General features: G+C 41.1%; 2 protein-coding genes and 3 long non-coding RNA genes across 10 annotated transcripts; 3 read left to right on the top strand and 2 right to left on the bottom strand.

The window, feature by feature from the left end:
* Positions 1-10,470: 10,470 nt before the first annotated feature.
* LOC121062169 lies at positions 10,471-24,860 on the top strand. 2 transcript variants are annotated; one of them, XR_005815443.1, is made up of 5 exons: positions 10,471-10,852; positions 10,977-11,056; positions 15,941-16,169; positions 23,003-23,168; positions 23,253-24,860. It is a non-coding gene; the product is annotated as an uncharacterized LOC121062169 (long non-coding RNA). The 2 variants fall into 2 exon arrangements; XR_005815444.1 differs by having other exon boundaries at positions 23,003-23,106.
* A 2,836-nt stretch (positions 24,861-27,696) lies between these two features.
* LOC121061531 lies at positions 27,697-54,833 on the top strand. Of its 2 annotated transcripts, XR_005815136.1 has the most exons (4): positions 27,697-27,757; positions 43,401-43,506; positions 51,486-51,635; positions 54,717-54,819. It is a non-coding gene; the product is annotated as an uncharacterized LOC121061531 (long non-coding RNA). The 2 variants fall into 2 exon arrangements; XR_005815137.1 differs by lacking the exon at positions 51,486-51,635 and having other exon boundaries at positions 54,717-54,833.
* Positions 54,788-58,648, bottom strand: LOC121061530. Its single transcript, XR_005815135.1, has 2 exons — positions 58,536-58,648; positions 54,788-55,075 (listed from the first exon to the last, which is right to left on the bottom strand). It is a non-coding gene; the product is annotated as an uncharacterized LOC121061530 (long non-coding RNA).
* Positions 58,484-83,120, top strand: DDX58 (DExD/H-box helicase 58). 2 transcript variants are annotated; one of them, XM_040540509.1, is made up of 18 exons: positions 58,484-58,877; positions 59,022-59,153; positions 61,261-61,439; positions 62,425-62,575; positions 63,912-64,037; positions 64,895-65,005; positions 65,777-65,930; positions 66,819-67,077; positions 67,624-67,786; positions 68,640-68,741; positions 70,856-71,013; positions 71,335-71,470; positions 72,376-72,524; positions 73,837-73,927; positions 74,620-74,790; positions 77,336-77,487; positions 78,857-79,003; positions 80,743-83,120. In XM_040540509.1, the coding sequence occupies exons 1-18, from the start codon at positions 58,610-58,612 to the stop codon at positions 81,055-81,057; spliced, it is 2,964 nt and encodes a 987-aa protein (XP_040396443.1). In that variant the 5' UTR covers positions 58,484-58,609; the 3' UTR covers positions 81,058-83,120. The 2 variants fall into 2 exon arrangements, with proteins under 2 accessions (XP_040396443.1, XP_040396442.1); XM_040540508.1 differs by having other exon boundaries at positions 58,487-58,877; positions 64,892-65,005.
* Positions 83,121-83,383: 263 nt separating this feature from the next.
* On the bottom strand, positions 83,384-120,479 carry ACO1 (aconitase 1). Of its 3 annotated transcripts, none has more exons than XM_040540511.1 (21): positions 120,331-120,479; positions 109,617-109,728; positions 107,781-107,949; positions 104,197-104,334; positions 102,110-102,179; positions 101,819-102,002; positions 99,343-99,482; positions 98,169-98,340; positions 97,580-97,680; positions 96,426-96,542; positions 95,044-95,203; positions 91,659-91,794; positions 91,050-91,134; positions 90,624-90,780; positions 89,969-90,093; positions 89,107-89,211; positions 88,287-88,429; positions 86,694-86,841; positions 86,162-86,284; positions 84,908-85,093; positions 83,384-84,114 (listed from the first exon to the last, which is right to left on the bottom strand). In XM_040540511.1, the coding sequence occupies exons 1-21, from the start codon at positions 120,439-120,441 to the stop codon at positions 84,001-84,003; spliced, it is 2,796 nt and encodes a 931-aa protein (XP_040396445.1). In that variant the 5' UTR covers positions 120,442-120,479; the 3' UTR covers positions 83,384-84,000. The 3 variants fall into 3 exon arrangements, with proteins under 3 accessions (XP_040396445.1, XP_040396444.1, XP_040396446.1); XM_040540510.1 differs by having other exon boundaries at positions 109,617-109,737; positions 120,331-120,457; XM_040540512.1 differs by lacking the exon at positions 120,331-120,479 and adding an exon at positions 117,052-117,187.
* Positions 120,480-135,772: the final 15,293 nt, after the last annotated feature.

Raw genomic sequence — 135,772 nt, forward strand, 5'->3', positions numbered from 1 at the left:
TTCTGCCCATAGTGTGTTGACCAGATGAGGTTTCACACAGCAGTCAAACCCCTAAGAAACACTTCAAACTGGCATCTTGAAGGCTTCCACAGTTCACATCTTTCTCTCTACCTCCACCCTCCTCTCCTGCTAAGCGTTTGCTATAATACTCTTGGAGAAAGTACAACAATAACGAGAATAAAATGGTTCGTGTCATTCTTCCTACGTGAGCACAGCAGAGAATGTTATTTTGAGTCACTACGGAATAAAAGACCCAGTTATTCATCAAGAGAAATGATTTAGCTCAGCATGTGTCTTGAACTACTGATGGGATGTGAAGTCTATGCTGTGCTTGTTCTGAAGCTTAATTTTATTGGTAAAAGACCAGTTTAATGCTTTTTCAGATAAATAATTATTTGTCAAAAAAAGATATCAAAGATATCATTCATAATAACCAAAGATATTCATAAGGAAAAATTATTTACAAGTTATTTACAAGTCATGTCAAAATGTTTTAGTTTTCTTTTCAGTTGATAATTTTTTAAAGTACAATCCTTGTTTCTAAAAGAGTTTTCTTTCAAAGATCATTTTGAAAAGTTTATGGTCAATCATTTAGTTATCAAAGATCATTGAGAATATGTCTGTGGTCAAAATCAAAACAAAACTTGTCATAACACTTGGAATTTCCAGATTTTCACCTTTAATTCTTTTTTTTTAAATTTTTGACCTTTTTCCTAAGTAGGCTTGGGACTTTGTTTTCTACATTGAAAACTTGTATTGGGAAGGAGAAACTATTTCCCTCTTGAAATTTTGAGATTTAAAAAGAGATATTTATTTAGTTAATACAAAAAAAAAAAAAAAAAAAAAAACAACATCTGGAAGCAGCTGGAAGAGTAACTCAAATCACCTTGCAAGTCCTGAGTTTCTTCCAAGACCACTCAAACCTTTTCTTCTGGAGAGCTGCCACTTTGTACATAAATTAGTGGATGATCAGAAGAACTGAAACTATTCATTCTTGTAAGACTGACTCTTGCTGAAAGTGCAGGGAATTTTAAGCCCTCTTGGATATCTTGTTGCATCAAGCTGGGCATTTGGTTTATCACTTACCTTTCCAAGAACAGTGGTTGTACAGTTTTGTAGAGACCTCATCTTGTCACCTTTATGTTCATGGAGAGATGGTGGAGTGCAGTGGTGTCTCCAGAGCTTTGCTGGACAAGGGTAGGACATGGGTCCTGTTCCAGAGTGAGTGGGAAGGGGTGGCTACTCATGGGAAGAAATGTGATGCCCTCACACTGGCCCAACTCACTGATTTGCTCTGTTGAAATGCACGATCGGAGCATGCTTGCAGCAGTTGTTTCTAAGCCAAAGTGGGGAGATGTTGTGTAGGGAGATTTGCAGGAACTAACTGTATAGGTGACTGTGGTTAAGCCCCCAGCTGTTAGTAGGGAAGTAGAGGTTAACAACATTGCACACTGAGTGTCATTTCTCTGTAGATATATCTTTTAACTTAAAAAAATAATAATCCAGAGAAGTCCTTCAGCAGTAAAAGTCTTTTTTTTTTTTTTTTCCAGAAAGTTGGAGTCCCTCTGGAGTACTCAAGATTTAAAAAAAAATAAAAAAAAATCAAACTGTAGCATGAAGGAATAACTTGGAATTTGCAGTTGCCTGACTAGAAACAGACTAGTTGCATTTTAGAGTGCCAATGGTGTTCTTTAAATGTATGAAAAACAAATGATAAAGGTGGAAAATACAAAGAATACCGACTCTTGCATGACAGAGCATCTCCTCTCTGATTTTTAAAAGGTGGTGAGTCTTTATCACCTCAGGTAGATCTGAGAAGTGGTACAAAACTGATTGCATTTAAACACTGACATTATTTGAAGACACAATCTTTAAAGTGGCTATGCCCTTCCATTCTACAAAACAAAGTAAATAGCAAAATTATTCAGCTGTTCACACAGATTGACACTAGCAGGCTAACATCAGGAAATGAACTGGATAGGAAGGTTACTCCAGAAAACACACCCAAAGCATGGTGTTAACTAGCCACAGGCATGTGGAAAAAATATGTGCAAATATTTTAGCTATGCACCTATTTCATTTCTGCTGGCTCCTTTGGCTTCGTGGTTGGTAAGCTACATAGCAGGAGCTCATCGCGTGCCATTAAAAAACACAGAAAACCTGAAAACCGTAATAATCATTTACATGTAAATAATAATTAATATTACATGTGTATTACTTACAGTACTTTAAGTGTTTCAGGCACTTAAACACATTTTAATGAAATAAATTACACATAAAATGTCTATTACAAGCCATCTCAATCCAAATTTTTACTGCATTCACAGTTCTTTATTTTGGCTGTGGAGCTCTAGCAAAGAAAAAGGAGTTTCCTCCTCTGTTTTCAAGCAGTATCTTAAAGATGTTAGGAATATCACAAGAGTGAATCCATGCAGTTTACCTGAATAAATACTTGTGTTCACTTTGTTGTTGAAATTTCTGGCCAAATGAGCCTCATCCTCAATAATATATTGGGCATATAGGCAGAACTATAATCTCTTCAAAGCAGGGACTACTTCCTGCTGAGAATATGTAATAGTACCCAGAAAATGTGTAAGAACGCCCAGAGCAAAGGTAAACAAATGTTAACCAGGACTGCTACACTATTTTGTAAGACAAATAATAAGATGAGCATGCAGCCAGTGATTATGCTTCCAACCATACACAGTTGGATTCTTGCCAGCTGTGTTTCATCTGTGTGCTTGTAAGCAGGTACCTGTTTAAATCCTCTGTTACTTGCTTTTAAGGTCTCCCATGGACCAGGCAAAGGCTGTTGCTCAGCCCTTTTCAACATTTAGAACACCACCCTCCATCCTGTGATGCATTTTGGTCTTTTTGGCATGCTGTTACTTCTGTAAAGGAGCTTTTCTCCAAACTCACTTTACTGTGTTTCTTGGCTGTCACAAAGGATGCTACTTCCATCCTTCAACGGGGGAAAATCTGGGGAAAATCCCTCTTCCAGAAGCCAGCTGGCTATCATACTGCCACTTGCTAGGAGAGCAAGAATTTTCCAAATGACCTCAGCACACAATTGCTCCTCTAGGTCTGCAGTGCCTGTGGTGTGATCACAGGCGAGTAAGACAACTCTGGGCAGGTAAGAGTGGGAGGGATTTCCACAGTAAATGCCTTTGTACTCAGTCACAAAGAGTGTGAACATCTAACAAAGCACCTGGTTGTTTAGACCTTAGTGAACAGGGAAAAGCAGGACAGCAGAGAGTCTTCTTACTTGTGTTGCATTTCACCTGGCGGAGGGCAGAGGAAGTGGAGTCTGTTCAAAATAAGGCTCTTTGACTCAGTGTGGAGAACCTTGTACATTCAAGTGTTTGAGGTGAAAATTGCATAGTAAGAATCTTTCTGACACGACCTTCTGTTTTTCTCTGTGGGCACAAGGTTTTCTGGTTTAACCTCTGAACCTGGGATCTCTCTTCCATAGAGATGCAGGAATGTTAGGTAAAACCTCCAGAGGGGAGAACAAGTGCATTCTGCTGCGATAGTGGCAAAGCCTAGGTCAAGGTCCCATTGAGGTTAAGAGTGACTGGTGGCCAATGAAGTGGCAGCAAAGGTAAATGTCACCCTTCCCTTCTGCTTAAAGAGGTGCCATCCCAGAGTCATCACCAGCATTCGTGCAGCGTGCCTACATCACATCAGCATGCACTACCATCTGCCTGGAGCTGGTCTTGACCAAAGACTGCTGGGTTTGGAAAGACAGCCTCTGAGTACTTTTACCAGCCATTTCCAGCTATTATGCTCTTTAGTTAGTGAAATAAGTAGAAAAGTGATCAGCACAAAATTGGTGGCCACAATTCATTTATCAAACTCTGGATTAATTAGTTCCAGCGGATGGCCCTCTTTTCAAAGGCACTAAAAGTTCACTGCTCCTGTGTGTGTTGGTGGGACTGTGTACATTTTTGGCCACCCTTACTGAGAAATCTGATATCTGTTACCAATGAATGAACTAATGAAGCCTTTCACTCTTAGGTTACGCAAACAAACTTCTGAGCAATGTGAAGCTGACATACATAGGCAAAACAGGGTAATTTTCTGCATAACATCTGTAAGGAAAACATTTTTCATTTCTCCTTTTAACACTGAGCCTCCAGCTATCAGCGTTGTGACTTCTGAATTTTAATATCAACTGCATTTTTTTCTTGCCTGCATGTTTCATGATTTCTCCTTGACCAATCTTAGCAGTGCCCCTCTAATCATGGTTAACATTGCACTTAATCAGGAAATGGGATTAGAAAGGGGTCCGAACGTGTAGGCATTCATAGAAGACAAGAATGACTCTGAAAGACTGACCACAAGGCTGTGGCTGTGGGTGGCTGCATCCGTTTGTATCATTATTGAGAGACAAATATCCGGAGGCTTCAGTGGAAAAAAACAGTCAGGAGGAGAGAGGAAGTTTAGGGTATTTAGAAGATCTGCTAAGTCCCCGAAAATTGAAAAGGAAGGATCTGCTGAACACTTATTAAGAGGGGCAATGAGAATTGTGGTGATTTTTGCTGGTATTCTGTGATTTAGCTTGTAAAACATTTATTTTTAGATTGCTGTTTCACAGAATGGTTGAAGTTGGAAGGGACCTCAGGAGATCATCTAGTCCAACTCCCCTCAATGTGCTCACCCATAGCACATTTCACTATATATTTTTATTTATGATGTATAAAGATGTTTTGGCTAACTCTGGCTTCAGAAATTTTGTCACGCCAGGTTTGTATTTTCTTGATTCTGCCTCTAGGTGCGTGATCTTTTAGAAAGAAAGAAGATTTAAGACATATTACTAGCAATCACACTTTACACTGGGGTCCTGATGTCATGAATCTCAAGGAAACCCTTTCCTATGAGGTACCAAGGCTAAAAGTTGTATGAATGGGCACAAATAACAAAAATGCCTGTGTTCAGCAGTTCAGTCAAAAACATTTTCCCCTATCCAGGAAATAACCAATGTGTTCCAATTGGCCATTGAACATCACCAAGGAGCACATATGGGTCATGATCCTTGGTCTTATGTTCTCTTTGAAGATATATACAAGGTATGTCTTGTTTTCATATATAAGAATTAAAAAAGATTATACAAATCTAAAAAATTTGAAAAGTAAGGACTGAATGATCTAAATAAAATTTCTTTAATGTTGGAGTTTACAATTGCAATTCTCATCAAGTGAGTCTTTTCCGAGAATTAAGAGGGTATAGTGACACCTAAGTGAAACACAGGTTCAAATGGGGGAGTTGTGAGGTAATCTGAATTACTTAAACATATTCTTTATTAGCTGGGTTAAAACAGCTCCACACTGTTGTGGAACCTGTGCAATTGCTACAGCAGAAATGAATGGCAAAGGATAGATAATCCCTGCTGCAAATCTTTTCTGTGTGTAAATGGATGCTGCCCACCCTTAACAGCTATGCAGGTGATTTACACCCTGGCAGGCTCCAGAGAAGTGACACCACTGGGGGATGATGAACGCCATGGGTTGAGCCATTGTAGCCCAAATGAATGCAGAGCAAATGGAAAATTTAGGCAAAGGTTTCAGCCAAAATCATACAAGAGTTTACTGGTATGTCCAGTTTCACTGGTCCTCTGTCATGTATGCAGTGCTTTCACTTTTTCAGATCTCATCATAATGAGGTAGCTACATGGGACTAAACTGTGAAAGATGCTTGTGGATCAATGAGCAAGACAGGGTTGCACCAGAGAGGGGGGCAGTGCAATGGGTAAGAAATGGCAGAATAAGAGAGAAAAACTGATTAGTAACAGTGTTCAGAAAGTTTTTAAAATAGAAGCCAGGTAAACTTTATAGTGGGGTAAGAGCTAATGGAAGAGATGTGGATAAAATTATAAGCCTAAAATATTGTCTTGTCTTAGCATTAGGTCTTCTCTGAGAAGAGAAGACAGAGGCAGTGGACTAAATGAAAGCAGAATGAAGGAAGAAATGGTTTGTGTATTCGGAGCAGAATAAGCTGAATATATCATCTATGATATGGGAGGGTTCAAAGGTATTCATAATGATTGAGAAGAATGTCAGGAACGAGATCAAAAAGGAAACAAAACTTAATTTGTCCAGAACAGAGGCTAAATCAGAGGTGCTTATGCACAGAAACAACAGGATAACAGTTGGGTGTTTGAACAGTTTTATTGCCCAAGGAGAAGGCAGAAGTACCCAGTGAAAATGCAGGCTCTAAAGGACAAGTGCCAAAAAGTATAGGAGAAAAAGGTAAGCCTATCATGCAAGTTAGGGAGGGGCAGCCAAATGTACACAAAGGAAGGACTGAGTCATGAAAGCCAAAAAAGAAAAAAAAAAAAAAAAAAGACAAAGCATCCAACAGGTAATGATTGATAATCAAAGGAAAAAGTAATTTGGAAAGCTTTCCATCCTGTAGTACATAAACAGTATTTAATTATTATGAGTAACAGGAAGAAAAATCCCAGGACTCTCATTAGATCCAAAATAGATTGTAAATCCAAAACATAGGAAGAGGAAGAAAGCATGTACAATATTGTTTCCTAAAGTAGTAAAAACTAGACCCATGAGATACATTGAGTGCAACAAGGCATTTGTTTGAATGAATTAAACTTGGACATTGCATATTACGGTTTCCATTCAGCCTGAGAACTAACTAGCTAGTGTTTACTTGACCTACCACTCCCACTGTACATGCTGGCTGGAAAAACAGTTGTGCCATTCACAGAAATTCTGTGTATTTCTGTTGTGCTTGTACCTACTCTGGGCTGTTTGTGTGTGTCTGTGTCTATATGCAACTCCAAATTTAATTCACAGGAAGGCAGTTGGCAGCAGGAAGCTCACCACAACTCTTTAGCCCCAAATGCTGAAGCTCAAGGTGACACAAGTGCCAGTGAAGGGCTGCTGTGTGAACCCACAGTAGTGGGATGAGCACTCACTGCATGCGTTTCAGCAGAGAGAAATGGGCAGGTGTTTGGTTAAGCAGGTTTCATCTGTGTGGTTAATCAGGTAAGTGGTTACTGCGGCTACAGTCAGAATAATGACTGTCTTTTGCTCCAGCCCATTAGACAGCAACTTGATTCCTAGTGGTTGGTTATAAACATGAAAACCTTGCCAGTTCACCAAAGCTCAGCTTCCTGAAGCTCAGGGGCAGGGTGAAGTGGGGGCCACGGGGAAGGGAGTGTCAGTGGCAGTCAGCCATGTGGCAGCATGCCCATCACCGCACCTGCAACAGGCACCCAGGGCACAGGAAACTACACCTGGAGGTACCGCTCCCACCTCATCTCCTGCCCCTCTCCACGCTAGCAGGAGGAACTCCAGCTTCACGGAGGAGCTTGGTTAGGAGGGGATGAGGCAGCTTTTGATGCAGGGATATAAACACAGAGGGAGAAGATGAAGAAATTAAGGCTAGATGTAAGGCAGGTGCAGACTACAGTGAGCCAAGGACCAACCTTTGCTTGTGGTTGGAAGGAGCATGGCATGGGAAGGGCTGGGGATTGAGATGGGTTTTCTGTAACAGTGACTCACTAGGAGTTTCATAAGCATTGTGATAGGAACTCAGTACCTAGCTGCTGAAAATAGGCTGGACAAAGCACTAGAAGCAGATGTCATAAGGAGTAGACAATCGGTCTGAAAAGAAGGCAGATTGCAGTGTGTAAAATTTTTCTGTGACAATACATTTGCTTTTATGAAAGATGAGATCATTTCTCACTGAGCCCATTAACCCACAGCAACCTGTAAGCCTCGATTTTGTAAGAAACAGGCATGGGTAAGTTGAGTCACAGGCCAGACATACTATCTATGTCCTAGATGTAGTTGTGTTTAATGCCATTCCTTGAAGGTACCAGACCTTGTCAGTCCCTGTCTGACCACAGAAGGAGTGAGTAAAATGACGTAAAGTATTGTGCAGCCTGGAATTTAATCTGATATGGATCAGCTGAGACCCTGGTGCTGTTGTACCAGTTTTGTGACAATCTAAGCAAATACCAAATGTTTTAACCTGCATTTCCTACAGGGCACACAGTGCTTTGGTACAATTATTAAAACATCGTTATCAGATGGAACATACAGACCCGGTATCCCAGAAAATAATAAAATAGACTTACACCATGAGAAGTCTTGGGACAAGTTCTAAAGAAAAGCAGATCTTTGGTGGTTTTGTTGTTGTTGTTTTTATTGTTTTGATTTGATTTTTATTATTGTTGTTGTTTATATGCTTGCACTTTCCCTTCCCTTCCCTTCCCTTCCCTTCCCTTCCCTTCCCTTCCCTTCCCTTCCCTTCCCTTCCCTTCCCTTCCCTTCCCTTCCCTTCCCTTCCCTTCCCTTCCCTTCCCTTCCCTTCCCTTCCCTTCCCTTCCCTTCCCTTCCCTTCCCTTCCCTTCCCTCCCCTCCCCTCCCCTCCCCTCCCTTCCCTTCCCTTCCCTTCCCTTCCCTTCCCTTCCCTTCCCTTCCCTTCCCTTCCCTTCCCTTCCCTTCCCTTCCCTTCCCTTCCCTGGCAATCCCAGTCATAATGCTTTTTGATACATTTTTTCTGACTAGTCAAAATACCCAACATATTCCAAAGTCTGTGTAGAGCTAGATGTATGCTCTGATCACAGTGAGTCTTACTTACCCATTTAAAATTTTCTCTTCTTTGGCTCTGGCAGATGTCTAATTGTTAAACTGAAATAAAGGCCATGGGAATCTAGAGCCATCTCTCAGTATGGATTACATGAATTAAGTGAGCTTTTTTTGGTATTGTCCTTGATTTCCTTTCTGACAAAATTATTGAGGTCATTCTTTGAATCTTATTTGAGAGCCAATGGGTAGAACTCCTAATCCACTTGAAATGTTTCTGAAACCACCTGTCTTCTGAAATGGCTAGGCTATTTCCTGAGGTCATGGAAAGGATCTCTTGTTTTGGTCCCATCCATTTATGGAATATGTACCTACAGGTCAACTGTTATTTTCAAAACACTGATTACTAATTAGGAGGCTCTTCAAACACAGACATAGTGTCAAATGCTCAGTCAAACCTTAAAGTGACCCAAACCCAATGCTTTTGAAACTGTTAATTTTATCAAAGAATGAACTTCAAAAGATGCTAATAAGATAATTATGTGAAGCATGGTGCTTTTGTGACATAGCAAAAAATGGTAATATTTAGCACATGTTTGTATGTGTAGAGAAATGTATGGTCTGATGACAGTGAATACTAGTCACCCATTTCAAAATTTCTGTTCGTCCCTGGCAAACAAGTTTGCCAAGTGATATGGAGTGGAGAGTCTTAAAAATTGGTCTCTAGGTATGTTGCTTATATCTATGTTAGTAGCTGAGGGAGCTGCCCATTGCAGGCAGAGCTGAATATCACTGTAATTTTTTTTAATTGCTTCAAGCATGTGACAATGTTAATGGGACTCTTTCTCACAGATCTTTGTGGATACAGGAACCTTGAAGGAAGGAGGAGGAAGTACACACTACAGACCCTGAAAAATACAAGAAAAAGTAATGCCATTCAGGAAAAAGAAAAAAAAAAAGGCAGGAAAAAAAAAGAAAAAAGTAGTGGGTTTGGCTACTTAACTATGTTGTGGACTTAACATTACAATTTTCAGGTGGAGGAAGTGTTTGGGAGGTGGTGAAGATGACCTCCAGGGAGAAGAGTTGGCACTGAGCAGAAGTGCAACAAGCAGGGCTTCCAGAGTAAATATTATATCAATGGGGACACTTCTGTCCTCATGAGGTTGGTGTGGTTGGGTAATTGTGAAAAGAGGAACTTCTGTTGCCCCTCACCACCCACACACTTCCTCATCAGCTTTAAACTTGATAACGCAGTCTACAAAACACCGCTGTCTTTTCTGCCCCTTGCTGATGACAGCAAGTATCGCACATCCCTCTTCTTGCTCTGCACACTCCACGAAGACTGGCTTTGCTCCTCGAGCTGTCTTAGCAAAACCCCTTTGCCTCACCGCTCTGTAGCAATGACCTTTTTTGAAGTGGAGATCTGATGCTTGTCCTATGTGAGGAAGGTAGATACATAAACAAATCCTTATTGTTTATTGGAAAAATACTCCAGACGTTTGGCAGCTGAGGTCCCTCTGTGCACTCATGGGTGTGGGGAAAGGAAAGGGCCTCCTGATATGTGAGGGAGCAGTGTGGTGAACCCATGCTGCCAAGAGTTATCATCTGAAAACCACTCTGAGGAGAAGGGACCTCTACTCCTACCACCATCCATACCTTTGATAGACATGTGCCCTGTACATCTCCCACCTCACAGGCTTCCTCCAGCACATCCCACCAATTTGGGGGAAGATTTAGTGGTGAGTGTAGTGTCTCTGAGTGTGGTAAACGGATGGAAAAGGGAGCTCTGGAATTAGAAAAGCAAACAAAAAGTCCTATCAGCTACACTGGAGTTAACAGAAAGTACACACAGTCCTGGGAGCAGTTCAGACTTCCCCGTCTAGACGGCGCCCCTTGGCTTTGTTGCTCACCCACACGTTTTGCAGATGCACAAGTCTGGGGCAAGGCTGCTCCTCCTGCAGGGGCAAAATAATCGCTGTGGAGTTTTACTTTGATTTGTCTGAGCTAGTTTTGGACTCTACAGACAGGTGTTGGGCAAGGACAAGGAGGCTCTGGTGGGGTCTTCACCGCATTCTGGCAGGACTTGCAGCTGGCCTTCAGAGAGCACTGTGCTGCTGGACAGTGCCCACATGAGTTGCTGGAAAGGCTCCAGGGGAGCAGGGGCACCGGCTGCAGAGGGCTGGGCACAGGACGTTCAGTGGGGCTTTCCTTCTGCAGGCGTTATTTACAGTTGGTATTAACGGATATGTCCTGTTTGCAGCTGGAAGTGGGCAGCTCGCTGAGTGCGTTTCTCCGCCCTGGTGAGATGGTGCTGCGCTGCAAGCAGGCACAATAAGGCGTGTGAATCATACCATCCCAAAGGCCTGGCATCCGCCTGAGTCATGGTTCTGCTACCCTGTTTTACAATTCCTTCCTGTTTTGCAGCTTCGAGGGGTTTGTTGACCTTGTGACCTGCCCACGGCATGTTGAAGACTGACCGAGGTGCAAATGGAAGCATAGGCTGGGTACAGTATGCTTTGTTTCCTACAAAATATGAAAATCAACATCTGTTTCAAAGGAGAATGAAATAAACTTTTGAAATGCCCTGCAGATTATCACAGTTTTATAAATTTGGGGTCAGATCTTGAAATGCTTTTCCCATTTCATTCCATTAAGCTTAAGTCTAACATATTTGAAATTTCCAGCAAAATTACCTAGAAAGAAAAATGAAAATGGCTAGTATTTAAAGTTTGTATGAGACACAAATATTGGATAATTGCTAAACAGTGTAGAGACTGTATTATGGATTTAACACTCTGAATTTTATAGAAAATTATATACAACAGTGTACGTTAGCTCAGAGCAAAAATGTAGGCAACATTGTCTAAATGGGGACCAATCACCCTGATAAGATACTTGTGGGTAGTATGAAAGCTTCCCCCAGAACAGCAGGGCCAAAAAATAGCGTAAGAAGTCTATTGGGAAGTATTAAGTGGAAATGCAGACGTATTGTTTGTTTAGTTTTGTTTGTTTTTTTTCTTTTTTCTTTTTTTTTCTCCTGCATCTGCCACTGATACTGCTGTTTCTGCAGTACTATTAAAAACGCTGATAAAATACAGAGGATTCATTGAGGAGCAACAGGGATGAGTAACAACTTGAAAAATATGTCCTGTTCTAGGAGACACAAAATAGTTGGTTTACCAAAAAGGAAGCTGGGAGATGATTTGATCACAGCTTGTCAGCACTCACAAAGCAAACCTTTGACTTTCATCTCTTAAATCTGGCAGATGAAAGTATCAGAAGAACCAGTGATTCTGGTTCTTCTGCATCTGAGCAAGACAGATCAAGCAACACAAAAGCAGATTAGAGATGAAATGCAGATTTTCTGCCTCCAGGCTAATTACACTTTGGAACAATGTATTTAAAAATGTGTTAGATTCTTCAGATGAAAGTTTTAATTTGGAATTTTGTTCCCTTAAAAAAAAAAAAAAAAAGTCTGCTCTAAACAAATAAAAAATAGTGTAGAGAAATTTCATGATGTTTTGTTGAAGAGGTTAGTGTGTATGACTGAAGTGATTCCTTTTTGCCTTACACTATAGAAATGCCTGGTCTGTAATCTTAATTTAGTGTGCTTTCCAACATGAAGATGTGATGGATGGCATTTACGTTGCTCCTGTGTTTTCAGTGATATATTGTGTTCCGTTAGGACATGATGAGTTTAGTTTGAACCTCCTAGAAGTAAATGGAGAGTAGGTAGCTGCTGCCTAGGTAGGGACCAGACATGCAAGTCTCAGAGGAGTGGAATAGGGAATTTTCTGTTTCTAGATGGAACTGGGCAGAATTTACTGCTGCTCAAAACGTTGATGGGTTGGCTGGAACCAACCGTGGTTATGAGTATCTGCCTACAGAGACACAATGGTCAGGGGAAGAGATGTGTGTAGAGATCTGTTTGACCTTGTTGTTTAGTTTCCTCAATTAATAAAGTAAGTGTTCAAGTTTTAGTTCTGCTAAAACTAAGCTTTTCTTACTTTAATATATTTTTTGTCTTTTTTGAGGATCTCATTTTGGACAAGGGTCTAGGCATATTGCCTTCAAGGCTGGCCAAATTTATGATATCCTGACAGTTTACCTTTGCTTGTGTAAACTCTCCTCCACCTTCAAGAAGTACTAAAAGCTTTTCTACCACTTTGTGGTGTGGTGCCCATGCGGCATAATGGAAACTCTGGAGCAGATCCAGGAACGAACATTATTCATCTTATGCTTTCTGACAGTTATTACTGAGGTTTACTTGTTGGTAGTGCCTACAAGAATATTTGGTCGGGAGCCTTCACAGACTCCCCAGGTGATGTGAGCTGTCCAAATCATGCCATCAGTGTCTGACCTCCCTCTCCCTTACTGCAGGTTACCTAAGCTTGTCAAGCCTGTTCTTGTCCTATTCTCTCTTTTGTCCTCTTTGAAGTAGACAACTCCAGTTCTTTCAGTTTTTCCTTATAAGCTGTGTTTTCTAACCTCCTGATCATTCTAATTTTTCTCTTCTGAATCTCCTGTCATAATGTATGCATTTGTAGGTAGATTTCACTTTTCTTCACAGAGGACAGCTAAAAGTGGGCAGAGAAATCGGTGAAAGATGTGTTAGTGGATCAGACAGAATTTCTCCCTGGGTCTGTCAAATTAGACACCCAATCAGACATCCCAGAGTGAGCTCTTCACTTTTCTTTCAGCAATGTAAGACTTTGTCTTGTTTAATTTAGAAACCACCTTCCTCCAGATGTTCTTCTGCAGGACTAAACCCTCTTATCATTTCTCATGCCACATTTGAGCCATTTCATTGTCATTGTTTATCTAGAATTTTACACTTGTCACTACCAAAAATTTAACAGTGTTTTCAAACCTTTTCTTTATTTTTTCAAAGTTATGCCAAACTCTAAATATGCTCTCCATCACGTCAAACTTTCATTTATGATGAACGAAAGAAATTCACTCTTTCATCACCTTAATTGTTAATAAGAATAATGAATACCTGAGGGATGGATCCCAGGACAATTTACCCAATGTATACTTCTTGTTTGACACTGATGTCCTCACTGCTTGGAGTGCGTTTTTCCAAAATGCTTAGCAGCCACCTTAGACACTAGGATCTAAACCATGTTCACCTAAGAGAACGTCATACAAAACTGTGTTTCAGGAGCCTTATTTCAATGAAGAAGATGTCTGGAAAACTGAAATGTATATTCGATTATATACACCTAGTGTGTTTTGACTTTATTTCCAGGATCTATTTCTCTGTTATGTTCATGCACAAATCCACATGTCTTTGATATTAAGCTTATGCTTACATAATGATGTAGACTCTGAACCACAAAAAGGGACATAGAAAACTGGGAACTAGCAGCTGGCTCTAGCTGGCTCTGCAACCATAGTTTTTGTTATCTACATGAGAAGTGAGAAGTGATTTTGGTTTCTTAGGAAAGCTTTCATATAGGGAATATTAGTTTGTGTGGGAGGTTAGTACAAACATAGTAAACAAATCCAATGTTTCAGAAATAATACTGTACATATATAAAATGTTATTTTCAAGACACTTTATAGATTTTATATTGCACTTGCAAAAAATATTCTTGGATCTATGTGGATAAAGGTATCTCATATGCATCAGAATGGAGTTGAAGGATTTAAAGGCAAAAATGGCATAAAGGAAAGCCTATTAAATATTTGTGATATGGTTTAAAATTCCCTGAATTTTATATTGGTATCTTAGGTGAAGAACAATAAACAGCTGTATCATTTACAGATGTATCAGCTGCATTTGCAGCTGACAGAAGGAGGGACATGAGTGGAGTAATTCCCTGTGGGAGTGATGAAAGTGTAAACTGCTGGATGTACTCATCACCCCAGAGAAATAGTTGTCATCTGCTCTCCACATAGTAATAATAATGAGGCTGTGAAGTGGGTGGATAAGGAAGACAGCTATCATCCTCCTGAAGTGTAGGACCTCCTTTCCCTTGTCCTCACTGCACCTTGCAATCCTTGCATTGTATACACACAGTCTTCCTGCCAGTGGCCCAGATGTCCCCGACAAATACATATCATCTGACTGCAAAAAACACCAGTCCTTTCTGGGGATGCCTCCTGCTCTCTCCCCACCAGGACATTCTGTCTATATGAAATAATAATATTAAACAATAATATTATAACAATATTATATTAATATATTAATATAATTATATTAATTTATTATTATATATGAAATATAATATGAAATATTAATATTAAATAATTTGAGAATGCACGTCTTTTGCTGGTCTCTGGTGTTTGTGTGAATCTGAAGTTTACTGTTTTGCAAACCAGTCACACTCATCTGCTCTATTTTGCTTGAGCTTCCGCTGACTCATTTCCATTGAAGTCCAAACCATGGCCAGAGAAATTACCTAAGATCAGTGAAAGAAATACGTCAGTGATACTAAGCCTTCACTTTAAGATTAAAAATGTGGCCTGACAGCCTTCATTATTTCTCCTGCAACACTATCTAGGTGTTAATCAGCAGGTGACTGTGAGTCCCCAGAGAAGCATTGGGAAAAAGACCAAATGGTTTTACTGACAACAATGTGACACTCTGATATAGATTAGGTCTTGTCAAACATTTTTCTTTATGGTTTCCCCAAAGGATTCCCATAAAGTGAAGGGCATTGAGTTCAGTGCTTCTGCTGTGGAGAAAAGAAGCTGCCACAGCTGTAGGATTTATCTTTGCAGTTCTAAGAACAGAGAGCTTCATATTGCTTTTAATGTACATTTGACGCTAGACCAAGAGTGTCACCATTTTGGAGCTTAATGTGGTAATGGCCATATAAAAATATAATCAACTACAGGTCAAAGAGCAATAAAAATATCATCACGGTCCCCCTTTCTGCTGGCCAACAGTTGCCCCACATCCAGCTCTTGAACACAAGAGATATTGCCATCCTTGCATCAAGAAGTCAATATAGCACCTTTGTGCTTCACAAGTATTTTGCTTTCAGCTGTGATTGTCAAAAGGGAAGTGTATGGCAAACAGGATGCAATCGGACAGTTCATAAGATGGGCAAGACTGTCTCACCGGAAGGGTTACAGTGAGGTGAATTTCTCGTTGTTGCTAAAACTTTGTCCAAATATATTTATGTATGCTTAGTTTCGGACTTTGGCAGGAAGCTTTAATGCAGAAACAGCATGCCCTTCCGTCCTTCGTGTGTTTAAAAGCTCTTTCGGTGTGAGTCATCGGAATCCTGTGGTTTGTGTATCCTGAGCGGAGAAGGGCTCTCTGTGATTATCAGACATCATGCAAAAGTTGCAGTTTGAAAATAAAATGATAAGGAAGTTCATTATTTCATAGGAAATGTCTGCTGATGGCTTTTTTTTTTTAATTTCTCCTTTAGGTTTGGTGTTTTGTTTGGAGGCCTTGTGAGGGTACAAGGATTGTGTGGCTTTGCATCACAGACACATATCATTTTTCAGAAGTGCTGCTGCATTGCAAATAGGAGTATCTCCTTATGATCCAAAGAAAATAAGATTCAGCAAATAAACCTCTCCAGAACAAGAAAGCCATCCTGAATGGTTGTCCATGTGTTGAACTGCTGCAGTGTCATATGCCACTCTCTGATACTGGTTAGTAGCAATCAAGGCACATTTTGCCTCACAAAAGAGGAAAAATGTCCATTGCCACTGCCTTTATCTTGGTGCCTTAATGACATATGAGCTGACTAAATTTTCACCCAAAATGATGTGAATTTCTTGTGATGTTTTCTTGAGATGGCTCTTAGCATGTGCCATTGCTCTCTGTGTCTTTATATCCTGCTGAAATGAGGGGTATAATAATATATATATAATATATATAATATATAATATGTATTAATGGTCCTGTTAATGTGACAGATTGTTGTGACAGAACAGGTTAAAAAAATAGATGGACAGGATGCAGAATTCTATCTAATCTGCTTAATTGGCTTTTATGTCCAGAGTAAAGCTATCACTGTGTGGGATCTCTAAGACATTACCAAACTATTTCATGAAAGAACATGAGAAGAACACTCTCACTGACATATTTAGGGTGTATATGCCTGAGAGGTCTCTCACTGAGCAAGCAGAAGTGCCCTTTGAGAAAACTGTCTTCTTCCTGGCAATGAAAAAAAGAAAGGGGAAGAGGACGGGGAAAGGGAAGGGGAAAGAGAGGAGGAAGAAAAGGGAAAGGGGGAAAAGGAGGTCAAGGCAAAAGGGGAGGGGAGAAAAAAAAATGGGAGAGGAGGAGAGAGGAGAGGAGAGGAGAGGAGAGGAGAGGAGAGGAGAGGAGAGGAGAGGAGAAGAGAGGAGAGGAGAGGAGAACGTAAAATAACTTGGTGTAACTAATTACTGCTGACTAATTCAGCAAGACTGTAATGTTGAAAAACACATTGGAGAATTGTGGCATGTGAATTTATTTAGAATAAATAAATTCATGTAACCTTCTCAATGATCTTTCATCCCACAAAAACAGATCTTCTCAAGACTTGGAGAAAAATCTCAGTTCTAGGAAGTGCTTGGAACACTAAGACTTGTGTAATATTTGAAGTATGAGTTACAGTGTGTGTAGGCTGAATTTGGAGTTATACCCTTATGACACCTTTTCTGTGTTTAAAAGACATTTTTATAGACAATAGCCAGGTTGGAGGTTCAGAATGTAAGTACCCTGCCCAACCACACAGACCACACTAGCAATATTGATGACTTTGTGAAGGAGATAAACAACTTGAGCCATATTGTAGTGGTATGGACTACGCAACTGCTTTGTGCACTGCTGTCTTGCAAACATGCCTATGCAGATATTTGCAACAAGGTAACTTAGTCTGTGACATATAAGTGTGCTATTTCTTTTAAGTTTGAGTCTTCTGATATATAAATAAGAAAACAATAGCCCTACCCGTGTAGTAAAGTGTGCTGCAATTTGAAATTATAACTGGTTTTCCTTCTGCAGTCTGCCTTAAAAGATGTTTGCTCTCACCATGACCTTTACCTTGATAGTCACTTTACCAATAGCAACAAGAATCCACATCACTTCTAGAAAGTATGATTAGAGATTCTACTGGTCTTAGAAAGAAAAGAGAGTTGGCAGAAAAGACTGCCATGGCTTTTTATGGCTGTACGACATAAATGAGGTCAGTCTCAAGTAAACTACAATATAATTTATATGAACTTCTGGGTGACATCCAAAGTCTTTGGTTAAATAGAATTACAATGAAGAAACAAGTTGCAACCAAGAAAGTACCAATAATAACAAAGTTGAGTACAGTTGGTGAAATTCTTCTCAGCTGAGGTAAATATGGCAGACTACTCGTTGACTTTCATATGGTCAGTGTTTTGCTTCAATTCTGAACCCAGCAATTTAGGGAGGAGAAACTTAAAAGATGGTTAATTTGGAAAACAGCAAAAATTTGCAGGAAGTATTACCCAGAAGGATGAAGCTGAACTCTGTTTAACCTAAGGTCTTGTGTATTTGGGATGCCATTACAGAGGACTCTACAGATTTCTACGGGATATTGAATCATTCTTAAATCTGGTGGGGACTCTCCATAAATCTCCCAAGGCATGCACAGAAAACCAGTCATGTGCTATGTTGGAGTCCTCTTCAGTAACCATAGGAATTGTAACTAAACACTTAGCTTTGCACACAGAGCCTGATGTACTTGAAGTGTACAACAGCATTTGTAGGTCATCATTTTTCTAAAAACATAAGGCTCACTTTTGCAATCTTATAACTACTCAGAAATACTGTGTTATTGCTAATCATCTGTGTCACATGCATTGGCCAGGAATTTGGCACAAAGTGCTTTGCAATCTGCTTTACTTTTTGGAGCAATCTGAAGTAACAAGTAAAATGAAAGCCCTAGAAAATGAAGGCCTTTGATATGGGTGTAAAGGCCTGTGGTTGATCTTGTGTTATTTTATTACCATGTAATTTGTTCTGAATCACAAAATACAGAGTTCCTTCCTGTTTTGCACAAAGTATTTTCTTACATTCTCTATACAGTATTGAGTGGAGTCAGGAAAAAAGTATAAAGGATGTTTTCTTCCCTACACAAAACTTATTTCATTGAAGGAAATTAAATAACAGAATGCCTCAGAAGAAGTAGAAAAGATGTTCTGATTTAAGTGAGCAGATATATTTGCTTGAGGTTCAGTAAATATGGAATCAAGCCATAATGACTTACCAGAACTGGCCTCCTTGTTGACATCCTCAAAGATCAGTGAGAATTGCTCTGCAATTTGTCCCTCCAAAACAGCTGAAATATTTTAACAGATTCCCTTCTTTGCTTCCACCTCTACTTGACTGATATTTTTATGAGCACTTATTTCACTCAGAAATAATATCTGTGGAGGGTATACTTCTGCCCTGGGAGAATTCTACTACTGGGAAAACCTTACGTGAAAAATTACAGATGCCAAGTGTCTTGCTGTGTCCTGGTTTTGGCTAGGATAGAGTGAATTTTCCTCCTAGTAGCTGGTATGGTGCTGTATTTCGGGTTTAGGATGAGAATGACATTGAAAACATGAAGTTTTAGTTGTTGCAGAGCAGTGCTTGCAGAGAGACAAGGACCTTTCAGCTGCACTGCCAGCAAAGAAGCTGGGGCTGCACATGGAGCTGGGAGGGGACACATCCAGGACAGCTGGCCCAGACTGGCCAAAGGGATGTCCCGTACCATGTGGTGTCATGCTGAGCAATTAATTTGGGTTGGCTGGCTGGGGTGGGGAGGAATGCTGCTCAGGGGCAGGCTGGGTGGTGAGCAATTGCATTGCACATCACCTGCTTTGTACATATTATTATTGTTGCTGTACATATTAGTATTATTATCCACCTGCCTGTAGTGGACTGCAGGACTGCACAGGCCTTCTGCTGGTTATTAAGATGTTGCAAACCATCATGTAAGGTTTCATTTTTAGCAGTTGAAAAGTGGCATGAGTTGCCAGCTCATGTAGAACTTCTGGAGAATTCTTTAGGGATGTTTAGAAGATGTATACATTTTTTGTAGATTTAATATGTTCATTCTTATGCTTGCCATTTTGTGATCCTTTGACACACTAAGTCCATTTTTTTTTGAGTATTTCCTTCACAATGAGACTCCACTACCAATAAAGGTTCTTTTCATAATATGTCTTGCAGATGGGGGATAGTTCTTAAAAACTAGCTTTTGTGTGTTATTAAAAATGAACATCAAGTAGGAATAAAAAAATCCCACTGATTTTAAAAGGTAAGAATCTCAACAAGAACAGAAGTCCTTCAAATTCTGTGTGTGTATGTGTTTTAACCCAGTCTTTCACTTCATTACTTGTGCTGGTAGATTACATTTTTGATGCCAAGTGGTTCAGGTTACCTCAGCATAATGTTGAGGTATTGGTACTTCTGTTGAGGTATTGATACCTCTGTTTTTTTAATCTATTGGCTTTTAGTGTAGATTAGCAGTGATACAACACTTTGAACTCAATATGATATCCAATTTTAAAAAATCCATAAGGCCTTTATGAGCAGTAGAAGTGATAGGCATCAAGAAGAGAGCTATCTAAAAGGAGAGCCATCCTCAGGCCATACCCATCCATCCTTATTTCCTAAACTAAGTGTTGCAGCTAAATTACTGCTTGATAACTACTTCTGTTTCACAGAATCATAGAGTGTCTCAAATTCAAGGAAGCAAGCAATGGTAAAGCTCCTCTTATTCAGAGCACCTTGCTCTGGCCTTCACAACTGCTTGCTCTGGGTGTAGAAGATGAATTTAATTTCTGCATTTCTTACTGTCATTGTGTACCTGGAGAGTGGCTGATGTTTCTGTCACTTACCAAAGAAAAATTACAATGGAAGACCTTTTCAGACTTTGCTGATCTCTTGTACCAATTCAGCTTCATCCATAGAGTGAACTTTCATCTGGTTTTGGTCATGGTCCTGTGAGAATCCCTGAAGACCACCAGGATATCTTTTGATATAGAAGGTCCTACTGCAGATAGGGCCATGAATATTTGACTTGGATTTGGATCATCTGTCCCTTCTCATGATCATCAAATCTTCTTTCTCACTGCTAGGCATACCAAGTTCATAAGTTGATGGATTTCTTTTCCCACTTTTTCCCACACTTTCTGCTAGGTGTCTGACCAGTACCTGCAGCAGAGATATCCCTCCCTTGCTCCACTTGAATTGTTTCTCCAGGCATTTCTTCAGCATCCTCAAAGTACCAGTCTTCCTAGTCAACAGCCATCTCCACCCTTTTTATTTGTGCATTGGACAGAGCAAAAGGAGGGCTGGCAGTTAAGTGCTTCCAGAGACATGAGAGAGGTGACCTAGAAATATCGCCTAGAGAGAAGACCAGAGAGAGCACCGTGCCCGCTCTGTGAGGGCATGGAAAGAAAGCAAGGAAATTCAACAAAGTGGAAACTGACCATAAGAAAAGAAACCTAGTCAACGAGACTATTCTGAAGGAAAGCAAATAGTTAAGCTCCCACTTTTACCCTGGGTGTCTGAATAAAAATTAGTTTGCTTTATGATTAAGAATGGTCTTTTCAGGTGTTTGAGAGAGGATGTGAAATTCAGCAGTAGAAAGATGAATCAGAGTCTGTTGTGGTTAGTTTGTAAATTCCCACTGCATAGCGTAAGATAACAACACCCCAAGACCTGAATTCTTCCACGTTCAGGAGACCCAACAACAACAATAAGGCAAGCTTATTTCCGCACGTACGGATGTACGTGGCTTGAAATTATGGTTCAATATCCTTGTAAAGAGGGAGGCAAAAATTTATGTAAGAGAGCACATGGGTTTCAGGGAGACAAACAGCCTGGTGAATATGAAAGTGAATTGTTGTGGGCTGCTTGGTAAACAATGGTAGATTTCTGTTCGAGATGATCCTTATGAACAGCAAACATGGAAGGTATTAATGGGAAGGATTGGAGGTGTGTAAAGATGATACCAATTAGGTCAGTCACTTGGCTTAAAAATGCAGGATGTGTCCTTTAAGTCTATGAACTTCTAGCATTTACAATAACATAGCATTTCTATTAATGCTCTGTTAATTGTTGCAACAGATGACTGAATAAAATCTAGCAGATTTAAATCTTATCACTAACTTAGGTGTTAGTGATCACTACCCTTGGAAGTCAGGAAAACAAAGCAGACTTTCATGGAGATAAATTCAGAGAGAGAAAGAAACATGCATGTGAAAGGAACATAAAAGAGATGATTGATTAAGGAAATTCTAAGTAGGGTAGTGCAACAAATTAAAAGATGAAATACTGGAAAAACACCTGCAGTGTGTTAGATTAATAACCATCAATTTTTGTCTCTTATATCAATCTAGAACTGCATAAATTTATATGTTTTTGTTGTGTCCTGAAGCACTGTTTTCCAGTAAAACAAGAGAACAAGAGAGACAGAGCTAAATGTTCAATAAATATTAAACACTAAATGTTCTTCAATCCCTTTCTTCCTTTGTTCTCAGATTTTCCCATTGATTTTGCCTTTACAACATTTACAACCTTTTTTTTTTTCTTTTTTTTTCTTTCCCTCCAGTGTAGGAAGTGGAAGGAACTTGTTGCTAGGTCCAAAAAATTATATTGGTAGCTAAAGTGAGAACTAGGAGTCACTACTTAAATAGTGTGTTATGTGCTCTAGCACCAATTCTACACATTTCTTGTATATTTTTACCTGAAAGTTATTAGGAACCATGGGCTGTGTCTCTGAGCAGTCTAAGACCTACACTAACATGAAGACGGATGTTCTGCATGTTTTTCACGTCTCTGTTAGGTCCAGAAATGGGGCATGTCTCTATGCAATTTCCTGGGGGATCCTGATTCAGAAGCTGCTCTCACAACATCCTTGCACATGTGGTATTGCACAAAATGGCATGTATGAGGGCAGGAAGAGAAAGATGTGATGAGTTTGACCTTCAGACAGAAGAAGAAGACATATTTGTGTTCCAATAATTACTCTCCATTTTATCCAAGGTCTGCTTAATGTAGGATAAGAAAACGATACTAGGATCAGAGCTGAGACACAGTTATCACTGACCAGTCAGGGGCTCTGTATTTACCAATAGAAAATATGTACATTAACATTGACATTTTAGGTGGAAGCACTAGAAAAACAAGGTATTGCTGTATTTCATTGTTCATGACCTGAATGTTGTGGCATCTGCATTTGACCTGTGTTTGGTGTTGGTGAAGCTGGGCAAAGCACAATGAATTCTTTTTTACCCATCACATTAGTTTTTCTACTGGCAGTATTTACTGGCACAAGTCCTCAAATAGCACTATGACAAATAATCTTTTGTATGATGCCATGCTTTGCTTCCTCATTTATTCTTGTTTTCAGGGCAGCTCGTCTGTAACATATAGGTTTTTTATTGCTCTTATCAGATACTGCGTGCCTCCCAGTAGTATGAGACAACTTCATCCCCTCACTTTACTCAGCAATATTATACCTTTTCAGGGAAAAGACAAGGTCTGTTTGAAATGCAGACGTATGTGGCCTGGTGGAGGCTGCATGGATTTCAGCGGGAGCCTGAAGTGCATCCAGATCTTGTGGTGCTTGAGGTGAGGAAGATGCAGCAAAATCAGTGGTATCTCCTCTTAGGGATGTGGATCCTTGCACTTAGGTGTGTGCAACATTTTGAATTGTAATTAGAGAGGTTATTACAGACTAACATGTTAAATTCAGTTTTGTTATGCTCTCTAAACAGGAAGAACTCCTGGTTGAACAAAGAATAGAAATCAGCTGAAGTCAGCCTGAAGCAGAACAGCTTTCTGCAAAGCAAACCAAGAACTACGCCCAGATTTATTTGTTCTCCCTCAAACCAAACATTTTACATATTCTACACTGACAACTCATCTCCTCATCATTTCTAGATTATTTAACCCTATATTTCTTTTTTTTTTTTTTTTCTGTTTGTAAATTAGGTCCCATTCTCAATCAACTGCATTTTCAGAAGTTGGAGTAAAAGTGTTATGTTTTGATAAAGGTGAATAAATACTGAACTTTTCTAAATGGTATAATTTTCAGTTTGGGTAATGCTGGAAAACAAATAGTTGTGATATCTTAAAAATCTTCCTAAGCTTTTTTTTTTTTTTTTTTCTTCAGACACACTTTGATGAATTTACTCGTGACTTTTGAATAGTTTTTGTCCCTGCACTACTTCTTTTTTTCAGTGAAGTGATGATTATTTTGAATGTTTTATCCATCTGTTCCAGCCACTTACTTGCCTCATGCAATGCTGAAAGCCACTTAAATGTTCTCTGTGGTTCTTTGTTTCCTGGATGTAATGGAGAGCAAGGGAAGAGAAAACATCTTACTTGAAGAGATAAGTCTTCGTTACTATTTGTTTCCTGCAAAAGCTTAGCCTACACATACCCACTGAACCATTCCTACTCACATACACAGTTCCCAGCTCAATTGTTAGCGCTCCTGCTGCACAGTGCTTTGGAAGACGCTCAGAGAGTCTGTTGATCTTCAGGGAAACCCCCTAGATTTCCTTTCTTATTATTCATGGGGATTTCCCAGTCTGATGCAGAAAAACAAGGATCAAAGTGTTTTACATGTTGATGGATGTCTCCGGCTTCTTCACTGTATTTAAAAGCTTAAGCAAATGAGTGGCCATAAATAGAATTATTAAAGTGATAGAAGTGGGAGGAACACAAGCAGAAAGTAATATTTTGTATATTTTTCAAAATGTGTTGTTAGACTAGCATTCATAACAGAGCTTAACACACTGATATTTACTGTGCTCCAGGGAGTGATGGAGAAAAAGGAATGGAAAACAGTAATTTTGTAACTGTACTTTCTATAGCAATAGGAAAGAAAAAAATACATTTATACATTTACCACCGAAGTGTGATGTGGATGAGCATGACCACATCTCCAAAAGTAAGGAAGTGTGTAGCACCACACGGCATTTACTCCCTGCTAACTTCAAACTTGGCCTTCTTCTTTTATATATATATATATATATATATATATATATATGAGTCTTATCATATGTTGATATCAAGTTAAAAAAAATCCTTTTGCATGCATGCATAATTGGTCATAATCATTATCTTTCAGTTTTTCAGCAGTATAAGGAAGTTTGTGGTCAATCTGAAAACCATGCAAAACCTCACAGAAGCACTAAGTTTTCCACTAAGCACTATGAGCAAAAAGTTTATGTCTGCAGACTATATTAGACTTCATTATTATAGCAGAGGAAAATATCTGCACTTCTTTCAAGCACTCATCAATAGACCTTTATGATGATAATTCGTGTTTTTATCTTTCAGCAAAACAGCCTGAGTTAAAAGTTCAATAATTTTGTTTTAACCATTTTGTGCTCAGATTTTCTCATTGATTCTGCCGTTATAACCTCTTTATTTTTTATAATCTCTTTTATTTTCATATTTTGATCAACCTTTTCTTCCCCTGAACAGCACACAAACATTTATAATCACATCCAACTTTTTAAAAGACAAGGGATTTTAAGATGAAAGAAAGATAGCAACTTTCACTCTAGATGGAAATCCTCATAAGGCCTGGGATTCATCACAGTCTGCTTGAAATATGTTAAATGTTAGAGAGGAAATGCTCACTTATCTACTTAAGAATAAAACTAGCAAATATTAAATGACTAATTGTTGGCAAATTTTGCGAACAATGGGCTAAGTTACCCTTAGTAAATCAGACTAGAATGGAGTTAATCATAGTATGAACTTTTCTCCTTATGTTTGAGTTCTGAGTTCTCTATCTTGAAATATGATTAAAGATCTGTGATAAGGTATTAGTCGAATTATGCAGGAAGTAATTGTAAATGTATATATAGAATGTGAAAGAATAACACTCGTTTATTATTTTATTTAGCTGCTAAAAAAATACTTGCCCATGCATTTGCCTATGACTTTTCCTGTTTGGCTCAATACAGTCTCTTGGCCCCGTCTGTGCACTTTTGAATACCTCACATTGATTCCTGCAGACACAGGGCAAATCAGTCTTACCTCTGGCTAGGTTACCTGTTGGTGAAGGCTTGTGCCAAGACTATAACTCCGAATATCAGTTCTAAGAGTGCCTGGAAGTGATCACAAATCTCTTGGTGAAAGATGTAATAATGTATAATGCTGTCTTATTTTTGATTTTGGACCCTGAGTTCCAAATTGCTGAGTTCACTGTAAAGGACACAGTGATACTGCCAGACCTGTTATCTGGTGGCTGGGGGACTGGAATTGGGAAAAAGACCTCTTTCTTGCCATGATGGTGGCTGCTGTGTGCACAGGTGCTCATATGAAATATGCTGCTCATGAAAGACTCACCTGCAAAACCTGTGTGTGTTCAGATATTGTTCTAATACTCAGTCTTAAAAAGTTATGAAAACAAACCTTCTCCTTGCTTCGTTATGTCTAAGCAATATAAATAAAGTGGAGATAAAATTCCTGGAACCACTGGCTTCAGCAAGACTAGTCTGGAGTGCAAAGCTCAGCACAGTAAAGGTGTCCGAGTGTGTCAGCTGCCCAATTTTCTGAAGCTGTCACCATGTTGTACCTCATTTCCTGGAAAGATGGGCTCCACGACATGCCCTTTATTGTCATCTCGGTTGCTTACTTTATGCCTTATCCTGATGAACGATGTAGTAGCGAAGTCTGTACATCTTCCTCGCACCTTTTTAGCTGCTACCAGAGCAGTGATGGGGGTCCCCAAGGACTTTTCGCCGGGTTGTGCCACGTCGTGCATTTTTCAAGTGCCAACGCTAGATGGTGCCGGTAAACCTCCTGCAAAATCATCCATCCTGGGCTCAGCCTGGGAACCTCAGAAACAGTTAAAAGAGTGATTTCTGTGCCTTCCAGCCCGCTCCCTCTAACAGTACGTGCTTAGTTAATGACATTTGAAACAGTTTTATCCCTTAGTTCCTGGTAATGATTACTGTAAACAGGCATGTGCTGCTCCTTTCCTGTTTTGCCCAAACGCCCACACGGGAACAAGAGGAAAGGAGAGGAGCGTTGGTGTGAGGGCCTGCTAACAACATTTCCAGGAGACAGGGCAGATGTTGGCAGTTCTCGTCCTAATCAAAGGAGTGAGCCCGCTGCAGGGGGGCAGCCCTCCTGGTGCAAGCTGCCTTCCCGAATTTCATGGCAGGGTTTGTCTACACGTATCGGGGACCTACAGGTCCGCATAGATTTCTCTAATGTAAAGGTTTATGCGCTCTGTGCTGAATGTAATGGTAATACGCACTGAAGGCTTGATTCTGCTGATATGAATTAATTGCTTAATTAAGGAGATAAAAATCCACATGCATGCTTGGATTATATGTGAAGGATCTGAAAGATTGAAGGGTCCCTCTTCTTACCCACTCTCCCTCCTTCCCCCTTATTATGCTTTTTTTTTCCTTTAAAAAAAATAATAATACATTTTTAATAAATAATGAATAGACACTGAGCTTGCAGTGCTCTTGAAGTCATACCTTACCTGCAGGCACAGCTTCTTTTAAGGAGGAACCACTTCTTCACCAAGAGGATGGCTGGGCACAGGGACAGGCTCCCCAGGACAGTGGTCATGGCACTGAGTCCGCTGGAGTTCAAGAAGTGTTTGAACATGGTCTGATTTTTTTCTTTTTTTTTTGGGGGGGGAGGTAGTTCTTTGGGAACCCAGTAGCTGGACTCGATGATCCTTGTGGATCCCTTCCAAATCAGATACTCTCCAATTCTCTGATTCCCTTAACTCTTTAAGTGCTTTCAAAAATTCTGTTTTGAGGAGCTGAACTACTCTGACTACAGGAAGGTAGCCCCAGCAAAAAAAATTCCCAATTTAGATGCCCTGAAATAACTCAGTGGATGTGTTAGCTAAGGTGAAATGACTGCCACTCACCTTATAATTCACCACAGGACACATTTGGTACTGATGTTAGGCTTTAGCTTCTTCTAGTACAGAATAACTGTAACTGGTGTTGTAGTCAAATGCTTCAGGCTTGGTGGTTGTTTTTGTTGTTGTTGTTTGGTTGTTTGGTTTTGTTTCAGTGAGATGTGCTGTACTTGCAGGTTTTCTTCAAGCCTTACATCCTGCAAAAAGGACAGTGTGACATAATCTTTACTTTTTTTTTTTTTTTCGCTGTTTAGTTAATTTCCAAAAAGATAATTTCAGTTTCTTTTTGGCTGGTTCCTTGACAGCTCTCTCTGCCTGCAACATCATGATGGAAGTGCCAAGAAGCAATCAACAGATGTCAAAGCACTGGTAGGTCCTGAGTAGTGGTTGTTATCACCATTACCCTGATAGGTACAGCTGCACCCTCTTAGTGTATTAACCAGCTTTTTTGTAGCTGTTTTGTAAACTGCAGATATTGCACAGGGTGGTTAATTCCTCATGGTCATGGCATGTTTCAGAAGGTGAGCCATGCTGAGGCCAGGGCTGTGCCAGCTGATTTCAAACCTCCCACTGTTCGTGTGTGCATTCATCTTGGTGCTGTGGAGTTAAGCTCCATCCATGAGCACAGCTTGAATGAGATAATTGTTCTGGACCTCAAGGGGAGATGAACTAACCACTGTGATGAGAGGAGGCTGACAGGGCTGTGCAGCTGCTTCCCTGAGAGCATTCCCTTCTGATGTGAGCAATGCAGCCAGTTCCTATCTTTAAGGTTAAGGCTATGATGAGCATTGGGGTTAGATTTTTGGGAAGATGAAAAGTGTATATCTTGTTAATTTATGTGATTTAGAATGTGGAGTCAGATGCAGTTTTGGAAAGCATTGTGATTTGATCTGGGCATATTGGGGTTTAGAAGGTTTTGGCGTCTTGTTGGAGGAGGTGACTGTGCCAAGATGCTAGTAAAGCCTGGCAGCCACCTGAGGGAAAGGGAAGTTGTGAAGGGAAGAGGGGAATAGGCTCCATGTACATTGCCTACCAAAAAGCTATTTCCTTATTGTCCTCTGCTGATTGAGCATGTATTATTGGGTAAACTATATGGCTGGGATTACAGATGGGGTTGTTATTGTGCTGTGAAAAGAGGAGGCAGGCCTAATACAAGACTGCTTTTAAGACTAGTGAGTGGCAGTCAGACCTGGGCTGAGTCTCTGTGCTCAAGTTATTTCTCTTCTGAAATTGAGGACAGTGGGGATATGCAAAGAAGGGTTGGAAAACATTCTGGCGATGGTGTTTTGGTGTGCACAAGAGAGCCATGTCCCCATCATGGCTCTTTAATTGCTCTGTTCCCTCCTGGAGTTAACAGGATACTCAGTGAGTTAAGCTCAGGATTGGTTGGGTAGGGTTTAACAGTGGACATGGGGTAGAATTGTGTTTGAAATGCTGGAGCCAGATGTTACGAATAGACCAAAGAGGGATTGTATCTTCAGGATGCAGTCCAGGGTGGGTCAGCTCAGCAGGTCAGCAGGTACTCCTTGCTGCTTTTGTCAAAGATGAATTTAAGTGAGCATTGGAGATCACAGAGAAAGGTCTGTGCTGGCGGCAAACAGCCCTTCTTAACAGCTATTCCCTGATGAATTTGTTGGCTGCTGTTTCTTTCTGAAGCTGGCCACCACAGTTGGGCCAAACTTTTACGCTGAGGGTCTATTAAAGGAAAAATCATGGAGCTAGTGCAGGAGTGTGTCTTAGATGGAGCCAGGCTGTTTGAGGCTTGTCTTCTGACCTGTCTACGATGGAAACGCGGTGCAAAACTCTTGCTGTTCCAGTTTCACTCTGAAATGATTTGGAAGTTTTGCTGCCACACACAGTTTCTGTCCTTTTATCTACTACTTTTCTGCTAATTTCATGGGGTTTGTGGGCATTTTTATGAGAGTGGAAATTTAGTAATCTAGTTGCAAGCCCATGCATTAATTACCTCATTGGGAAGACCACATGTGAAAGACATGCATTTGTGAGTCAGACTTGCTACATATTTCAGTTTATTTTAGCTGCTCTAAGTTTCTGTGAGACTTTCAGAAAAATGCGGTAAGCAAAATAAAACAAAATACGGTAGGACAAGCCAGGAAATTTATTAGCCCATTGAGAAATCTGTTGGACTTCTAATTGGTTATATCATCATACAATGTCAACTGCTGACTTTCTTTGTTTTTTACTTTTGTAAGTTACTAGAAAACCTACAGCAGTTACATTTACCACACTTTTGAATATAGTGTTAGAATTTGATCATTAATTATCCACAATAGTATTCTTTGAGCAACAATATATTGAAAAAAGTAGACTTTGTCTGAGTGTTGTTTAATATTGTTTTGCCAGAATTTGAGCCAGCTTTTTGATTTATAAAATAGCTTAACAGACTCTAGAGGTATGTTTTGCTAAATGTCTGTATGCTGGCTGTGATTTGAGAATTCCAAAAGAAGGTTTTCTTTTATACAGTATTTAGAATATGGATGACTATACGCATGAAAATTAGGCAACTTCAGCAATATGAGGAACATTTTTTTTATACAACTACTTGTGCTATATCCTTTTGCCAGCAGAGAATGAATCTGAGGCTGTAAAACACAGCAGCAGCATTTGGCTTTTTTTGCTCAAGAGAATAGGACCAGTAGGTCTTCTCTCTCTGACACAGAAAATACTGATCTGCTTGCATCTTGGAATAACAGGGCTCAAGCAAGTGCTCTTGTCACTTTTAAGAAACGTGTCTCTTCTGCTGTGCTGCGAACTTCCTCATTAAATTCCCCTCACTCCGTGTGAAAATGCAGTTCCTTTTTAAGTTACTGAAATGAATTCCACTTGTCTTTTGAACTGGTATTGTCCTTGGCAGTCCTGTGCAGCCATAGGTAAAATGAAGTAATGCTCTTAGTTGCACAGTTCTCCAGAGAGCCAGAGGTGGTGTCCTTTTTTGTTGAGTGAGACAAATGTAAATAGGATTTATATTAATCTCTTAAATCCACACTTTTGCAGATTTGGCTTATTAGTGTGTGGTTTAATAACAAAGGATAGATATATATCCTGAAAATCATTGGAGGCTGATTAGGAGTCAAGTATATGTCTCTCTAAATCCAACCATGCAAAAGGCAGTGACTCATTTAAAGGGTGAAAGAGCCATTTGGATTTCCAATAGAGAGATGAACAAAGAAGGGAAGAAATAAGAAATATGAAGCATTCTGAGATCTTTATTTATAAACAGAAATTGTCCTTGACAATGAACAAGCTAATGGGAATAGGTAATGTTTCATACTACTTCTCCCTTAGCTCTGATATGATTACGTCTGTTTGATATCAAGAGAAATAACTAAAATATTTACAGGCATATCTGGTCAGATATGTAAGAAGAGAGACAGATTCTCTTCAGTAGAGCCTGCTAAAAAGACATGAGGCAACAGACACAAACTGAAATACAGGAAATATTACTTAACCACAATAATATTTTTTCACTCTAAAGGTGATTCATCACTGGCACAGGTTGCATGGAGAAGTTGTAGAGTCTCCCTCCTTGGAGATCTTCGTAAGCTGCCTGAACATGGTCCTGGGCAACCTGACCAGGTTGACCCTGTTTGCACGAGGTGTTGAATCAGATGACCTCCAGAGGTCCCTTCCACCCTCAGCCATGCTGCGACTGTGTGAGATACATTTTCATATAGAAAAACTTTATGATTTTAGATTAATCACAGCAATATAAAAGAAGAGCACTCGATACACTAAAGATCAATTGACAAAGGATTTAGGAACCTAGCAAATTCAAAAATGCAATTGAGGTTTTAAGGCTTAAGTGTCAGGAGTCTGTTTTGAGAGCTCAACATGTGCCCCATCTGATTCTAGATCAGTTTGCAAATCTGGACTTTTGTTCTTTGATCACTTAGCTTATTTTGAAAAATACTCTTCAAAATTTTTGTTTTCCCAGAGTTACAACGGAATTGAGCTCCATGGTGAAATTCTGCTCTGAACTATGATGCACATTTTTCAGGCATGCTGTAATGGTTTGATGCGCTGCCCACAAGCACAAACTGCTACTTCATCCAGTCCTAACTGACAAAAAACATTTCTCCCCGTGCTACTTTATCACCTGATGTTATGACATTTTAAATGATTAACTGGAGTGCTTTGGACTTCGTAATTTGTTCAGAAAAGCTTTCATAGACACAAGCTCAGCCAGCAGGGATGGATTTATGGTATTTTCAACATTTCCTTCTAGATGTGTTTCCTGAGAAGAGTAACAAACTGGCTCCTCAATTGCACTTTCCATTAAAAACTCAGTGGCACCCACTCAGCACATCAATAATTCTTGTGAATACAGAATTACAAAGTGAGGGGGCATTTTCCCATGTACAGTTATGTCTCTGTGTAGCTGAGTGATAGCCCTGCGCAATGATGTCACAGATTCAAAGTTCAAAGTATTAATAACTGGCCAGAAAACTACTTTCAATGTTTTTTAGGATGGTTAGAACTATTAAATCTGAAGACCCTAGTTTCAATGCCATGGGATACATACTCACTGGTTGTCTCAGTATGAGCAACACAGTGTTTTAAACATGAAAATTTTAGAAATATTTTATTGTTTAATTCATGTTCCCAATGAATAGCCAAAGGGTGGGCACATCACTGGGGAGTGCCTTTGTCCCATGGAATAAATGAGCTCCTGGCCCTCATCCCTGGTTAGACATGGGCAGCAATTGCTCACGCTGTGGGAGCAGGACAGTGTGGGAGCTGCTGTCTTGTTTTCCTCACAGGTGTCTCAGATCTTCCATGTTCACAGAACACATGTTCTTATCCTATGTTCAGGGGAAAAGACCTTGCCTGGCATTAAAAATTTGTTGTGTACAAGCCACTGAGGCTAGCAGATACCACTGGTTTCCTAGATTCCAAGTCCATGAACCATGACACACCACAAATTTCTGGCCAGCAGACCACTGTGAACCTGAATTAAATGATGAAGTATTTCTAAATTGTACCAGAAAGAAATGTTTGTGCAATTTGATACTCAAACCCAAATTTCCATGTAGACTGGCACCCTGTTTTTCACAGGAAAGTTAGCCTTCATGTAGTGGCATTTCCACAAGACACTTTTCAGTGACCAGTCAGTAGGATCACATGTGAGAATCCAGGAAAAGCAAGGAGTTGTTGGGTTTATTCCTTTAACCAGAACTGCACATTTGTGCTTACAGAGAGAAGTTTTACCATTGAATAACATCGTATACTCTCAGCATGGCGCATTCTGTGGGAACCAAGTATCCCCATGGGTGCAGGTGGGCTTCAGCATTGTGAAAACACTTGATCTTCAAGAAACATCCTAAATGGACCTCTGCAGTAAGACTGTGCAGAAGGGACATCAGACTTTGAGCCTGAAGTGTAATAGCATGCACTTGGGACTTCTAAATCCTAAATCCTAGGATTTACATAAAAATTGAGCACCTATCAGGCTGCAGAGCTCAGGCATTACTGCTCTTCTTCGCATCTCTGTCAGTCTGAACCGTAAGAGAAGTGTAATTTTATAAGCATGCCTACGTCCTCTCAGAATTTTTACACTAACACAAATTCAAAAAATGAAGGATGTTGTAACACAGAAGTATTATGGGTAGTTCCTGCCAGTGTGCCTCTTCTGAGTGGAATCTGGTAGAAGTCACAATGATTTATTTATTTTTCAGCAGAACTTCTCTCCACCAAGGACAGTGACCAAGACGTACATCCGATTGCCTGAATATACACATCTTTGAGACACCAGTGAACAGGGCATTCACTTTCTAAAGTCTGTTTCATCTCACCATGAGGTTAACAGCAAACCTCCCCAATGTGCTGTCTGAAGCTCAGATTTGTTGCTCATATGCAAGTCAGCATTATCTACTTATATTTCTATTTTCACTGAGGCCACACGTAAAGTCCACATAAAGTCAACTCCAATGATTATTCTGATTATTTTCTGTTCACTACCTCACATAGGAGGTAGGATCTTTGGACCACCCAGCTTGCTAAATCCTTCATGGACATTAATTGGTTGAACATAATTTCTTCTTGCTTCCTATGGAACACGTGCTCTGAATAATGCACACAATTATCCCAGAGATTTGTTTTCCACTGCAGATCCATCTAATGAAAAAGTGGGGAGTAAAATAATTGAGCTAATGAAAAATTCAAGTCTGTCAGTTGCTTTCAGTCAGAAATAACTGTTATTCTCTTGCACTACTTCACTGAATTTAAAACAAAATATATCAGCGCAATAGCTTTTACATTTTTTTGGAGGAGACAACTGTGAAGTACAAAATGCCTGCTGAAAAAGAGAGCAGAGATTTCATACACATTGGTTAACAGAGAATCTGGACGCTTAAGAAGTCTCATGGAAACTAAGAAGAAAGCTTAAATGTGGCTCCCAGGCTGGCCTTTTATTTATTATTTATTTATTTTTTTTCAGTGAGCAGCTCTCAGCAGCACTGCTGGAAGAACTCACCAGGTTCTTTGTCCATAAACATTAATGACAGTCATCAACCCTTCTGCTTTTTCCTACTGTTCTTTTGTATGTTAAACTCCCCAGTTTTGGTTCTGCCAAATTATATGAGGATGCAAAAGGCTTCAGACAAAAAATGTTGGAGTGAAATATGATGTTAATTTCACAGGGGAATGCTGGAAGGATTAGAGGAAAATCAGTCCTTCTTCAAATGACAGTAACTGTAAGAATTTCCTGGATCAATCTATCAATAATGAAAAGAGAGCAACCAGGCTCATTTCTCTGTTAGAAAGTTACTTAGGAACTGTGCTGACTTACTGACATAGCACAGGCAAAGGTAATTTAGATAATCTTTCCTTCCATTTCTCATTCTTTGCCTTGCCGAAGGTAAAAATAAGCTCTGGCATAATTGTATTGTCTTCTAAGAGCTTTGCATGGTGCCTTCCCATGCCTTCATGAATGGTGGTGTATAGAAATCTTCAGAAAAGGGAAACACTTTTTTTAAGGGGTGAAAAAGCAACTTTAAGCCACAAATACCATGTTCTTCCCATGAGAGGTAAAACATCTCATGCCAAACGTCACTTCCAAAAGGCCCCAGATACTCTTACAGGTTAACCTGCAATGGGATCAAGCAGAGGAGTCACCAAGAAAGAACGAGGGTTGTTGTCCAAATACTGTTTTGCAACCTCGCTTTAGAGCATGAGGCACGTGAGGATCCTGCAAGTGGAGGCTGCCAGGGATACACCAGGCACTGCAGTGATGCTCCTCGCACAGGTACTGCAGAGTTTTGTGAAGCATACCCCTGTGCTCTGCAGCAATGGCAGGGCTAGGGCTTGCAGCCCTCCCTGCAAGCTGTCCTCCATCGAAATCGTGATGCTTTCCTCCTGTCATGAAGGAATCAAGCATCTAGATGTCCACTACGTTAATTAATATTTAATGGTTACATTTAATTAATCTTTACTAATTAATTATTGTCTGTAAAGTGAGCAGTTACTGAGTAGCTTATAAAATGGAGTTTAAAAGATCACCTTAAATTCATTCTGTAGAAAGCAAACTGTGCTCAGAAAGTTGCAGTTAGGTCTGATACAAGTCTGGATCAGCAGAGGGAGCTGCAACATAATATATTAATTACAGTCAGGTGAAGTCTTCCATACAAAGCATCAGGGGCTTTGCAGATCTAAGTAATTTTGCACTGATATTTATAGTCAATGTTTATTAACTATGCACCATCCGTATAGCATCATGTAGTCATCATAGGGCTCTTCTAGGTCTCAGACATACTTGTTCCTGTGCTCTTCGTCCAGGTAAAACCTAAGCAGGAGTCTGTGTATGCTGCAAACAGCTGGGGACACTGCAAGGAACAAAGTATCCCTGGGGGAAGAAACTTCAACATTCAACCACCCTTTCTGAAGGCGCAAGGGTGAAGTTAGGCAAATCAGATTAGGCATACAAATTTGAACAAACTGTTCTTAATCCTCACATGTAAAATATTTCAGGTAGCAGGTCGTAGCTGTACCTGGGTTACACCTGCATTCAACAGGACGCTTTTTGAGAGCACCTGGTCCCCAAAACTATCCCTCAGGAATGGCTGGGGGAGCAACATCAAACAAAGGAGGATGTACAAGCTACACACCTTCATCACATCACCATTTCATAGGCTAGCAAATATCAAACCACGGAGTAGTATTCACAGACACAATAAATTCCACCTAAGGAACCAGCAGTATTCATCCATCTGCTACAAAATCTCTCAGGAGAGGTGCAGAAACCACTTTGTTACTCCTGGTCATGATCTCATGACACCTCTTCAGTCATTGTGTCCTGTGCTGTTAGAAAACAATTTGTCAGACGTGCCGATTAGTTAGTCCTACTTGAGATCTCTCAATAACCCAATAGGAGTTAGAAGAATGGTATCTTCTTAATTATTTTGCAATAGCTAATGGGACCAATTCTATGAGAAAATTAGTACCATCCTTTTTCTGGGTAGACAATATACAAATGGCAAGAAGACAGAAAGGGAATAACTTGGCAACAGGCAACAGTGAAATAGTAGAAATTAAGTCCTGAGACCCGCAACAGAGAGCGATCCACATTTTTAGTAGTGAGTAGGCAGAATATAATAAGATGTGGTTACTTTATCTGGACATGTTTCTGTGAGCATATGTGGCCCTGTTCCTTGCTTAGCACACCGGGACATCATTTCAAAGAGACTCACTGTGAGCTGCAGGCATTAGTTTCTGAAATTAGCATTTGTGTCCTGGCTAATGGATGCATCTGAAAGCATGTGGAGTAATGATTTTTCTGAGCTCTAATTCCTCTTGCACAACACAAAAATCACACAACCCAGTGCAAATGCACTCCTCAAGAGGCATCTGGGACCTCGTTGTCTCTTTGTAAGTCTGCCATCCCTGAGGGACAGGAGTTACATGTCAATGCCAGCATGAGGGTGTGTTGTCCTGTAGAAAAGGGAATGAGCTGTTTCCACTGTCTGTGAGGCATTACATTTCTCCCCTTCATGGTGATAGGATCATCAGGCAGTTTGGGCTGGCAAGGACCACGGGAGCCTCCAGTCTGCCCCCTGCCCCGAGCAGGCTCAGCTGTGGGGCCAGACGGGGCTGCTCAGGGCTTCACCCAGCCAGGTCTAGACCCTCCAAGGATGGTGACATCCCCCTCTGCTTTCTGCTGCTTCCTGATCATCCCTGAACCTCCCCTCAGCTCACGGTTCATTTCAGTTGCCCCTGATGAAAGATGTGTCTTTCCATGACTACTGGGAGGATTAGGGTGGGACTAAGGAAGAAGAGCCTGGCTGTAATATTAATTAATTAGGCAACACACCTTCGAAAATCTAGTATAAGCTTAAATAGCTACTAAGCAGGTGACTGTTATATTGCTAAACAACTACCTCACTGCAAGTAATACTGAGCTATAATACAGTTCAATTATATGTTATTGCTATTAGTATTAACACAGGATTGTATTACTATTAATATAATTTGTAAGTCAACCATATAAGCACTATTTCCATTTTCACCATTTCACTCTTTTAAAAAACTTCATTTTTTTTAACATTGTTTGCGGCACATTAAAGGAGTGTTCCTAAGCAATTAGCTTTTATTCACTATACAGTAATTTGATATTTGTGGGGAGGAAAAAAATCAAGGACTACACTGAACATGTACATAATCCGCAAGGCTGCTATATGAAAATACCAATTTTGTCACATATCTCTACTGAAGCAAAATAGAAATTGTTCATTGTGGCAGTAGTATTTAAATGCATGTTTTCATTGTGGGAGACAGTCTTATTGCTGAATACTCAGGGCTGTGACAGAGGATGAATAGATGGAGTTCTTTAGTAAATGCAGGACATCGTTATCTCAAGAGGAAAGAAGGGTAAATGGGGAAAAAATTAGAAAAAATGTGATTACAGTAGTGATGATGAAGCATCACTGCTGCTGTTGAGTCGTTGTGCTGCTGCTGTTGAGATGTGTATTCATTGCTGCACTTGGCCCAACTGTGACATTAGCTAATTTATTAAGATGTTATTTTAAGGAAATGGTGAATCTTCTATAGGGCATGAGTTGCAGGCGGAAGAAGTGGTTCTATTAAAAGCTCATTGCTGGTTAGAACTGCCAACCATAACAAGAGCTTTGCTTGCATTAAGCCCAGTGACAAACCAAGAACCTCAGAGTCAGCAAATGTCTGGCACTCACGTTTGCTCTAAGAAACACAACATCTTCACACCCAGAATCAGAGCTGCCATAAGAACACAGAAACTACCTGCTTGACAGGATTTTCTTTCTGTTGGAACAACAAAGTAGAGTTTAATGCTTTGGAGTCAATTTCAAATTAGAATACCGTCATCCTGCTCCAAAGGTCTCGGAGTCTGAAACCTGCTCTTTATCCTCAGGATTTATATGGAGGAAAGGGGCAGTGCAAGCGACTGTATCTGCACCAGCCTCTGTCTACACTTAGGACTCACCATAGGAACCTGGCGAGATGGTGTCATGTGTTGGGAGAGGAGTGTGGAGTCAGTGGGAGCCGTCAGTCTTGCAGTGTCCCCACCATTGTTGGGGTGACATGGCTTCATGGGTCAGGGCAGGAGCCAGGACAGGGTGTGTATCCTACTCAGGCTCCTGTCCATGCTGGGGACCTTGGATGCCCTCCTCTTCATGTCAGGTCTGGTTTGCAGGTGTTGGGGATTAAGGGATGGGGTTTGAAAGCAGTGGATTGATCAATGAGATTGGTAGGAGGACATCTTTGTTGGAGCCTAAACTCCCCCTGGTATCTTTGTTCTGGCCCCAGTGTGGGGAGGACATCCATAAGGTGACACACCTGAGAGCACACAGAAGACAACAGGCAATGACGATGCTGCAGTATGCATTTTCTGTTGTCACTGGCATTGAATCCATTAAACTGCACCCTGTGTGAAGAAAGGGAAAGCGTTTCAGTACTTGTTTAAGGGGAAGTCTGTGCTGACTTTATAATGATCAAAAAGCACAGCAGCTGGTGGCTGTAAGAGATGCTTGAGAATGATGTTTGATGTGTAGCTATTTATTTCTCTTTCTTTAATGGTAAACATATATTTTTTTTTTTTTGTCTAAGGAAAACGTTTGTTTTTTCAACAGTTGTTATGAACCTATTCCAATAGTCTCATAAGGTTTGGACAAAACAGTCTATCAAATGTAATTCTAGGCTTCCGCTTGTAACACATTTTTGCAAAAACCAGCAGTGTGAAAATAGTATTAACAGACAAATAATAGCTGTGTTCTCTTATATCTCAGTTGACTAATAGGATTGAAATATGGGGGAATAAATGTGCTTTATTTTAGACTCTGAAAATGAAGGAAAACATCATTTTGAAAACTGTAGTATTTGGTTTCAGGTAAAAACGAAAAAAGACAAAAAAACTCTTATAGAGTAATGCAGGGAAATAGTCTGCTTAGATATCTGCAAGCATGAATATTCTAAACTGTGGAGCCTTCATCTCTGTGTCTGACAGCAATATTTGACCTGAAACACAAGCAAACCTCAACTGCTTTCTGGTTATGCCAGCCCTGTACAGACAATCTCGTTAAGTTTTCAGCCCTGAGAGAGACTTCACAGATTGAGTACAGAACTGGATGTCTGTAGGATAACCAAATACTCAGAGATGGAAATAGTTAAGGCTGATGAAAATTTTGGCAGAGACGTAAATGCCCTTCTTCAGATTCTACTAGTTTCTATTAGAAATCTGGATGAGTCATAAATCCAGCCATCTAACGTGAGGGTCTTGCATCTCCTGAGGAAAGGGTGCTGGGTGGTATTGGGATGAGGATGCCAGTCTAAACTAATCTCATATGCCTTCTTTAATAATAATTTCTAAAATCTCTTGGGATTTTACTTTGCCTTTTTCAGTGTTGAGGCCTGACACAATACAGCTTTTCCCCTGTCCCAGTTGCTCTGTGCATTCAAAATGTAACTTCTCTGGAGCAGCATCTGCCTCTTGTCACATGGCTGCAGTTTCTGGAGGCAGCATACAAACAAATACCAGCAGCAAGCTAAATTCTACGCTGTGTCCATTTGTACTGCATTACAGAAAAGACAGATGTAGCTGGAAGTTTTCCAATTGACATGACATCCTTTTTAGCATCTACCAAGAATGAAGAATGTAACGCTCTGGAACTTGCAATTTCTTCAAGCAAACTTGGCATTCAAAAGAACTAGCACAGACTTCATTCAAAAAATGTCCCATAAAAAGTTTATCATTTTTTCTTGTTTTTCTTTTTTTTCTTTCTTTCTTTCTTTTTTTTTTTTTTTTTTTTTTTTGGATTAAATTGAGTAAATTGTATCTTCTTTCTTCTTCTCTGTATTTTCTATGGGAGGAAAAAGTATGGCATTCTTAATGAGGTCAGATACATTCCTAGTAAGAGAAAAATGCTGAGAGGGGATCATGCTTTCCTTGTTTGTACTAGCATGCCTCAAAAGCAAAGTTTTGGAATAGCAAGCAGAGAAAGACATATATTCCCTAAATGTCTTCCACAGACTTCTGGGGACATAGTGTGGATTATGCTGTTAACTATGATATGTGATCTCTTCAGTGCCTTGGTACTAGGAGGTTTGGTCACATGAGAAGTATCTGAGAAGTCTGGCAGCAGATACTCCCTGGTGCAGTGAATAGTTTGAATCTATGGCTGCTGAAACAAGGCTTTCTGAGTTGTTCTTGTTGTTGTTGTTATTTATGTAGGAATATGCATCATCCTAACTGAAAATTTTGATTTGTAAAATGTTTGTCTTTTTCAGTCTTTTCTGTTTGTTCCACGGACAATCAGGAAAAAGAAGCATATTATGCTGCTTTCTTCTAATACGTAAAACCTCCTCACCGCTTGGACAGTTCACTTGACACCAAAAGAACAGGCTTTTGAAATGGTGCCTATGGCTGTGAGTGTAGTGAACTGGCAATACCTGCCAACACCCTTCTCTTGCACTGAATTAAGTGTCCCAGAGACGTGCTGTCTGGCCAGTTGCATGCCGTTCTGTCCCTAGGCAGCACACAAATTTCGATAGAGTAAGAGTGGTATTTGGTATCTCATATTAGCTAGTTGGTTCAATGCATACAGTCAGCATTGGCATGGAAAAATCTGATGCCCCATTTGTTTTAAATCAGGAGCTTTAATAATTGAAATTCAATATTATAAGGCATGTCAGGATTTGTAGAGGTCAAGACCATGACATAATGAAAGAGTTGCAGAATCTTGAGCTCAGCATTTCTTCACCTGAATGATTGAATATATCTTATAAAAAACTCTTTTCCTTAGAAAGACACAATTCATTTATTCCGGTGTGATTTCTTTTAAGTACATTCTACACCACTCTTTTGACCTGGTGGTTTTACTTCAGATGTTAAGTTCATGATGAAAGAACACTCCAAATAAGTGTTGTTCTTCACATGCACTGGTCAGGTTTGGGGTTGTTTTTGTGTGTGTATTTGTTTGTTTTTTGATGAAACATATTTAATGCATATGTAAGACAGTATCTGACAGCAACGTTTGTTTGCTTTCTTCCTGGAGGTGACAAAATGTAGTCTTACCTAATCCGCTGAGAAGTCTGTAGTTGGCTGTCTTCAGACAGAGCAAAAGATAACTGCACTGACACCTGGGCAAGAACAGATATAAGTACACCAACAAATCTAATGGGACTGAGGGAAGAACTGAGAGTTAATAAATTCAGAGAGCCATTGGACCTATTACTAGTAGATGGGATTATTTATATTGTGCTGAATGATGGGACTTGTAAGACATATTGTGTGTCTTGTAAAATGTGTTGTGTTTTAGGACCCATAAATCATTAAGACAGCTGAGCACAAGTTTGTACAAGTAGTTCAAGGGGTGCAAGCACTTTTTAAAAAGATCTTTTGCAACTGAAGCTAGGTTAAATGGATCTGAAAAGCATCTGAAGAAATTTTATAGACTGGCATGTGCCTGAGTAATGACTGGTAGTAGCCATTTCTACTTCCACTGCCCAGTTCTAAATGAAGAAAATGGAGTTCCTTTTTGAGGTAAAAAAAAAAAAACAAAAAAAAAAAAAAAAAAACACCCTATTGTAATGAAATAATATGTGGTTGTGTAGAAGTGCTATAGACACTTAATTGCATAGAATCATAGAGTGGCTTGGCTTGGAAAGGACCTTAAAGACCATTTAGTTCCAACAAAGTTTTCTTTTTTTCCAGAAAACTATGTATTTCCTCCTTGAAAGGTTCCTGCATAATGAGGCACACTTTTCTGCAAACCATTGTGGTACTGGTGTAGAATTCAAAGTTCAGTGTTGTCTTTGCCTTTGCTACTATTTAGTTCAAAATAAAAGCAAACACCAATTTATTTGCTAGACCTTGGAGGATTTTTACCTAAATATTTGGGTATCAATAGCTACCCAAATGGCTTCAGTAATTCATGCCTCACTGCGGGCAATGTGTGTGTAAACCTCGTCATGTGTATACACTGCAGCAGAGCAGAGCTGAAATAGATAATAATAGCTAATGAATAGATAATAATAGCTAATGAATAATAGCTAATGAAAATGAGGAAAATAAAGATTTTTTCCCTGCCCCCCCCCCCCCTTTTTTTTCTTTTAGGAGGAAGAAAGTGAAACATAACATTTCAGATGAGGCTATTTTTTCCCTTTTGTTTTTATAGGAAAAAAGATACTTATCATACCTTTTTCAAAAAGGCCTTAGCTGTGCCTCTAAACTCTGCTGTTTCAGAACCAAAGAGGACCTAATCAAGTCCACACTGAATCCTGCCATACTTTGTCATTACTTGCAGTGCCATTGAAGTCAACTGACTCCATAAAACACAAACTCACCTCTCCATCTGCAGCAGGGATGATATTATTTCCTAGCAAGGTCACCAAAATACAGAGAGTTATTGATGCGTAAGTAACAGTCTTGTATAATCTTAAATGTGAATAGTGGTTTAGTCTTTGCTACCATCTGTCTGTAGTTGAGTGACTAAAGATCATAGAAGCACAGACTGGTTGAAGTTGGCAGGGACGTCTGGAGGTCATCATGTCAACCCCCCTGCTCAAGCAGGGACACCTACAGAAGGTTCTCCGGGACCACGTCCACATAGCAATTGAAGATCTCCAAGGAGGGAGACTCCACATCCATTCTGGGCAACCTGCTCTAATCTAATTACTAAAGGTAAATTATTCTCCCCTATGGAAGAGGAAGTGTATTTCCATTGCACAGAGACTTCTTATGGCAGACGATTTTTTGGGGTGCTTTTAGAAGAATATTTTTTAACACTTGACCCTACTCTTTTTAGTTGAAGTTTCTTGGAAGAAATAATGAGATGCTGAAATTCATTTCTTCTCTATTCACAGTGAATCCGACTAAATTTACCATTAATCAACAGGAAAGACATCTTAGACAAATATAAATATGATGAGTGCTTTAAAAACTTTCTTTAAAATATAAAGTGATTTTATGAGGGATACCAGGAAATTATTATTTTTTTTTTTTAGATTCTCACTGACAGAAGCTGCTAAGTCCATCTATGGCTCTTTGAAATAAACAGCCACATTGAACTAACCAACAGCATTGCTCAGCAGGTTATTACTGTGAAGAGGCACAATGCATTAAAGATAATACAGCTGTGCAGATTTATGCTGCTTGTATCAGCATTTGCGTGACAGATATCTGTGTGTATCAGTATCTTTCTGACACCTCAGGTTTGTCTGATTTTGAATAACCTTACAGGTATTTTCCAGTTGATTCTGTTGACCTGTGAGTGTTCGGCACAATTCCTACAGAAAGATATTCACTCAGAAATTGATTCTCTGATCTGTAGGAAAGTGTTGGTTTGGAGGCCCATGTCAAGGTGGAAAAGCTGGTCAAACCAAGCAGTTTGCAGGACTGTATTGTGAAGGTATTATGTTCCTTGATGTTCATAACTAATAAAATTGTCCAGCTGCCAGTTGCTTTACACATGGGTTTTATGGATTCTCCTCTCTCCACAGTGACCACTCAAATCTTGTCTTCTTTTAGACAGAATTACTTTCCTGGGGCACAGAATGGATTTTGAGTTCCCAAGTGGATCAGAATCTCCATTAAATATATCCTCAGGAGTCTGATGGAAAGACTACAATATAAGGTAAATACAAAGAAAAGGCACCTGCATTCACCCCTTTGGATTTAAACTCAGGGAGGAGTATAAAGATCAATCGTCCATACCTGCTGTCATGGCTGCCCACTGAGTGAAACAAATCACAGGTTTGTATTATCCAAAACTATCACAGAAGTAATAAGACTCAGTTGTCTGGGAGACTTAATACAGTTACAGAAAGTTGTTACATTCTTCCATTACTCCTGTATTTCTAGAGCTTGCCACCTGGGGGTGTGGGGGTGTGTGGGGGAGAAGTCTGCTTAGAGATGTGTTTTCATTCTCTAACCCTGGAAATCTTAAGCTTCTGACTTTAGGCACTGCACTCAGAGTTGCTAAGAGCAGGTAATGCTAATTGTGGTTGTGGGTGATTCTTAAGGTTTCTGAAAACTCTCTCAAAAAGCTGTATTTGGGCACAGGAATCATGACTTGTTTTTCCAAAATGAGGCATAGAAGTTTTTCTGCTGTCAGGTATTTCACTTTTCAAAATGCAAGAATTTTTGAAAAATCCTAGTAAAATAAAATACAGTTTCAGGAAGCAGATTTTGTGAGATTTTGGCCATGTTGCTATCTTTAGACATGATGAAAAATCTTCACTTATGAGTCACTGATGCTGAAAAAAAAGACCAATCTGTCAGTGAGCTGAAAAAACATTTACAGCCTTGTTTGGTTAGCAACTGACAGGCTATTTCATCCAGCTCTGCTGAGGTAATTACATTTTCCATTCCATCACATCTAAGAGCACTTTTCAGACTTTGAAGAAATTTGTCGCAGGAGCACAATTTGTGTTTGCTTTTTTTTGTTTGTTTGTTTGTTTTTAATATTAAATTGACTTGTTGACATTACAGGGCTTGCTTTCACTGTATTACTTAGACTTTGTGTACCCATGACATGTAACTGTGGATTGGCCATTCAGAAAAACAAGCTACTCAACAACCATGCAAATTGTCTTTTGTCTGATTTCTGGTAGTATGAGGATTTTGGTTTTTTTTGTTGTTTGTTTGTTTGTTTGGTTGGTTAGCTTGTTTTGTTTTGTATTAGTGCTGAGCAAGCAATGAAAGAAAGCTTTCCTTGAAGCAATCTTCCTATCCTAAATGGCATCTTGTTCAGTTACAAGGTGTGTAATGCTAACAGCTGTGGCCAATATCTCTTCTGTATAAATTGATTCCGTAAGAGAAGACATGACCTTTTCTTTCTTTCTCCTGTGACCCCACACCAGAAGTCACTCACAGGCCTAGCAGCTTTAGAAGAAATGTGTTCTCAATGCAAAGGGCTTAGAGGAAACTTAGCTCTGTGTCTCTCTATCTCTTGTGTGGATATAGATATTCGTATTTAAGAAATGAGCATCTTCCTTCCCTTGAGCAGTGCTCAATATCCCCAGTGGTGAGCAGGTCTGATCAAATGGAGGCACTGCCACGGGACTGGGTCTCAAGAGGGCATGATTATTTAAAACCTCAGTAGGAATGATATAACTTACCATCCTGGCCAAAATTCAGGGCTTGGCTCATTGACTTGTGGTTCTCATCAGCTGGAGAGCTACTCCATTTTAGCTTGTGAATGTTCCTGTTCAGCAGGTGCCAAATTTGAACTAAGAGGTTTTCATTTTGCTCCTGATTTTAGTGCTCGTGAGGCTATTTATGCTCTTGATTATACACTTAAAGGTCAAAACTAACCATTAAGCTGATCTGGTCTGACCTCCTGTAAGTTGTAGGCTGAAGAACACAATGCGCTTCCTCTCCCTTCAAGTCAAATATGTTTTATTTAAACTACAATTATAACTTTCATTTTTAAAGACTACAAAGTAATGAGAAATACACCTCTTCACTTGGTAAACTCTTCCATTTGACCTTAATGTTAAAAAGTATGTTCTTTACTTCCAGTGGTTTTTGTTTGTTTGCTTGTTTTTGATTCTTCATTTGTCTGTCATTAATATTTGTAACATATCCTTCTGCAAGATAGTTCAAACCTAAGCCATCACACATCTTTTTTAGGGTGACTGGAGGCTCTGAAAAACAGGTGTCTCAAATGGGCCATCCCTCCAGTGCAAGCTTGCAGCATAGGTTTTTCAAAATCAAATTTTGATTTATAGAGATGGTGAAAAAATCACTCCCTTAAAAATATCCTCTATCTTGTCTGCATCCTGGCTAGTGTATGAAGAAGCTGCTTTTTTATTAAACTAAGATCATTTTTGTCTCACCTTTGTCTAGGCTGGCTTTTTTTGTTTCTTGTCAGGTGTAATGAATCCAAAAGTTGTCTCAGAACTTACATGAAGAAATGGGTATGGCTGTATATTTTTGACACAAGACCCTCTTTTAAAATTTCGGTTCACTCTGTTAATTGGTCTACTAAAGTCAAAACTGTGAACTCAATTCACTGTTTGATTATGGCTGGTTTATGTCTATGTTACTCACTGATTTCCCCATATCATTCATTTGAAAAAAAAAAAAAAAGAAGTGATGGTACAGACCTGGGTGGAACACCAACTGAACTCAGCTCTTCCAAGTTGGCCTTCTTCAGTAGATGTAGCATATCTGTCTTCAGCTGGAGTCTTGGCAGCCGTCTCTGGGCATCCCTGCTTTGTCGAGGGGTTGAACCAGATGACTACCAGAGGCCTCTTCCCACCTCAATGATCTTGTGATTCTGTGAAAAACCAGTATATTTGTAAAAGACTCAGTGCGGCATTTCCACAATTGATTGGCAAGGGGCAGGTATCACTGATTATAATTCTGCAGAGTGCTTTACCCAGAAATACAAAGTACACTGTGTTCATCACGTTTTGTCTTCTGTTAACTCTGGGAAAGAGTCAAGAGGAAGAGAGAAGGAATAGCCAGATGCAAATCAGGATTTCAGCTAGAGAAACTACAGTTTTCTCAGAAGAGATATATAATTCACAAAATCTTATAGATGTCATAACCTGAACATATTACATTTTGTTTGTTTGTTTGTTTGTTGTATGATTGGATGGTTGGTTTGGTTTGGTTTGGTTTGGTTTAGACAAGTGGTATGCATTGCATTGCTTATTGACTTATATTGGAACAAGATGGTCAAATGGATGGATGGAGAATCAATGAAGATGTTCCACTACTGCCAGAACCCACTCATGGCAACATAGGCAACCCAACAGTGAGCCCCATACCTCTATTCACAGGAATGAGAACAGAAACTGCAGAGAGTGCAAAATATGGACATCTATCTCTAGGTCTTAATTATGCCTTATTTTCCTTTTTGTAAAATGGAGGTAATATGAAAGTGTAATGAAGACCTAAAGTCACGGCAAGTGTAGTGATTGGGATCATAAAAGTAAATAAGACAGGGGAACCAAATGCTTTTTCCATCCATGAAAATCAGGCTATTTTACACCTGACTGAATATTCAAGAAATACTCAATTATCAAGCTTATGGAATAATTACAATTCCAGCTGAGATTAAGGGTATATGTGGGTGTTCAGACTCTTGGAAACATGGATGCAACAGCATCAAAAGGAATGCTGTAGCTGTAGGAAGCAAATTCCACTCCCCAGTGAGGGATTTGTCTCAATCTGCATACTCAGTAATTTCCCAGGCACCACAAAGAAAAAAACAACCCTATCAATTTTCATCTGTAACGCAGAGTTTGTCATGTAAGAACCTGAGCTGTCTTATTTTTCTTAAAATATATACTTTGCCTTTTCTGCTAGGGTTAGGCATACTTGCCAAGATGTGTTCAATTATTTGATCTGTGTTTCTGTCAATGGCACAATATGAAACCTGTTACTTGAAGCGAAACCAGGCACCATTCTTCACTGGAATACTTTTCAAAGGAATACTTTTCTTAATATATATAACTCTAATTCACATTGTGAATTAACACTAGCTTGTTAGTAATAGGTAATAAATCTCATTAATCTCCCTATGCTGAGTCTGTTTTGCCCGCCACGAAAACTGTTGAGTGATCTCCCTGTCCTTATCTCAACCCTTGAGCCCTTTCCATCGTATTTTTCCCCTTTTTTCCTTTGAGGAGGGACAGTGAGAGAGGGGATATCACGGACTTTAGCTGCCCAGCAGGGTGAAACCGCCACAGTAAGATACCTAGCTATTAATTAAAATGTTAAACACATCCAAATCTCCTTGATCACCCTTGGGTGAATCCCATCTGTCCCCATAGACTTCTGTGCATCTAAATGGAGTAGCAGGTCTCTAACCATTTCCTCTTGGATTTTTAGGGTTTCATTCTGCTTCTCATTCCTATCTACCAGCTCTGGGTGCTGGCTACCCAGAGGACAACTGGTCTTGCTGCTGAAGACTGAGACAAAGAAGGCATTACATACCTCAGCCTTTTCCTCATCTCTTGTCACTATGTTTCCCCCCATAACAACCAAGGATGGAGATTCTCCTTAGTCCTTATTTTCTTGTTTATGTCCTCAAAAGGAGGTGGGGATTGGGCTCTTCTCCCAAGCAACAAGTGATAAGACAAGAGGAAATGGCCTCAAGTTGCACCAGGGGAGATTAGGTTGGATATTAGGAAAAAGTTCTTCACTGAAAGGGTTGTGAAGTATTGGAATAGGCTGCCCAGGGAAGTAGTCACGATCCCTTGAGGTCTTCAAAAAATGTGTAGATGTAGTGCTTAGTGACATGGTTCAATGGTGGACTTGGCAGGTTAAAGGTTGGACAAGATGATCTCAGAGGTCTTTTCCAATCTAAATGATTCTATGATTCTGTGATTTAGAGGTAAATCTTCACTATAACCCTTTCTGCATTATCAGCTGTCTGTTCTCCTGTATGCATTTCCAACTTCATTGGCATTATCCTATAGCAAGAATGTGAAGTAACAGCTTTCATGCTCCTTACCTTTCTGCTTTTGTATATATATCATCCAGGGCTTAGGGTTCTGTTTTGATCTGGCTTTTCTCTCCTTGTCGTTAGTCCTTTTCTGAAGATCAGCTGCATCCTCCCTGGCTGACCCACGCCACAAGCAGATCATGTAACATTAATTTTTATGTTGTGCCTTGCTGTCCCTAGAATTTCTGGGGTTCGGGGAAAACTGAGGACAGATGTAAAATATACTGGCACATATGGATCATTTGCTTTAGATCTATGGGGAATTTTCACCACAAGGATGTAAAGAGAAGAAAATAATATGGCCACAAAAGGAAGACCATCAGCCTTTCAAATAGCACAATATGTCAGGTTAAAAAAAAAAAAAGAAAAAAAGTACATTTTAAAAATCAACAGTTGATATTTTTTCTCAGATATTATCAGGTACTCTGGAGAATAAATTGGATTTTAGGTTGATCTTTTTTTTGTTTAATGTTCACACCTCAGTAAAGCTTGAACACATGTACTTGGAGCAGGAGTTCTAACAATAATCTTGCCCAAAGGCTAAGCTTTTACATCTAGTGTTACATATTCATTCTTCTTTACTAAATCACTCTTGAGCTTTAATCCCTAAATTAGCTCCTTCTTTTCTTCCTCATTATTTTCATTGTCCCACATGCTTTTTTATAAATGAACTGTGAAAGAATGCTCCTTTTTCTTTTCCTACCTATGTGTGTGTTTAAATCAGCACTTTGTCCACTTTGTGCTACAATTAAATATTTAGTTAATTAAGGCTTGTAAGGAATGGTGGAAGAAGAATTCTTTAGAAATAATTCATGCAAAATGGTTTCACATCAAATCTTAGATGAAGTCTCAACTTAATAAAGAGGTTGGCCATTTCCTAGATTTTTAGTTTCTCCTTAGTCAAAAAGGAAAAGGGGTTGATCTGCTAGTTCTGAAGGCAGGCGCAGCTCTTTCCTCCTCGTTTTCAATATTCTGGCAGCTGACCATTGTGCAAGCTAACTGAAGGCTGCTTCTGCAGAGCATTTGCCCCATCTCTTCTCAGCACAGCATCACCAAACTGGATGCCCACAAAGCAAGACGATTAAAGTCATGACAGAGGGCCTAGATGGTGGCGTGTTCAGCACAAGGACTCTACAATTAAAGTCACAGATAAACTTTTACAGAAAGCACTCCAGACTGTTTGAAAGCATTAAAAAGCCCTCAAAAAATATAATCTCTAACAGCAGGCATGTTACCAATGGTCTAACTATCTGTCATTAAAATAGCCAGTCACAAAATTCTGCAGTTCTTTTTAGTGCAAACACTTTCAAGAAGCATTGTTTTTTTGTGCAAATGAAGGCAGGAAGAAAAAGAAGGAAAGAAAGAAGGAAGGAAGGAAGGAAGGAAGGAGAGGGGAAGGAAGGAAGGAGAGAGGAAGGAAGGAGAGAGGAAGGAAAGAAAAAGAAGGAAGGAAGGAAGGAAGGAAGGAAAAGAAAGAAGGAAAGAAGGAAAGGAAGGAAAACCCTGCAATGGATAAATTGATTTATTTTATTTTTTAATGAAGAGAATACCAAATTATAGTTATTTGGTTCTTCCTCCTATGCTCACAGCATGACACAGAAGAAGAGCCTTTCATCTGCACAATGGCAGGTTTGGTTCATTTTCTTTACTTTCCTTCACCCATTACTGAGATTTTCTGAGCATTGCTTAACTCCCAAAGATGAGAAATTCTTTGAGCTAATATCTATTTGCTATTTGATTGTGCAAGCACAGGAATGTACCCTACCAAATTCTTCAAAGTGATGCATCCATGTCCTGTCTAGGATGGGGAAGGCATATAAATTAACCTCAAGTTCAGTGGCTGGGGAAAGTCAAGGAGGGCACCTCAGCAAGAGAGTCCTTGAATGGTGTGGTCCATGGGAATGACCTAATAGAGATGTGTGGTCATGTCTTAGGATTTTTCCTGTTGTCTTCAGAGGAGAGAGGCTATTCATATTATAAATAGAAGTAGTTTTCTGTTGAGCTGTCAGAGCATTGTATTTAGAAATCCCAGTGATGAATGCAGCTGCCTTGCCTTAGGATGCCACTTTGTCCATTTCAGACAAATAGTATAACGCACTTCTTGCATCACAATAAGCCATCTAATTCTGGCCGATTTCTACCAATAACACCATGCTAGTGGAGAGTGAGGCACCAACTTTGGTGATGTATTTTGTCTATTCCCTCTTAGCCCCCATGAATGAATGAAGTCCAGCTCAAGGGGAAAAACAGCTTCCTAAAGGCATGTTGGTTATATTATCCTACAGGCAAGAGGATTTTAGCTCCAGGCTAATTGCTGACCAAATCAGTGAGATCTGACCATTGATACACTGTGTGTCACAAAGGACAAATTTAACTGTTGCACAGCAGCTGTTTTTTTCCTCAGGATGCCAATGGGCTACTCAAAAGTTAAATCGTGTTATTGAGGGCATTATCCAAATGTCCCTTGAACACTGGCAGGCTTGGGGCACCAACTACCCCTCTAGGAAGCCTGTTCCAGTGTCTGACCACCCTAACAGTACAGAAATGTTTCCTCATGTCTAAACCTCCCCTGGTACAGCTGTGCGCTGTTCTCATGTCCTCCCATCACTCATCAGGGAGCAGAGACCAGCACCTCCCTCTCTGCCTCCCCTCCTCAGGCAACAGCAGAGAGCAGCGAGGTTGCCTCTTGGCCTCCTTTTCTCCAGACTAGATGAGCCAAGTGTCCTCAGCCTCTCCTCACAGACCGTTGTATGCTCAGAGCTTTATTTTTCATTTGCAGTTTTAGAACTGAAGTTTCACAGTGCAATGTCAACAGAAAATTTTTACAGTGCATGCATCATTATTTGCAAACAACTGCTGGCATCACAGTCCTGCAGGCTGTCACACTCCTGGCAGTTCCCAGCATGTTGCAAAGCTCCAGCGATGTCTTTGTGACTGTCTGAACAGGAGTCATCACAGGGCTGGGGGCTTTGCTCCTGTACTTGCCCTTTTCCCCACTCCTCTCCCTCCCAGTTCCCCAGACAAAGAGCAGCATTGCTCATTGTGGGGCTGAAAGTTAACATAATCTGGGCAATGTACATTTCTGTTTTCTTGTTTTAACTGCAATGTGACTTCTTGTCAAACTAAACACTGTTAATTTCCTTGTCTTTCAGTTTAGTTGCAAGAAGAGGTCTATTCCCAGCCATATTAGCACCTACGTGATTTAACCAAGTCAACTGAATTTGATGTTGTGTCCCAGTAATGATTTAATAAGGATTAAAGCTTCTGAAGCTTTACAAGAACCTCACAGGAAGTTCTACATGGTGAGGAAAGTTTTGTGTCTAGACAGATCTGTGGAAATCCAGATGATTTAGTGATGGGGTCTGCCAGGCAGCCAGCCCATGCGGGATTGGGCCCCAGGTTGCCTGCAGGGGACATATATTCAGTATGAATAATTGCATATATTCCTTGAAAGTATGTTCTTTGGCTAGTTTTAATTGTTATTTTTGAACTGCCATTCCCTGCATGAAGACATAAATCCATGCTAGAAGGCAGGAATCTGTCTTCTGTATCTGCTAAAAGTAACAAGGTCCTTGTTTCACTTTTTTTTCCTTTTTTTTCTTTTTTTTTTTTTTTTTTTTTTTTTGGCGGGGGGGAAGGCAATGGTCCATTTTTTTCCAGTTTGGCTTTAATTGCTGTTGTTTGTGGCATGACAAAATTGTTTTGCCTGTTCCCTCTCTGTCATCTCTTCTTTGCTCCAAAACTATGGGGAGCGAGTATCCTTCAAGGGGCTGCAAATGCATCCCCTTGAAATCAGTGTTGCTCTGGATGGGATCAGAGATTTCTTTTTATTAATACTTTCTTTTTCAAGCTACGCAGCCTTAAATAGTCAGTTTTAGTCTTGAATCTCAGTTGTACAATCCCTGCTTTGAAACCAGAGAAAGACCTTTTATTCTGTGCTTGCCAGAAGTAATTTTCCCATTGATCTTTTTACTTCAGTATTCACTCCACATTTTCTCCCGGAAAGTGCAAGCTACTTACTCTGCATGGGAAACTGCCACTAAAAGACTGCTGAACTGCAGCCAGTGACTTACAAAGAGGATTCACAGAGGTGTGACGGGGCTGTATGGGGTCAGAAGGCACCCTCCTCCCAAGGCATCCCTCCCATCATCTGTGAGAATGACAGGGGGCTGCAGGAGGGGGCTGCCTCCCGTGGATGTTTTGCAAAAGGAGAAGAGCACTCACTGTGCTGGTCCCAAGGAGCTGCTGGAAACCACAGATGGGTCAAGGGTTCCTCTCAGCCTTGGTGAGATGTGTTGCTGTTGGCAGAATATCAGCCTGAATTTGGCAGAAGGTTTTCAGTTCATTGCTGAAAGACAGTGAACAACACTTCTTAAATGCATTAAAATTAAAATTGTTAAATTTTCTTCTAAAACTTAATGTAGGAAAATGCCATGAAAAAATGTTTGGTTTTATTTTTTTTTTGTTTGCTTTTTCCCCTGAGGAAGCAAAAATAATTCCCTCTGTATTTATTTATCCAGATGTATGCTGTAAGGAGCTTCTCTGCGAATCAGTACTGACTTTTAAAACAGAGATACAAGTGATCTCAGTTTAGTTTTAGGAAATCTTTAGAAAGTTTTATAAATGAAACAAAATGTCCTTTTTTATGAACTGAGAAACAGAATTGGGTTCTAAGGAAAAACTAAGGAATTAAAAGGTCAGATGTACCTTTCCCTTTTAAGCATGCAGTAACCAAATTTGTTTGTTGAATTGTTTTCATTTTTGACAATGGATGGTAAAACAAAGATTTAGAAAACACAATCTTGTAGCTCATCATTAAGAAGAACATCGTGACCCTCCAGGGTTATTGCTGCAGTAGCAAGAAGCCAGTGAGTGTTCATCATTTTCTGGAATTATAATGCTTCTTTTAATTATTATCCCCATCTAATAATGCAAATACTCTTGTTCCCCTAGATACTCAGTCCATGCTTCATTAAAGACACTGAGCATCTGTGGATCCACAGGGATTGGCAAGCCGTGATAAATTTGAGGTAGTTTAGTTGAAATCAGCGAACCTGGGCATTTAGTTGATCTTGTATTAAACTTTAAATGTGAATAAGCGTCTTCAGGATCACAGATGAAATATGGCTTTAGGACACTGATTCTAGACCTTCGAAAAACAATTGTCTTCAAGTGTAGAAGACATGCAGTGGCTTAGACACCTGAAGTTCACCTGGGTTTCTGAAGAACAGCAGTGGTATTGTGTTTGGTTAGCAGTCACTTCGAGGTCCCTGTGGGACTCTTTCCGTGCCTGCTGAACAACGCGAGCCAGCAGTTTTTTAACGCGTGTCCCTTGGCTGCGGTGTGCACCAAACCGTGTCCACACCTTGGAAAGACCCACGGGAAGCCAGCGCCATCTCCTGACCTCTCCCGTTCAGCGCAACGAAGGATTTGGGTTTGTAAGGATTGTTTTAGCCGCTGGGCAGGTGTTTCTTCCATGATGGTGCTGGAATTTTTCCTTCAGGTATTAAATTACAGAGCCCCAAGTTGCTACGGGTTTGCATGCAGAAACCTATGACAAGGAGCACGGTTCCCAGCAAATAAGGTCAACCCAAAGGTTTTAATCTGCTGCCATCTCCTTTTCCCATGTAACATCCCTGTGAGATAAGGCCTGTGACTATGGAACAATGCTTCTTAGGTACAGTGCTTTTACATGTGCCATGCATATCCTTCACTTTGGGCATGAGCATCACCCTTCTGGGTGGATGTGTTGGTGAGAGCCAAGTCGTGTATTCAGCGTCATCACAACACTCAAGACACAAAATCACTGCCTTCTCCACAGGACTGCGGAGTGACTACTGATCACTGCACTCTAGTCATTTTGTTGTTCCAGGTCAAGAAAAAATTACGTGTGTGTATGTGTGAATATTTTAAAAGCTGCAGCAAACACCAGCGTTTGTCTTGTTTGTTCTTGTCAGCTGTCTCCACTGAGTGCCAGGGAGTTTCTACATGCTCAGAGGAGTCAGCCAAGGTTGGGGAACAACAAAGAGTTAATGGGTTATGAAAAAACTGTATTTAACAGCATTTGTTAAACTGTATTTTTAAAGTGATTTCTTTTTACTGAATTATTGAAAATCTTATTTGCAGTGAAAGGCTTGTGCATACGTTAGGGATGTGGGGTAATCTTGTGATGTTAGCTTACCATGAGGATTCAGTAATTTTTTTCATCTAATTTTCTGATGTCTTATGAAATGTCAGGATTCATAAGTATAGTTAAACATGTGCTTTAACAGGTGGAAATTAAATATATGCTCAAGTGCTTTTTCTGCACTGGGTCCTCAAACCTAAATTAATGGTCAAATTATATTTTTTATTTCTGATGTTTTTTATAATTTTATTCGCAGATGCAATCAAGAAATGCCCTTGGTGATTGCTGCGGCAATTTTAAAGACATCAAGCATTTTGAAACTTCTGCTTGAATTTGTACTTTTTATATCTTTGGAAATTCATTTCTTTGAACTTTGTAAGGTTTTATGATGGTGATACTTCGAAGTACAGTCTCTGTTTCACATCTGTTTTCCTCCATCTGCATTCTCTTCCTTCACTTCCATGTTTTCCAGCCTCCCACCCCAATTTGTTATTTCCAGCCCATCGTGTTTCCTCAGCAGGAGCATTCACCTGGACATGGTTCTGGAGCTGTGACTGGGCACAGTGCTGGCTGCTGTATGCCTAATCCTCATCTGGTTCTGCTTCAGCTGCAGACCTACATAAATATAAATACAAATTCTGTTGGCCTCTTTGATTTGCCAAGCGTATTATTAACTTGACCTGTGAATTTTAAAAAAATGTGTACTTAAGCGTTTGGAGAAAATCAGTTACAAATTCTGATAACTTGGGGTATTAATTTCAGTGTACCACCTGGAAATAAAATTATTAATGGCCTCTTCCTTCACATACTTTAAGCCCAAGCTGTAGTGTCAGGGATGAGTGTACCACAACTCCTCTGTGACTTGCAGTTGTCTTGGGAAGTTACATGTCTGAAATCCTGATTTTCTCCCTGCATCTCCTTCACAGACCCTGAGATGGTTCAAAGGCTTTGGAATAACAAAAGCTTTAAATGTCACTGTATTAGAAGATGAGGATGTGGAGAAAAGAAGTTTGAGAACGAGTAATGGTGGAAATTGAAAGGCCTTGAAGAAGTGCTTGGAGGTTGTAATGCCAGGCACTGGTTTCCTTGGCATGGACTCATCCTTGCAGCCTTGGGTGCTGTGGGAGTGCAGCCAACCATGGAGGTGGTTTCTGAGCCAAGCTCCAGCAGACAGGTGCAGCCATGCATTTGAGCACCTGGGGCCTCCCCACAACAACAAGAAGCCCCAGGGTCCTTAGAGATAATTTCTCCTGGCCTGTGTGTCCAGGGGTGGGTCAAGGGACTGGAGACTGGTCTCAGCAGCACCTGGAGGTGGGCTAAAGACCCTCATGTACACACACGTGCACTGTGGGTCCCTCCAGTAACTGGCCTTAGACACTTGGTCTATCCAGTAAGTAGCATTGAGCTGATACCCCTTTTCCCACACAACCCATCTCACTCTCTCTTTCCTTATTGGGCCCTGCCTTGCTGACTTAGCACCTGAATTTGCTGACCCTACACCACCAGCCATACCAGTAAGCCAACGCTTCCCCTCTCTTGCCACCGTCTGTCATTTGTCACCCTCAGGCTTCCCAGTGCTCTCTGGTAGTTTCTCCTGGCCACACACTTTTCCATCTCCCATTTGCCACACCTGTTAGCTTCTCTTCTTGTGGTCCCATCAGTTTAACTTTGGGCTATGGATGGCCATCAGCCTCAAGACCTTCTGTGATGCTTTGTTCTCTGCCGTTTGGGCAAGTGCTTCCAGATGGTAATCCTGGGGAAAATCTACAGCTGTGATCTGTAAAAACTTGGTCTGCAAAACCTAAAGCTGAGGAACACAACCACACACTGTGCTCTGAAAATGGAAAATAATAATAATAATAATAATAATAATAATAATAAAGCCATGCCTCATGGGCCACAGCAGCATTTATCCCCACCAGCTGGACCACACTCTTTAAGGCAGGACTTGGTGGGTTACACAGAGACCCTTCCAAGCAGCCACAAGAGATTCAGGGAAAAAGTAACATTTCCTACACCCTTGCCTAGAAAGATCTCCAAGAAACTGCTCAGCACTCTGGCTTGCAGCAGCACAAGCAGGTTAAGGTGTTCCCAGTGCTGCAGCTCCTTCTCACCTGATGTGCCTGGCCACTGCAACCCACCACTTATGATGTAGCGCAGAGACACCAGAATGGAGCCAGCATAAAACAGTCAGCAAGGATATGAGCATGAGACACTGCACAGGCCACAACCCATCCCACTGCACCACTGCCCTGCAAGAAGAAAGCCTGGGAGAGTCCCCTGCTCTCACCAGGTGCATCTCCAGCCTGGTGGGACTGATCCCTGCTGCCCTCAGGATCCATCCTGCAGCCACCCTGCCCAGCAGGTGCATTCCACCTCCTGTATGCACAATCAGAGGTGCTTTGCCCCTGTGCACTCCAGTGCCAGCTTTGTTGAAGAGCAGTGGGTCCATTTCACTGGGCAGATTGACTTCTCCATCTAAGGCTGGAGAAATGACTAACAAGGAGTTTGATTTCCTCCTGTTCTCAGATGAAGGACAAGACTGGGTTTCTGCTTGGCAGGGTGATTCCTACCCACCCGTAGCACGGATCTTTGAATCCTTGAACACTCTCTGTCTGTGACAAGCAGAACTTGAGTGCTAATATCACTCATTGCTGATTGAGTGAAAGCTGTAATAGGCACTTCTCAAGTCAACTACTGAGCAAGAAATGCTTCTCTGCTACGTTTGCTACCTGTCAGTCCAATCACTGTGCTCTACAGGGTGAGTTGAGCAACTCACATAGAGGCTAAGGCTTCCTCCTTGTTACTCACAAGCAAATTAAGCCCTAAGAGATCATCTTACTGAAAACGCAGAGTGGAGGGATGACTGATGGGGGCTTGTTCACCTGTCCTCTCCCAGTTGTTTGACATTTCCCAGTCTAGGAGTGGATAGCCTTTCTTTGTTTTGGTCAGCTGTGCATGATATTTCTCTGGTCCTTCTCATTGCTCTGGTTAAGCTAACAGCCCAAATGCAAGTCTCTCCTAGCCTAGGGCCCTTTGAAAATACAACGGCCAATGATGCCACATCGTGGTGGTACAGGGTGCATTGGGTTTATGTGGCAGGAGGGCTGCAGTTGTGGCCTCTGTGAGCAGAGCCCAGCAGCTGCCCCATGTCAGAGTAGAGGCAGCTCCAGCTGCTCCAAAAGGGACCCGCCGCTGGCCAGAGCCGAGCCAAGCCATGAGCAACGCTGTGTGGGCCTCTGGGAGAGCAGAGTTAAGGAAGGGAAAGAAGTGCTGGGCAACAGCAGCTGGGAGAAAACGTGAGAGAACTTCACATTTGGGATCTTAGGGGAGCTGCCGCCCGTGGAGAGGAGCCCACGCAGGAGCAAGGGGGTCTGGGGGGAGCTGCCGCCCGTGGGGGACCCGTGCTGGAGCAGTTTGCTCCTGGGGGATGGATGGACCCTGTGGTACGGAGCCATGTGGGAGCAGTTCTTGAAGAGCTACTGCCTGTGGGCAGCCCCCGCAGGCTCAGTTCAGGAAGGACGGCATCCCGTGGGAGGGACCCCACATGGAGCAGGGGCACAGAGTGGCCATGAAGGAGCAGCGGGACAAAGCATTGGGGACTGACCGCAGCCCCCATTCCCCTGCACTGCTCATGGGGGGAGGTAGATGAGGGTGGATGGTGGGGAAGGTGTTTTTCATTTCCTTTTAGTTTTTCTCACTGCTCTAGTCTGCTAGTGATAGGCATTGAATTCTATTATTCCCCCTATGCTGAGTCTGTTTTGCCCATGCTGATAACTGTTGAGTGATCTCCCTGTCCTTATCTCAACCCTTGAGCCCTTTCCATCCTATTTTCACCCCATTTCCCTTTGAAGAGGCAGAGTGAGACCGGCTGTGGTGGAGCGCAGCTGCCAAGCAGGGTGAAACCACCACACGGGCTTTCAGACACGATTTCCTACAGTCCCATTAGAACTGGGTGGAACAGACAAAAGGAGAGATCAAAGAAATACAAGAAAGAGTATTAAATAGCTGAGAGCACAGGTGGACTGGAACATAAGATGTGATGTCTGTGGCAATGCCTCTCATTCTGCCTCACCACACACGCTGCCAGCACAAGCCTGTCTCTCGGTGGTCCCGTGAGGCTATGGCTGTGGGGCTGTTAGTGACAATATGAGGTTCACGAAGCTGCAAGCGGCTGGCTGTGCGCGTTCATGGCCAGAGGGCGGTCTGCGGATGGAGGGCGGCCCGCGGGGCCACTTTCGTTTTCCATTCCCCGCCGGGCCTCGGTGCCTTTTGTGTGCGGGGCCGGGCGGCGGCTGGCGGGGCCGAGCCATGACGGCGGAGGAGAAGCGGGGCCTGCAGTGCTACCGGCGGTACATCGAGCGGAGCCTCAACCCCGTCTACGTGCTGGGCAACATGGCGGACTGGCTGCCCGACGGTGAGCCGACCCCCTCCCCACACGCTTCCCCGGGCCCTTCAGCGCCCTGCCCGCGGCCGCGGGGCCCGGGGGTGTCCCCCGGGGGTGGCACCGAGCCCCCCATCGTGCGGGGGACGCCCTGACGGGAGCGCGTCTCTGCGGCAGAGCTGCGGGAGAGGATCCGCAAGGAGGAGGAGAGGGGGGTGAGCGGCGCCGCCGCGCTCTTTCTGGACGCCGTCCTGCAGCTGGAGGCCCGCGGCTGGTTCCGAGGGATGCTGGACGCAATGCTGGCCGCAGGTGGGTGGCGGCCAGAAGGGTGTGAGGGAAGGAGGACCCCCGCCGGGACCCCCGGGACACGGGGAGCCCTAATGGGGTTTGGGGGTGCGTGGGGCCGCTGGAGGCGTGGGGAGGCTCCGTTCGAGGACGGGGGCTTGCAGGAGAGGCCGATTTTAAAAAGCGTAGCCCAGAGTCTTAGGGTGCAAGATGGAGGTGCCGGGGGAGGTTACTAAGCCGCAGCGGTTCAGAAATGAGGCACTCGCCCCTCAGGAGCTGTGCCTGCTGGGTGTGTGAGGTCCCCACAGGAGGCAGAAAAAAGACTGTGGAAGCGTAAAGTTGACAGAATTTGGCACCTTTGCCCTCCAGGCTTCTATCACAGGTTCCTGCTGGGGAGTTATTAGATACCTCAGCTCCACAGGTTTCATGCTAAAAGCCACTTCTGCTTTCACTTACTGGCTGCTAGCTATCGATGGCTACGGTACCTCAGTGAGCAATTATTGCTGGCTTTCTTACTGCTTGGATGTAATCCACTCTCCCTATAAAGCAAATATTAGTTCTGGGCCAACTTTTTCCCATGGTGTTATATTGCTAATTCCTGGATTCCAAAAAAATGTCCCCTTTAAACATGTTCATAGCATTCGGTTTGGTGTACGTCCAGCAGAAACACTGAAAGCATCTGCCTACTGACCCCAAGTGCTGTCCCAAGTATTTATTCATTTTCATTTTGGGTTGCAACAGTTAACAGAGCTCTTTGGCCTTAAACTAGAATTGAGCATTACTGTTGTCCTTGGCAAATGAAGAGATAGGTGACAACCAGGTTAAAGACACCGTGGTGGTAAGTACCCACACTGCTCTCCTGCTCCTCCAAAAGAAAAGAAAAAGCTAAGGAAATTGTTCTGTTCTCCCACTGTCCCTCTGGGGTAACGTCCTGCTTTCCTTCTCTTCTGAACCAAGACAAATCATGCAAGTCCTCTAAATGGTATTCCCCACTGTTTTCTATTCCATTACATTGTTTTCAGCTGTTTGCTGACTATCTAGGCAGAAGTTGTCTGACTTGTTCTCAGTCAGGGTTCTGAAGTGAATGCATTATGGTAGGAAATATTAAATGAGAGTGGAGCAAAGGACAGGAATAAAATGTAAATAGATGATGAATAAAATAACAGGGGTTCAAAGGTGCTTGTGATGCAGAGTAGTGTCTGTGCTCTGGACAAATTCTGTAGGAGTATTTGCGAAGACTGCATGGATCTAAGGATTGTATGGAACAAAAGAAGTGGGTTGTAATGGCCACTTAGGGAACACACTCAGTGACCTTTGGTAGCATTTTTGTCCTCCTTGCAAGTATTACTGCTCTTTTAGCAAAAGTCTTTTCTCATTATATATTGTGGTTTAACCCGGGAGGCAGCTAAGCACCACACAGCCATTTGCTTACTCCCCCACTAACTCTCATTGCGATGGGGGAAGAGAATCAATAACAGGGTGAAAAAAATCATGGGTTGAGTAAAAATAGTTTAATAGCACAGAAAATGAAGGGAAAACAATAATAATAACAATAGAATATACAAAGCAAGTGATGCACAATGCAATTGGTTACCACCCACTGGCTGATGCCCAGCCAGATCCCAAGTAGCAGCAGTGCCTCTAGACAGCTCCCCCAGTTTTACTGCTGAGCATGACACCCCATGGCACAGGCCATCCCTGTGGTCCATTTGGGCCAGCTGTCCTGGCTGTCCCCCCTCCCAGCTCCTGGTGCACCCCCAGCCTCCGCGGTGGTGGGGCAGCACCAGAAGTTGAAAGGTCCTTGGCTCTGTGCAAGCACTGCTCTGCAACAGCTGAAACATCTGTGTGTTATCAACATTATTCTCATCCTCAGTCCAAAACACAGCACCATACCAGCCAGTAGGAAGAAAAGTAACTCTGTTCCAGCCAAAACCATGACTTATATGAAGGTGTGGTAGTGGAAATAGTCACTAAATCTATAAAAATTGTTGTTCACCTAGACTTTTGTCAGTCACAAGCCAAAACAACTTAGTTTCTCCAGAGTGACTAAGAAAGCGTATTGCAGCTCATACATAGGTATTCTAGCCAGAAGTTGAATTAATAGTAACTATTTGACCCTTTTTTTCTGAAGGTTACACAGGACTTGCAGAAGCGATTGAGAACTGGGACTTCAGCAAACTGGAAAAACTGGAGTTACACAGACAGCTGTTGAAGCGGATAGAGGCAACAATGTTAGAAGTCGACCCAGTAGTGCTCATTCCCTACATAAACACCTGCCTGATAGACAGGGAGTGCGAAGAGATTCAGCAGGTTTGGTTAATGACAAAATCCTTGTATTTGCCTGGTGTTGCTGCTGTACAAATGTTCGGCATTGTCTGTGCTCAGCCGCATGTGTTTGCAGAGTCAACGCTCCAGAGAAGAGACCTCAGGGCTTCTGAAAGGTGCTATGTTGTGGTCAAATGGGTGTCTTGCTATGCCTTGCAATAGCCCCCTTCTTGGAGCATTCATGCTGCATTAAGTCTCCTAGAAATAGAGATGGATGTAGGCAAAATGGCAATTAGATATCAGCTAAACTGATTGTTACTTGTAATGGGGTTTGAAATAGACCATTATCTGCACTGTGGAAAACCCTAGAAACTTTGTATGGCATTTTGAGTTTTGTCAGCACCCAAAGAGATGCCCATAGAGTAAAATAAACCTTCTGGTTCAAAGTCATTAGCTAAATGCAGTGTCACAGAAGTTGATGTTTTTAACGCTTCTGGATGTGAAGCAGCGGTATTGTTACCCAGCTCCATCTCAGTGTCGTTACTGATGGCTGATAACAATTGACACTAACCTGTGGTAGTTAATGAGTGATTGGTAATAATAAATTATTGATGCTAATAATAAATTATTGATGTTGGGTGAAGGAGTCTGTAAGGTGTTCTTGCTCCTTGTGACTCCTGAGGAGGGTTGTATGCAGCTATTTTATTTTAGAAGAGTTTTTTCTTTATGGAGATACAACATTTAGAAAGATTGCATCTGACTAAATATCAGGCCTGCCACACAGTTTGCTTTGTAGTGTTCTAAATATTTAAGCAAATAGCCTGTCCAGCTAATCTTAGTGTACACGTAGGCAGGCAGACTTGCAGCAGTAGTAGGTAAATGACCACATTTTTTTGGAAACTTTTTTTTTTCTGTGGAAAGGAAATGTAATTTTCAGCTGAACATCAAACAATACAAATCAAACAAAATGTCAGAGAATTGTTTTGAATTACTCACAAGCAACAGCAACTTCTGTTTGTTGTACGTGCAGATTAGTGAAAGCAGAAGCAAAGCAGCAGGCATAACTAAACTCATTGAATGTCTCTGTCGGTCGGATAAGGAGCACTGGCCAAAAAGCCTTCAGCTGGCACTAGATAACACAGGATATTACCGTGCAAGTGAACTGTGGGGTATGAGAGAAGGTAAACTGCAAATTGTTTTCATGTTCTCTTTCTGCTCTTGTACCAGACAGGTTGTTGTTTTTTTTTTGCTTTGTTTGTTTTTTGCTTTGTTTTTTTTGTTGTTGTTTTTTTTTTTCTTCAGAAGAGTAAGAGCAATTTAAAAAGATACCATCAGACTGCATTTCTCCTTAATGCTAAAAATGAAAAAAAAAAAGACAGCAATATTATTTCTTAAAACTTAAAATATCTCTTATATAAAATTAAATATATGTATTTCCCTACTAAAAGATTAAGCCAAGTGGTTTTGGATAAATTGGATTCTATTTCTTTATGTCTATATTTGCTTTTTCCCAAACCATAAGTGATTGTTTTAATTGTTTTTGATTAGCAACTGAGACAAGCCACTCTTAAGTGGCTTTTTACATAATATTTCTTATTCTGAATATTTTTATTGCTGTAGTCAAATGTGTGTGTGTTATTTCTTATCTGGGGATTTAGTTTTATATGGTTAATCAAATTATAAACAAATTCTATATAAAATAAGAATAATGCTTTCATATATATAGATACTATTTTACATAACTGATGGCTATATATATGATACGGATAATAACTATATTTTATAAGTTAAAGGTTTCACTGTTCTGGGGCAGCATCTGCTAACATCTAGTTTAAAGCCATTGAGCCCACTGCAGACTGAGGTGACATCGTACATGCTGGAAGCGCTTTAATGCTAGCAGTTAAGGAGGGTTACCAGAAGATTTTAATCCTGGGTAACATGTGCTTTCAGGAGCTGGATTAGGGCACATTTGTGCTCTTTCCCCCTCTCCAAAAACAGTGCTTTGCCTTGGTGTGTTCTGTTCACAGTGAGACTCTTTGTGCAAAGCCTAGTTACATTTGTTTGAAAAGGTAAATAATTACAGGGCCAAAGAAAATTTCAGTGTCTCTATATCATCATGTAAGATAAAGTATGTAGATAGTCCTACAGTTTCTAGGTCCTTCCAAAAAGTGGGGGGAAAGGGAGAGCAAAGTCTTGAATTTACAAAGCTTCTTTGGACTCCTACATGTGTTTCATGCTTGTGGTTAATGTCCACATTAGATCTGTAATCTTGTCTCTACACATCTATTCTCTCCCTTGCTTTTTAAGAGGTACCTAAATATGCATTGAGTTTGTGGATTTTCTAAGACCAACACTGAATGCAATGCATTTCATGTAACAGGGAGCCTGGATGCAGCATCATTTAATGTAGCCTTTCCCTGCTAGTAACCATCTCATTCGCCTTGCCATCCCAGCAAATACAGCATTTTAAAATCAAAAGGATAGTTAACATGACTTTTTTCTTTTGTCATTGTGCAGATAATGCCAAAGATGTTGACAGTGAAATGACAGATGCCTCTGAGGACTGCCTTGAAACCAGCATGACATATTCTGAAGAAGCAGAACCTGATGATAATCTCAGTGAAAATCTTGGTTCAGATGCAGGTACGACTTAGCAACATGAACAGTTTACAGTGGGGATTCTCCATTCCTTTAGACCCCTGGAGGATGCAGATGTGATTTGCCACAAAGGAAGGCACTGAAGATGTAGTACAAGTCAATGACTTGATTTAGCTATCTCCTCTTTCAATGTTTAAAGTATTGCATTTTGGACATTACAAGTATTAGAGGTTGCCCCCAGTTTGCCATATTTCCAATGCAGAGTTGTTCCATCCGCACATTATCAAAGAAGTTTCCAACATCAGGCTGTTGTTATATCTCTTCTCTGATACAACTAATGCACACAAGACCTGATGTCAGCCAGTTTCCGTAGCTGAAAGTGGCTGTAAAGGATCTGTACAGTTGCTGACGTACATCGTATGGCAAATTTTGTCCCACCTGTGGATTCTACATACTGTTCTGTAATGCAAGCCCTCTGATATGAGTGTGATTTTAGAAGGTGTTATCTTCAAAAGTTTTTGAAGCAGAAGGCTAAAGGAATACAAATTGAACTCAGTACACATATTTTTTGGGGAAAATATGTCCATGTGTTTTCTTTCTGAGTTAAAGACGTCCAGTCAAGGTGAGAGTTGTCTTCCAAGATACTGGAATGACTTCATTTTAGGAAGCACAATCTAGCAGTAACAAAAGCATGCCATCAATACTACATACAATTCTCGTCTGATGCATGTGTCCTGTAAAAAGCATTTTCCATCAGAGAATGCTCTGTGTAGACTGCAAGGACACTAGCTTTATCATTTTGGATAGTAAGTGTATGGGGGACAATACATTTTATCCATTTCTGTTGCAATACTCTTTGTAAACACGTGGATTAAGCATCACTTGTCAATCTTTCCTAGAAGGAATTGGCAAGCCTCCACCTGTCTATGAAGCAAAGAAGGCTCGGAGCTACCAGATTGAACTTGCACAGCCTGCTATCAATGGGAAAAATGCTTTAATATGTGCCCCTACTGGTAAGAAAATGCAAGTATTTTGGAAGAGGGTGCTGTGAAGGATAGAGGAGGGTAAAGACTGAATCAGACTTTTCCAGCTGTTTATTTAAAAGCAGACATCCCTGTAAGAGTAGAGGTCTTTGAGCAATTTGCCTTGCAACCTGAAGGAAAAACAGAACGAGTTCCCATCAGACTCTTCTGTCCTCTGTACTTTGCTGCCTGCAGCACCAGACCACGACAGGGAACTTTTGCAGTAGCTCAGTACTGAATTGAGATTGAAGGTCAGCAGCAAAAGAGAGATCACTCAGCTCTTTCTCCCCACCGTGTTTTCTCTGCTGCTAGCCTGATTCTCCCCACGTGCTGCAGAAGCAGGTGGGGTAGCAGCAGCAGAGGTGAAATGGAATAAGTGAATGTAAAAAAAACAGAAATTGTCCGTTACAAAAAAACAAAATATGTTAGAGAATATGCATGTTACTTCATGAAGCAGATGCTGCTGCCACCCATGCCCTCTGTACTCCAATATTTTCCATGTAATCATTTTCAGGGCATATGGAGATGCCGTATTATGAGCTCAGCTTTGTGCATTGTGGAACAGAGCTGTGTAACTTGTCTGTGAGCTGCAACAGAGATGTGCAGGCTCTGGCCCTGCACCAAGGGCATCTGGCAGTGTTACAGCCCCCTTGCCAGCTCCCTGTTTCCCAAAAGCCAGATGATGAGGTCTGGGGACGGGCCCCTGCTTACAAGCATGCCCTTTCGCACTAGGGCCTTACCCATCATGTTCTTCATTTAAAGGATCTGGAAAAACTTTCGTCGCGCTTCTGGTTTGTGAACACCATTTCCAAAACATGCCTGCAGGACGAAAGGGGAAAGTTGTATTTCTTGCAACAAAAGTCCCAGTGTATGAACAACAGAAAAATGTCTTCAAGCAGCATTTTGAAAGACAAGGGTAAGTGTAATTCTACCTCCACAGAAGATAAACTATACTCTCAGTCAGCTGTGGCTCAGGCAAAATTTAATGGTTTAGCTGGTGACAGGGATGTTTCTCACTAATGTAAGATGGTTTGTGGTAAGAATGGCAAGTCACCATGGTAGATGGTGCAAAACAAGTGTGGTGCCTCTGCTTATGGTGAGTTCACACACTGACTGTACTGCACCTGTGGCAATGGCCAAAGCATACCTGTGCTTGCCTCTGGAGAAGGGCTGAAGTGTCTTCTCCCTGGAGGCTCCTTGCAGCTCTGCTCCCAAGGACAAGCCACTTTGAAGCACCAGAGTTGGGATTCCTCTTCTTCTCAAATAGCAGCGTCTCCTTCTTTTCTAAAAGAAAGGACCCTAAATTGTTCAACCATTCAACCTTTCTTCAGATGACAGTCAACCTTTCAGATGGAACTGAAAATTTCCTAGGGGAGTATCGATACCCTGCAGCTTCTGATTTTGAAAGAATACGTAGGAATCCCTATAGCTATGGGAAAAGGAGGCTGCTGGACAGAAAACAGTCATGTGCTAACAGCTGTACGCAGAAAAGGGGTGAAGGGCAGGTTCTCCAAATACAACTTGGCTGTGAACTGACAGGTGCAGCTTGAATGGACAAAATCACCACCCCTCAAATCTAATATATTTCAGTTAATGGGAGATGAAAATCCAGCTGTTTACACTCAGTAGTTGTTTTTCTCAGCTTCTGCAGATGAGACTATAGGTTCCAACAGCATGATATTTTTAATTTAGTCACTTTCCTCTAGGGCTTGCTGAAAATTACACCCTTCTAGTTTTTTTTTTTTTTTTTTTTGCATTGCAGAACATCCTTTTTCATACCTTATCATCATTTGTTTCTTCTTAGATATTCCATTCAAGGAGTTAGTGGTGAAAATTTTTCAAATGTCTCTGTAGAAAATGTTATAGAGGACAATGACATCATCGTACTGACACCCCAGATCCTGGTGAATAGCTTCGAGGATGGGACCCTTACCTCCCTCTCTGTTTTCACTCTGATGATATTTGATGAGTGCCACAACACTACAGGCAACCACCCTTACAATGTGTTAATGACCAGGTATCTGGAGCAGAAATTTAACTCCTCTGCAAGTCAGCTGCCACAGGTAAGGCTCAGCCTGGCAGTGGTGGAAACATTAATGAGAAACATTTTGCAGTGCAGTCAGCAAAGCCTGAAGTTTTGCCTTCTGTGTTAATCCAGTTCAATGGCTGCAAATGAAAATGCTAGCACCTGCAACTCCTCTCTTTCTTCAGCTACCTCCAGACTATTTTCCCCAGTTGCATCTTCCCTCCAGCTGCCAAGAAACTGCTGTAAAGACACTTCCTCAGAGTGGATGTGGAGGACAGCTCTGGGTGTGGATTTGCTGTTTCTGTGTGTGATGAGCACAGGCAAATGCAGCTGTTGATGGATTAAATTAGGTGGATAGTGTATTTGCAGTACACAAGGCTTGATCAACATTGAGAAGGCATGAGTGGGGATGAGGTCTGACTCTCAAGAATAAGTCCTGGCACTTAGAACTTCAGGCGCTTCAGCTGTTTGCTTTGTTTCCTTGTTTTTGAAGACAGTGACAATTTGTTGGTTGGTAACTGCACCTCCAGTCTTTTTTAGCTTGTGACAAAGGACCAACACTGCTATTCATGTGTGTGCTCAGATTTTAGGTTTGACTGCTTCTGTTGGAGTTGGTAATGCCAAGAACATTGAGGAAACAATAGAGCACATCTGTAGTCTCTGCTCCTACCTTGACATACAGGCCATATCCACTGTCAGAGAGAACATACAAGACCTGCAAAGGTTCATGAACAAGCCAGAAATAGGTAAATGTTTCCTTTTCATTTTCCTCTGAGATGCAAAGCAACACCAATAACTCAGCTCTCTGACCCACTTTTGTCAGGTGAAGTTAAGAGCTTATAAGTCAGCTGGAGCTTTACTTCCTGATAGCTTGAAAGAGGTCTGAGTGTGCACTTAACCATTGCCCTGCAGTAAGGCAATGCCAGTTTGGGCACAGGTTGCATCCAGTTTTAGGGCTCATTCCTGTGACCAGGCAAAAAACAACGTAGCCAGCAGCACAAGAGCCAGCACAAATGTCCCTGAACCTGCAGAAAAAGCAGACCATACCATGTAGACTTAGCTTTGTGAGCTGCGAGCCATCATCTGTGCTAGATGACGTTGCTGTGTCACATACCCACAAACAGAGCTCCCATCAGACAACCTCAGGGGGAACACAGCCATGCCACCACTTTGCTGAGATTAATGTGTTGAGAGATAAAAGGTAGAGAAATTAGGTGAATGATGTTGTATCTTTTTTTTGTCACCCCCAAGAAATACTTAAATTTCTTGTGGCTCTTCCCATGAAGAGCCACGTGGTCATAACATCATTCTAGAAGGGGATGGTAATGAAAACAGGAAAAAAAAAAAGTTTTCTCTTTGCTGAGCTGCAGTCTCTGGTATTCATTTAGCAAGGCAGAAAAGCCAGTTCAGTTCTGCCACTGAAGACTGGGAACTGTTTCTTTCTGTGCAAACATAATGCTTACTAACAACAAACATCATTATGACAGCATAGAGCATTGTATGTAGTGTTCTTCCAGACAAGAATATGTTCTGTGCTGCCCAGGAAAATGTTTGACTTACTGAAGCCACTGACCACTCACTTCTGCTTTTTGTCCTTAGATGTCAGATTGGTTAAGAGGCGAGTTCACAATCACTTTGCAGTCATTATCTCAGATTTGATGTCCGAGACAGAGGCACTGATGAGGAAGATTTACTCAGTGGGTAAGGCACTATAATATGCCTATAACTGGGATTCTGTCTTCAATTACATCAGTGTGAAAATCCTCATGGCTGCTACAACAGTCATTTATCTTCCTCTTACTTTCTCCTCCTTCCTTTTTACTTGTCTCTAACCAGTATTTCCTACATGAGAGATCACAGGTAGAAAAGTCACATACTTTCCTGTTACCTGTGATTAATTTTGTAATCTTGAATATTTTTGCTTGGATTTCAACTTGTGTTTCTGGAAGCTAAGAATGGTGTGGTTTTGACACTGTCACATCAGCTTGAATTGGAAACAAAGCTACCAAAAGGCTTGCTTTCAGAATGCAGTGAGCTGGATTTCGTTGATGAGAGATAGCTGGAAATTCTCACTCAAGCATTTCTCCAGATGATTCATTCCTAGCTGTCTCCGTCAATGAAAGTGAGCATGGGCTCAGCTTCTGTGTTACTCTGATTGCCGTAAATTCTCCCGCTTAGTGAAAGTTTTCTTTCTCTTCTGCTGCGCTGAGACTTCTTCGCACAGTATCTCTGGTCTCTCTGAGTTGCACACAGGGTTCTTTGTAGGGGTACCCTGACCACCTTTTCTGGTCAGCCTTTTGTTCTCACACTTTTGGCTGCATTTTCCCCTGTTTCTTTTGTTTACCAAGCCTCTGTTATTTCCTGATGAAAGCATTTAAGATAATTTTACAGAAGAGGATCTGTGGAACAGAAACACTGTCAGAGAGAGGATACAGCTGCCAAAGAAAGGAGACATTTGTCTGCAGGATCCCAGCCTCATGAGCTGCCAGAGATGTGAAGGTTTGCAGAGAGGCAGATGCACAGTTGTGAGGAGAAACAATGGGTGGCATTGTCATGAGACTTAACTGTGCAGGCCTGCAGAAATGAAATTGATCCTGTCTGCTTTTGCAGAGTTCCTAAGTGCTGTCCAGTAAATGGTCTTATCTACAGTTTGAGAGCTACAGCACACAGTGGACACCCCTGAATACCTATGCTCAGGATCCGCCTTGGTCTGTCAAGTCCAGCTCTGAACTAAAGCATTTTGTCTGCACTTAGACTGCCCTTTGCAACTGAATAGGGTGCCTTGAGCCTGTCTTTCTTGTTTCCATATTTTCCAAATTATTTTTCCACCACTTTCCGGATACTGGAGAATGAACTGTACTCCATGGCTGGAAGGGGGGATTAGAAAGCAAACTGAGACAATAAAAAGACAAACAAAGAATAAATTTGTTTTCAAATTGCACAATAAACTTTCCAAGCTGTACAGTAAATTAAGTAAACATTTCTGAAGCTTATTTCCCTGTCACAGTTCCTCTTGCATAAAATGTCATTGGCTTCCCTTCTGTGGACCCTCAGAGTACTAATATTTGTGAAGCTCTCAGACAGAGTATGGATGAAACAAAGAGGTACTAGCTAGTTCTGCCTCCAGAACAGCCCTTTGGATAATATACCTTTAAGTACCATGGACCATATAACAGATGATTACTGAACTATTGAGTAGCTGGTAGTCCAAGGAGCAATGCACTTGCAGTGTCTTGAATACTGTAGGCATCTTACAGGAAAAGAGAACTCTAACTCTATTCGTAAAAGCTTTACAGATGTTTGTATGTACACAGATCCTCAACTGAATTGTACCAGGTTAATTCTAGCCTAATCTCTGGGTGTAATTTGAAATACACAGAGTAAAGATGGCAGATCCAGGCTCTTCTCAGATGGTTCCCAGAGACAGAACAAGAGGCAGTGGGCACAAACAGAAACCCAGGAAATCCCCCTCCAGCATCAGGAAGAACTCCTTTGCTGTGAAGGTGGTCAAGCACTGGAACAGGTTGCCCAGAGAAGTTGTGGCGTCACCGTTCTTGGAAATACTCAGAATTGATTTGGACGTGATCCTGAGAAATCTGCTCTAAGTGACCCTGCTTTGAGCAGGGATTTGGACTAAAGATCACCAGAGGTGCTTCCAGCCTCAGCAGTTCAGTGATTGTATCTTACAGTGCTCTCCTGTTTAGGCTTTTTAGACCTAACATTCATTGAAAATGCATTGTCTTCTGGCCAACTGTTCTGGTTATTTGTGATGATGAATAAGGCGAACAAATGTTTTTTTCTTCCTGTTTTACTAGATACTGTCTCCCAAAACAGCAGGAAAGATTTTGGAACACAGAAATATGAACACTGGATAGTTGTCACTCAGAGGAAATGCAGACTGTTGCAACTAGAAGACAAAGAGGAGGAGAGCAGGATATGTAGAGCCCTTTTCATTTGCACAGAACACCTGCGGGTAAGTGTATATCCTCTGTTCTTCCATACAGAGATGGAACCCTTCTGTTCCTCCTGGTACTGGTATGTCCATTGAGGAGCAGATTTTTAACCTAATAATCTTATTTGACACAGGCTAAAGCATGCATCCTCTAGGAATTGTGTCTTAAGGCACTCACTAAGCATAGCATAGAGCAGAGATGCCTTTGTAATGTTTGTTTTGCCATGCAAATGGAAGAACAACACAAGTCTGTAATACTTCGTCTACCTAAATAACATTTGCATTCATCCTGTGTCCCATGGAAAATGAAGTTTAAGTGTGTGTGTCTCTTTCTGTGATCAGAAATACAACGATGCCCTTATCATCAGTGAAGATGCCCGCATCATAGATGCTCTATCCTACCTGACTGAGTTTTTCACAAATGTCAAGAATGGACCATACACAGAATTAGAACAGCACCTGACAGCCAAATTTCAAGGTATTTCACACAATTACCTCTGACAACTGCAGGGAAGAAAAGGGCTTCTGGTAGGATGGTTCAAGTTGTTTCTTCAGAACAGCCGTAATTCTTTTTTTTTTTTTTTTTTTTTCCCCAGAAGCTTTGCACTTTTCAGAAGATATACTGTACCTGTGGGTACAAAGGTAGTGCTAGGGTAGTTGCAGGGGGGTCCTAGTTTCTGGGACTACAATCTCTACTGCAGGAGCTAAGGAAGCAATGGTAGTTGTAAGTAAATGCTGTAGTAGGTTCTTACGTGCCAGCCTTTGAGATAAGGCAGTGCTGTCCTTTGAGGGGTACTTCACAAGCAGATGGGCAGGCTGCACTCAGGGGTGCTGGCAGCTTTAGGTAAGGCAACATGCACTGATCTCAGCACTACCTAGCCTCCCCCTGCCCGGTGCTCCCGGACAAGCCCTGAGCTCCTGGCAAGCAGCAGGCAGACCTCTACACCTCTTTTACTGAAACTGAGGGGCTGAGCAGTTGTCTAGCTTCTGGGTTCACAACAGTGTGCTGTAAACCAGGCTGTTATCTGGCGTGTTGCAGTGCTGACTGCAGTTTTACATGACTGGTGTGTCTGCCGTCTAGTGCCAGTTGTTTCTGAAGAAGATACGGTGTTACTCTGCAAGAAACAAGTTTGTTGTGATTAGAACTGATCCTGTAGTTTGCTATAAAATGTATTCTGAAATGAGATTCAAAAATTGTTTTCTGAGGGTTTTGTTGCATTTAATCAATAGCTTTCTTTCCTTGCATCTGAAAGAATACTAAGTAAAAATAGAAGCTAAAGAGAATATGGGTGGCATTTGAAAGTAGGTTGAGGTGAGAACGCTGTTTCCTGCACTGAAGAAAGTGATTTATTTCTTTTTGAATAAAATGCTATTTTCTTCCAGAGAAAGAACCAGAACTGACTGCCCTTTCAAAAGATGAAACAAATGAGAATCCTAAACTGGAAGAGCTTGCCTGCATCCTGGATGATGCATACCGCTATAACCCACAGACTCGCACTCTTCTCTTTGCTAAGACAAGAGCCTTAGTAGCTGTAAGACATCTCTTTTTAAAGCTCCTACAATGGGAAATGATAAAATGTAATGTCTCATCTATTTTCCCTTCTATTTTGATCTGGAAATGTAAAAATATGCATGTCTTCCAAAGCAAATATTTATCTTTCTATACTATCCTAAGCAGTGGTGGTCTGAAGCAGGGTGAGGTTATTATTTTTCCTAAAAGCTACAAGATAAGGGATGTTGTTCTTCATCATTTCTGCTTGTTACAGGTTGTAGTTGATCATTAAGCTGTCGGTTTTTTACTTTAGGTGCAAAATCAGTTTTAGCTAGTTGTTTTACAAGATTTTTGGCCTCAGTACAGCAGTGTTATCAACCAGCAGCTCTGCTCTTTTACTGACTGTGCACATCAGGAGGTATTCTTAGGTTTCCTGGAGGATTCCTGTAGGCCCAAAGGAGGTCTGTGCCCTAGCATGTGTTCTTGATCAAGGAAAAGGGAGGACTTTGTGGAACAGATTTTCTCTGGACCCTTCTGATGCACTAATCTATTCTATATTTGCCTGGCATCAAAGATCTAGGTTGGATGATCTTTTTTCTCTATTCCACTACATTGTTCCCAGAAAAAAAAATCATTCTTGAAGTAAGTGTGCTGCTAATCATTAGCTTCAGTAGCTCTTAAACATTTGCTGCAAGGTGTCATAGTCTCTGGCTACTGTAAACAGACTTATCAGCTGAGAGTCCCAATCTCAAATTCATCCTTGGATATAGACTTGCTGGATGAATTACAAACCAGAAAAAAAAAAAGTTAAAGGCAAGGTAAAGTCCAGACTAACAACACCAAGCATCTTCTGGCAGCTTTCTGTGATATTTGCAAAAGTCTACTTTAGCCTGGCTGAAATTCGTTCTTAATGTAAGGACAGTTTGAAGATGCTACTTTCACTGTGCAGTGGAAAAGTGCAGTTTGTAAGTAGCGCTTCATTTCCTTTGTTTTGGATCCCAGAGCTCTAGTATTCAGTGATCTACTGGCTTACAGGAGAACATTAAAAAAATAAAGAAATGCATACTATATAGCAGTGAAAGGCTGCTTGCACTTTAGCCAGCTTTCATGTTGGGAGGGTTAAAAAAGAAACCAGCTATAACATGACCAGATCTGGCATCAGGGCTGCAATAGTAATTGTGTTCTCTCACTTATTTGTAGATGTTCCCTGCTGAAATATGACTTTACCTTCTTTTCTGCCTTTTGTTCTCAGAAGCATTAATTGCCTAGGCAAAGATGGGGAGGTTCTGCATAGCTATCCCAAACTCGCATTTCATCTGGATGGGGATCTAACTCCCTGGTTTGCTTTCCAGGCTTTGAAGAAGTGTATGGAGGAAAACCCTGTCCTTAGCTACATAAAGCCAGATGTTTTGATGGGGCGCGGAAGAAGAGATCAAAAAGCAGGTATGCAGGTCTGCTCTGTGGAATACCAGTTTCCAGACATGCTCTGGCTACAGAGCTAAAGTTGTTTTACTGCTCCCATGTTCCTAAGCAGCAGAAGATCATTTGTGCTATGATTTCTTCAGTATCTAGAAGACTTTTAATCAATTCTGTGTAGATGCTGGCTTTTTCCATCTAGGATCTTTGGTTAAAGCAGCAGTTACAAACATCAATGGCCCTCTCCTTTTGGATTCTTTTGCTAGTTCAAAAGAAATTCACAAATTGTTTTCCTTGTGATTACTTCTCATGATATTTTCCCTGTTCTTTTACAGTCTCCTGTCTTATTTTGTATTTGGTGGTACAAAGACATTTTTTTGATGGAATGGAAGCAGCACCCAAAATGAAGTACAAATAGCTTAAGTTAAGAGTTAGATTGGTCTTAAAATAACTAATCTGCATGGGTCTCATTAACTAAGATCAATTAGGTGCTGTGTGTGCGGTGCTCTTTCCCAGGATGACAATTATTGTGGCACATCAACAGATTCCCTGTTCAGTGGGTATCATGTGCCCCCAGTGGGGTATGCTAACCTAAAGTATTCTTCTATATCAAAAAGATGTACTAATTTCCATGTACCACTTAAGCAACAGCAAATACAGGTAGTTTGCTCAAGAAATCTTTCAGCGTTTTTTCCTGACTCAGTTTCTCGGTACTGTAGGTATGACCCTCCCAAGCCAGAAGGGTGTACTGGATGCGTTCAAAACCAGCAAGGACAGCAGGCTGCTCATTGCTACATCCGTTGCTGATGAAGGCATTGATATTGCCCAGTGCAACCTTGTTGTGCTCTATGAATACTCCGGTAATGTGACCAAAATGATCCAAGTCAGAGGTATGGAAATTCAGAGCTATTACTTTACTTTATTTATTCTTTTGGCCTAGAAATGAACTGAAAAGTGCTACTAAATGGCACTTCAGAAATAATATAGCGATACGTGCATTGCTTACTGTTTTTCCTTTGTGCCTGTGAGTACAGTTAGATGGATGATGGGACTGGATGTAACAAATTTGTTCACAGAACTGAGTCCTTAATGTTGTGCGGCTTTTCTTTTGCCATGTGAATTGGCTATGGTACACATGGTTATTGAGCTGTTGAGGAGTGACCCTCAAGTGAATAATCAAATATACAGAGAGAAGTATGGTTACAAAAACTGTAGCCACAAATAGTGTGAATTGTGCTGATTGTGATAATTTGGTTTGATTGTGATAATTTACAAAGGACTGCTGCAATGAAGTTTCGCATATTGCCTTGGCTCCCAAAGACCTTCCCCTGCTCAGTGGCTGATTACCAACACAGATACTCTCTTGGTGCCCACCGATAATTCACCAAGCACTAGGTCACTGCATGAACAGACCTCTAACATTCAAGAGAAAAAAAAAAGAAAAAAAAAAGAAATTCTGCTTCTGTCTTGGCTTGCTTGAAGTCTAAGACTTGAGTCTCAAATCTCGATGATTTGATAATATGGCCACTAGAGGGGAAGAAAGAGCCACACTAAATACTGTTTCTGCTTGACATTCCCAGATGTCCTAAACCTGCCTCCATCTTTCAGAGATTCAGCTGCAGTAATTTATCATATCACCTGAGTAATTAAGTTCACAGTCTAATGAGATGTGATCTCCATTGCACTCAGATCTCTGCTTTCAGAGCTTGTGTGCTGTGATTTTTTATTTTTGTCGTATAAGGAAATAATAGTCCAGGATTCAGTTTATGGCTGAAAGAGTAGTGTTAGTTCATAATATGCCATTGAAGATACAAAGAAAATAAGCTACATAACTTTTTACGCCACATAAAGTCATGACTTTGGAGGGGATTGGAGCTCAAAAATAAATGTGGACACTTGTTCTAAGTGAAATATTTCTGAACTGGTATGAAGTCCATATTTGCCTGTGTCACAGCAGCAAAAAGGAGGCAAGCAGTAGGCACCAAAAGATCGAAGAGACAGCACTTGCTTTTTTCTTGCCAGCAGTATTTCCAGTTCTTCAGTTATTTTTTGTTTGTTTGTTTGCTGTTGGTTTTTGTTGTTTTGTTTTGTGATAGATTTTTATTTTTTATTCACCCTCAGTAGGTTTGCAGACGACACCAAGTTAGGCGCATGTGTCGATCTGCTCGAGGGTAGGAAGGCTCTGCAGGAGGATCTGGATAGGCTGGACCGATGGGCTGAGAACAACTGTATGAAGTTCAACAAGGCCAAGTGCCAGGTCCTGCACTTGGGGCGCAACAACCCCAAGCAGCGCTACAGGCTGGGAGATGAGTGGTTGGAAAGCTGCCTGGCCGAGAAGGACCTGGGAGTATTGGTTGATAGTCGGCTGAATATGAGCCAGCAGTGTGCTCAGGTGGCCAAGAAGGCCAACAGCATCCTGGCTTGTATAAGAAGCAGCGTGGCCAGCAGGGCTAGGGAAGTGATTGTCCCCCTGTACTCGGCTCTGGTGAGGCCGCACCTCGAGTACTGTGTTCAGTTTTGGGCCCCTCGCTACAAGAAGGACATGGAGGTGCTCGAGAGAGTCCAGAGAAGGGCAACGAAGCTGGTGAGGAGTCTGGAGAACAAGTCTTACGAGGAGCGGCTGAGGGAGCTGGGGTTGTTTAGCCTGGAGAAGAGGAGGCTCAGGGGAGACCTCATCGCTCTCTACAGGTACCTTAAAGGAGGCTGTAGCGAGCTGGGGGTTGCTCTATTCTCCCACGTGCCTGGTGGCAGGACGAGGGGGAATGGGCTAAAGTTGTGCCAGGGGAGGTTTAGGTTGGATATTAGGAAGAACTTCTTTACTGAAAGGGTTGTTAGGCGTTGGAATGGACTGCCCAGGGAAGTGGTTGAGTTGACATCCCTGGAGGTCTTTAAAAGACGTTTAGATGTAGCCCTTAGTGATATGGTTTAGTGGAGGACTTGTTAGTGTTAGGTCAGAGGTTGGACTAGGTGATCTTGGAGGTCTCTTCCAACCTAGATGATTCTGTGATTCTGTGATTTATTTATCTGTTTATTTTGATAGACACCAATTAGCAGGGGAAAAAAATAGTGAGTAAGAACTTTTCTGCTCTACCCTTTATTTCCAAAGTAGGCAGCAAGATGCTGTACAATAAATGAAGCGTGTCAAGCATGCCTGAGCTTAACTGAGGCAGGCCGTAGAAGCAGGCAATACAGGAGAGGCTGGGAGATAGGCATGAGGATGCCTAGAAAGATACAACTTACTTGTTCTGGTTTGTGATCAAGGAAGAAAGAGATGAGAGAATGCTGTTCAGGAAGCAGTGCTATATAAATTTGAAGACAAGTATGGGAAACATGTGCAGCCAGGCAGAAAGTCCTTAATGCTCTTTTATGGCATAGCTGCTACTTTTGCACATCTTGTTAAGAGTAACTAATGAGGATAAAAGTGTTGCTGTATAGGTCGTGGAAGGGCAGCAGACAGCAAGTGCATCCTTGTGACAAGCAAAACAGAAGTGGTTGAGAATGAAAAATGCAACCGTTATAAGGAAGAAATGATGAATAAAGCTATTGAAAAGCTCCAGGAATGGGATGAAGAAACATTTGCAAAAAAGGTTTGTATTTCTGTTATATTTTTGTACTAAAATCTACACGTACAACGTGTATTTTCCTTCATCTACTACAGCTTTATCTAGGACTACGTGATAACGTGAGGAAAGTGTGCTCTGTGCTTGGTTTCAGACAGAGGCTAGACCAGCAGACAAGGGATAGTGTATACCACTAGCTAGCTAAATGTCATCTGGGCTGGAACTGCGGAAGCCTTAAAAGTTGAGGTAGAATTTATTAACTTCTCAGCTTAAAAGATAAAATATAAACTATTTTGTCTACTAGAAGAAAAATATTTTATCTGTTTGGGATTGTGGATGGGCAGATGGGGTTACTTCAGCTGTGCAGGTGGTGGTAATATGCCCGTCCATGTCCAGAAGCACTTTTCCTTTACAGCAGGCCACTGCAAGTGTTTTCCTAAGTTGTTTGCTGTAACGCCTAGGGTTTATCGATTTCAAGAAACCATTGATCAGGATATTAACAGGATAATGTTTGGGTTTGCGCATGCTCTTCTGCTGGTGACCTTTTCTGTACTGCCTACAATATTGTCCATCCTACAATATTGTACATCTTTGCCACAAGCAATATTTGACAGAAAACAAGCCTAATAGGAACAATCAGCATGCATACAATGTTTTACATTAACTCTGTTGTGCACCGCACACATCCCAGATCAGAAAACATTATGAGGGGTAGAGAAAGAAGTGTCAAGAACCCTTGGATCTGAGGTGACATGCAAAGATATGTGTTGGGCTAAGCCAGCTGTGATGAACAGGTAGAGATCTTCCTTAGACATTAGTAACAAATGTCCCAGAAAGGGCAGGAAGAAGAAGCCAGTCACAATCTGTACACAGTTCTGCCACATCCCTGTAGATTTGCAGTTCGCCGCATGTTTCCAGGTGAGCTTTCATAGTCTGAGCTGTAACAAAGGGTGTCCAAGTCCCTGTAGCCATTGCAGAGCTTCTTCTCCCACCTGAGGCCTCACTGGAGGCCCCTCTGGAGCCTTTTTTCCAAACCAGGGACTGCCCAGAGCAGCAGTGCTGTTTCTGCTGTAGGGAGTCTCACATGACTTAAATTTTATGAGGACTTAACAGTGTTATGACCAAAAGGGCCATGGGCTCAGATGGGAGAGCAGATGGCGTGAACACTGCCCATCCCAAAGACTCATTCTGGCATTGCTTTCCTTATCTGACAAATGTACCATATTCTTTCTGTGCTAGAACAAGGCATGGTTTGTTTCCTTATAAGTAATAGGTCCCCAGATGTTACCTACCAGGAGAATTTAGCCATCCTGAGTCATGTTCAGACATTGGTGCTCCTCTTAATTTTGTGATGCCTTTTATGATCTTGATTTGTATTTATTTATTAATTTTAAAGATATATAACCTGCAAATGAAGGAAAAGGTGTTACGAGATTCCAGGAAGAAAGAAATAAAACCTAAAGTAGTGGAAGGCCAAAAGAACCTCCTGTGTGGAAAATGCAAAGCGTATGCCTGCAGTACAGATGACATCAGAATTATAAAGGTATGCCTCTGTATGGAAATCCGCATCCATGAACTCCAGGGAAGTCAGCATTTTTGGACTAATAGCATTGTTTTTCAGTGTGGAAAGTAGGCTATTCTGTGCCAACTGGGGAAGAAGGAAAATCTTGGTAAATCACTAAACCACAGGACCAGTTGTAACAACTTCTGTAGCATGTTATGATGGCAGTTGATGATGTACAAGGTGTGCAAATATGTGATATGACAGTAATCAGTTCAGGATTCCTGAACTCCCTTCTGACAAAATTGTATTTTTGAAGGAAACCATGTGACCTTTAATAACGTAACTTCTTAGTGTAACTGCTGGATATTTAGTTTCCCTATTAATGTAAGCTTCTCATGTGGATCTCTTCCTGCAGCTGAGATGTTTCTCTCACTATTTCCGCTGAGTGAAAATTATCGGCACAAAGTACTGAGATCCACTCACAACTTGATTTATGGTCCACTTTTGTGTATTGAAAGGCAAGGCAAACCACGGTTTTGCAAGGGGAATCCTGCAATCCTTCAGTATTTCGTTGTTTTCCACTCTTTATAGGTAGCTCATGTTGCTTCTGTGTATCTCATGGGGACATTTTTGTTGTACTTCTGAACTTGAAGAATCTTTGTAGGCCCAGGAAGCCAATACTCTGCACATGGGATGTGGTAATCATGAAAGAGAGCCTTATCTGGATATTCTGAGCCTTTCCAGCTCTGAGATCTGTTTGTTTTTTTTGAAGATCCTTCTCTTTAATTTGTGGTGTTCTGATAAGCACAGATGTGATAAGGTGCTTCAGGCCACAGCTGAGCATTATGATTACAGAGTGCTTGCTTCCAGGCACGTTCCTTTTTAATCAAGAAAAGCTTTTTGTTTTTACCAGCTGTTTTTGGAGTGTTGATGGAGTTCACTATTCCTGTTCCCTGGTGAAGTCCACAGACAGTGGTTTGAAATAGCCCAGCCTTACCAAAAAATAGTTACGTTTCTTTGCCAAATAACAAGATGTGTCTAAGATGCAAGTCTGTTACTCTTTTTTGTGGTGTTGGGTTATCACCAATACCTGCGCAAATAGGTCTGAGAGTTCAGAAAACAGATTTTTTGCTTAATGCCACGCAAATAACCCCAACATTTTAAATAATCCCTGTAAACTCAGTTCGGGCATATTACAGCCTAAATAGATTTAACAGAAATTGTATTTCCAGAAGGAATTAAGAGTTTTCAGACTCTACATTAAGTTCTACATATGCTTTCCTATTATTTTTTTACTAAACAAACTTTGATTATGCATGTTACAAACAAGTGTAAAAAACTGTAACCTCTTTAACTTGTTAGTGTTGCTTTTTCTACCACTGCTAATTACTTGCATCATAATTCACAGAAAACTGTGGGAAGCAGGATTCTCTCAGGTTGTCTGTTGTTCAGACGGCTGTAAGTTTTATGCACAAGGCTCAAATAACTGCAGTCATGGTTTTGAGAGAAGCTAAGTTAAATGTGTATATGCTGGTGATATGTAAGAGTTCTGTTTTTGATAGTCCCAGCCCTGCTCCTTTCTGGTACCAGGTATTTAATTAAAATATAACAAACTATTAAAAAAAAAAAAAAGCAAAGAGGGGCTGGAAGGTGAGACTCCTAAATATTGGGAAGCACCTTACCACTGAAATGGTATTTGTGAGGTGAAGGGAAATGTCAGGAAATATGGCAAAAGGTGTTTCTACAATTAACCATTTCTGGCACATGTGTCATTGCAGGAATCTCATCACATTGTCCTAGGAGAAGCATTCAAGGAGCGTTATATAACAAAGCCTCATAAGAAACCAATGCAGTTTGATGGTTTTGAGAAAAAAAGCAAGATGCATTGCCGAAATAATAATTGCCAGCATGACTGGGGAATCACAGTGAAGTACCTGACATTTGACAATCTACCCGTGATCAAAATCAAAAGCTTCGTAGTGCAGAGTGCTGCAACCGGGACACAAATGGACTTTCAGAAATGGAAAAGTATTAATTCTTCTTTGAAGAATTTTGATGTTGAAGAAATGTCCAACTTGTACCCACCATTTTAGTGCATCTATTACTTTCCTACACTAATGTGAAAGAGTGGATGATCTCCTCTTTCCTTGTATAAAAAATACTTGTTCTTTATACTGTGTGCGCTAGGCACCTGAACGGCATCTGGCTAGATTACAAAGGGCTGGTATGGCCAACAAAAAACAAACCCGAAAAGTAATCTTATTAAAAGTTCCACCAGAACTTTTAAAGTAAGCATGGACCAACATATGCCTAAGTATCTAATCTTAATCTTTACTGATTTTATTAAAAAAGTAGCATTTTTCTATCATGGCATATTTGTCAGTTTGCTATGGCTGAAGTTGCAGAACGGATACCTTTCTATGTGTTGCTTACCTTAATGAGCTGCAAGGGAGACAAGGCAGTGCCCTGTAAGATTGGTGAAGGCTTAAGTTAGATGGTGATGAGCATTTACCCTGATGTTTTGCCTCATGGGTTGGTATTTGAAATCTCTCACAATGTTGATATTAACTCTACAGGTGCCCTGTCAGAGCTGAGTTAGAATCAGAACTGAATCTAAACATCAGAGTGTTTAAATCCCTTCTCCCCACCTAGACCCCAGACTTATCTAAGAAAAAACAGAAGTTCCTACAGATGCAATTATGAAAGGTGATGTTAAGATTGTAAACTATAAAGCACTTTATTCTACATGATACCTTCAAAGAGCTTAATCTTCAAAGTTTTTGGAACTAAGATGAAATGTAGTTTCCTTTCTGTATTTAGTAGTGCAGTAAAGTATTACATAGAAGAGTTATGCATTTAATTAAACGCTTGAACTCTGAAGCAGAAAGCACCTTGAATGATAAACTAAGAGTGAAAAATGTTTTGTAAACTACTTAAGTCCTAGTCAGTGAGACTTGGGATGGTCTTCTAAACATTGTCACAGGGCATTAAAAGCAAAAAAAACTTTTTAAGTGATGCTTTGTGTTCTATCCTGGTCCATGCCTTTTATTGTGAAAGCTGTATAGCACCACACATAGTGCCTGCACTTCAGTCCTACAATGGTTTATTCTGGATATAGCTTTTACCTAGTAAATGTCCTGTTCATATAGCTGTTTCTAAAAGGAAACATGGAACAATGAATAAAGATGACATTGTTGGATATACCGCCCCTCCAAAAATACTAGAAACAAAGAACTGGAAAAAGGCTGGCCTTTGAGAGTATCTGATTTATTTATTTTTTTTTAACTGAACCCAGAGTTGCATATTTATTACCAAAAAACATTCATGCTTATGACCACATTAACAGCTCTCAAGATGCTCCACAGAATGGCTTAGGTTCGAAGGAATCTCTGTGGGACATCTAGTCCTCTGCTCAAGCAGGGACAGGTAGAGCAGGTTGCCCAGGACCACATTCACATGGCTTTTGAATACCGCTGAGGATGGAGAATCCACAACCTCTTGGGGCAACCTGTGACAGTACCCAGTCATCCTCACAGTGAGAAAGTGTTTCCAGATGTTCAGAGGGAACCTCCTGTTTCCCTTTGTGCCCATTGCCTCTTGCCCTGTTGCTGCACACACTGAAAAAAGCCTGGGTCCACCTTCTTTACACCTTCCCCTTGGGTATTCGTACACACAAATAGCTGAGGTGCCCCTAAGCCTCCTCTTCTCTAGGCCACACCGTCCCAGGATTTTAACCTTCCCTTCTACCAGGGAGTCCAGAACTGGACATAGTACCCCAGAGGTGGCCTCAGCAGTGCTGTTTGTTGTAATCAAGCAACATTTGGCTATTGCAGGTACAGTGCACTCTCTATCCTCCATCTAAGACTCTTGCTTTCTTTCAGAACTAATTTCACTGTTTTTTTTCCTCAGATACAGTTGGAGCTAAGCACACTGAAAATACAACAGGAGATTATAATAAATTTTCCACGGTGTTATTTTAGCAGTTGGTCTAAACACAGTTAAGAGTAAGTGCTTTATTAACCCTGTTTATCTCTGAGTTATCTGTTATCTCTGTAAATAAGTACACGTGTTTTGGGGATTGGGCAGCCACTGCCTTCAATGAATGTATTACTGTAATCACTGGTTGGTAACTGCCATAAAATTGCTGACATTAATCTCGAAAGCGTGGTAGATTGTCTTCTTGCTGACAAAACAGGGAAATAAAACAGCCGTATTCTGCTGGGTTACAGAAGACTGCCAGTAGCAGGCAGTATTTGTATTCATCTTATCTCCTGTAGATTATTCAAAGAAACAATTAAGAACTAAAATATGAGAAGCTAAGACTAGTAGAATCTTACTCCTACAATGACAGCAGAGTTTAAAGTCAAAGCTTTGTTCTGTGTCTCATTACTGAGGATAACATGAAACAACACACCAAGCTCCTTTAAAATAAGTTTTATTTTATCCATTAGAAATATTATCCCCAATAGGTCCACCTTTTCACAAAGGCTTAGGTTTTAAAGGAACAGAGTTCACATTTTTTTAAATTAATAAAAAGCTAAATAATTAATTTCAGTATTAGATTCAGATTCTGGTCAACTGAATAAGAAAGCAAGTCAATATCAGGTAATCAGGAAAGAATAAAAATTAATTGTATATTGTCAGTTAGTTTTTGGACCACTGATACGAGCATAGAACTGAACTTCAGAGTCAAAGTAAATGGACAAAATATATAAAATCAGCACATTATCTTCAACAGATCCACAGATTCCATCAGTATTTTAATGACTTTTGCACAGTATTCTAAGGTAAGTCAAGCCAACCACCATACAAAAGTAATAAAAGGTTGTTTTCTTTAACTGGGTAAGAGTGTCAAGTTTCCTGATACACAGAATCATTCAGCATTGTGAACAAGCCTTTCAAAAAACTTGTTAAAAAACAAACAAACAACACTGTTCATTTTATGGTTCGCACTTTTAAATTCACAACTACTATATGGTTTTATTGCGTTCACCAGAAGCAGGCTTTACCTGGACGGCTTCGCTTAATGTTTTTGATTAGGATGCCATTTTACGAATCATGTAGTTCAGAATGCCGCCGTTGTGGAAGTAAGTGAGCTCCACATCAGTGTCAAACCTCATGATGGCGTGAAAGGTTTTCCCAGTATCCAGCTGTTGGGGTCAAAGAGAGTCATTCAAGCAGCAGAACCTTCCACATGTTACAGGACATGGTAGTAAAATAGAGGATATTATGACAGTTTTGCAATCATAAGAAAAAAATGTGATAGAAAGCCAAAGTGAAGAGGGACTGGACATCAGATTTTTTTTTTAGGACAAGGTGCCACACTATACCACAGCCAGATGCGTCAGAGGAAGTTTGTTTGAAACAAACCATAATAAACAGACTCTTTGCATTGCATGTACTGCCTCTCTTAGATTTATTGTTGATTTCAAGCTTAGAGGCATGAAAGCTGATCACCCTTTCTGTATGGTCATTTTCCTGGCTATGGTACAACAGCAATACTGATTTCATTAGCTTTCTATGGAGCTTAGTATGGGAATAAGAAAAGCACAAAGATGAGTGCAGGAAGTGATTAAAACTACTTCAGTTTTAAAGAAAACTCCATTTAGTTTCTTCCAGATAAGCTGATGAATTCATTGGGATCAAGGCTTTTCCATTTCAGAACAGTTAATGAGATATATATGTAAACAACTTTCGTAGACTACTCCAGACTACTTACTGTAGACTACTTTGTGCTGAATGAAACAGTTTGGCCATACTGCTTTTAACTCCCATCATAACAAATCTCTTAGAATGACTGTTTTCATCCCCTCCGCCCTTATCTTGATTCTTTTCCCTTACTAAAAAGAGAGAAGCTTACTGGAAGGCATGTTGTTTGAAGAGACAGTTACTTTGAGCGAAATCATAGTGCTGTGGAACACTCAGCCCTTACGCATTTCATACCTTGATCTGGATGTTCATCTGCGGTTTTAGTTTTTCAGGAATGATAATTGTATAACGCTCCCTTCCAGTGAGTCCTAAAGTCACCGCATCTTCTCCAGGTAAATACTGCAGAGGAATCACTCCCATCCCTACTAGGTTACTCCGATGAATTCTCTCATAGCTTTCAGCAAGCACAGCCTTGACACCCTGTGAAATACACAATACATATACTTAACTACATGGTTCAGAATAGTCTTTCTGTGCTCACAGGAAGGCAACTGGTATGTTTGAGTTCCCATCCTTTCATTTACCAGCTGCTGTTAGAGGCAGTAAGTCTGTCCAACAGCAGACTCCATAATGAATTGCTTATATGTCAATTTCCAAACATCTTTAAAAGAAAGAAAAAAAAAATGTCAAAAAAATTACAGGCACTTTTTCTGGAATCCTGTGTACCTCTTTAATGTGTTTTATGTAGAGCACCTGTAGTCATTTCTCTAGCTCTTATTAATTCAATATTGTCTTCCTACTCTACATGTTCCAGGTTGCAGTGTAATTGATTTCTACATTTTTGCATGTTAATACAGTTAAGACAAAAATTCACTACTGAAGGAAGGTGAAAAATAAAAAATTAGACAAACGTAATCCTAGACACTAACTCTCTTATATATATATATATATATAACTCTCTTATAATATACACAACTATTGCATTCAGAGATTTCACACTAAGAAAACCTGAATCAGAGTTTGGAAAGGCTGCTGAACAGTGTAGGACAGGACAGAGAACAAAACAGATATTCCACTGTACCTGGATATTATGATCCTATCACAATATTGTTAAGTATTCCTGCAACCTGCATGGTGAAGCAATGCTAAATTTCATATTCACTAATACTACTTTTCACTTACACTTTTCTAATTCTCTAATTTTCTAATTCACTAATACTACTCTTCACTTATACTTCATAACTTCCCTGGTAAGCAAGCTGAAAAAAGCAGCTGGAAGCAGACTCAAGGCTTACTGAGTTGCATGGTGCAACAGTAAAGAAAATGGGCTTTCTGGCTAGATGAAGGTCAGTCAAGATTTCCTGCCTGAATGGGCTCTGTGAATATTTAAATAGCTTTGCAACTCTACTATGGCTCTTGGACACATATTATATTTCAAACTAACTTTTACTATCAAGCTACCCAGGATACTGGTTATAAGCTACTCTTCATAAAAGATTAATTAACTTCTAAGTATTGTCCTTCTTCTAGTTTACTGTAATTACTCACCAAGAGGAATGGTCCTTTGGCTGCCCAGTCTCTGGAACTTCCTGCACCATACTCCTTCCCAGCCAGCACAATCAGAGGATGGCCAGCCTGCTTGTATCTTTCTGCAGCATCAAACACGTCCAGCTGGAATGAAAATACCAAACACTTTATATACTTTTTCTGGGTAGAAATACAGTTCTGGGGAAACAAGGAAAAATTGTTATCATGTGAAGAGCTGAAGCCCACACTTTCTGCCAAGCTGCATGTCAAGGATGTTAGTTACACAGCGCTTTGTGACTTCTAGCTTGAACTCATTCCTAGCACAAACCTGCACCTTTCACTGTCACTTCTACAATCGTTAACCTCTCCACTGATAAGCCTGACAGCACCCCATTATGTAGGTGTGTGCGACCAGCTGCCCTAATACATCTCCATTCCCCTCATTAGCTTTACTTAAAAGACACTGAAATAAATGACTTAAGCTGCAAGGAGGAAAGTTAGTGTTAATCCAACCATCAGTGAGCTTCATTTTAAAGCAGCATTTATTACTTACAGTTTCCCCCGAAGGGAAATGGATAGTTTGAGGTCCCTGTTTATCAATAAATTTGTTCACCAGACGAATGTTTGCAAAGGTTCCTCTAGCCATGACGGCGTCGTTCCCTCTGCGGGAGCCATAAGAATTGAACTCCCGAGGAGTCAAGCTATTAAGGGAAAAGAGAAGAATGAAAATGGGTTAGTTTTAGGCTGAAGAACTCTATTTTAAGATAAAATGAGGAGCTGGTGTCTCTGAGGCAGGTATGAACACAGTTCCCATCATGGCAGTAACATCCAGTTATCTGATACTTTACACTTCACTTTTCTTGGAAGAAAAAGAGAAAAGAAAAAAAATAGAGAAACAGAGAAAAGAGAGAAATTTGCCTACTTAGCCTGGGCACAGAAAGCAGCTTCAATGGCATTCTCACCCTTTGCCCTACAAAACAGTATCTGATACTGACACTTGGATATAGCTATGCTGGTCAAAAGAAGCAATACAAACTTTTCTTAATATCTGGCTACTGAAGATCATAATGGTCATTTATATTACCGTAGTATCTAGAACAAAGATAGAGACACCACTGTGCTAAATGTCTAAAAGGCAAAAAAGAGAGCCCTGCTGGAAATTAGAACTAAGGAAGAAAAAATTCATTTGGAAATAGGGATATGGGAATGAGGGGAGATTCCACCCTAACCAGTAAAGAAAAAAAATGCTGGAATGTGACATAAAATTGGACGGTTTGTATTGGGCTATATCCATAAGGCAGCTATGAAATACAACATCTGTTTTGTAACGTGGGAGGACTACTTAGATTCCAAAGTGACTGATAGTAGTGGGCCAAAGAGGCCAAAACAGTTACTTGTCAGTAGACCACACAGTTTTAACCAATTTCCTCTCCAGATTTATTGCAGTGAAAATATTTTATCTCTAAAATGTCAGTGCTGTTCCTCAAAATACCACTGAAGGTGTAAGAAATACTAAACCAGAGAATAAACCTAACTTATTACATGTGAAGACTGAATAGGTAGACTCAGCAAGCCCAGGTCTTGCCTTAAGTTGAACCCACACTACTAAACTGACAGGCTGGCCACAGAAAAAGACCAACAGTTTACAAGTTTGGAGTCTGAACACAATAGCTTTGACAGTCATGGCAGCTGCACCAAAACCTAAACTTCCTGATGTTCTGTAGCTCATGATATCCCACATACGTGACATCACTGCACTTGCGAAGAGAAGTGAGTATAGAATCAGTTGTTGACCCCAAGGACTATGACCACAGGGAGAAAAATACCCATTTCCATATTTTTGAATTGACTGACTACAAAAACTATCCTGAAAGTTGTCATCTTCCCCTCTCCATACCGTAGGCCTTCAGCTCTCCAGTATAATAGATACTGCACACCCTATACAAGCTCTTAGAATCAGTGGCAGCTGCTGAAACAGCAGAGAAAGGAATGCTTTCTTTCTTCTTTTATATATTCTCCACGCATCAGCCAAGGTACACAAGTGTATGTGAACAGACAGCAGATAACATGTGCCTGTAACACGGTGTAGTAATTGTGGCTTGTTTCCTCTTCTCAATTTGTAAAAAACACAAGAAGTACTGCTTACCCTCTGCTGGTCAAATAACGTGCTGCAGGACTATTCCTTGCTATATTCCCAGCTGGAGATATGTGGTCAGTTGTCACAGAATCTCCAAAACTCAACAGGACATAAGCACCTTCTATAGTTTTGGGGGTCTGAAGAGCCAAAGTCTAAGCCACAACATATACAAAGAAAATCATTAAAACATGATATATAATTCCGTCATCTTTCTCAAAAGGGCAAGATATGTATATGAAATTTGCAAAATAGAGCTTCTCTTTTCATATAAGTTAGAAGACAAAAAAAAAAAACTATTAAAATTGTAGATGCTCTTGAACAAAAACTGATACCGTGGGTGCTTGTCAGAAAGTTCATGCATGTCTAAAATAGATGAGGCAAAAAAGTTAGATGAGGACTTCAACAGCACGTGTATGAACACAGAGTGAGTCCAGGATTCCAGGACATCTGCATGCATTGAAATTTGCATTTTCTTTTAAACAGCGCTGAAATTGCTATCTGAGCACCGAACTATTTAGTGCAAAACACAGACAGAAAGATCTTTGGGTTCTTTTCCTTCACTTGCTTTGTTACTACTTAATACTACTCCAGCTTAAAAAGAAAGGAGAATGTTCAGAAGTCTTGAAACGACAGAGAGTCCTTGCGATTTTCAGTGCAATTTTCACTTGTGCCTTTGTATTCAAAAGAATACAATGGGTGTGATGCTAACATTTGAGAAACAAGGTCTCAGTAGACTATGATGGATGTTCCCAGGCCCCTTAAAGTGCCTCTGCTTCAGCTTTAACGTTCATTAAGTTTGCCTTGATTCAAAGGGAAAGTGTGCACGTACCAGACCATCGAAGAAAGGTGGAGACTTGATGTACGTTGACTTGGGATTCCAAGTGTATAGCTTGTCTGAGGGAGCTTCTAAGGCATTCCAAGCTTCATTTACCGTCTGGAAAAAACACGCAGAAACATCCCATAAATTTATAAGTTTTCAGAAGTAATGAAATCATTTCAGATTCCAGGTAAAACCACAAATATGACTTCAGCAAAAGTCTTGCATTTGCACTTTGGGAAGTTCTTATGACACTACAATTAACTTTTTCAAATAATTCTACCTATTAAAAGCAAGTACCCTCCCTAAGTTAGGGAAGAAGAGCTGCTTATCCAGTTTTCTGACATCTGTCTGTGTTTATGTATACAGATAACACTTTATAAGTGTATTTATCATTAATCTTACACTTTCCTAACATGTAAACCTAAAGAACATTTTGTTTCAGCACCTGAGGAAGACCTGCAGAAAGACATTACCAAGTACAAGTTTTCCTCTGGCATAAATGATATTAGGTAATGCAGATGAATTTTATGTCAGCTCAGGAAAAAGTATTTGTGAGACTGGAATATCTCACTTTCTAATATCAGCCTGGAATGACTGTTTAGAGCCCATCATCTCTACCTTACATTAGAAAATCATTAAGGAGCAATTTACAGGAAATGACTGGCCATAACAACCAATTAACTTACCAAGAAATGATTAAAAAATAAAAAAATTAAAAAAATAAAAAATAAAATCTCATTTCAACACTTGTCATGAAAGGAGCAACAGGAACAGAAGGAAAATGTTGGTTTCATTGCCAAGACCACCTTATCTAACATCTTCAGAATAGCACAGCATATCAATCAAACCACTTCACTGAGGATTAATTCACCTCTATTTTTTGGTAGACCTCCTTGAACATCCCAGGAATAACAAACTGACGCTCAACAGCCTGAATCTCATCTCGTGTTGGCCAGATGTCTTTTAGGAAAATCTTCTTCCCCGAAGCATTTATTCCTGTAGAAATTGGTATTGTTATATCTGTTCTATAAATGTTCCGTTAAAAAGAAAGAAAGACAAAGAAAATTGTATCTTGTCATGTCCTTCAGTTATGTGGTCCTGCTAGCCTACCCAGAACTCATGAGAAGCACTCTTTTTCATCTACAGGGCTCTGACAGAAGAGGGCCTTGATGATGCCTTTTTTTGTGATTTACACTGGTCTGCCAGAACGATTTGAAGAAAAATTTAGGTTAGAAAGGATCTTGAGTTGAACTGTCTACTCAAAGAAAGTCTACTAGGTCAGGCTGTTCATGAAAGGCCACCACCCAGATATAACCAAAATATCCCCCATGGAATCTGAATATTGGTCAGACCTATTTTTTCCCTTCTTCCAACATACAGACTCCATTATTACTCTGTTGTTTAACACTTGGTATGCTTTGCATCCCAGAGGCACTCAGGCATTTGAAGCACCTCCTCAGGATAACCGTTTCTGAAGAGCTCAATTCCAACAAGTTCCATTTATAAGCATCCCAGCAGTTTCTTACCCAAAGGCTCTTTCTCAAAGTCGATCCGGATGGTCCCTGCAATTGCGTAGGCTATCACTAGTGGTGGGGAGGCCAGGTAGTTAGCACGGGTGTTGGGATGGACACGCCCTTCGAAATTCCTATTGCCAGACAGTACACCCACTGCTACGAGGTCTCCCTGCAAGAATTTGAGATAAAGGAAGCTGCAGAGCTTGCAGACTCCACACGCACAGCAGGTCTGCAGAGTTGTCCTGTGCTGCAACATCAACAACTGGACAGTCACACAACTCTCTCTTTCTGCAAGATCCCAAAGCACCTCCCACAGAAAATGGAATATAAACTGAATTTACTTTGTATGCAGGTGGGAAGGTTTAGCTCAAGTACAGCACACAACAGAGAACAGCTTATCTAAATAAGCTGCACAGGAAAATCTGACTGATGCTTTACCTGTGTAATGGCCTCAACAACGGAGTCTGGTAGGGGCCCACTGTTGCCAATACACGTCATACAGCCGTAACCCACCACATCAAACCTAGACAGAGCACAAAAATCATCAGCAAACAAAAAGATATTTTGGAGCAAGGTGTTTAACTGAGCAATTGGGTAGGGTTACTTTCAGAAGATGTACAGTTTTAACAAATGAATTGCTACTGAAAACAGAATTTTTAAGAATGCTCCATTTTTATCATTGCAATGACTCTCCAGGTACAGAGAGTGAAGAACAGGAAAATGTTTTATCTAGCAAGACAGACTACAATATTTTCCCATTTGTGCTATTTAAAAATCGTTATTCTGGGGAAAAAACAAACAAATCAACCAAAAAAAAATTTCCTGCATTAAGAACATGAGTCTTCAAGAAGCTACAGAATGCAGCAATCACTCTTCCAAGTTAGCACAAAGTCGGCCAGCACAACAGCAATGCATTAACTCATGCAGAATCATGCAGTAGGGCATCTGCCATAGCTTTTAAGCTGTGCAAAGAAATAGTTGTTCTATTGCAGCACTTGTCAGTGCAGTTAAGCAGCCATTGGACAATAGCAAGAAAAGTGCTCTTACCCCAGTTGAGAAAGGTAACTCATAACTCCACTCTCCCTCAGATAGTAAGTGACAACCCCACTTCCCGGGGACAGGCTGGTTTTAATGTACGGCCTCACTGTCAAACCAGCTTCAACAGCTTTCTTAGCAAGCAATCCTGAAAAATGCAAATGACAGTTGCAGTTTTTCCTGGAAGTAGTATAGTTTGGTGGATCAACAGGTTAACAGCAGTGCCATTAAATAACTGGAAAACAGAAAGGATTCAATTTCCAGCAATGAAACGGCACAGCTAACTACAGCACTAATCCCTGGGTAACCAGCTAGAGCTCAAGTGTTCCGCTGAACTATAAACCCAGACTGCAATTTCTGCCCCACTAGAAAGTCACAGGAAGTTACATTCGACAAGGTGCACTCACACTGGGGCAGCACATAGACGTCCAGAACTCAAACGGTTAAGCGAACATTAGCCATCAGACAAACATCTCACAAAAAGTGCAATGAAGGATTGTTACCTTCCCACTTACGGCCATCTACTGACCCAGAAAAAACTACCTGAGAAACTACCAATATATGACGGTGCACTCATTACTATCTGCATCTGAGGGCAGAAACTCTGGCCCTTGTCACAAACAAGCTATCTCACAATCTGCAGCTTGTTACAGGAGTGCTGTTTTACCACTCCTGATTTGTAATGTGCATAGAGGTAATTAAGTGGAAGGAATGTGTTGCCAAAAACATATTTACCCTGACCTTCTTCCTTTTAAATGAATAGCCCATACTCAGAGGAACGTTCAGAAAACAAACCATCTCCAGCTCTTTCCCAGGATGGACATAAAACGAGCAGCAACTATGCAAACCATGCAAAACTTCATATTCTCATGCCTCATTTTCTCTCTCACACACCCACTTAGATAAGAAAATAGACGTCATCTCTGCTTTGATCCTACATGATCTCCAGAAGAAAGATATCATCAAACTGGTTTGTTTCTGTCAACCGTTTGGCAGCTGTGTTAGACATGGCCTGGAGACCTTCACTTTTCAGTGCTGTGAGAAGGCCTAGATTATTAGATTTGGAGGCATAAAGGTAGATAATATATTAAGTAAAAATAAAAAAAAGTTCTATCCCTGAAATTGCTGAGGCTTCTTAGATGTCAGAGAAAGCTGGGGAAACTGGAGCTTTCCAGTTCTCTTGGGTACTTTTCAAAAGGTGACCATGATCAAGATAATCATTCTTGAACGTGAGATCCTGTCTGAAAGTGCTGGCTTCCGTTTTCCTGCAAATACCACCTCTGAAAAGAATGCAAAGTCAAACGCTAAAAGGCAAGAAAATGATAGAACTTAAGTTACTTAGAGCAACCTTAGTCAAAAACCTTTTTAAAGTCAGATTAGGCTGACAAAGCTTCTATAACATACACCCATTGTCCCCACAGACACACAACCCTCAAATACCATTTAGTGCACGGGATCCACTGTTGTTGTTTGAAACAGCTATTCATATTCTGTATTTCTCTTAGCTTGGTTAGTAAGTGTTGGTGCATTGACTGTTTTATTCAATTTAATTTCAAATCCCACTTTGAAAGTGAAATGATCATCTTTTCTGTGAGTATCTCTGAGGGTTCTAAACGGTGCACAAACAGTCACCAGAGACTGAGAGAATTATTCTTCCCCTTCTTTACAAGGTCAAAGCTTAAGCGCTGCTTGCTGTATGGAAAGGCAGCAAAACAGGTTGCTGTGCATTATGTTGCAGTGAATGTGTTCAAAGTACCAACTTCATTTGCAGCTGCTGAGCTTTCTGCATGTTAAACCCTTACAGCTATTAAGCTGAGCAAGCTGAAAGATCAGCATCGCCATTGCCACAGAGGAGAGGGTTAAAAACGCACATCATTAGCCTGGGAGCCAAACACCTAAGGAAACTGTGCCCTAAGCTGGTGGAACAACTGAGGGATACACCCACCTGGAACTAAAGGAACAAGACAGAGTAAGGAAAGTCTGCCTGGAGGAAACCTACTTGTTGATCCTCAGAAGAAATAAACACAGCTCAACTTCTGTGATCGTGATCAGGATGGACCTGAGAAAAAGAGTGCTGATTTGGTTGTACTGTCACGGGCAAGTGAATTGGGAGACTTTAATTTTGTTCCTCTCGAAGGACTAAGAAAGAGTCTTCTCTCCCCTTCCCATCCCCCAGCTCCTAGGTGGTGATCATCCCATTCCCTGCTCTTGGGAATTAAAAGACAGACTGTGCCTGTGAAAGGGGTGAGCTACTGATACTGCACAACTCCTAGAGAAAGATGCTAGCCCAAGAACAGGTCACATCACATAGACAAACCAGACACAAAGTGACAGTTGTTAGAGGTTGTCCACAAGTCAAGATTTTCCCAGCAACACAGGAACTCGAGGGAAATTAAAGAAACTTCAGATATCCTCTCTTGCATTACCCATTACACATTCATTCAGACCTTTGAAAAACATAAGCTTGCATCCTACAGTCTAACAAACTAGGAAGCCCTAATGTAGTGATGATCTTAACAGTGGCAGGTAACTTCTGTGCATATATTTGCAAAGGAGAAAAAGAAACACGTGTTGGCATATATTGAAGAACCTGAGAAAGGGAGCTGAACTGCGCTAAGACAGTCCAAGCCCTCTGAGCTGACTGCATTCATGCTTTCTTGCCAGAAGCACACATTTGCAATGACAAGTTTTCAGCTTACACTGTACAGGTTAGAAATGAACCACGTTCTGCCACCAAAATGTAACTGCTTTTCATGACTTGAAATTTTGTGCAACAAATTCATACTAACTGTATTATAGTATTTGATCAGTGATAAGCAAGAGAGTGGGGGACAAAGTCCACCTCTGACCACTTCTTGGATGCAGTTAACGTGAAAATGACATGGCTCTGAAAGACAGAAATCCCAGAGAACACAATTTTCCTTCTTTACTTGTCCCCACATGCCCTCAGATTCCTGCTCTGACAGCTCAATACATCTCTAGCTAAGAGTATGTTCTGTAGTCTGCTGATAGATAAGAGCACCTCCAGTCTTAAACACACAGACCCTTTTTTACTGTCCCTTTTCTCATGGCTCTCTGACTTTCAATAGCCTCTCCTCAGTTCCAGTCACAGAAGAGCTTTATAATGGTTTCTGTGCATCTGAACATGCGTTAGAGGTTCTGGTTAATTCAGTTCCAGCTTGTCCTGTAGAGAAGACAGTGCAGGAAAAGTATACTTTCTTCAACTCACATTTCCAGCTACTATTTCCAGAATTTCTTCTGCTACCTCTTAGGGACTAATCTCTGTTCTAGCATGCCAAATGATGGAAACAGCATCAGTGTTGTATTTGAATCTTCACAACACATGGACAGAGCCATAGAGAAACCACTCTAGATAAAACTGAGCAAATTTACTTACCTGCTCCCAACATAACGGAGGGGTTACTGGTGTTAGTACAGCTCGTAATAGCAGCGATCACTACTGAACCATGAGTGAGCTCAAAGTCAGAGCCCTCAAAATTAAATTTCATGACATTGTTGTGTTGATCTGGGGCAATCTGGAACCCCTTGAATCCTTGCTGTAAGAGAAGAAAGAAAGAAAGAATCCAAAGGATGTCGTTAATATTTTTACTAGAAATTAGCAATGAGATAAGAACTTCATCAATGAGAAGCGTGTGTTAGTCACACCAATTGCTTGCACTGATGGTGAAGGCTTGCATCTCTGGTCAAAGAAGTGGACAAAAATCATTTCCATGAGATCTGTATCCCATTCTCTGTTTACTGGTGCTCAGATGCTTCTAGCTTCACTTGCAAAGGATTCCTGACCACATATCGGAAAGCAGAGACTCGTCAGGCTAGCCTTGTTATAAAATTTAGTCCTGAGATTTCAGCTGTAACACGTCAGATTTTTAAACTGTGAGTATGAAACAGCGCAAACCTATGCTGCAAACTGACCTGAGAGGCAAAAACTGAATGAACAAGCAGCCACTGTTTGCAGCATAAAACATTATGCTTAGAGATTGGGAAGGATAAGGCCATTTAAGGAAGTTTGGAACATATAACAAATCAAAAGTTATTGAGAATCACTGCAGTTTTTAGTTTCTTCATTTACATCACTAGAGTCCTGTACTGCCATCTAACAGGTAGGGTTACTGTATAAGGTTACCAGAGAGGTTTACTGTATCAGGGAAGGATTCAAACTGATTTTGGAAACTGACATGTCTGGGCATACTGATCCAAACTAAAATTTTGCTCTTCTTTCAATACCCATTTTTGACTGGATGAGGTAGAAAAAGTATTTACTTCTCAAAATGTCTTTTTTTCTGTCTTTATCACCAACACAAAAGAAACATGGAGATAGAAGCAGTATTGAACTGCTGAATCTATTCTGAATACTGAAAGCAAAACTACCTTGTGGAGCTCAGAGCATAACCCAGCTGGAAAGCTGGATGTAGAGCTGGGCAGCTAGCACACAGGTCATCTACTTCGCCCCCTCTACTACTAATACCCAATGTAGTTATTTCAGAAATCCCTACTGCACATTGAACACACATTGGGCCTAACAGCGGTCTAAAATCAGAATGAAATAGTACTTCAGTAGAAAAGGAACACCTTCACGTAAGAGGAATATATACAAAATGATCATTGATGTCATTTTCTGAACTGCATTCAAACACCAAACAATCTCATTCACCTTTTAATAGGCAAAGAGCTCACTAGTTAACCTCAAAATGTAGTTCCTCAAAATGTATTTTTAGAAGCACATACTACTTTGTAGATCCAAATGTTCTCAGTCCCTACCTTCGCTCCTAGACAAGTCTCAAAGTCCTTCTTCATATCTGACACAGCAACTTTGTCCTGGGGTCTTTTTGGTCCACTGCAGCAAGGCACAACAGTATGAAGATCCAACTCAACAACCTATTCAGTAAGAAAAACTGGGGTTCAGTACTGCATGACATGCTGAAGCCTGTTAAGACACAGGTGTACTTGACTCTGCTGTTGAATCAAGGCTAAATCTGAAAATTTTATATTCTTTTTTGTAGAAATTATCAGAGACATATGAGAAGGGAAAGATCAAAAGTGAAGGAACAGTTCTACTTTTAGACCCTGCTAGCTCCCAGGTATGGCTCTCAAAAGTAGCCCAGTTATTGAAAAATGGATGTGTGACTGAAGCAACTGAACAATGTACTTCATTCTGAGAATCAAGTCCTTTCACATGCTAGCAGCAGGGTCCTTTTCATAAAACAATGATGTGGAGAAATTCTGGTATTGGCATAAACCAGAGCAGACTATTTGTCTTGGCCCTAGGGAAAACGTTCAGAGTCTATTGTGAAACATTAGAGATTATCATATTTTCTTATTCCTCACCCATGTTTCATCTTTGTTTTTGTAGTTTATTTCCACATTTACTAAAGCTTTTGAATAACCATTCAAACCCAAACATAACTTACAAGAAAAATTCTTACAGTAGAGAAAACTGGGACTATTCTTGAGTTTCCTAGACACAAACTAAGATCTTGATTTTCTTTCATAGAATACAACTTGTCTGCAGTTACTGAACAGAGCTTCTAAGTGTCCTGATTCACACAGTAAAATACGTTGCTGAATGTGAGAACAGGGGACAAGGCCTACAGAGACCACATCGACACCATCTTCCAGAGCTCTGTTCAAATCTGGACTGAAATTCTTATAACAACATGGAACCAGTCACGGTATCTGCACCAACTACAGCTCAACAGACAGCCAGTCTATACTGATGCCTGGATTTTCACACTTGGAGACCAGCTCACTCAACTCAGAGCCCAGTGGAGTAAGACAGCTGTGCAGATCAAGCCAAAGGAATAGAAGGATAAGGAGTCCCTTGATTATTTTTAGTTTCTGTGAAAAACAGACAGTAGTCATATTAAAATATGGCAAGATATAAATCAAGGAGCCAAACAACAATAATTTCTAACCTGTGTGAAGTCTGGATCCTGAGAGGAGTTCTTGAAATCTCTTAGCATTCCCACAGCCTCCAGATACTTTTTTGTGCACATAACTTTCTCTTTATCACGGCCTAAGGTGAAAGCCAGATATAGCAAAAAAAGAAAAAAAGAAAAAAAAAGCAAATGAAACAGGAATTAGTATATGACAGAAAGTAAAAATGCATGACTAAGGCTATTTCACACTATACATTGCAAAAAAAGACTCTTTTGGTGCAAATGTTAGGGACTCACTAGGAACAAGGCAACTGAGCAGACTTGGTGGCTTTTGCAGAACAAAAGCTTAGGTTATTGCTTCTGTAAAACAAAAGCTTAGGTTATTGCTTCTGTAATCTGGACAGTCTAGGTTCAAGCAGCGCTAAGCAGATAGGTGGAAAACAATCTAAAATTTGACTCTTCAGAAACATGGATGCTAAGCAATAAATGGCTTGAAAAAGCAAATATGGATTAAAAAGCACCCAAGTTTATAAGGCTCCACCCGATTCGACCATGTCATTTACTGCACCATATAGACTTGGGATCCCTGCTTTCAATCCCACCTTTAATTTCTCTTACAACTCACCAGTTTGCACCAGGTACCCAATGCTAATATCATCCACTGGGAAATATGCAGCTGTTGCTCCATACTCTGGACACATGTTGGCAATGGTGGCTCGGTCAGCAATTGACAGCTGGGCTACACCAGGACCAAAAAACTCCACGAATTTACCCACAACTCCAACTTGGCGAAGGTGCTGTTATAAAAATACAGTGACTATGTCATTGCTAGGTACCAAATGACCTGTGTATGTAAGGTATGAAATCCTGCTTTTGACTTCGTGATTTAGTTTGCCAAAGTCTCCTGGTTTCAAATAGCTATAGAACCCTTAGAAGAGATTTCACAGAGATGAGGATGCAGAGATATGAAGTTTCAATGCTAAGATACAACACAGGGATGTATTCCTTTTGAACTTGCTCTTCTTCTCAATTAAACTAGAGTCTATCGTTGAACAACTGTGTTTATCTTAAGATGACTTTCCAAGGAACGAAAAGTGTGGTCTCCTTTTCCAGAAACAGGAGGAACCAGCTGCACAAGCACACAAATCAAACTGCAAATGTTTGAAAACATACAACACCTGGATGAACTCAGAAGCTCAACTTTCCTGAGATGGAGGTTCTTTCTAGAGCCAGCATTCTAGGATGAATATATAAGTACCAGATTTCTTAGCTCCCACTCAACAGTACTGCTGACCCAGTAATACACTTAATTCGGTCACAAGTCACAGAGTAAATAAAAATATTATGAGCATGTGAGCTAAACACCTGTAAATCAAAGAACTCAGACTGCAGCACTTTCTGTTTTCAGGTTTTACATTACATTATTCTAAGCAAGGCATTCAAATGAAGAGTCAACATGCTTATTTTGAGGTGATAAAGAATCAAGAACCTTTTACAAGCTTTGCTGTTCCTAAATAGGTCTGCACATGAGGAATTGAACTGGCCGTGAGCTATCAGCTCTCTGTTCTGTTTTATCTGGCTTTTGGGAAACAGATTTGCATAGCAAATTCACAGTTGTCTTTGGGCAGTTCATTCCAACCCACAGAGCAACAAAGCTTAAAAAACAAAGTGACAAAAAAGACCAAAATGACTACATGGAAGTACACAGAGGGCTCGTAAGTATGCAGTACAGTGGCTCTGTCTTACAGTACATGCACAGGTTCCAGCAAAAACAATAAAACAGCAGACATGTTCATTACCTTGGTAATGGTGAGCACTATGTCAGTGGATGTTACCAGTGGCTGTGGGTTTCCTAACAGCTTATAGCCAACCACCTCAGGAAGCACCATGCTAATTGGCTGGCCCAACATCACTGCTTCTGCTTCAATGCCACCGACACCTGGATGCAACAGAATTACACAATCAGACCATCCAAAAGATAGAGAAGTGTCAAATATACCCATGAGATACGTTTATTTTGATTTCTTGATTTAAGGTGTGAAAGAGAAGAAGGCACACAGCAAGATAGATTGAGCCCTCTGTGAACAGACATTCATCATCCTTTTCCAGTTTTTGCAAGGTTGGCCTTTTTTATTTCCTTTGGCTTCACATTTTCAGTCTTGTTCCTCAGCTAATAGATGGATTTTCAGATAAATCTAAGTAACTCACTCTGAGGAGACTTGGCTTTTACAACAAGAGATGTAAAAGTTTTATTTAATGACTTAACCATGCAATGAATAAACAAAGAACAAAAACCCTGATATGGCTTGAAACATGGTGCACTGTTTGTGAACTGTATTACAGACCACAACTATTCGTTATCAAATAAAACCTGAAAAGTTATTTCAAAGGAAGGAAAGAGTACTAGTGTCATGGGTATAGACTGTTGCCTGCCCATGGCAGATGGTTTGGAACTAGATGATATTTAAGGTCCCTTCCAATCCAAACTATTCTATGACTCTAAAGGATACAGATTGTTCTAAAGAATACTAACAGAAATAGCTACTTGTTAAGACAATCTTCTGTAAGTCTGTTATGTTTCAACAGGGCTTTGGCATGTGCAGGTGGGAACCACTGTGTAAGCGCACCTTCTGTATTAGAGGAATGCTGTTCAGGTGACTACCTCATCTTAAGTAAGAAGATGTCATAGTCACATGCAATCTTAAAAACACGATGCTTCTTATTCACATGATTTTAATTACGCATTAAGCATCTGTTCTATAACTCTTTGCCTGTAGAAAGTCCCTTGCATGTTTATCTTGCACTTTTAAACCTCCTTCTATGTTTTGTTTAGTTTACTTAATACTGAGCTAGAAAAACTGCCTGTAATACTTGCTTATGCATGCCAAACTGCTACTCCTATCATTATTCCCACTTAATGGTTCCGAAAAATAATTTCCAATTTATTTTATGCAAAATGATACACCTACATCAATTAAAGAGAGAAATCTGTGAAAGATCCAGTCACATGACTCCTTTCAGTTGATGGTGGTGAGCCAGTTGTCAACACAGTCAAGCTGGTGGGCAAACCTGTCTGGCTACCATGGACGGGCACAAAGCAAGTTCAGCACTACCAGCCATTAGCAAGAAATGCTGGATTCAAGAGTGCATGCTTTGAGTATGTATGTTATGGACTATGCCCAGCCATACTTTTCAAATTCTGGAGCAACACGAGGCTAAGTTTACAGGCTTACTCTTCCAAGCAGCTACTGGTATTTTGCAACATCATCTGAGCATGACGGTCCCATGTGCAAGCTGCAGCCAAACACAGGATAAAAGAGACATCTCCTATCTCAAAGATGTCATGGCTTTAAATAAAGTCAACTTGTGTGCATCTGTATAACCAGGTCAGCAGAAATTGTTCCATCCTTGACAGGATGCTTCAATCAGTATTTCTACAGTGGTATACATAGGGCAGAAAACCCACAGTTCCTTGCATCACATGTGCCATTCAGAACTTGACAAGGATCTTTGCGAACAACTAGCATATGCTGTTTAAGAGCACCACGTCTTGCGTTTTCGTACAGTATCTGTTTCAATAGTGCTCCTATGACCACACCACAGGAAAATCAGAAGTTCAGCTCAGGTTTTTGCTACCATGTCTAGTATGACTGCAAATACTTTCATTTCAGACCTACGTATTTAGTCAATAATCGAAACGCTGCAGTTTGCCACTGGCAGCAAAAAAGGAATTACTTATATTTGTTTCCGTAAAAAGTATGCTGCAGACTACTGATATCAGACCATACCTTGTAGCCTTTTTTTTTTTCCCCTCAGCTCCCTCCCTGGCCATATTTAACCTATTCAGACTCAGTCAGCACCTTCAGCCTAAAAGAGCCTTTTCAGTACTTTGTGATATGGCAACACTTTGGAACTAACTAAATGATTAAGGAACAAACAGACATCCGCTAATACTTCACTTCCCTTCTAATTTTCTAAAGCAGATGTTGCCTGGGAACTGGCTGGGCTTCAGTATGCTAATGGTATGTGAAAAGTGATCATCTTTTGCATGCCTTGTTTCTGCATTTTTTTCCTTTCACTTATTGAACTGCCTTTATCTTCACACATGATTTTGTTTCTCGGTTTTCCCTTCTGATTCTCTCCCAAATCCTGCCGAGGGGGAAGCGAGTGAGCAACTGAGGGTGGGGTTTACCTATCAGCTGAGGTCAACCCACAACAGTCTGAAAAACAGCTTAATCAGCCAATGGACTATTCATGATAAGCTACTGCACATACCCCAGCCAAGCACTCCCAAGCCATCTATCATGGTAGTGTGTGAGTCTGTGCCCACCACACTGTCTGGATAGTAGTAGCCGTCCTGATCCATCACCACTCTTGCTAAGTACTCCAAGTTCACTTGGTGGATGATCCCTGAGCCTGGTGGAACAATCCTCATGTTTTTAAAAGCCTGAGAGCCCCACTGAAACAGAAAGAAGTGGATCAAAAGTTTTCAACACACATGAGCACTGGAACAAGTTTTGTTCATTCCATCTTTGGATGTGCAAATAAGATCAACTCTTTCTGTACCTTTAAAAACTCAAACCTTTCTTTGTTCCTTTCAAATTCCAGGTCCTGATTCTTTTGCAAGCTGTCTGATCTGGAAGTGAAAAATAATCAGCTGATAGAAAAGAAACAAAAAGTGTCCACCTGATATTTATGTACAGTCAGATATACCCAAAACGTGAAAGAAGAGTTATTAGCTAATTTAAACATTGATCAATCTCATCTTTTAATCTCACTCCAGCTGTAAACTACAGGCAGTTAGAGTGTAGGTTGCCTATAGCATTTAAGAAGTCTTAGAGGTAAAACCTGAAGTTTGGTAACAACTCATATGCTAATCTGCATATTATATAGGTGGTAGGCCTGAAACTTGTAGTTTGGGAAGACCTAGACTACGCATTACACCATTGTGAAGTTTTCAACACCTAAACCTAGAGAAATCAGCAAAGTAGTAAAGGGAGCTAGAACAAAACTGCCATGCTACTTTGGTTAAATAGAGGCTATCACTGGTAAGTGACTGTATGGTTCTTCCTGAAGTCCCCATGTTTCTATACAGACAGGGCTAACAAACTTTCCACTTATAGCAGCTCCCTAACTTAGGGCTGAGGTGTTAGAAAGAACTGAAGCATGGGGCTGGCCAATGTTGTCTACGTATATACAAGGCCCAGGTAGAATCAAAATAAGGTTAAAACAAGAAGTAGTTATTTGCAAAAAACTATCTAAATAGAGTCCTGGATAGTAATGATAACATAAAATGAACGTTATTACAATACATAGAAAAAGGATCAAAATAATTGATTTCATCCTGTGGTAAAGACGAAATCATACCCTGTTCAGAAAGAAATACACTGTTTCCCACGTTTCCCTGTTTCCCACTGTTTCCCATCTTAAAAATTATGGAGATGCCAATTACAAACCAAAAAGGTTAGGCTTCTAGTTTATCATATTGGTGCTAGAATGCCCATTACCCCAGAGATCAGTCTGGAAATTATTTTTAATTTTGAGTCTATTTCTAAAATCCTTAATGCTATGTTAAGATTTAGATGCAACACTTTCAAAAAAACTAAAAGGAGTTGATTTTTGACAGCAATGTATGTCAAAATTTTTTGGCCTTTTTTCTCTCATCAGCTATGAAAGGGTACCCATGAATTTGTATCCTTATGAGTCTACAGTTTAAAAAAAAAAAAAAGGTAAGAAAAGGTTACATTTAAAATCTTTCTGGCAACTTTATTCTATGAAGCAGATTTTATGATACATTTTTGCTCAGAAGTTTAGTATTTTTACTCTGAAGAGGCCTTGAAATATTGGCACTGACAGAATGTTCTTTATGTTCTTTAATTTCCAGCTTCTATTACTTTTCTTCCTTGTAATGCCATAATTTAAGTGGCCTGCTTCAAAACCATCTCATACAGGGGGAAATAAATACACAGTATTTTAGCAGACCAATATACTTCAGAAGTTTGGAAAATGGAAGGAAACCACCAGGAAACATGTAATTGCAGGATCCGCTTTGAAGAGTATTTTGGGAGGCAAACGTTTACAGACCATGGAGGTTAAAAGGACCCCTATGTATTGTATTTACTTGCAGGTCTAGTAAGTGTTTGTCTGTCTCTCGCATACTGAAGAGTCATTAGCATTATGCTTTCCTGTACTTTTGGGGACCATATTAATCAATGTGTTCTCTGTGGAGGTATTAAACTAGCAAACAGCTGGGTTAGGGCAGCTCAGGTCTATTCTTATATTAATAAGGAAGAAAGGAGACAGTCTTGCTTGTCCTTTCCAAAAAGGCCCACTAGGTCAAAAAGTGCATGCGGAAAAAAGCTATTTCTGAACAACTAATAATAATGCAATATTATTATGGAAAATTGTGATCACCACAGGTCTGGACTGAGCCTGTTTCCAGTAACATTTATTCCAGGCTTGTGCTACTTAGAAATGCTCTACAGAAAAAAATAAATAAAAAATCCATTTTGTTCACAACAGCAACACATACAACAGTTTAACTTATTCACTTGCTAGGGTCCAAATGCTTGAGTATCACCAATCACACTACCAGTAATTGGAACTAGCTTCCTAATTAACCTTAAGAAGTAAGAGTGAATTTGTGTCCTTACCGCCTGTTAAAATCAACCTGGATGGAGTGATCTATCACTAGATCAGCAGGACAGATAGGATTGATTTTTTCAGGGTCCCCACCAAGTTTCTTCACAGCATCACGCATTGCAGCAAAGTCAACAACAGCAGGTACCCCACTAAAATGAAAGAGAATTAGAAAAGGTGAAACAATTTGGAAAAGAAAATAAACAAAAACAAAACAAAACAAACACAACCCAGGTCCTGAGACTCAGAATAGACGTCTACTGCCATATATGAAGCAAACCATAGCCTTACCCTAAGCCTCACCATCACTACTCTACTGCAGAGATGGTACCCTTGGGAAGACGAAGTCAGAAGAATAGAAGAGACAGAACTGTATTTACATCCTGAGCATTGTAAGAATGAAAAACTAAAACCATAATTAAACCAAAAAACAGAAGCATTTTAACATGCTTGGCTGGGACTCTGGAAAACTAGTCCTAGTCAGCGTTCCTTTGGGACCTTGAACTGGTTTCTCTTCTTTTGCTCTGTTCCTGTCTCCTCTCCAGTCACGTAAAAAATAATAATAAATGGGGGACATGGAGGAGAAAACAACAATATCCTTCCTTCCATTCACTGTTTCTTTAGCTGATTTTAAGGCAAGGACCACCTCTTCCAAGGTTTGTGAAGCACAGGAGAATCTTCTCCCTATTTAGAGATGTACATGCCATACTTCTGCTAGTTTCACTGGCAAAGCAGGGTATCACACTTCTTAAATTACAAAGGATGCGACTGCAGAACACCTTTGTAGAACACCTGTATTTTCAAAAGCGCATTTCAGTTTGGGAAACCCTCTTGCATAACAATGCATCTGATTTTGCTGATGGCTAACTCAAAAAAAAAAAGGCTATCTGTAGCCAGTAGGACGAGGGAGGTGATTCTCCCCCTCTGCTCTGCTCTCATGAGACCCCACCTGGAGTGCTGCGTTCAGCTCTGGGGCCCCCAGCACAAGAAGGACGTGGAAGTATTAGTCCAGAGGAGGGACTAGGGCTAGGGACTAGGGATCTAGTCCTAGGACTAGATTAGTCCAGGAGGGCCAGGAGGAAGATCAAGGGGCTGGAGCAGCTCTGCTGTGAAGACAGCTGAGGGCACTGGGGTTGTTCAGCCTGGAGAAGAGAAGGCTCTGGGGAGACCTTGTAGCAGCCTTCCAGTACCTAAAGGGGGCTGCAGGAAAGATGGGGAGGCACTCTGTGTCAGGAGGTGCAGTGATAGGGCAAGGGGTGATGGCTTTGAACTAAAAGAGGGTGGATTTAGGTTAGATATAAGGAGGAAATTCCTCACTTGGAGGGTGGTGAGGCACTGGCACAGGTTGCCCAGAGGAGCTGTAGATGCCCCATCCCTGAAAGTGTCCAAGGCCAGGCTGGATGGGGCTTTGAGCAGCCGGGTCTGGTGGGAGGTGTCCCTGCCTGTGGCAGCGGGGTTGGAACTGGATGGGCTTTAAGGTCCCTTCCAACCCAAACCATTCTATGGCTCTGTGATATGCCTGTACGGATCTGGCATCATTCAGTATCCTATGGAGAACAAGTCTCTGCAAGAGCAGCCCAAAGGAGCAAGACTTTGTTTTGAACTCATTATAAGTACACTATTAAGACTTTTAACTACAACAGAAACAATGCAGGAAGAATCACAGAATGGTTCAGGCTGGCAGGGACATCTACAGGTCACCTGTTCCAACCCCCTTGGTCAATAAGGACCACCTACAGCGGGCTGCCCATGCCTCTGATTATCTCCAAGGAGGGAGACTCTACAACCTCTCTGGGCAACCTGTGCCAGTGCTAGTCACCCTCACAGTAAAGAATTGCTTCCTAATGTTCAGAGGGAACCTCTTGTTTTTCAGTCTTTTTGTCCTGTCACTGGGCACCGCTAAAATGAGACTAGCTCCATCCTCTTCGTACCCTCCCTTCAGGTACTGATATATATTAATAAGATCTGCCCTGAGCCTCTTCTTCTCCAGCCTAAACAGTACCAAGAAAGAAAAAGATTTGTAATTCCTGCAGAATTTTAGTTCGAAAAATCTGAGTGTTTACAGAAAAAAAAAAAAAGGCAAAAACAGGCTCCATGTTATCTAACATTGACACAATTAACTGCTTAGTAGTTTGAAGAAGGTTTTTTTCTGTCCCAGAATATGCATACACCAAGAAAAACAGCAGATGCTGTATTATGCTTCCTGGCTGGATTTGAGGGAGGGCAGGCTTGGGAGCAGGTGAGAGGAAGTGTTATCTTGCCAGTTACAAACATTATACAATTGAAAAGAAACAGAGACAATATCCTTCTACATTTGTACGTGAACTCAGCATATTTGCAGAGCAGTCAGATCTAGGAAATTCAATAATTCTAATCCAGGACCTGTGAATGTAATTGTTGTATGGCTTCTGTAAAGCTGGCAAAGACTGCACTTTCCAAAAGCTCCCTCACAGGGGCATGTTCGAGAGCTTGTTTTTGAACGCAGCTGCTCTGCAGACTTACAGGGAAATTTTAAAAACTCAGTAGGAGACTAAGGGGCAAGAAAGAAACTCAGTAACAAAGGGAACAAAGTTTGCTTGTAAGTGTGGCTTCCTCTGTACTCGATTTTTTTTCAAATGTTAACAACAGCCGGTAGGCCAAAAAAAAAAAAAAAAAAGAAAAGGTAGGAAATCAGCACTTTTTTTTCAACTGAAGCTTTGCCAGTTTTTCCAAATGTCTTCAGAATTTGACCTGTGTTGGGACTTTGGGAAAACCAGAAGGTATGACAGTTAAGACACGTTACTGTTCTGAGGAATAAAATCAATTCACATCTTAGCAGCATGGGGCTTACCAGAGATGAACTGAAATCTCTCTTTCTGCACAAAAGTACAGGGCAAAGGTACAAAGGAAAGTGGATTTTCATACTATACTATATATTCATACTACATATTTTTCAAATACTGTATTAAAAAGAGTTAGAAGTTACCGTTCCACCTGAAAATTGGCTTTCCACAACTATCAGGGACTATTACACACTGACATAGGGAAATTAACACCACTGCAATACAAGCACCTTGTTTTCAGAGTCCATTAGGTAGAAATCTCAACTGGCATTTCTGGGAAAAAGCAGACATTTATTTTTTCTAAAGCAGAGAAGTCTTTAAAAATATATATTTGGAATAATACTGATTCAAAATAGAAAATAAATGATGTGGGTTATAAATGAGAATTGAAAAGGGTAGAATATTGAAAGCAAGAGCCCCTGCAAAATATACCAGAAAAAAAAAAAAAAAAAAACTAACAGTGACCTTTGAACTCTGAATTCCTTCATTTGGATGCAAATTTATCCATCTCATTTTCTCCCTTGCCATTTTTCAAGAATTTCATAAAGATACTTATTTCTCCATCCCAGAAGTACTTCATCTAGTGCTTTTAACACAAGTGTTTGCCTCCCCAGGTGCTGTCTGTTTGTTGTATCACATCCAGGAAAGATGAAAAAAAATGCCTGTTAAACATTTAATTGCTATTCCTTCCTTTAGCTCACCCTCTCCACCCCAAGCTGAGCACTGCTGGACTTTCAAGAGCCCCTCTTCCTGGCTTTGGAGATCATCAAACTCACGTAAAGTCTTGGAGAATAACTCGTGCAGGCTTAAATGGCACTTCAACATTCTTGTGTTGCACAACTTTCCAATTGAGAATATTCTCAACATCTTGCTTCTTCACTAGGAACTCATCACAGTTACGGATTGCTGCTTCCAAGAGGACTCGAATAGAAAATGGCAGACGTGCTGCATGGGTAAGAGGCAAGAAACAAATTAAGCTTTTACATTAGGGACTAATTTTATAACTAAACAAGCATAGAGTTCCATGCCCAGAGCAGATGGCTCCTCTGGTGCTGTCCTCAAATTCTGACGAGGCTTTATTCCAATTTATCAGACACCCATTTCTATCTCCCAGCTTTGCCAGGAGATCAGAGCCAACTGACCCGTTCCACTCAACTCCTACAACAGATTAACTGTTGTCGTTCCTTTGAGACAGTAGAAAGTAATGGTGAAAGGACTGCTTTCCACTGCTCTCCCTGCCCTCCACAGTGACTCTACTCTGGAAACTGACTGTGCTCACCTAGTTTTCTCTACAGTTTCCTCTCACTCTTCGCACTGAACACAGAAAACCAAAATTTTCTACCTGGCAAAGTGGAAAGCACACATTTGATGGTCTAACCAGTTTCATTCTCCATCTCTGGAGAAAAACTGAACTGCAGCAAGACTGTGCATCTGCTGATCTTCTAGTTCAAGTCAGAAATACTTATATAAGATGACACAAAATATTAGAGCAGTCCTGACAGCTCTATTGCAAGCAACAGGTGTGAAGAAAAAATAAAAGCTTCTCTGCCCTCCTTTTCTTCATTCATTGTAATAACAGCTGTTTGATTTTGTCTCAGAGTATATCAATTCAAAAATCTGAGAAGTGTGTCCTAACTCTCTATCCAGGGCTCCCCAGACACAGAAGTCACTTAGTCAGAAACACTTGTGGGGGCTTCTTTGGTTGGTTGGTTTTCAATTCCACTACACCCAGTTGCTAAGTTATTCCATTTCTCTTCTGCACAGTGAAAATTACATCTTTTTTTTTTTTTTAAAGAATCTGGACATTAGGATTCCGGAATAAATCAACTGGTAATACCATATAGGTATTTGCCTGTTTCTTCAGACTCATCTCTGCTTTTAAGAGACAAAGTCCAGCATTAATTCATTCCTCATTTACACCCTGTCTGAGCTTGCAATGGATACGTATTGCTTCCATTCAGAGAAAACATTTCTCCTCTTCCAAGTTTGTTTCCTGAATTCTCCTTAATCACCTGTTTCCTCTTTGAAAGAGGAAAAACACCCAACACAGACAGCTGTGTTATATATGCTATAGATACTGACTCAGAAAGCCAGTGGCATGGATTGTATTATTTCTACCAGTGCCACATGGAATATACCTGAGTACATTCAGGTAATGCCAGAAGACCAAGAGAAAAAGCCTCCTCAGAAACAATTCTTCTAGCCTCTATTCTTTCCTCCTTTTAAAGCTGAACAACCCTTCTGGATGATTTAGTCCTGTCAGCGTTAAGTCCTTTCCAGCCTTTCACAGTGGCAGGACAGTATATGAGAAAACTTGCTCTCTTGGTTTTGGCTAGTCCTCCTCATTCACTTGGGACAAACAAGACTGCAACATGCAGTTTGTGTGCACAGCATGTTGAAAAAAATAACTGTCAACTTGCCAGCACTTCTGTAATCCTAAATTTCCAGAATAAATTTTGCTATAAGTTTGGTTTCAATAAACATTTCTGAATACATTTTTCTCTCCATGACTGTACAATCAGAAACCAAGTAGCATCCAATGTTGCAATGTCTCTTTCTCAAGTACTGCTCATCAGTGCTAACCAAATGCTTTCTTTATGTTGTCAACATACCATATCTCACATCTTCCAATTTGTTCAGATTAAAGAACTTCTTCAGGGGCTGTTCAGGGTCTAGCGGCTCCACAATCTGTACAAAAGGGTTGCTCATGGTTATTAAAGACACCTTGTGTCCCTAAAACACAAAAGAAAAAGAAAAAAAATCAGAGCCATTTTCACAGTATCTGCCCACATAAAAAGGACGTGTTCCACAATCCCACGAAATATCTGTCCCACGTGCAAAACCTATACCAGACAAAAGGTACTGCACAGACTACATTAGTCATGCCCTTTCCCCACAATCTACTTGAAACATGCCCTCAGAGATAGAAGGTCTGCAGGAAGAGCATTGTAAAAACATGTGATAAACCATGTGGTTTAAAAAGGAAGCTCAAATTTCTGTACTGACGTTGTCTGCATTATCATCTTCTTGGGGCTACTTCTAGATAACCATTTGTGCCTCTGTGATCCAGAAACCACTACAACAACGTGGTCCTGTTTCCTAAGTGGCAGTAGTCTAAAGCTGAAGAGACAGGCATCTGCATTCAAAATTCAAGCTGAATCAAACAGAAAACATGATGTTTTTTTACTTGAGCCTGAAAATGTTGCACACTAAGACTACAAACTCTGACTGACTATCTGAGAAACAAGGAGTCCTCTTGACTTCAGTAAGATTCACTTGAGTCCCCACAAAAAAAGAAAATTAAAGCTGACTCCACTCTAAACATCATTTCAGTTTGAGACTTCTTCTTGATGTCGCTATCCTAATGGTACAGTAGCCAGAACCCTCCATTGGGACCTACAACTTCTAGGATTACTTACACACATTAAAGTACACAGGAATATTCCCAATATCAAGGCCATCTAGCATAGAAGGGCTGGAATTAGAAATATCTGTCAATCTCCAGAAAAGTTGGTTGCATGCAAAACGCCTACTGAAACAGTTCCTAGAACACCAGCACCTGAACTCTGCCCAGGGCTCTTTTGGCAGCACTGCTTTAGGCTAACATATGCCTGGGAACAAGCTAACAATTTAACAGTAAGGACAATTTTCCTCCCCTGGCCTGGAAACATATACAGATCTTTATTTTTTTTTATTTTTTAGAAAATATATAACCAAACCAATTGCTATTTCCACAAGACACTGCTCTTATCTTCATTCACGTAAGACTATCTCTCTTTGCCTCAGTTTCTCAAACAAACAAAAAAAAACCACCACAGTTTGAAATGCTCATCCTTGCTTGAGACTGGTGTGAAGGACTGCACAAAGACCAGTATTTGTTAGTTACAGTGAATACCAGGACATGGAGTGCATTAGTTTATTTCACCCATCAGTCTCATTAACCATTAAGGAAATTCTAGTATGTGGAATATGTTTATGGAGAATTTTTAAAGCACTTCAGCACAAATCACATCCCATGTACTTCCAAGACAACAACCAAGTCAGAGGTGAGGCTGGGACGGAGATAGCAGAGATGAGGACAAATGAAGGTCTGGGGTGTAAAGCATTAAGATAGCATAGAAGAAAGGACAATTTCCAGCATTCTGCCACACAAAACAAGGGAAATTTTTTGAGAAAAAAATGAGTGCCCAGAGAAGGCAGAAAGGTAGGAAAATGAACAGAGTGCAAACACCAAACCAACAGAAGTTAAAATGAGGCACTGTTTGCTGTAAACTATAAACTTGTATCTGGAAGTTCACAGAAGCTTCCACCTTTCAGAGAACAGTGTTTACTCCTAAGCATTCACAACTTACTCCTTTATTGCAGATAAATCAAAGTGATTTTTTGTCCCTGCATTAGGTCAGAGACCATTTCTATTATGTACTGGATCCTGTATTGTGTCCCTAAAACTCCAGCTGCTACACGTGTGTTTGAATTTGTCCTATCATGAAACAAGTGGGCCTAACATACCACCTCTCACGCTCCTGTCTACAAGTTATTCTCTCAGATTCCTCATCCCAGTTTTGCAGATACCAGCCCCTTATACAACCTCATCCAGTTTTGGTTTTCTTCTTTGAACAGCATGAATTACTCAGGTATTCCTCTTCTGAAGCAAACTCTGTCCTTCTAGGATTGAGCATGACTGAAATAAACTGCTTCCTTCCTCTCCTTGCAAGCTGTGCTGCTGCTGAATTTTATTTTCTGCATTCCAACCTGAGAACTTTATTTTATGCATACTCATTTCTCATGGGAAAGCTGAAGGGCAGCTGAAGATAGGAAACTCTGAGGTATTCCCTGACAGGTGTAGCAGATCTTCAATATGACCCTAACAAGGCCACTGTATTCGGTTCGCATATTCTCATGTAAGTATAAATTGCATCAGCAACATTTCTCTTTTAAGTCAGTGTCTTGTCAAACCTGTGCGAGTTCAAGATCCTATGATGGACACTTTATTGACTTGTTAGCGTTTCTTTGCCATCATCGGTTAGTTAAACAAATATACCAGACTGGAGGTCACCAAGGCCTAAACACGTGTTCTCTTCTCTGGCTGACCGGCCAAAAAGACGTGAGGAAGCAACACTTTGCAGGTTGACTCCACCAGCAAAACCTTAAGTAATCACTGCAATGGATACAGATTAACTCGTGATTGCGGCACAGAGTATTTATCCAGGCTGTGCAGACACTGAAAGGTAAATATGCAAACAGGTTAGCCAGCACCTGTCGGCAGAGGACTGGCTCGGTGTGCAGGGCCACGGGCATTGCGCACGGCCGCAGCTGAGCAGCCACCCCACAGAAAGCACTCGATCTCCTGCCCTGCAAGGGGATGGCGTGGAGGCCGCATCTGGAAGGGGATTCCTCATGCCAGCCCTCAGGAAGAGGGGCGCACGGACTCAGGGTCTTCGGGGCAACAGCCACAAGTCACCCGCATGAGCAGCGCTGCTCACGGCCTTAGAAGACAACCGTAACCGCAGCCCCAGCTTTCTTCTTCCACCCAGTCCCCTTCCTCCGCGTTTGTGCGGATCTGGACACAGAGAAAGGAGCAAGAGGAGCTCTGAGGTGTGACACAAAGAGGAGGATTAACTGAATGAGAAAGGAAAAGTATCACGAGCCAGGAGACTGCCACAATCCCAACGACATAGGCAAAAGCCGTCAAGCTTTCAGCTAGCTTCCTTCCGCCACGCAGAATCCATGTCTTTGTGACCACATCCTAAAAGTTGGATTTGGAGTAAGGATGCTTCGTTTCTAGGCACTAACAATAAAAATCCGCCATTTTTTGTAGCATGGCAAATTTCACATTCTTCACTGAGGTGTTTTACTGAAGTAGTGACACTCCTTTCTTTATTCATTCCCCTCCAAATATCATCTGCCAAGACACATATTCTCATTACTTAAGTCTTTTCAAAGGGCTGCATGACTCGTACAAAGTGTACCAGGTAAAGTGGCCTTACTTTAGCCCTCCCTGTGCCTGCTAATACCATTCTGCCAGCACTGGCAATCAGGTTCGTATTAATGCTGGTCATCCTTTAATCCAAACTCCCCAACTATTGATGTTGTTACCCACTCAGCTTGTCATACGGATGTCGATGCTCAGCGCTGTGCTAACTCCCTCCATCTCCTGTTGGAGAATATCTAGAATTTACCCATAGACTGCACATCAGCTCACCGCAGAGGAGTGTGGTTTCTGGCTTTCCTGTTGTTCTGGCTTTCCCAGCTCCAGCTCTCTCTCTCTCCCCCACAGAAGCAAAAGTGCAGGACTCTTAGCATCAGCATGGAAACCATGAATACTGAGAGGGGCAAATTTATTTGGACTAGGTCATAGCTTTCCAAATATAAAAAAGGAAGCTGTTTTTCATGCATGTAACACTTGCCCTTCAGAGCAGAGAACAAACCCTGGGCTAAAACAGCTGTTCCATACTGTATCAGTGGATAAGACACAGGAGGGTTCAAATCCCTCCAGCAACAAAATCTTGTATTGTGATACTCTAACAAAGCATTCACACTAGCAAAGTATGTGTACAGTAACATTCCTCACACCATCTGTATTGAGTAGATCAGTACACTCAGCATTTACCATGAGTGCTCAGACATTCACTTGCAAGAAAAGACCTGGGCAAATATGCCCATGGGCTGTATTGTGCATCCGGACCTCTGTGGCAGCGTGAAGACCACGTGGCTGGATGATCATCACATACAAAGTACACACAGCCCCAAGGGGACAGAAGGAAAAAGGTACCTGTATCCTCCTATGTCTCTGTTTCTTTTCTTCAAAGTTAATCAACTAAATCAAATACATTAAAGGGGTGATAAAGTCTCACGTGGATCCTCAAAAAGGATTAAGACATGCAACTTAATTTCGCTTTCTTTTTAAAGAAAATTCACATGGGATTTAAACACATTCTGTGTGTGTTTTCACATCTTTGATTGATTTAACTTTTCTGACAACATAAACCCAGTACTAGTCACATCACAACACCAACTGGAAAAGGACTAAGTTCAGTATATTGGGGCATAATTTAAAGCACGTTCTTAATTGACTGTGGATCCTGGATTCTGCTTCAGACCCCTTTAAAAGCAGCAGTGCAACCTGGAACAAACTCAACAAGCTGAAATATTAGTGAAACAGATGTAATTGAAAAAGCACCCTGATGTATCCTGCAGTTTTGCGCTTGCAGAAGTTATTTCACGCAGACTATAGAGAAGAAAGAGGTGCACTACTTATAGAAGAGAACTTGATGACAGATTCCACTTTAAATAAAACTTTAGCATACTATTCTACTCTCTTTAGACTGCAGAAGAGCCTGAAAGTAAAAAGTGAATACAGCTAATCAGACTAAAAGGAACAATCTCTTCACCACTAAAATATTTATATATACATATTGAAACATAACTGCTCTTACTTTCATTTGTTGAACAAGATTAATACCAGAAACCATATTGTTCTGATTTTTTAGGGATCTCAAGGGAGACACTTATTTCTCACTATCCAGAATACAAGAAAACCTTAGCCTATGTAGTATTTTTATGCTGAAATATATGTTAATAGCATGCTCTTTTGTATTACATGAGTACCAACAAAAGACTCCTGAAGAGTAATAATCACTTATTACTGAAGTGCCTGAGGACCAACCAAGAACGCACATTTATTTTGTTTGACCTGCAGAATGAAAAAAAAAAATCCCTGGATGAGGGAACTTCTGTCTAAACTTCAGACCATAAAGTCATAATGTAGGCACAAAACAGGCACAGTCATTCATCTTTTTAGTACGGATGCATTTCACTCAGGGAAGAACATGTCTACACCACCATTGTCTCTTTTAATCCATCTTTGGTTTCTTGGTTGTTGTCTTACAAATTATACAAAGGTGCCTCCATTATTAACAGGCAGGGATCACTTGCAACATCTACTCATAAAATTAAACATCTGGTGGCTTGACTGACTGAAACAGACCTTTCCCTGGACAGCAGCTACATCCTCTGTCCCCACTGGGAAAAATGACTTAGCACAGAATCAGCAAAGGAGCAGTTTAACTTAGGCATCCTACAGGACACCAGAAGTGGTTACACTCAGCGAACGCAAAGGTTGGAGGCTCAGACCTGCAAGTATGACAGGTATCTGTGAAGAAACATCCAACTGAAAACTGGAAAAAGGGGGTGTGTGAGCTGGCAGGACTGCTACGATAAAAGTCCTTGCCTAATGATGGGAAAAAGGCAGAAGACACGGATCGCTCAAGCCTTGCTTGGAAAATACAGCACTTACCTACCACCTGTGCTGAACCTGACCACGTCTCCACCATCTTCAGTTGTGATCATCGTCCCCCTCCTGCCCCAAAAAGCTATTATTTCCTTTAGTTTTGTCTACTCAACAGATTGACATGTTGTGTGCACGCATCCATGTGTATGTGCGTATAAAAATCTAAGGGAGGCTGCTGCAGAGCAATACACTACTGAGTTGTAAATCCATCACAACAATATTAAGCATGCAATTTCTGGCATTGCTGAGAACTACACACAGCTAAAGAGCATTTCTGAAACCTCTGTTCACCAGCAGAAAATGAATGTCTACAATTTACATAGCTCTACTCATGGATTCAAATTCTGCTTAGCAATGGGCCTTAATTAAAAAAGTTGATGACTATTTCTTTCAATTTACCAGAGTTTCAGATCTCTTAGCCATGAACCAAGATTTGGAAGGTAGTGGGAAGTGTCCATGCCCATGCTGGGGGTTTGGAACTGGATGGTCTTTAAGGTCCCCTCCAATGCAAGCTGTTCTAAGATCTCTTAGCAGGTCCATCAGGTAGGAAATTCTGTCCTGTTGGAATTGCAACATGCCCTGCATACACCTACCTTAGCTGAAAATATCCATGCTAAGCATGCTGACAGAAGTGTACGTGTTTGATATGGAAAGACAGCTTCTCCAGCATGAGTCAGGTGTCTGCAGTAATAATTCTTTGGCAAGTAAATCCATCCATAATTCAAGACAGTTTAGAAAAAAAGTTAGTACAGATATTTGTGTGGTAGAAAAAATATTTGAAATATAAAGTTGCTTAAGGAAAATGTTTCTGCTATCTTGGCATATATTGAAAAAAAAAATGCCCCTAGAATTTGGACAAAGTTCAACACCAGTACACCACTACTGGAACAAGCAGCATCTTGTTTTATAATGTATCTAGCTATAATTACATTTGTATGCACACAGAACAGATGAGTACAGCTACAGCTGCAATAAACACAGGTTTCTTGTTCTGATTAAAAGAAGCTCTTACTATTTAACACTTGCTCTACCTGTGACAGATAAGGCCGCTATATAAGAAACCTACAGTGCAGCACTGATGTAAATCATCAGTAATCAGATTTCAGTGCTACCAGAGACCTGAGAAAGAAAGAACATCTTTGTCTATCTCTATTACACAGAGAAGTCCACAGTTACATAGATCCTTAAAGAGAAGTCCACTAGCAATTTGACAACTGAGCAAGTATTCTCATGGTATAAACCACTTCATTATTGTGCACTGGAAGAAAATACAGCAATATGTAAAGGATTTTCTTTTTTTTTTTTAAGACTCTACACAAACTTTCAGGGTACCCTTTTCAACTTATAGGCTCAAAAGGAACTTTGTACTGGAACACAAATGGGACTGTGGATTACTGACTTTACTGCTTGCTCCTAATGCGTAAACCTTTGATTGCAACACTAAAGTACATACTTACTCAAAACCACAATGTGATGTACTTCAAGCACACTGGAAAGGCTGCTAATTGCATATCCCTATAATCTACATAATTCACAGACTATCATAAGCATTCTGAGAATTTCATGTCGTTAACAGCGCTGCAGTGCATATGCAGGAACCGAAAATTTAGTTCAGAGACCACGCTTGCGAAATCAAGGCTTTGGTTTTTACAGAAACTCCAGCTCCAAGTGAGCTGTAAGTTTAAATGAGTGCTTAGTTTCAAGATGTGGATAATAAACTCAACTCCAAGTCATCCCTCCAGAAAGCCAAATGCTACCTCCTCCTCCCTCACTTGGCACAGTTAGTTCACTTTCTGCTCAAGGGACTGTTGAAACGCTTCTCTTGCGTGCATCTCACCAGCTTTTGATGACCCAGACAAGCACACATATCTAGGATCCTCAGACAGCCTCTGGAATGTGATCTAACCTTACAGTTAAAAAAAAAAAATAATCCAGATCCTAATTAAGCAGGCGTAAGTGTTAAGGGAGCGCTGTGTCAGCAGACTCACCAGTGAGTGTCCTAGTTAAAAGTAGAGACTTTTTTTTTTTCCTGCAGGAAAACAAGCAGTATTACATGTAATGACACAAGGAAGCCTATCTGGAGGCTACTGCTGAAAAATAAAGCCTTAATTTTTTTTTTATTTTTCTCCCAAAAGAGTAATGCTGAACTTTAACCGACTTCCTACCTCTGTACAAACTTGCTGCTCATTTCCCCTGTTAGCAGTTTTAGACTATATATTAATAAATACGCAGCATGGACTAGTTTTAACAAAGAAGCAGCTTCCAGTGTTAGTAAAAAAAATACAGGGGAACACGCAGGAACACGTTCCCACCAACAAGCTAACATGGAAGCACTGCAAGCAGGCTGGAAATACAGTGTTGTAAGCATGTACAAATGCTTGGTCTGAAATTTGGTTTCAATTTCAGTATGCAGGATTAAAAGACATATTACTGGTCTGTTTGTTTCAAAAGGCTCGCGTGAAAGTTGGAAGGATGACTGCAGAAGTGCATGGGAAGTGGAAACTAAATGAGAGTAACGTGAATCAGCCCTCTTCTACTTGTTCCACTAGCAACGTACCAGCCCTGTAAACTGCTGTTTCTGTACCCCTAGGACTCCTTCTGTGCAACTCTGACCTGTTCCAGAGCAATCAAAAATATGTAGGTGGAAGGAGTCCTTTCAGGATGAAGAGCTGATGAAAGGATTATTACTGTTGTGAAATAAATCTGGCGTCATGTTTTTTTTCCCCTTAATTTTGAGGCCTTTGCACTCTGGAAATACTGGAAGATAGTCTTCTCACAATAAAAGCTGCTGCCTAGAATCTCCGCAGCTATTTGACTGTTCGTGTAGATTAATCAATCCAACTTTCAAAACACCTTGGTTTCAGTCTGCAAGCAGAACAACTCAGTATCTGATAACATTTCATCAATTCCAACCAGCAGTTATCAGAGCTTACTAGTCAAGCTCCCAGGGGAACAAAATTAAGTTTCCACCAAACTTTTTTTTAATTCAAATGACTTTTTCAGAACGGTTTTCTGTAAAAAGGCTAGGGAAAAACAAAACTAAACACCCTATTTCACAAGCTTCTGGAGTCCTGACCCTAAAATTGTGGGATGTCCCAATTCCTGTGAGGACGTGCCAAATACCCAGAGGAAATCTTCTGAGTGAGCTAACCAATCCCCAGGCCAAGACTAAAGGCAAGAACCCTGAAAAATTCTTACCTCCTATTCACACAAACAGGACAAACTGGAAAAAAAAAAGAAGACTCATCTTTACCTTATCACTGTTTCAAAAGGAAAGGGACCACTCTTCAGTCAGTCCCTTCCAGTGATCTGAAGTGGACCGTTACTGTGACAAGGAAGAAAACTTCCAGCTATTACGTGACAAAAGCCTGCAGTGAGAGTCTGTGCTGAAGAATACTAGTGAAAGAGATTTGCTGCTATTCTTACTATTTAAATATTAATAATCTTTATTCTGTGGTTTTCTGTAATCATTGTGAAAGCTCTTCCACAATTACAATAAAAATTTCATTAAAAAATACCAGAGTGGGATTGTATCATTCATTGGTTGGTATTCCATTCAAGGGAACCAGGAGAGGAGGAAAGCGCCAAATTACAAGTGTCATATGACTAGAAATAGAGTTTGAAAGACCTACAGTCTTTGGTTCAGCACTAGTCTGCTATACTCATACATACTTTGTAAAGCATCCCTATAGCTAAGTGCTCAGACTCCTTCAAACACTGAGAAGCTTTAGGGGAATTTTCTCTATTTTACAAAGTCCAGGATCAGTAAAGTACTTTCCAAATAACTCCTCAAACACACCACAGATCCTGTAGGGCATAAGAGTCAGCTGCACTTCCTACCCTAAGCACATTAAATTCTTCCTATGTCCTTTGAAGAAGTTAACAATCCCCAGAAGTTTATTAGGACATTCTGATGGAGCACAATTGCTTTTAAGCAAAGCAGTACTAAATAAACATTCCAGTGTTAATATTTTTCTCTGGGGTGGTCTTCCTTTACTGCAGTATTGTGGATTGATAATAGGCCAGTCTGAACAATAGCAACAGACTGGAGTGCTCAGAGATATTAATTCAATTTCAAGTTTTGGGTGAGAGAATCCTCTGTTTTAGTCCAAGTTTCCTGCTGATACTAAAGCATACTGAAGTCCAGATCTCTACATCTTTCCCCCGTCTCGCACCTACTCTAGCTTCAGAGCTGGAAACTAAATATCAAAGTACAACCTCCAGTTAATAAATAAGAGAGAGCCGCGGTGGTGTTATGAAACACAGCAATATACTGAACAGATATGGAGGGACTAATCTGGACGTACACCTAATCCAGAGGCCGGAACACAGCATCTCCACGGCCACAGTGCCCAGCCAGGCTGGGCAACGCAAATACCTGCCTCTGAGCTTCAACCCTGACAGCTGCTACGGGGCACCTGTACCTTCAGAACCTCACCTTAACACAGGGTTCGCCCTCACCCTGCTCCTCCCACCCTCTAAAGCTTTTCCTCCATCCTTTCTGCGTCTTGCGGGTTTTGGAGTGGGTTTTGGAGGGGTTTATTTTATTTTCACTGCACAGCCGAGTGGCCGTGTGCTTTATATCCACGCTAAGCACTCTCCTGCAGCACTTAGATACCGCTGAAATATCAGTAGGCTAGGCCAGCGTTGTTCCAACAGACAAAAAATAACCCAACAGCTACACCAGGATGACGGTAGGGCAGCCTAACTTCTCCCCCTCACCCTCCTCCGCCCAAAACAAACCCGTCCTCCTCTCAGCCCTGCCACCACAGCAGCTCCCGGCGGCACCGCGCTGCAGCCGGGCAGGCCCCCGGGGACCCTCCTCAGCCCCCCAGCACCCCGGGGACCCTTCTCAACCCCGCTCAGCCCCGCCGCAGCCGGGCGGGTACCCCCGGGCCGCCCGACCCCCGCCCGCCGCCATGTCCCGCGCCCTCCCCGCCACCCGAACGGGAAAGGGGGCGCCTCGGCGGCGGGGAAGGCGGCTTCCAGAAGGGCCGAAGGAGGGCGCGGCGTCCCCCGCCGAGCCCCGCACTCACCGGGGAGCCAGGAGGAACCGATCGCCGCTGCCCCGCTGCTGGCCTCCGGAGGGACGGGGCAGGGGCGGGCCAGCTCCGCCCCGCCGCCCTCAGGGCCGGCCGCGGCGGCATGGCGGCCGACTGCTCTCGCTTCCCGCCTCCCCGCCTCCCCGCCCGGCATGCCGGCGGAGCGGGCCGGCCTTCTCCTCCCTGACCGGGCCTCTGTCCCCCGGCCGGCCGCCCGCACCCCGCCCCGGCCCTCGGAGAGCGGCCGCCTCGCTGCGGTGCCGCTCCTCAAGGGCCCCGGGCACGGCGCCCTGCGCAGGTCGGGTCAGGGCCCCGCTGCGACAATCACCTCACGCCCCTCGGGGGAGCCCGGCGGCCTGGCTGTCCGCAGAAGCGGCCTTTTACATATAAACCGGCCGGGATCGATACCGTGACGCCAGTACTGGAAAGGGATGCCAGGGGACAGAGTGTCCTAAAGACTGACACGACACCATCACCACGGCTTAGTGATATGGGGCGTTTCTACGTGTCCCGCATGCCCGTGATAGAATGGGGTGCGTTTGGGGCCTGAATAAAGTCAATTAAAATGCACCTAGTTCTAGGAAAAGCATTATATAAAGAAGAAAGAATAAATTAAAATGTATCTAACTCTAGTGAAAGCATTAGATAAAGAAAGGGGGAGCTAAAGATCTGCAGGGACTGCCCAAAAAGAGCTTGCATGTCTCACACATCTCTGGAGAGCAGCTGGGAGAGTAGTGGCAAGGAGACCTGTTGCTTAACCACCAGCAGAAACTGATGGCCAGTAATGTTTTTGTTGTTGTTTTTGATGGTTTGTTTTATTTTTCCCTGAAGAAAGTTCAGGAGGTGAAGAACAAGCAAGGCTTCTTGCTGACACTGCAGGTGAGGAGCAGATCTCAGATGCTGGAGGTGATGCAAAGAGTGAAAATGGAAGCACTTTTCTCTGCTGGAAAAGACTGCTGGAACCTATAAAATGCCCAAGATGGCTTTTTATGTCTGGTTGTCAGCCGGTTGGATTTCTGCACGCTGACCTGTGCTGACAGATCCTCCTGCCCACACACTGTCCAGCTGGAACATGCAGACCAGGGAAAATCAGTGACAGGATCTCAGGGTCTAGCAAAGAAGATACATTATTGGTTGTTATTTTTCCATCCTTTTTTTTGTATTTTAAGTCAATACACTTGATATTGACTTAATTATGTCTTCTAAGTTCTGTCTGTACTTAAACCTACTATTGTCTTACTTGATACTTCTAGATGTCCTGTCATCCACAAAATACAGTACTTTTGAGTTATCACTCAAAGTCTTTTACAGGTCGGCCTGCTTTATGTTCAGTGTAAGTATCTCATGGAGTAATATATATTCTCCAACTTCTCTTTTTACAATCAAATGATTCTTTTAGAACATCCGATTGGCTCTAGCAAATGGTTAACACAGACATGAAAATGGGCATCCATTCATAATGCTCTTTTCAAACCTTTACCCAAAGAGGTTCACAAGACTGAGTTTTTTGGAATGAAGTTATCTTTGTAATTTGGTAGTAGAAGGAAAAGGCCAATGACTTCTTCAGGACACCACAAAATAATGATGATTCTGGTAGTAAGAGAAGCTGGAGAATTTCTGAAACCTCTCAGTGATTTCCTTAGAGTTTTAGATGTTGCAGTAATTGTTTGCATTGTTGATTTTTGGACACGTTTAATAATAATATTGCCATAATTTCAGTACCTTCCTCTTAGTGGAATAAAGTCTGGAAATAACTCTTTGGGCCACTTCCTTTCAAAGAAAAGGATTGTGAATTTTGTTGTTGCTCCCAACAAAACATATTTCCAAGACCTATGTATGTCACTGAGTTTTGAACCATGAAAACCAAAGTAATTCATACCGAAGCAATACCTTCATGCCAAAGCAATTGCTGCAAAATCTGATTGGCCTAAGATCTCTTCTGTGGAAAGCAAAGACTAGTAAAATAGCAGGTCAGCAACAGAAATGGAAAATCCATTTGTCAGCTTTAACTTCCATCAGTGAATATCTGCAAGGCTTGTAATTTCTGTTCTGTCTGTAGGGATGGCATACAAGGTCCTGCTGTGGAAGGGAAGCTTTCTTAACACAGGAAGAGGCAGCACTGCTGCAGCATCAGCTGGTTGAATCTAAGGACACAGAGGCTGTGTTGGGATTGGAAGACAGGCTGTTCCTTCAAGGGTTTATGATAATGCTCTCTGAAGGTTATTGCGGGTTGACATTTGCAGTAGAGAGTGTTTGAACCTGTCATTCCCCTCAACAGGACTAAGCTGATAGTAATGTGTCTGATGTGTCAGATGATTGTTGGCAGGTTTGTCTCTCTCCAAAGATCGCTGGGAAGTGAGTAGTAGGTTAGATCCATTGTTTATAAGGAAGATATTTACTGAAATGTGTTCTGGGTTTGAAGATCAGATTACAAGGACCTCCGACATTTTTTGTGGGCAATCATGCACTGTGCTGAATGAGGGCTAAACTAAGAAAAAAAAGTAAAAACAAACAAACAAAAGAAACCAAACCAAACAAAACAACAAAAACAACAACAAAAAACTTACATTCTTCAATTCTTGCACTGAAGATGGACATGAATAGGAATAACATGCTTTTCTTGCTGCAATCCTGAGAGTCCCAGTGCCCATGACTTCCTGTTTTTTAGTTTGTTTTTTTGTGAAATCATTTCACAGCAGATGAGGAGATGAGGAACTGTATGTAAGTTCTTTGCCCTTTTCTCATTACTGGGGAAATCCAGTTACAAGAGGCTTGGTCTAACTTCAAATTGCTTCTAGAGTGATCTCTGAGGTTGTTCACCAAGCAGTGTCCTAAAAACCCAGGGAGTGTATCATGTTTGTTCAGTTCCTAGCTGACTTGGTGGACTGGTGGACAAAAACCTGAATATGAGTGGCAGTGTGCATTGCAGCCCAGAAAGCCACCCGTATCCTGGGCTGCATCAAAAGCAGCATGGCCAGCAGGGCGAGGGAGGTGATTGTCCCCCTCTACTCTGCTCTCATGAGACCCCACCTGGAGTGCTGCATTCAGCTCTGGGTCTCCCAGCACAAGAAGGACATGGAAGTGTTAGAACGAGTCCAGAGGAGGGCCAGGAGGATGATCAAAGGGCTGGAGCACCTCTGCTGCAAAGACAGGCTGAGGGAGTTGGGGTTGTCCAGCGCAGCTGAACTGCCCAGCCAAAATGAAGAGAAGTCTCCAGGCAGTTCCTTATAGTGGTTTTCCAATACCTAAAGGGGGCCTACAGGAAAGATGGGAAAGACTTGTTATCAGGTAGGGTAGTGATAGGGCACAGAGGTTTTAAACTTAAAGATGGTAAGATTTAAATTAGATACTAGGAAGAAATTCTTCACTCTGAGGGTGGTGAGGCACTGGCACAGGTTGCCCAGAGGAGCTGTGGATGCCCCATCCCTGGAGGTGTTCAAGGCCAGGCTGGATGGGGCTTTGGGCAGCTTGGTCTGGTGGGAGGTGTCCCTGCCTGTGGCAGGGGGGGTGGAATTAGATGGAGTTTGAGGTCCCTTCCAACCCAAACCATTCTACGATTCTATGACTTACGTCACTGTTGCATCTATAAACATATCTCACTCATTCTTATCCTAGGAAGAACTTACAAATACGTGGGATTCCCAAGCAGCAGCTTTCACGTTATTATAGCCTACAAAGCCTTGTGTACAGCACTTAGCAGACTTCTGTGTTGTGCTAATCCCCCACACAGACTCAGCTGGTCACTGAGGTTGCAACAATCCTGTGACTGCTGTCACCTGTCTAAAACTAGGCTAAGACTTGGGTGAGGGAGACAATAATTTAGAGCTGTCAGCATGGAGGACCCAGAGGTGTTGGCCTTTCAAAGCAGACATCCCAAAGAAGTGTCCGTCAGTAGCACAATCTCCACGTGTCCTCCAGCTTTCCTGGTTTTCTGTGGTGTAATGAAATGGCCCAGTGAGGTTTGCTCTGGAGTCCTGTGTACCCCCAGGCAGCACCTATGGGTACATTATATTACATACTATGTTCTGTGGGGTATAATGTGAATTTTCAGATGAACCTGGCACTCACTAGAAGTGTTGCACTCCAAGAAGCCATCTGTGAATCAGACTTCAGGGGCTGTTGAGAGGGAATTTTGCAGGTTATGGCCTACAGAGTGTCCTGAGTACAGGAGAACAATCTTTTTTGGCAGCTCACAAAGGAAATCACGCTCAGATTTGTGTTGTCAATCATTTTAAGCAGTTTGAATTGTCGCTGTGCAAAGGTAGTACAAATCTGAAAAGAGAAAACCTAGAGGCTCTCAGAAATCCAGTTAGAAATACCGAACTGGCTTCTGGTAATTTAAAGAAGCGAGAGCCTGCTGCTTCTCTATCTTTAATCAATTGGTTGGGCATCCTCTAAAGGGAATTTTGGGGTCAGCATATTTTAATAAATATATTATGATTTGCATCTGGATTTAACACTAGTTTTCTCAAGTGCCTTTCTTTAAATGACTCTTCAATTCGCGTCGCTGCAGGAAAGCCTGATTGAATATCACGGTTTGGCTTCAGTACCGAAACAAAGATTTAACTTCTGCCACCTGCTGGTTAAACGAGGTTTAGCGGAGGCTTGGTGTCATTCGCTGCCAGTGACAGGGCACTGGCCTGGAGTTGAGGTTCTGATTTCACTTCCCAGCTGGAGTTCACACATGTGGTCTGCCCAAGAACCCCCGCACCCCTTCCACTCCCAGCACTCTTGCAACAGTATAAAAGCACTTGTTCAGCCCTGGCACATGAACTGAAGAAAAGGGAGGTGAGAAAGGGACTATGTACCCAAAGTCAAGGCATAAATTGAGATTGAGACAAGTAAAATTGCTGCCTCCTGACTGCCAGTGCTGAGCTGTAAAAACCAGACCTTACATACTACTTTTGCAGAATTTCTTCGGAAGTGGAAAATTCCTGATGAGCTTATAGTTGCTGTGATAGGCATCAGAAAGAAAACCTGTGTGTGCTGTGGAAGTACAAGGGCAGTTCCTGTCCCTATTAAGAGTGATGATACACCCTGCAGTAAATGCAGAACTCTTTGCTGGGCACCAGTGTATTTCCCTGCGTAGCTGGGCTTTAACCTGGACTAGGTTTTGTAGGTTTGCCTGGAAGGCAGTGGTTTGGTGACTGGTAAATTGAGCAAGCACTGCAGCACGATCCTCCCCTCCCCTCCCCTCCCCTCCCCTCCCCTCCCCTCCCCTCCCCTTCCGTTCCCTTCCCTTCCCTTCCCTTCCCTTCCCTTCCCTTCCGTTCCCTTCCCTTCCCTTCCTGTGAGGACTAGGATAAGGCAGTTATTTGTACTTGCCTTGACACGCGGAACTTTTTTTATCCTCTAAACCTGACATTTCCCATCCAGCACCATTCTGTCCAAGTAGCTGCTATGTGTAGATAGATAAATGCCATTCAACTACCGAATCATCCCGGAGATATAAATCTTATCAAGCTAGTAAATCCTCTCGCCAGTAAAAAGAACACTGTGGGAGCCATGTAATAAGAAAAAGAAAGGGCCAGGTTTGTTCTTGTGGTAGCTTTTTTTTTTTTTTCCTTCTTTTTTTTCCTTTTCAACACCAGCAAACTGATTAAATTGTCCTGTTTTGGAACATGGCACCTTTACAAATTGGCACTGCCTTAGCCCTTATTCTCTGTAGACTCAGTGGTTTGTAGTGGAACTTGCTGCTAAATCTGGACAGATGTTTGTACTTTCATAAACGATGTTGTTCTTGATTATTTGCAGCTACGTGGTCAAGCATGCACAGAGATGTGTTTACAGGATGGATCCCTCAGTATGAGTTTTATCTCAGGCATCATGTGTTCTGCTAAAGTTCAGCACTTTGGGCAAACCTTGTGATGATGGGCCTTACTTGGGATGTTTGGCTTCAGGACATATGAGAATGTGGGAATGATGTATGTCACACTAATCTTATCTCAATCCCCTCCAAACAGATACATTAGATGCAGATGTTTGCAGAAATACTATTTCCGAAACTTTGTCAAGGTTCCTGAAATGCCTTGCACTTGTGTAAAAATAACAATCACTTCCGCTGTTATGCTTTAAAACAGAAGGAAAATTATTCTGTCCAAGGACTTACAGCTTGCATGACTGGAAAAAAAAACTGAGTTTGCTGATGTGTGAGTGGAGTTCTGGGTTACTGGACCCTTTCCTGGGGAAATAATTTTTGGATATACAGAATTCATTTTAACTTAATTAATATTCTATCCAGAATAGATTGGCTTTACACCTCTGCTGGGGCCTATTTCAGTGAGTTCCCTCTCTTCTAAGTAATTTGATTATGGTTTTCTTTTTTCCTAGCTCAAAATCTGGGAGTTACACCTCTTAGATAACTGTGACATTCCTTGTAAGAATAGGGAGGAGAAACAATAGCACTGTTTATGCTTTAATGTACATTTCTGCTGCAATGTGGCAACAGCTTTGTATTTTGGACTTATTAATGATATGCACATACATGCCAATTCTTGGTTAGAACTAACTAGTATTTAGGCAACCGCTTACAAGAGCTGAATAATTGTGTGGATTTAGCCTAAGTGTGGATTAGCTACAAATGTGCCATTTTCACAAGTGAATATAAACACACTAACTTAAAAAATCATGTGCCTTTTCCTCCTAAGAAACAGTGGTTTTGAAATATCAGTTACTGCCAAAGTTAGGGAAAAGAGTGAACCTTTGTGTCTGTAAATCAGACTCAGCTGAAATCAGTGAGGTCTCAAGTCTTGACCACTGTTTTATCCCATGTTGGTGGGCACCTAGGCTTTTTCGCTAAATGTTTCCTTCTGTATTGCTGAAACCAGCTGAACTGCTGATTTTGCCTTGTGAGTTCCATGGAGCATTTTGTGAGATAAGATATGGAACTAATTGTCATTGTTATGCTGACTTGGGTGTAACTGAGATAATCACTACAAGTAGAAGTGATGGCAACACCTCCAATTTCAGAATAATTTCCACTTTGCCGAGAAGGATTAGTATAAATTTGTCGGATGAATTAAGTGTCACTGCTGCAGTGTTCTGAATAAACTCGAAGTTTTAAAGCTGCCACTGGTAGAAGGTACGTAAAAGCAGTTTGATATGAAGTGTGAAGCTCCTATATAGGATACAAGGGTGACTTCAGAGTCATTTACAATTGAGTTAAGGTAATTCTGAAGTCTATTGCAATAAGATTGTATGAAAAACAAGCATCATGTAATGATTCTCCAAAGGAAGAATGCAAGAACAAGTCACAAGGAATGCTTTGAGAATAAAAGCAGGTTAGAAAAAGAGAAAAACAGGGCAAAAAGAAGAAATTCATGACAGTTACTGGTAGTAAAATGAGCAGGAAACCATTCATAAACAAATAACACTATCATCAAAGAAAAAGGTATAAAGTTTTAGATAAACTACAAGTGCTATACTAGCCATAAATGCAGGAAAATGCTCAGAGTAATTCACTCAACAAATATTGAACCATTTTTGCACTGTCTGAGAACTTGAAGTCTGGAGTCGGACTCGATGAGATCCACTCTGCTGCAGCTGCACAGCCTTCAGTGGAGCTGGTGTGAGTTAGGCCAGGTAAGGCATGCTGTCACTTTTCACTTTCATAGACTGCTCAGACAACATTTTTGTCCTGCAGTAAGGGGCTCAATGTGTAAAGCAATGTGCAAAAGTTACTGCAAGCCTTAGGGATGTGAACAGGGCTTGAGGTATAAATCAGGAGGAAAAAGTCTTTTTGTCTTTCCCAGTATTTCAGCATACAAGCACTATTCAAACAGCACAAGGTTTTGGTACGTGGAAAGGATGATATTCTTTCTGTATCACTGGCTACTAATTTCTGAGGGGAAAAAACATCTGGACACCTCTGTGCATTAATATTTGTCCTTTGTCCTCAGTATCCATTGGTCACTGTGGATAATGTTTTAAATGGCACATTTAAAATCGTGTTCTAATCTACCTGCTGGCATTAATTTCAGTGCTTATACAGGACTCACTTACAAAGTATTGTGTTTACTATCAGACAGCTTAGTCGCAGCAGAAGGTTATGCCAAACAAGAGCAGACAGAAGCAGAGCCAAGATCAGTGCAAATGCTAAGAGCTGAGACTTGCTTTTTTTTCTTCCTATATACATGGAGACGGAAGAGGAGGAGGACAAGGAAGCATCTGGGAATAAATCCCACTAATCTCTCTAAAGTATGAAGGGTGATAGAAAAACCTGTTTTCCACCTGAAATTCATCTTCTTTCAAGCTGCCTTTCTTTCTCTCCCTTTATTTTCCTCTTGTGCATTCACGTGAAAAGAACTCCTGATGTAAGCTCTAATAATTTCCCCAAATTGAAAATGGTAGTAGCTTTCTGTCACTTTGATATTAACTATTTTGCACCTGTATCAAAAGCAATCATCGCTCTAAAAAACAGCTGGCACATTATGGAAAGCAATAGAGACCATGCTTCCTGAAAAGAGGTCTGTATTTTGTACTGTCTATATATGCTTGTTTTGCTCATAGAGCATTAAAGATGCAGAGAAAAGCATCAGAAATTCCTCTGCTGCACCCTAATGGTAGGCTATATTTATCCATGACATTTTACTCTTTATGCCAGAGTATGACCGATTAACTGCTCCTAGCTACTTTTCAATGAAAAGGGAGATATTGCCTATTTTTTCCCAAATCTCTGTACTTTGCCTTTACATTTCTCAATATACCTGCAGAAAGTTAACTTTCTGAATAAAAAGAGCTGTCATAATTCAAGAATCTTCTGTTAAGTTTCTTCCAAGGCTTCCTAACCAGACTGTTCATGATATGGCATAGTCGGGATGAAGGAGATACCCTGACCCCCAGCAAGAATGGGAGCATAGAGCTAAACCATCTCTCACACCAGGCATTGCAATATAATTTTGTTTTAAAATATTGCCTTTTTTGCCCTTCTGCAAGAAGTCAAAATTTTCCATACAACCAATCCTTCATAAGAACTCCTTTAATGATTGCACTAACCTAAATGACATAGCAGCAAAGAACAACGTACTGAAGAAGACCGAGTTTGGTGTTTCTTTTTATCCCATTTCTTAGCATAACATTTAGATGTTTTCAGTGAGTAATCCTGTACCGCTGCTCTGTGTGCAAATAGTACCTCCACTGTTGATCTCTCCTTCTGTGAACAGACTGCCTTGTTTACCACAGACGTTAATCAAAAGCTGTGATTGTGCCAAATGCAATCTACCCGATGGGACTTGCTATGAAATGTTGATTTGAATGCTAGCAGGCTCTGAATGTTTCATTTCCATCAGTGAAATCCTATTCTTTTTTGTTGTTGTTGTTTTTGTTTGTTTTTGTTGTTGTTGTGCTTTTGGTTTTGTATGCAGTATGTTAACTGACCAAAACCACTGAAAATCTATCGTGTGCTATTTACTAGATGGTAATAAGGTATTTTGATCATGTCCCCTGTGTAGGCAGTTCCTGCATACCCAGATTTAATTCTATGGTGCTTTCAATATTTATCAAGGCTAAGCCTCTTTTAAATATCCATTTCCTGAAAGCACTTCATATTGGAGAGTTTGTAAATGTGTTATTAGAAGGATAATGACTCAAAATGTTCTATTCCAGACCGGAGTCCCATCTGGATGGTATTGTTCCACACTAAAAATTACACTGGCATTACTTAGCATGGTGCTTTTGCAAAGAAAACTTAAGCTGCAGAACCTTAGTTCTGGAGTAAGCACTCAGGTGGAAGTTAACAGAGGATTATCCACTGTGCTTTAAAATTACACCCTGTTATTTCACATTCTTTCAGTTCTGGCTACACCCCTAGGCCAGCAGCAGTCACCCTAAAATCCCACCCTGAAGTCTGACTTCTCAACCTGAACATAATGCTAACACAATGGAAGTAGGTGTTGGAGGCTCTTTTTTTTTTTTTCATATGTAACTAATTTAGGATTAAATTGCCAAACCTCAGCAACTATTCAACGTGTCTTTGATCTTTGAAACACTTGTTAAGGAATAATTGCAATGATGCATACAAACAGCTGGTAATTCGAACCTCTCGAGCTTTCAGAAATAAGCATAAATGTCTTTATACTCCCGTGTTCTGAGCAGGCGTCTGGAGAGGAGCCTTCCAGGAAGAGGTAATATGTTGCTTTATTTTTAAAAAAGTAGAGTTATTCTACTTGTTTAGTGAAGAACAGAATGTAGCATGAGTGCTTTGGAATTGGACCGTGAAAGGGAGTTAGAAAAAAACAAGAGGACTTAAGTTTCAGGAGAAACATTGTACTGTGTGTGGGTTAAGCCTCTCTGCAGATACTCTTTATTTAGACGAAAGTAACTAAGCATATTGAGCAACCTAACACTGGTGAGTAGGATCTGCTTCCTAACAAACCCTACATGGAGGCAATGGCACTGTCAGGGGATTGAAGTCTTTCTGAGGTTGAGTCCTACTCACAGAAATACTCAAGTTGAACTGACTCTGTTATCTTCAGAGCAGTGCTTATGGAGGGGAAGAGGCTGACATGAAGCCTAGGAGTCCATCAAAGCCAGATATCCTGCCAGGAGCAGCATCTTCGGACGATGCAGTAGTCTTTGGCTCACCTGCCAGGTGTTTAAGCTTTGGCAGCAAGGTGCTGGAGGTGCTGGTGCCCGTGCCCACGCTGCAATGCATGTCTCTACTTGAAGGCAGCTGAGTGCCGGGTCCCTACTAGCTCAGCCGTGGACCATACTTAGATGTCGGATGCATGTTTCCTCCAGCCTGTCTCTCTGCAAGGGGCAGAGACCAACCCAGAAGTGTCCTTTCCCCCATGCTATTCTTCCCAGCGGGCAAACTGCCAGCAGATCCGAATCGAACCCAGGTGGCACTGCTCATCCCAAAAGCAGCTGCCGCCCCAGATCGAGATGCTGATGGTGGCCTCTTACTGGCTTCCCTCCCACTGTACCTGGGGCGCCAGCTCCTGCTTGTACTTTGTCCTCTTGGCTCTTCCTCTGGGGTTGTGTTTCCACAGCTTGCCCAGCCTCCTTCCCTAAGCCTCCTCATTAAACAGAGCGCTGGGAGGAGACAGACTTCCCCCCACCCAGAGGGTGCATGGATTTTGGGAGGGTCTGCCTTTGCCACTGTGCCTACCTTCACTTGAAACACCCCCAGGGCAGGCACGGCCAGGCAGCCTGTCTCAGGCCAACCACTCGTGCTTGAAAAGGCCGCTATCTGAAAGGAAAAGGATAATCTCTCAAATATCCTGCATGGAAACATCACCGGAGCACGGCTTGGTGAGGGACCAGGGCATTCACTGGAGATGTGCTGGAGCGGGAGCAGGTGCTGAGGGATTTAGGGACATCCCTCACAACAGAGTCAAGAGCCATGGCCATTGATTAAAAGGCAAAAGGCAAGGGAGCTGCACTGAAGCAGAAAGTGGGAATTTAATGTCTGAGAAGTGAATGAGAAGGTCCATTGTACCACAGGAATGGTACAGCAGGAACCATAGATCCTGCATGAAGCATCGTATGGGTGAACTACCCCATAGCCAGATACTGGCACTGGAGTGTTTCACACCACTCCAACAGTATTCTTGGCATCTCAGAATGTTGAATTTTCCTGGACACTGATAGACTTGGTGTTATTACTCTTGAGCAAAGTTTTCATTTTAACTATGTGATCCTTCATGGCCCTTCCCAAGTAGGTTTTTGGTTGTTTCACTTCCAGCATAGATCAGAAAATTCCCACTCTTCTCAAAACTACGAACTGAGTCACACATTGTAACATTTTGTCTGCACGACAGGGTGACAGAGCAGGTTAACATCCCTGTTTTGAGAAAACATGGAATTGCTCTAATACTGGAGTTGGATCTAACTTTAAGGTTGTCCCTGTTACAGGCATCAGACCTCCAGAAAGCTCTCCTATCCTAAAATTTTCAATGAAATAAACACAAGTTCTTGACAGCAGTCACAGTACGCATCTTACTATGAATCAACCCTGGACCACACTGTGTAGAAACCATTTTAGTGAGACTCATTGAGGATCCTAGAAGAGGATGCACAAGAAGGACAAAAAAGTGGGAAGAGAGTCTTGGTCTGCTTAAAAACATTCTGTTTCAGTTATTGAGTGGGTGAATCTTTGATGGAGTATCTTTAAGTTAAGATAAGAAGTTAATATACCAGCACAATGTATACTCATGCTGGACACTCTAGAGTGTTTTATAATTTAGAAAAGAAAGGACCATTATTGCCTACACAGAATCCTCACAACTGATCTCAGCAAAATTATGTTCAAAGCAAAACATTTTTATTTTCCAGATCCTATTGGATTCACAACTCTCACCAGACAGAAACAGCAAGCTGTTATTCCACGTGGGTGTTTCTGCTTATTTTGCAGTTCAAAATGCACTGTTAGCTACTCCATTCACGGGAATTGCTTACATGTTCCCTAGGTCCAGGGTCAAAATACGTTTAAATAAATTCAACTAACAATCCTTTACAATAAATAAATTTAATGCCAGGTAGCTTTTTATTGTTATTTTTTTGTTTCCCAGAAAAGTGATTGCTTAACTTTGAGTGAATCTTGTATGGTCTTTCTCAGGAAGTTATTTGTATTAGTATGTGTTCCAAGCAGAGCTGGAAATAAGCTATTAAATGTTAAAAATTAGTGTTTTTGGAGCAAAAATGCCTTGCTTGTTGTATTATCACACTTGCCAGAGGACTGGGCATAAAGCTTCAGACTCTTAATCTTTCTATGTTATTACATGTTTTTTTCTGTCAGCTCTGAGATAGCTTATTATTTAGAAGTCTCAGTTTTGTTAGCAGAGCCAGAGGTGCTCCTGAGACAGCCAGAAGTGTAAATGTTATAATATGGTGTGACTTCTGCAGTTCAGTCTGCCTGCGATATATGCCTCTACCTTTTTGTTAGACTCCTTAACTATGTTAACTATAGTGATTTTTTTAAATGAGGCTGTATTAATTGGTGCTGTCTCTGCAGTTTTTTCCCCCACAGTAGATGGATGTATGTCAGCTGAAGGAAATAGCACCATCTCCTGACCTAAGTCTCTGTACCGTGTGTGGGGTGCTGTATCTTATGAAGTATATGCCTCATAATTAATTTTTTGGTGTTTAAGAGGACAGACATTCTAATTTCCCTTTTTAAAAAAAAAAAAACAAAGCAAAAAAAAACAACAACAACAACAAAAAACTTGGGTAGTCTTATGTGTTATTTATGTTAACCTTTACCTGAAAAGCTGTAATATCTTAATTTGTCTATATAAAGAATCAAATCAAAAATTGAAAGCCATATCAGCTATCTTACCAGTGTTACTTGAAACTGAGCCAGAACATTGTGTTGGCTTTCCATATCTGTGCTTTTGCTTCTCCTACTTATGCGCAGTTGAAGCTTTCAGCCGAATAGTTTGTGCTTGTGATTTATTTCTCGTGTGGTCAGTATAATTATCTTAAGGGCATTCTTGTCAGGAAGTAAGATGTACAGCTACTACAAAGCAAAAAGGAAACTAATTAGATGCTAGGGACATACTGATAGTCCTTTCCAGTGTGGGTGTGAGAAGCTGCATGTCCCTTTTGCTTTCCATTGCAAACCGTAGAGAGCACAAACATGACCTAGTACTTTTCCAGTCTGTTCAGCTGTCAGATTTTTGTAAATCTCATGTTTGAGGCCTGGCGAGATGCACAGGGATAGAAAGTGCCAGTGTCCACAGACAATATTAGGATTGGTATCCCATTTAAATGAACATCAGGATTCACTTTTGGTTCAGCCATCACCAACTGAAATCACAAGCCCTGGTTCTCACGGGGGACTTCAACCACCCTGATCTGCTGGAAAGACCACACAGCTTGGCACAAACAGTCCAGGAGGTTCCAGATGTGAAGGTCAGGGGCGGCCTTGGCTGCAGTGACCATGATATCATGGAGCTCAGGTTCTTGCGAGGAGGAAGCAGGGCAGAAAGTACAATTGTGACTCTGGACTTCACGGGAGCAAACTCTGGCTTCTTCAGGGATCTGCTTGGAAGAATCCCATGCGTTAAAGCCCTAGAAGGAAGGGGAGGTCCAAACAGGTGGTCAGTATTCAAGCATCACTTCCACCAAGCTCAAGACTGATGTATTCCTATGAGTGAGAAGGCCAGTAAAGGGGGCAGAAGATCTGCATGGATGAGCAGGGAGCTCCTGGCAAATCTTAAATAGAAGAAGAAAGTATAGAGCATGTGGGAAAAGGGACAGTCCACTTGGGAGGAATGTAGGGACACTGTCAGTGTATGCAGGGATGTGACAAGGAAGCTCAAGGCCCATTTGGATTTAAATCTGGCAAGGGATGGCAAGGACAACAGAAAGAGCTTCTTCACATCCATCAGCAGCAAAAGGAAGACAGGGGAAAATGTGGGCCCACTGCTGAATGGGGTGGGTGCCCTGGTGATGAAGGATACAGAGAAGGCAGAGGTGCTGAATGCCTTCTTTGCTTCAGTCTCTACTGCTAAAATCAGCTCTCAGGAATCCCAGACCCTGGAGACAAGAGAGGAAGTCTGGAGCCAGTCTTTTTTCAGTGGTGCCGAGCGACAGGACAAGAGGCAACAGGCACAGACTGAAACACAGAAGTTCTGGCTGAATATGAGAGGGCACTTCTTTACTGTGAGGGTGACAGAGCACTGGGACAGGTTGCCCAGAGAGGCTGTGCAGTCTCTTTCTCTGGACATACTCAAAACCCACCTGGATGTGATCTTGTGCAATGTGCTCTAGGTGACACTGCTTGGCAGGGGGGTTGGACTGGATGATCTCCAGAGGTCCCTTCCTACCCCAAACACTCTGTGACTCCATCATTATGTGAAAGTACAGAGAAGTGGAAAAGCTACAAATCTGAACCTTACCCTGACTAGGAAGTTGACACATGAGCTGTTACTACTAAATTATCCCTCAAATTCCAAATATTTATATGCCTATTTAACCCAAAACAAAGTAAAGCAGACCAAACCAAACCAAAAAATCCAAGCCCTTCCTTCCTACTGACTGCCAACAGCAAGGTATATTCAAAACTCTGTGTTTTAAATGAAATGAAAGTGTTGAGTAACTGGATTTCATTGCACTGTCAAGAAAGCATTGATACAATTTATTACTTATAAGATAAAAATATGATGTGATATTACGAGCACATCACACTTACTTAATCCTATTCATAAAATGGGAGTAATGTATCAGAACCTGCATTTCTCAGTTGTACCACATGCCTTCTACCCATCAAAATTTCCTCTCCCCAGACATCCAGAGTTCAAGGAGATTACAGAAAGTTCAGAAGATCAAGGTGTAAAGCTTGAACAATTTACAGAATACACCTTTACTGAGCCAAGAGACTTGGAAAAATTAGGATTTTGTTGAATTGTCTGCTCTAGAGTTGTGTCACTGGAGTTTAATGAGGTTGTAGCAAACCAAAAACTGCAAAATGTTTACTTGACTATAATACTATTTA

This window comes from Cygnus olor, chromosome Z (genome assembly GCF_009769625.2).
Source record: "Cygnus olor isolate bCygOlo1 chromosome Z, bCygOlo1.pri.v2, whole genome shotgun sequence".
Classification (NCBI taxonomy): Eukaryota; Metazoa; Chordata; class Aves; order Anseriformes; family Anatidae; genus Cygnus; species Cygnus olor.

Coding starts and splice junctions, on each gene's coding strand:
- ACO1 (XM_040540510.1), bottom strand. CDS start 120,441: ATGCCGCCGCGGCCGGCCCTGAGGGCGGCGGGGCGGAGCTGGCCCGCC. Junction 89,212..89,968: donor AGGTCTACCAAAAAATAGAG/GTGAATTAATCC, acceptor TGTTTTTTCCAG/ACGGTAAATGAAGCTTGGAA. Junction 88,430..89,106: donor CACCTTTCTTCGATGGTCTG/GTACGTGCACAC, acceptor GTTGTGGCTTAG/ACTTTGGCTCTTCAGACCCC.
- DDX58 (XM_040540508.1), top strand. CDS start 58,610: ATGAGGTTCACGAAGCTGCAAGCGGCTGGCTGTGCGCGTTCATGGCCA. Junction 62,576..63,911: donor ACTGTGGGGTATGAGAGAAG/GTAAACTGCAAA, acceptor GTCATTGTGCAG/ATAATGCCAAAGATGTTGAC. Junction 67,787..68,639: donor CATGAACAAGCCAGAAATAG/GTAAATGTTTCC, acceptor TTTTGTCCTTAG/ATGTCAGATTGGTTAAGAGG.